The sequence below is a fragment of the Halichoerus grypus genome, chromosome 6 (assembly GCF_964656455.1).
Source record: "Halichoerus grypus chromosome 6, mHalGry1.hap1.1, whole genome shotgun sequence".
In the NCBI taxonomy this organism is placed as follows: Eukaryota; Metazoa; Chordata; class Mammalia; order Carnivora; family Phocidae; genus Halichoerus; species Halichoerus grypus.
The window spans coordinates 119,975,937-120,111,803 of record NC_135717.1 but is presented as its reverse complement, the minus strand read 5'-3'; the positions used below and the strand labels follow the sequence as shown (position 1 = coordinate 120,111,803).

General features: G+C 46.8%; 5 protein-coding genes across 18 annotated transcripts in view; 3 read left to right on the top strand and 2 right to left on the bottom strand.

Annotated features, from left to right (window-relative positions):
- Positions 1-7,974: 7,974 nt before the first annotated feature.
- COPZ1 (coat protein complex I subunit zeta 1) lies at positions 7,975-28,378 on the bottom strand. Its single transcript, XM_036124234.2, has 9 exons — positions 28,259-28,378; positions 16,977-17,045; positions 15,556-15,637; positions 14,844-14,935; positions 13,218-13,273; positions 11,627-11,704; positions 11,412-11,463; positions 10,197-10,235; positions 7,975-9,365 (listed from the first exon to the last, which is right to left on the bottom strand). Exons 1-9 carry the CDS (start codon positions 28,274-28,276, stop codon positions 9,318-9,320), a joined length of 534 nt encoding a protein of 177 aa, XP_035980127.1. The 5' UTR covers positions 28,277-28,378; the 3' UTR covers positions 7,975-9,317.
- An 18,888-nt stretch (positions 28,379-47,266) lies between these two features.
- Positions 47,267-54,503, top strand: NFE2 (nuclear factor, erythroid 2). 2 transcript variants are annotated; one of them, XM_036124225.2, is made up of 4 exons: positions 47,267-47,527; positions 51,120-51,587; positions 51,876-52,044; positions 53,238-54,503. In XM_036124225.2, exons 3-4 carry the CDS (start codon positions 51,931-51,933, stop codon positions 54,237-54,239), a joined length of 1,116 nt encoding a protein of 371 aa, XP_035980118.1. In that variant the 5' UTR covers positions 47,267-47,527; positions 51,120-51,587; positions 51,876-51,930; the 3' UTR covers positions 54,240-54,503. The 2 variants fall into 2 exon arrangements, with proteins under 2 accessions (XP_035980118.1, XP_035980117.1); XM_036124224.2 differs by lacking the exon at positions 51,120-51,587.
- Positions 54,504-56,721: 2,218 nt separating this feature from the next.
- HNRNPA1 (heterogeneous nuclear ribonucleoprotein A1) lies at positions 56,722-63,298 on the bottom strand. 4 transcript variants are annotated; one of them, XR_013449217.1, is made up of 12 exons: positions 63,167-63,298; positions 62,497-62,613; positions 62,074-62,220; positions 61,715-61,925; positions 61,531-61,623; positions 61,359-61,451; positions 61,005-61,079; positions 60,662-60,820; positions 59,908-60,063; positions 59,571-59,636; positions 57,079-59,336; positions 56,722-56,858 (listed from the first exon to the last, which is right to left on the bottom strand). XR_013449217.1 is itself a non-coding variant. In XM_036124227.2 (11 exons), exons 1-10 carry the CDS (start codon positions 63,179-63,181, stop codon positions 59,581-59,583), a joined length of 1,122 nt encoding a protein of 373 aa, XP_035980120.1. In that variant the 5' UTR covers positions 63,182-63,298; the 3' UTR covers positions 56,722-56,858; positions 59,571-59,580. The 4 variants fall into 4 exon arrangements, 1 of the variants encoding a protein (XP_035980120.1); XR_004927179.2 differs by having other exon boundaries at positions 57,079-57,177; XR_013449218.1 differs by lacking the exon at positions 60,662-60,820.
- Positions 63,299-63,832: 534 nt separating this feature from the next.
- CBX5 (chromobox 5) lies at positions 63,833-100,222 on the top strand. 4 transcript variants are annotated; one of them, XM_036124232.2, is made up of 5 exons: positions 63,833-63,992; positions 81,639-81,816; positions 86,441-86,627; positions 90,070-90,167; positions 91,798-100,222. In XM_036124232.2, exons 2-5 carry the CDS (start codon positions 81,680-81,682, stop codon positions 91,946-91,948), a joined length of 573 nt encoding a protein of 190 aa, XP_035980125.1. In that variant the 5' UTR covers positions 63,833-63,992; positions 81,639-81,679; the 3' UTR covers positions 91,949-100,222. The 4 variants fall into 4 exon arrangements, with proteins under 4 accessions (XP_035980125.1, XP_035980122.1, XP_035980123.1 ...); XM_036124229.2 differs by having other exon boundaries at positions 90,067-90,167; XM_036124230.2 differs by lacking the exon at positions 63,833-63,992 and adding an exon at positions 79,738-79,833 and having other exon boundaries at positions 90,067-90,167.
- Positions 100,223-129,289: 29,067 nt separating this feature from the next.
- SMUG1 (single-strand-selective monofunctional uracil-DNA glycosylase 1) overlaps positions 129,290-135,867 on the top strand; it is a 13,107-nt gene continuing 6,529 nt past the window's right edge. For 3 of the 7 annotated variants that reach the window (XM_078076093.1, XM_078076091.1, XM_078076085.1), the window contains exons 1-4: positions 129,290-129,424; positions 130,127-130,253; positions 130,859-131,000; positions 131,530-131,713. Coding sequence is in view for 2 of the 7 variants with exons in the window: in XM_078076084.1 (XP_077932210.1) it covers positions 129,325-129,424 (100 nt within the window). In the remaining 5 variants the exon portion in view is untranslated. The remainder of the gene's footprint in view (positions 129,425-130,126; positions 130,254-130,858; positions 131,001-131,529; positions 131,714-135,867) is intronic. The other 4 variants (XM_078076084.1, XM_036124203.2, XM_078076087.1 and 1 more) reach the window with 3 other exon arrangements.

Here is a 135,867-nt window from a genome sequence, read left to right as displayed (position 1 = left end):
ATTTGAGGGCAGAGTATCACTTCAGCCCACATGTCTAACCACCACAGGACAGCTGCCTTTCTAAAACTAGAATCAAGTTAACAGATAATCTCTAAAAGTCCTTCCTGCTTAGCCCTTCTTAGATTCTGAAAGTTGACAATTCTCTGAGGGGCTGTAAAAGGGTTCACTTTTCATAATCCTTGGAGGCAAGTAGAAAGGAGCAGCAATAGAGATTGAAGTTAGACCTAAGGGGGGACTTCCCAATTATCGATCGCTGGAAAAAATGACTCACGGGACACAGGAGGAAACTCTGGAGTCTGAGACCAGAGAGGCCAGATCTTAGCAAGAAAACAACCCCCTCCCCTCTCACCCTCCACGGCCCACGCACACACACCCGCCTCTAATTTCGGTAAAAACCTAGGAAAAAGCGGAAGAAAAGCAAGGTTCTCTCTCAGGCTTTCTCTCTCCTGTGCGTGTGCATGGCGCGTCTGTGTCCACGCACGAGGTCCCTCACGGTGCGGCGCTCACGCGTGTCTCGGGGAAATGTCTGTATTTGGGGGCCCTCGTGAGTGTGAGTCAGTGTCTATCTCTCTTTGTCTCTTTATCTCTGTCAGTCTCCCGCGCGAGCCCGAGCTCTATCGCTGACTTTCTGACGCTATCTCTCACAGCTTCTCTTTGTCTCTCTCCATCTGTCCGTCTCTCCTGTAAGCTGTCTTCATCTCTTGTACCTCTGTTTTCGCCTTTTTTCCCCCTAAACTCCTCTCTCCCTCCTCCCCACCTCCCCTCCCGCTCTCCCCGCGTCCCCTCCCCAGTCCCCCGCCCCGGCCGTTCTTGCTCGCTCGCACGCTCTCTCTCTCATTCGCTGTCTCTCACAGGCAGATTTATGGTCAGCCCAGGGCTTTTCATTGGTCAAACGCTGACAGCACTTGATTTAACGCCTCCTCTCATTGGCTGAGCTTGACAGACCGATTTACGAGTCACTCTACCATTGGCCAAACAGCCTTGGCCCTGATTTATGGCTCAGTGGCTGCGGGGAAGGGGGGGCGCAGCGGGGGAGTGAGGATGCCCCTCCCCTCGCCACCGCTTCCGTCTCCTTCTCCCCGGCTTTCTCCTCTTTCTCTCCCTCCCCTCAAGGAACCGCACTCACTGTACCTGTTCCTCAGCCCCCTCCTCCCTTCTCTTTCATCGCTCGGGAGGAGAATTGGGGTGTGGTGGGGGGGGGATCCGAAGCAGAGGATGGGAACTGGAGGGGTAAACATGGGTGGGGGAGGTCTGAGGGGGAGGGGTGGGGTGACAGTAGAGTAGGGAGAGAAGACTGAAGAGGGAGAGAGAATGAACTGAAAAGCGAAGGCGAAACTGAGGGGATCAAAGGGGGTGACAGGAAAAAAGGAAGGCTGAGGAGAAAAGAGAGACTGAGGGACAGAAAGAAGGGGATCTGAGGAGAAGAAAGGAGAGACTGAAAAGACAGGGCGCCTTTGAAGGGGCAAATGGGCTGAAGCGGAGGAGATCCGGGAACTGGGAGACTTCTTTTCAAACCTCACTATCCAGACTGAGTAAGAGACTGAAATTTCCCTTCAGACAATGGCTCTGAAGAGGAAGAGGCTTAGAGGAGCAAAGGCGCAATGGAGAGGTCAGAGAGAGGGGCAGGGAAGGAGAACTGGAAAGTAATGGTGAAGAAAAGGGGGAGAAGGATGGAGAACTAATGGAGAAGACAGAACTAAGGTTGAGGGGGGGACGTGTAGTGAGAAAAGACTAATCCCCACAGGAACTACTGAGAGAAATAACGCCTACTCCTCCTACGAAGACCCATAGGCGCCTGCATGGGGTCAAGTCCGGCGCCCCCCCTCTTCCCCCCCCATGTTCTACTTCAAGGCTGCGGTGGACTCCCCTCTCTCTACACCTCACTCCTCCCCCTTGCCCACCTCCTCAGTTAAATTTATGAGTTCAGGGCTGGCCTTCAGGAATTAGGAATATTTATGCTTCTTTGAGAGTGAGGTTTGGAAGGTGATAAATAAGGGGCCATGGTGGGGGGGTGCAGCTGGGGGCTCCTATTTTTAGCTTAACCACTTTCCCAAGGCCCCCACCCACCAGTTCCCTCTCATCCTGAGCCAGAGAAGGGATCGCTGAGGGAGGTGGGGAATGGGTTTCAGATATCAGGAAAGGGGTTTGACTACCCTGGAGAACCCCTCAGAGGACTGCAGATCTTTGCAGCAGAAAGGATTGAAGGCAGATGGGGGAGGAACTTTCCAAGTATCCTGGCATTCTTATAGACCCTAGAGTGCAGTTACAGCATTTCTGCAGAAGATGGAGAGAAATGGGGAGAAGCCAGTTTCCCCTCTGCCCCCCTAAGCTCATTTGCTGAGAAATAGGGGAGAAGAGCCAGGAAATTCAGAGGCAGGTTTCTCTGGCATGTCACCTCCATCATAGGGAGAGGAAGATTTGAAATCCCCCAACCCCCACAGACCACTACCTGGGTCCCTGGGAAAGGAGGCTAGGAATGTGGGGCTCAGGGCATCTCCTAGGAGTCTCGGCCTCCAACCTGTCCACCCCCACTGCTGGCTGAGAATTAAAAACAGCCAGTAGTTCTTGATACTCCCTGCCCTGGGCCTCCAGGAAATGAGGGAGGGAGAGGATCTATCCCGTGATCCACATGCCTTCTCCAGCCCTCAGCTCCCAGAACCATGTGTTTGTGACCCCCACCCCAGTCAGAGGGCTTGCTCTGGGCTTGGGTAGGTAGTGAACAAAAATAGGGGTTAGTGGGATGGCGGGGGGGGGGGTTGTCTAAAGAGAAGAGAGAGAGCTGGAGAAGAGCTGCCCCCTCCCCACACACTGTGCCCTCCATTCACTATGGCTTTAGCAAGGACAGCCACAGTGCATGCATGCAAGCACACACACCAGACTCTGCTGCCTGGAGTGGGAGAAGGGAGGGAGAGAAGGGTCTAGACTGGCCCTTTAAGAGCCACTTAGGGTCAGAAAGCCTGGGCTACAGAGAGGGGAAAGGAGCTGATGTCAGAAGACGGATGGGCAGCAAGATGGGGATTGATGCTAATGGGGGAGTTAAAGCTAAGTACTCAGACACTCAGAGGGCAGAACTGCAGATCTGTCTTCCTTATGCTCACCCCCCCACACACACACACCAAACCAAGGCTGTAAATCTGCCTTCTCAATTGGGGGAAGGGGGAGCGAGGAAAAACGAGATGCTCTCTTCTCCCTTTTCCTGTTTTTTCCTTAACCTGTGCCATCCCCCACCCCAATTCCTTTGTCCTCTCCCAATCTATGACCCTTTTCCCCTAAAATTTCCAATTTTTTACTTTCCATCAGGAATTGAGGTAGTAATTTCAGCTTGTAGAATGTCTCCTTCGCCAAATACCGGGTGGCAAAGGGTTGGTGGGATTGTGGTGAGAAGCCAGTAGGCTGGAAGCTCCTAGTTGCCTCAGTTTCTCTTCCTTCCACCTGCTTTTCACTTGGAGGTAACTCTAGCAGCCTTCTCCCAGGACAGTAAAGGCAGGATGTGGGATGTTGGGCGCCAGGAGTTGGAATGAGTGTGAGAGCTTCAGAGTGGGTTTGTGGAGCCCTCTGACACACTGAGATGCTAGAGGGGCTAGTGGGCCTCCAAGGGCAGGTAGGGAAGCTGCAGGAGCTGTCCACAGAAAGATATACGGTCTGGTTTCTCGGAAACTCCTGGATCATACTGTTCCTTTTCCTTGACCACATACCCTGCCTGCTGAGTAGAGACAATTTCGGGCCAATAGTCTTTTTATTTTAAGGGTAGGGTCCAGCTGCTCTTCATACCTCTCAGGAGGCAGTTGGGGATCTCAGGGAGGAAGGCCCTCTCAGAAGGGTTGGAGCTAGTAACCCTTAGGGAATTCCATGTCTTCCTTTACTTTCCAGTAAGTCTTTCAGTACCCATAATGACATTTCTCTCTCTCTACTGGCACTCAGCGCCTATTCTGGAGAAGTCCTTCTATATTAGAGGAAGTCCCTCTCCATTTCATCTGTCACAGTGCTAAACCTGAACTCCTTTCTAGTCCTGGAAACAACTGCTGCCTGATTGCTCCCTGGTTTCCAAATCCTCCTCAGTATCCATAAGAGAAAGACCCTCTCTTCCCTCTTCCCAGATTTTCCTTCAGAGGCCTAAAATCACTTCGAGGCCATCGTCTCTCTGTTTCCTAAGTCTTCAGGGACTAGGAAGAGAGCAAAGTTGGAGTGAGAAAAGTTGGAGGTTGTGAGCCAGAGCCATTGGAACCCAGGCTTCCAGCCTCCCAGCATCTGGCCAAGCACTCCCTCCCATCCCAGGGAGGTCAGCCATTGCCCTCAGCCCTGGTCTCTGGCTGCTTCTCTGTCCTGATGATAAATCCTGTCTTTGTCTCCCCCTCCAACCCGGGGCCCCAGGCGGCTGGGGGTCAGAGGCTGGGGGAGGGGTCAACATGGAGGGTGGAGTGGGGGGAGACACAAGGAAAGTGGGAGGAGAAGATGGACAGGAGCAGCTGGTGAGCAGGCACTGGGGGTGGGCAGCGAGGGGGTGGGGCCTCTTGATTCTACAGATCCTGAGTGCACATTCCAGCAGGCCAGCATTCCCAGTAAGCAAGCCAGGATTCTTATGATGTGGAAGTACCTTGGGAATGACCCCTGGGAAATTAGAAATACTGGGAGATGGGGGTTGGTGTGGGGTGCCTCAAGGAAGGAAGCTGCTGGAAGAAATGGGTGAATGAGAATATTGTGAGAATCAAACTTATCCCCACCAGACCCCTACACAAATGTGCTGTGCACAAACACTGAGACAGACAGACATACACACATGCATGCACACATCCAGGATTTATGGCCCATCAGCATGAGGGAGCCCAGGAGAGCCAGCCTGCCCCTGGGCTGGCCCCTCCCCAGCTGCCTTCTCTTGCTGTGACTTTCCCATCTCCATCTCTCCATTCTTTTCTCTTCCCAGACTCGCTGCTCTTTACTTGTGTCAGTTTCTCTTACTCTCCCAGTTCATTACGCCGGCTTTCTGCTAACTCTCAGCCTCTGCCTCTTTGTCTTTCAGTTACTTTTTCTCTCTCGCTGTGCTTCTCTTTCTTTTTTTTTTTTTTAAGATTTTATTTATTTATTTGACAGAGAGAAACACAGCGAGAGAGGGAACACAAGCAGGGGGAGTGGGAGAGGGAGAAGCAGGCTTCCTGCGGAGCAGGGAGCCCGATGTGGGACTCGATCCCAGGATCCTGGGATCATGACCTGAGCCAAAGGCAGACGCTTAACAACTGAGCCACCCAGGCGCCCCATGTGCTTCTCTTTCTATCTTACTCCCCTCTCTTCTATTTCCTTGGACCTTCCATCTGTCCTGACTCTGCTGCTCTTCAGCCCAAGAATCTCCCGGTACCTCAACTGCCACCCCAGAGCCTCAGAGTGATGGGAAGGAGAAAAGAGGCTCTGAATGAGGCCCTGCTTTGGTGGGAGGTCTGGGACCATAATGTGTTATGATATGGGATGGAAGGGGGGACAGGGAAGCCAGATGACCAGGAGAGAAGCTCAACTAAGGGAGAAAAGATGAAAGGATGGAAGAGAGAAAAGACACAAAGAGCAAACACTAAGGAGAGGAGGGTAAAAACTAAAGGTTCCCTTTAAGTGTATTTTGGGTCAGTCTGAATGGGAGGAGCTGAGGGGCATCTACTGAGTCATTGTGAGACCCAGATCCAGCAACAGGATCTGGAGACCCAGCCAGAGAAACAAAGATGTGATGTCCACCAGGCAGCCACAGTTCTGGGCTCTCTCGCCTACCTGAGTTCTCACAGACCTTTCTCCTCTGCAGACAGTCTTGGAGTGCTGGTTCCCTCCCCACCCACCTCCTCCTCCCCTAACACCTCCCCTCACCACCAGTGCAAATGACATCAGCTCTGACTGCCACTGTCCTCAGCCCTGCTGATGTACTCTCCCATGGGTAAAAGAGGCCAATCACCTCTGCCCCATCCATTCATTCTCCAGCCCAGGAGCTGGGGCTTATACACGCCAGCACCCCAGGATGGAGTAGGAGGTTGCTGTACCAGGAAGCCATCTGCAGGACACGGTGGAAAAAAAGGGGGAGCCTGGGCACCAGGGGAAGGGAGAGGAGCTGGAGGGGGGCACCTGAGGAAGAGGGGCTGCAGCACTAAATCACCCTGTGGGGGGGCTTGCTCTGCCTGAGCTCAGTGGGGTGGGTAAAGGATAGATATTTGGGGAGGGGGAAAGAATGGGGAATCGCCACATCTGGCAGGCAGGTGTCTGGCACTGTTTAGGCTGCAGTCCCTTTCCCATCCAAAGGGGAGGAAGGGGGGAGGGAAGGAGGGGCTTCCCAGGGTCTCCTGGGGAAGAGGGAAAAGCTTACAGAGACCCAGAGGCCCAGAATCAGACAGAGACCAATGGAGGGAGATAATCAGACCCTGCTCCCCAGTTTCTGCTTTAGTTAGTGCTCATAGTCCTGAAAGAAAATTGCTGGCCAAAGGACTGGATAGGCCAGGGCACCAGAGTTCCATTCCTCGTGGGAAACAGAGAAGGCAGGAAAAGTTCAAAGCAGGCCAGGCTGGGGAAACAAGCTCAGAGAATTTCAAGTTTGAGAACTGGTTAGAACTCCATTCTCTTGGGGCGCCTGGGTGGCTCAGTCGTTAAGCGTCCGCCTTCGGCTCAGGTCATGATCCCGGAGTCCTGGGATCGAGCCCCACATCGGGCTCCCTGCTCAGCAGGAAGCCTGCTTCTCCCTCTCCCACTCCCCCTGCTTGTGTTTCCTCTCTTGCTGTGTCTCTGTCAAATAAATAAAATCTTAAAAAAAAAAAAAACTCCATTCTCCACACTGTCACTGATCAGCAACACCCCGCAACTCTCACATTGACATGCCCTCCCCACCCAGGGTCAATGCTGGGTGATAAGTAGACAGGAAGGCTGGACACTGCTTCCCCCTCTCAGACAGGCAAAAACAAAGATACCTAGCCCTCATGCAGCCCCCTGTACCCCAACTTTCAATGCTGGACTACAGGGATGATAACCCAAGCATTTTCTTTTTTTTTCTACCTGCTGAGGGGGATTCCGGGCAGAGGTGCCCCACAGTTGCTGAGCTTAATTGCCAGGTTCTCATAGAGCAGGAAAGACTGGGCAACTCGGTTGCATGTCTTGATGCTGGAGAGGCTCTTCCCACTCCCATTACCTTCCTTCCCTCATCCTTTCCTGAGGTCCTAATGTGGTCTCTCCTGCTTACTCCTGGAATTGCAGGCCCATGTTATGAGCTGTAGAGGGGACTGAGGAGACCCTTCAAAACTGCAGTGCAGAGGAGGGCTCCCCACACTCCCCCCTCCTTAAAATCCTGCAGAGGAAGGGGGAAAGAAAACCAAAGCATTCTCCTGTCGCCGCGGCAACCATAAAACCCCCAGCTAAATCCATCTTGTGAGCTCACCGCCCCATTAAGATGCAGGGCCAGGCTCTGCGCCAGCCCAGCCACATTCATTTGTGCGAATAAAGGTGGAGGAGGGGGAGGGGAGCAGGCTCTGGAGGGACGGGGAAATGGCGAGAAGAGGTTATTTACACCACCGTCCTGACCTTCTGGAGCAGCGCTGGCTCCGATAAATAACCCGCTCAGCGCCATTTCAGAGCAGGAGTGGGAGGTGCAGGAAGGGAGCAGGGGCTGAGGAGAGCCCCCACGCAGGTGCGCGTCTCCGGGTTACTAATGGCTGAGGCGGGAGCAGGCAGCTGGCTTTGGGGGTAGTGGGGGGGAGCAGTCAGTTCCCTGGGACTCCCACTGAGAAAATACCACCCCCACCCCACCCCTGGCGCCAATTTCCAGGCGAGGGGACGGAGAGATGCCAAGGAGGCAAACAGCCCCGTAAATTAGGGATGGGAGGGGGGGTGGAATGCTGGGGAGTCTCTGAGGTAGGAGGGAAGAAATATTATAAGATGGGGAGTGATGGGGGGATGCGCTGGAGGAATAGAAGCAGCTGCCAAAAAGAGAGGAAGAGGAACAGAAACATCACACAAAGGCAGTTTGGAAAAAGAAATCTGTTTTATTCCTCTTTGCACAGAGCAGTATATGAAGGTGGCTATCTCCTGACTCCATACATCTCTGACACAAAAGTGCCCCCTCAAATATGCCCAGTTATTCACCCCACTTCAGTCTTGGAGAACTGGCAGTTAGTGGGTGGGACAGAAGGCTTAAGTCTCAGGAAGGTTTTTTTGAGACATTTTTGTGGCAAGTTTTGGGTCAAGGGGAAAGATTAGACCTCCATCTTCCAGGGGAAATCCAAAACCCAAAGGTTTTCTGAAGAAAGGCACCTCTCTCAGCGACCTAGGGAGGGAAAGAGCCCAGACCTACTGCCTGGATGTAAGGCTGAGGCAGAGAGAAGACAGGGTTAAGCAGCAGAGATCGCAGACCCAAGGCAGAGGAGTGAAATGCATGTGGGGGAGGGAAGGGGACAGAGCCCAGAGGCCCAAGTCATAAATCCCATCCCCTCCCCAGTTCTGAGCAAAAACTCTTCTTCCCAAGACTAAAATGGAGTTTTAGTTCAGGGACTGGCTTTGCTCCAGGGCACAGCAAGGACAAGCCAGGCAAAGATCCCATGGGTAGGGAAGGTGGAGAGTCAAGGTAGTGGACCAGGAGACAGACACTCCTACAATGAACACTCACAGACCATAGCGGTTTTGAAGCTATAAGCCAGGATCAGGGTAAAGAATGCAGCTGTGACTGAAATACAGAATTTTATAAGCCCTATCCAATAAAATTTAAATCCCTGCTTCTTCCACTCTGTCCCCTGCCCATGAGCTGTTCCCAATCTTTTTTCCAAGGCTGGAGGACAGGGCAGTAAGAAGGGATGGGAAGAAATGCTGAGGCCAATAAGTGGGGCTGTGGCTGAGACTGGATATGCCACCCCCACTCATCCTATAGAAAAGAATTCTCTCTCTCCCTCCCCTCGCTAACATATGTGCTGTTGGGATGAAGGCCCAGCAAAGGCAAAGGGAGGAAAACACTCAGCACATTCTTTTTCCCGCTTTGATCTCAAGTGTAACTGCAGCAAAGGGCAGAGAAGTTGAGAAGAAAATATGGGGGGTAGAACATGAGAGCATAATCTGGTGTAAAAAGGAAGAGGGTGCTTCCCCTACCCTGCGTTTAGAATCTGCTGGGAGCTTTACTCCCAGACTGCAAAAAAAGTAAGAAAGAACAGGAAGCATACATGGGGGTTTGGGGGAGCAACCACAGACAGAATGGAGATTTAAGGATCCCTTGTGATCCCCGAGATGACCCTGAGAGCATCAGTTGGGGGACTGGATGAGAAGTCACAGCAGACGTGTGGATTTTTTGAGGGGGTGAGGAGCCAGGAACAGTGAGGTCTTCACCGAAGGAGTGACCACTTGATCTGTTCTTTTGCTGACTGCAGCACCTGCAGGGACAAGGGCAGCAGTTGAGGGGCTTGCTGGGGGGCAGGGCAAGGACAGAGACTGGGGCTCTCCTTCCCCTCACTTGCCTTCCCTGTCCTTAGAAGAATGGCAAATACAAAATCCCCAAGGGTATAGGGATGGGAAGAAGCTCTCTAAGGCCCTAGAGGATTGTCAGTTTGGGAAATTCCAAAAAAATTCAAATCCACTGGGGGGATGAAGAGAGAAGAAGTATACCTGGGAGGAAAGAAAAAAACTGGGGGTTACTGGACATATGTTAGAAAGGAGGGGTTACCACATCCAGATGGACTTCTTGGGGAGAATTCCAAGTAGGTAGAAAACAGAATCCCTCCCTTGCCTCCCACATCAGGTAGACAATCTATCTGCAAAGTAGCAGGATGGATCTGCAAAACCTGCTTATTCTAGAATATGCATTTCCAGCTTAGCCCTCATTTGAATAATAAGAGGAGAGAGAGAGAGTGTGTGTGTGTGTGCGAGCACGCGTGCGCATGCACGCACGCACACACACACACACACCATCTGCTTAAGGCAAGCCTCTGCTGGGGAATAAATCACTGAATGAGGCATCAGGCAGGGAGGGTTTGAAGGGTACAGAGCAAGGCTGACAGCCACTGCTCACAGGAATGTGGGATAGGAGTTGGGTGGGTAGGGAGTGTTTGGCTATATGAGTCCCCAGTTCTCTGGAATAAGAGGGAGCCAAGAAAAGATGTGCCTTCAGGCTCTAGACTCATTCAGACTTGGGCTGGGGTGGAATGCTATTCTAGCCTCTTTAGTGGCCCAGTCCATCTGGAGAGGAAGAAAGGAGAAAGTCATACCTGAGACACGGTCTGCTCCGTAAGGGGGACATCTTCACCCTATGACACAGAGAGACAAGCATTTAGCATGGGAGAAAGCTGGAGTAAGTAGTCAGTGATGGAGAAGGAAAAGGTAGTTCTTTAAACTGAAGCAAAAGGCAGATGCCTGACTTCTCAGTCCCTTCTAGGTAGTACAGCCACAATTTCTTGGCCAGAGGGACTGTGAGCAGGAAAGGGTCATTTCATCCATCTTCTGTTTTAAGGCAGGAGGACTTCTTAAAAGATTTATTCCATTCCAAGTAATCAGCAGGTTATCTGATCCTCAACTTGGGGGTGGGGGACCTGATTCCCTAGTTAGAGAAGACCTTCCCTGAATATCAATATCACTAGGGAAAGGATGAGGGGGAGCCAGGGGTAATTTAATGGATCCCGCAAGGCCCGATGGGTAACGACAGCATGTTAATTTGAAGAAATAAACTGCTGCAACAGCAGCCTGAGAAGGGGAAGGCGGGAGTGGGGTGGGGGGGACCCTCTCTCTTGCCACATAGAGACATATGTTAGAGGAGAAGATTAAACTATGCAAATGGAGCCCATGGCAGTTAAGGGAGAAGATTCCCATTACCCGACATTGTCAGCCTTCACTCTGCAGAGGTCAGAGCTGGGACATTCTATGAATGGGGAGATTTGCTTTGCTTAAACATCTCTGCACCCCACAATTTCCTGGTAGTCCCTCTCTATACCCACCATTATCTCTCTAGCAGACTTGGAGGCTTCTATGGTTAACTCAGAGGCCCCTTTCTGATATTACTACCACCAAAAGAAGACTGAGGTTCTGGCAAATAAATGCTTCCTAACAGAGAGGTGCTGTCCTCAGACTTTAAGACAAGGAAGACACTCCCCTGACTCACCTGATTGGGATCCATCCCCAAAGGAAGTTTAAGTCAAACTCAAGTTCCTTTAAGTTTCAGAACCATTAATATTAAAGTTTCTTTTATTCATCTTTGATTTAATTAAGTATGTATTAAATGTCTCCTCTATGCAAAGACTATATGGGATCCTGGGTACCAGGTAAGGGGAAAAGTATGCTCCTTCTGCTTCCCCTCTTTGAGATAAGAAATTGAAAGGGAAGGGGAAGGTTGTATGTATTCTATAAGCCCTGACCTTTAGATGCATTTAGCAGGTCTGGCCCTGGAGGGTGAGTAGATGGGGGATGTAGGGGAGCACACTCCTGCTTACCCTTAATGCCACCCGGTGTACCACTTGCTGGGGATCACTCTCTAGGATCACCCTAAGAAGACAAAGAAGAAACCAGCATTCACTCTGTCCTGAAAGACACACTCATTCATTGTGGGGATACTGTGGTCACTCAGGCCACTTGCCTTAGGACAGAGGCAATTATCCGACCCCCTCACCCCAAATCCAAGGAGGTCCAGGCAGGTCAGAAAACTCACCCTCCATCTACGATTTCATCCACAGCCAAGAAGAGCCCCTCCATGTTCTCCAGCAGAGCTCGCTTTTCTACATTTTTCCTGAGTCCCCAAAAGAAGAGAAAAAACCAGCCTGTGTATAAAAGGAATCCTAGGACATTGTCTGAGTTGGAGATCCAAAACTAGACCAATAAAATGTCTCCACCAACCACAGAGACTAAAAAGTAAGCAAGAACTTTTTGGCTTATCCACTCTAAACCTCTTCTTACTCTTAGTTGCTGAGTAAGGATCAGGAATGTCAGGAAGGAGATTCAAAAAATACAGGCAATTTCTGGGCGCCTGGGTGGCTCAGTTGTTAAGCGTCTGCCTTCGGCTCAGGTCATGATCCCGGGGTCCCGGGATCAGGCCCCATGTCAGGCTCCCTGCTCAGCGGGAAGCCTGCTTCTCCCTCTCCCACTCCCCTTGCTTGTGTTCCCTCTCTCGCTGCGTCTCTGTCAAATAAATAAAATCTTAGAAAAAATACAGGCAATTTCTGACTATTCAAGGGTTGATTATCCAGAGCTAGTTTCTTCCCTACCTACCGTGATGCTGCTAGTGACACTGCTCATAAACACTGACATCAGTGGGTGGAAAAAAGGAAATAAACAGCTAAACTCAATCTGGAAGTGGCGGGAGGTAGAGAGGAATTGAGGGCAAACTCTAATTGTACTTAAGCTCTGACAAACCTTCTAAGCCTCTCTCCGCTCCCCCCCTTCTCCCCCTCCCTCACCAGCTCTTCTCAGGCCTTAAAAAGAAGCCCAACTAGGGGGCTGGGAACAGTCAGGGCCCTCATCCACCAGCCTTAGATCCGGTGGTTGTGCATGTGGCCAGTCACATCCGTCAGTTTGACTCTTTCACTAGATCACCAAAATGAAGTCTATTCATTCACCTGGCTAAGAAATAAATCATCCCCTTCCTGAGGAAATCTGAGCCATTCGCCCTGCTGATTTTGTGGGGCTGAGAGCGCCTGCTGTTCTGCTCCGGATGGTGGATGGCTGTCTGTACTGGGTTCACTTGGGAGCTGCTGGGGGAATGAAGTTCAGACTCCTGGATGTTTTCAGGAAAAGTATCTTATATCTCTTCTGTTGCCCATCTACGTGGGGAACAGAGGGCTGCTGGGGAGGTGGAAAGGGAGGAGAGGGTAAATGGTATATTCTTCCTCTTCTAAAGAAGGGAAAACCTAAGGGCTGAAGTTAAAAATTGGGAATGTTGCCTCCATTCCTAAGGCACTAATGTTATATCTGGGACATTTCCCTATGCTTGCCCTTTCCCTACCTTCTAATGAAGTCTAGGAAAGCACATTAACGGTTCTCAGAACTCTGACATAGCCACTGGGTAATAAAAGAGTAGAGAGACATTGCTCCCTCCCAGTCCCCTTTCTTAGGAGAATTATCCCACAGGAGGGACATACTTTCCATCCAGTCCTCCCCATCAGTGGGAATCACTCTGAAATAATAAGCCTAACTTCTCAAGGTAAATCAATTCTCTGGAGCCTCTGCTAATTCCCCCACAAACCCTTGGGCCTGATGAATAGTGACTTTATCTCCCAAACAGATGTCAACAATGGCCTGCTCACCTCAGCATCTGGCTCAATGAGTCAAAGAGGCAATTCAGAACAGCCATGAGCATCAGCTGTTGGGAGACAGAAGAAGCAGAAGGATAAGGTTCAAGGCCCTGAAAACTGCTACATGAACACAAAACCCACGAATTCATTAAGCATCAAAAGACACAGGCTTTCATAAAGGACCAAAAGCATAAGGTGGAAGTGAGAGCAAAACAGGAAGAGGACCTGTGGTTTCTCACAGAAATAAATTCTGCTACACAATCCCACAATTCGAGGTCTCTCTTTGACGAGACTATTCAAACTTTCCCATCACAGTCCTTTACATGTCTTTGCCAATGGTATATGCGTTACCTGATATCTCAGGTAAAGAAATCAGTATCCAAACAATAGCTAAGGTCAGAGGGTTAGTGGAAAGAGCATGGCCTTTGGCGTCAAATAGATTTGGGCTAAATCCCAGTTGAGCCATTTCTAGATATGTGACCCTGGAAAAGTTATTAGGTTGAACGATATGAAACTGCCGCTTCTGTAGTTCAACAGTGGTCACATGCAAGTAATTTCATACCATTCCTCATGGTTTGGTTTCCTCATCTATAAAACAAGGGCACTAATGCCCAAAACTCACAGAAGTGCTGTAAGATTTAGGTAACAATGTACCTTACAAAGCACTTAAAAGTAGTAAGTAGTAAGAACTTCAGAAGAATTGGTTCTCTCAAACTTTTACTTTTGCTTCAAATTATGTGGGGGCTTTTTACTTATCTACTCTCCTAGACGTTGGAGACTTAGCTGAGGTAAGTAGCTTTTCCTGTGCATAGGAAGCAGGTTAGGACTATACCCACAGTCTTCTCAAGTTGATCCATTCAGAATGTATGGCTTCAAATGACCCCAAATGTTGGCTAATTGACCCAAACTCAGTCAGGTGTGGACCCTTCATAGCAGGAGCAAGCATCCCCCCAACCTTGACCAAACCTCAGAAATCCATCTTTAAGGGATGCCTGGGTGGTTCAGTCAGTTAAGTGTTTGATTCTCGATTTTGGCTCAGGTCATGATCTCAGGGTCATGAGATCAAGCCCTGTATCAAGCTCCACACTCAGCACAGGGTCTACTGGAGATTCTCTCTCCCTCTCCCTCTGCCCCTACCTCCCCATCACCACCCCCACACCGTATGTGCATATGCATATATTCTCTCTCTCTCAATAAAATCTTAAAAAAAGAAATCCATCTTTAAAAACACTATACAGGGAAGGCCACTGATATATGTTAGTATGTATTAAAATATATATGGTGTCTCCTACATGGAGATAAAAAAGCAAGAGCAATTGGCACCTGGCTGGCTCAGTCGGAGGACCATGCAACTCTTAACCTCGGGGTTTGTGAGTTCGAGCCCCACACTGGGTGTAGAGATCACTTAAATAAATAAAACTTAAAAAAAGAAAAAAGAAAAAGAGCAATTGGGGAAAACTTCCACTCTAGGTTGATTTGTTTGCTAGGCCATGTTTATGAGGTCAGCAGGGATCTCTGACAACTTTATTAGCCCAGTCAGAAGCCAGAGGGACGTGGCACTCTAGGGTCCAGAACCAGTAACTATGTCCTGCCTATGGTTTAGGAAGTGGGATCAGAGATAGCAAAGAGGATTCTCACCTCATTTTCATAGGAGCTGCCAATCACATAGAAATAGAGATCGATACTGCTTTTGTATACCACTGTCAGGCCTTCCAAGAGAGCGATTTCACCTGGGGGGGGGAGGGGAAGGTGGAAACAGTGGGTGGCCTGAGATAAGAAAGCAGGATAGAAGGAATTACCGTGAACTCCTGGCATTCAGCTGTTTGGGCTGAAGTATGGTAGGTCATAATAACCCCCAAAGACCAAAGTTGACCTGCTTTTTCTTTCCGGGTAGTAGCAGAAGAAGGGAAGTACAAACTTGGGGAAATCGAAATGTATCTTCTCCTCTAACCACCTCCCCACCAACTACCCTTATTTCCCTCCTTGTATATGAGACAGGATACTAGTCGATCCTTCGGAGGTGAAAATGCAGAGCGGTCACCTTTACAGACTTCCATTTACCTGCCCTAATGGATGCGGTACAATAAGCAGAGCTGCAGTTAAATTTGTCAAGTGAGGCTCATAAATCCAGGGACTAGACAGGTAGCTAACAGCCAACCTTCCAGCACGGTATTCCCGCGTGAGGTACACTCACCTCCCCATTACATTCTGGAGAGTTTATTATATGACGGGAGGAGGTAAAAAGAGAAAAAGGAAGCAGTCATTTTATCCTTTCTCTGCAGTCCTGCTGCCACCCCCTGCCCACCATGGTTCCCCCAACACAGGGAGCAGTGAAAGGAAAATGACCTACTGTCAGTCCGATGGGTCTTGTTGAAAATGTTCTTCTCAAAGGCCTTTTGCTCCTTGACACTGGGGTAGGTGTCGTCATAGTACTGGTCAGTGAGAAAGGAGATGGGTTGGGTCATTAGAGCTGGGAGCCCAGAATGATTAGTGTCTGTGTTTGCCCTGGATCTTGGATTTCTCTCCTTCAAGGCATGGGGTGAGGGAAAAATACTGACATGAAGGAGGAAGAACTATGGAGGGAGGGAATGGTCAGTGAGTAAGCAAATACAAAAAAAAGAAAAAACTTTTAAAGACCCTGCTGTAAGCATGCCCACCTCACATTTCTGAGACTGTGGGGGCAGAGGTCTACAAGCCCTATGATGAAGCTCTGCCCCTGTCTGCATTCTAGGGGAGCAATCCCGAAACTACTCTCATCAAGTGCTCTCTAGGAGCTACCGCACGCCGGGGAGCAGTGCTGGGGAACACAAAAAGCACTACAAGCACAGAACACTTCTTTCAGACCCTCACACACAGTATGAAGCTGAGGAATGGGGAAAGGCTGCATAAACCTCTCTAAAAAAAGGCAAACCCTACCCCAATCTCTCTTATATCTTAGCTCTCTTTTCTGCAAACTGCAAGAAGCGAGAGACCATCTAGCACATTGCTGAGCCCACTCCCAAGCTCTCCCTGGCACAGGGTGGGGATACAGGCTACCAAATCGCTCTGCTCTTTAGGGGCTAATCCGTCGCAGTCAGCTGAAGACCTATGACAGGTCTGGCATTTAGTAACTGGATAACTGTTTCAAAAGGTGTCCTGCATAGTTACATCCAATTACAGGGAGGAACAGCTGGTGAATTCTAAACTAATCTCTACCTGCTGATTGATTTATGCTGTGCTCGCCCGGAGTTAATACACCAGGGACAGAAAAAATTTCCACAGGAGGGGGAGAATATGGAGAGGAGAGGGGTGTCCTTTCTCCTCTCTTTCAACAGATCTGAAGTTAGAAACATCACACGGGGGACGTCAGGAGGTAACAATCTTGGTGGTGACTGCAGACCTAGGGCTGGAACCCTGTGGAACTGCAAGAGAATTCCCTGGAAAAACCCAGGCAGGGTGACAAGGCAGAAGGAAAGGGGAGAGGAGTGATGGGCACGGGGAGCCTGCTTCTCACACCCAGACACTGTACTGTTCAGAAACCAAGGTTCCCAAGCTTTTCCCTGATCTGATGCTGACAACAAAGGAGGTCAAAATCTGTGAGAGGCAAGTATGGAAGCAGGGTAACTAAGATACAGAAGCAGTTTGGGTTTTATCTGGAGTAGGCACAGGAAAATGTAAGAATTCTCAGAATTACAGTATCAAGGAATATGAGATAACAGGGGCAGTTCCAAGATCCAAATTTCAGAATAAGTCTTTGTCTTGCTCCTAAGTGAATTTCAAAGGGAATCTCACCTTGGCAAAAAGTCGATCTCCATCATTGTCCAGAATCAGGATGGCTTTGACAGTATACAGGGAGGGTTCCTGAAGAGATATGAACATACCTTCAGTCCTGAAGGCTCCTGCCACCACTGGCAGACCAAATATGTTCCCCTAGTCCCACTGGGGCTGCAAGGGGATACAGAGGTGCCTCTGTATGTCCCCTATCCCAGCCTGCTTAGATTTAGGCAATTCCCACTGAGAATGATCAAGTGGTGAATGAACTGAATTGAGGGAGGGGGCATTTCAACAAAGGACTCCAAAGCAGCATCAGAGAAACAGTTTCTCTGAGCCAGACTCACAAAGGGTTTAATCAAGGTAGGTCATGCTGTTATTTCCAAATATTATGCTACAGTTATTTTCCAAATTACTCTCCCTCCCTGGTCTCCCATGCACAGGTAGGTATGGAATGTGACCAGATTAATTAATAGGCACTGCACGAGGCTATCTGAAAACAGGGTTGAATGCCCTAGTGTACTTGGAAGTTTCTGCAGTCCCAATGCAGTAGCAATGCAGAGGCATAAAGCAAGCCTTCCCTGAACCACCCACACACTGTGCAGAGGGAAATGAGCATACATGCATGTGCACACATTCATGCACACAGACACACCAGTTCTGAATGCAACCCAGTGAGACATCCATCTTCCAAGACTTCCCCTATGATCCCAATTCTTCTACCACATCCCCAACCACTACCACTTAACTTCCCAAGACATAAACCAATCTGAATTTGGGGGGAATTAAGAAGTAGTAAGAAGAGGGGCGCCTGGGTGGCTCAGTTGGTTAAGCAGCTGCCTTCGGCTCAGGTCATGGTCCCAGGGTCCTGGGATCGAGCCCCGCATCGAGCCCCGCATCGAGCCCCGCATCGGGCTCCCTGCTCAGCGGGGAGCCTGCTTCTCCCTTTCCCTCTGCCTGCCACTCTGCCTACTTGTGCTCTCTATCTCTCTGTCAAATAAATAAATAAAAAATATCTTAAAAAAAAAAAAAAGAAGTAGTAAGAAGAGAATCTAAGAAGCCTGGAGCCTAGATACAATGAGCAGGAGGGGAGTGTTCTTTTACTACCCAAAATCAAATTTTGAGGATAATGGCTCTCATAAAGGAACCACAGCCTCAGCCTTAATGGTTACACTCAACTGCAAAACATAACACTTTGCAAAAGCTCCTCTACTCCTGCAACGTCTAGGGAACCAGCTAACCAGGAGACGAAGAGGAAGGAAAGGGAGGCAGTGTTATGTGTATGGAAGGTGTCTGCAGGTTCACATTTCTTTTTTTAATATATATATTTTTTAATATATTTTTTAAGTAGGCTCCATGCCCAGTGTACTCACAACCCCAAGATCAAGAGTCGCATATTCTACCAAGTGAGCCGGTTGGTGCCCCTCACATTCCTTGAATTTCTAATCAACATTACTTACCATTGATATCCCTCCCCTGTACTATGAGAAAGGGCTGTTGCTTTGCTGCCTCCCTTTCCTGGCCTTACTTAGGAAACCCGCAGTCCTCACAGGGGCTAAATATAATCTCCAAGCATGTGTTTAATAAAGACCCAAGAGTGAGGATGAAAGAATTATTGCCAAGGATCTAGAAACTACAACCTCTACAAAGGTAAACTGTCCCATGAGGCTCCAGGAGGTTTATGGTTCCATGCAAAGAACCAACCCTACCTCAGGGAGTTAAGAATGAGAGTAAAGGGAACCCAGTCTTTTGACAACAGGGTGATGAAGAATGTAAGCTTTCCCCACTTGAATTCTTGAGAACAGCAATTTTTGTGTTTTGTTCACTGATTTATTCCAAGTGTCCTGAACAATGTGTGACACACACTAAACTCTCAGTATTTGTTGAACGATTATGAGAATTAATGAAGTGTGAGAATAAAGTAAAAATTTCTTGAAGCAGTAAGCATCTAAGGGACCCTCTTATAATTAGACTTCCAAATATAGGTAGACATTCTGGTGTGGCCATTTTGGGTGATATTACTACCAACTTATCTCTCCTCTGATAAACACTTAAGAGATGTCCACCCTATACACATTACTCCCTGGAATAAATACTCTGTCTCAAAATAAGGAACTCTGTGTCTAGCAGAGGTAAGTCCCCTAGAATATCATCTAAAAGGTCACAAATAGAAAACCTTTCCTAACTCCTATGCCCCACAGAAAGATCTTCCCATAAAGCAGGCTCAATGCTATAACAACTGGATCCTCAATTCACCAAAGGGAGATACCAATGGGAACGAATTTCCTTAACAGAGGAAAAGAAGCCCACAGGGAAGGAAATTTAGAAAAGATCATTTTTCCTACAGCCTTTTCCCTGGAAATCTTTGGCTCTGTTCCTCTCTCTACATTCACAGGAACCTTGGAGAACTTCCTAATGGTTTAAACTGGGCATTGATCTGGCATAGGTAACTGGTTCTCGCAGCCAGAGAGTCTGGCATCCCTAGAAAGAATGGGATGGATCCCAAAGAAAAGAAAAGCCCTGGGGTGCCTGGGTGGCTCAGTCGTTAAGCGTCTGCCTTCAGCTCAGGTCATGATCCCAGGGTCCTGGGACTGAGCCCCAATTCGGGCTCCCTGCTCCGCAGGAAGCCTGCTTCTCCCTCTCCCACTCCCCCTGCTTGTGTTCCCTCTCTCGCTGTGTCTCTCTCTGTCAAATAAATAAATAAAATCTTTATAAAAAAAGAAAAAAAGAAAAAAGAAAAGAAAAACCCTTATAGCCACCAGCCAACTAGGAAACAATGTCCTTTGCCCTTTGAGGCCAATGGGGTATGAGTGCCTAAAACTGCTGGCAAAGAGAGAAAGAGATCCCTGGGTTCCGCTCCTAGCTTTCCTCACTGGCTTCCTAGAAGATGTTATCAAGGAAACTTCCAAAATAGGAACTAGATCTTACTGGAAAGGATAAAAGGCAAAGGAAGGCAGGGAGAAGACCAGATCTGACTTACTACAGCTCTGAAAGAGGTAAGAAGGCACTAGAGCAAAGGCTGGTCATTTCAAACTTCCAAGGGATAACCACACTAAATAAAGCCAAGAACGTAGGCATGAGTCTAAATGCTGCTTTAACTCTCCACTCTGCTACAGCTGGAGCCAGCAGCTTCTCCTTTACTTCTCCTGCCACCTCCTGACTGCTGCCGGTTCCACTTCCGCCGGGGGCCTTTACCTCTCAGGAGCGGGGAGGCCAAGAGTTCCTCTCATACCATAAAACCAGCCAGTTTAAAGGCCCCAGAAGCCATTACTGATAATGTAATTTCATCTTAAGTTTTTGCAAAGGGCAAGTTTATAAATAACTCCCAGGTATTGAGAAATGGGCCTCCTGGACAATGGACTAGGCTTGACCTTGTAACACATTAAATGCTGATTACTGAAAAAGACCCTACAAGCTTAGGGCCATGTTCAAAGGATTTCAAAGGTCTATTCTTCCCTCCCACTCCCAAATGTGTAGCTGCTAGAAAGCTTTCGAGACAAAGTTCTGTGATGCACTGACTTTCAGAGAGCCACAGCCTGAGTGTATAACAGAACTTCACCTCAAATGCTAATAGTGCCTGGAAATGATGTGTAGGCAGATTGGTTTGTGGGAGGTGGGTGGCTCAGACAGATTTTCCTGTATGTTTTTATTATCAAGAAAACCAGACTGGGCTCCTCAGGAGAGCTGAAACAACACGGAAGAAGCAACTAGCCCGCTGCAAAGGAGTCTTTGATCTCAATCAGAGGCTTTCTGAAGCCTGGTGAAAAACATCTCCCAGTACCCACGCCCCCAGCACAGAGGGGACTAGAGGAGGAAGTCATTCCTAGTGCTGCCCCCTGTGGGCCTTCGAATGACCTGCAGCGCTTCCTCAGAATTATAGTCAGCAAAAATATTAAAAAGGCAGCTCTGGATAAAAGCTCTCTATTTGTGTGTCTTTTAAGCCAAACTAGGAGAGGTGCGCTCTGAAAAAGCACGGGAATGAAGTCAGCTGACAATGTATACAGTAAGAGGGCACTCTGGGATAAAATCATGGAATGCCACCAGAAGAGGACTGGGGCGGGCGGGGCGGGGGGATGGATAATAAGTCTTTGCAGCAGGCAGACAGGACATTTGAGGGCTAAGACTGGTTACTCTATTTAATTCACGGGGGAGGGAGGGACATGACCAAGAAGCCTTTGTGGAGTTAGAGGATGCTATCCACAGAGCTGAAAGGGCACAAGTAAGAATCCAGTTGAGATTCCTAGAAAGTTCTTCATTTTCCACTTATAAAGAAATCTTTATGGCCATGCCAAAAGTAGTACCCTGGCTTGGCAATAGGTTTTGAACAACAAGAAACAAGATGCTCTTCCCTCAACCCTATTTATAAAGTAAAACCAAAACAGTATAAACTAGAAGGAAAAATTCCTAGATACCACTCCCAGCCACATAGCTAAGCAAGTATTTTGCTCCCTGATTCTGTGCCAACTTCTTTAAAATGAAAAGCTCCTCTGGGGTTGAGGGCTCCAATTTGCCAGCCACAAGCCTAGGGACTTAAATGAAAAGAATTAACTCAAGGATTTGACAAGGAAGCATAGTTTTTATACACTACCCAAAAGTTTGCTTAGATTCAAGCACAATTCAGGAAAGACCAGGAGCCACAGGTGCCACGGAACATAACCCAGATGCCATGAGACTAAATACTGGCTACACAGAGGAAACTGAACACAAGTCTTAGGAAGGAAGAAGTGATGTCAGGAAGAGACACCTAGGAAGAATCTTCCTATCTGACACAGATACAAAATGTGAAAGCACAGTCACTACTAAGAACTCATACGCTCCAGGAGAAAATGTCTCTAAATTCCTAAAACCCTTTATTATAATCTGGATCGGCCATTAATTCAAGTTCTACCTTTCTGTGGGACTCTGCTTCTTCATCAGAGAAATGAGAGGCCTGCCCTAGATCAGTTAAAGTTAATACCTTAAGTTACCGAAGACCTCTTTGGTAAGCTGATGAAATCTATGGACCCTGTTCCCAGAAAAATATACATTCACAAATTTTTATGATTTCAAGCTCAGAATTAAATATGATACTTTGTGAGGATAATAAGATGGTGTAGAGAGGGTAGAAAAAAAGGGGGGAATGAGTGATACTTTTATAAATCACCCCCTCTCCTCTGCCTGGCACCAAATAATGATTTCAATAAATAATGTGTGTGGCCTTCATAAATTAATGAATATGATTGAGAAAACTAACGCAGCCAGCAGGGGGAGCAAAGGTCAGCACCTTTCAATGACTAAATTTGGTGGCTGTGAGACAGGAAGGACAAAGGTAACCAAGCCCAAGCTCTTCAGGAATGCAAAATCTCAGGTCCTCTCTTAACATTCAGAAAGCTGGGCCCCTGGCTGGCTCAGTCAGTTGAGCATGCAACTCCTGGTTTCAGGGTTGTGAGTTTGAGCCCCACATTGGGCCCAGAACTTATTTAAAAAAAAAAAAAAAAATTCAGAAAGGCTATTTGTAGAATTTTTCCCCCGGGGCGACAAAGTAAATTCTCCAACTGTTATGAAAGTGAAAGAATTACAGAAATGCAGGACACAGCAAGCAGCACTGGAAAGAGAGAGGAGTTGAACAAGCAGAAATCAGAGTACTCCACACCCGAAGGCCTGAGAGCAACATTAGAACTTCCTGCCTTCCCAGTTCAGTAATCCAAGAGTTCTCATTTAAATACCACTCAGTAAAGGGAAATATTAAATGGAACTAGATCTATTTCTGCTGAGTCCTTAGTTATGTTTCATGCTTTCTGCGCCCCCCACCCCCCCAGCCACTGCCCCACATCTGCTAGTCTAAGAGAATGAGTTAACAGCCTCTGTGTTCATCTTTCAGTCTATCAACCCAAAATTCAAAATCGCACCCCGAGGAGTAACTGCTATCCTCTGCCCCAGTTTGTCTCCCTCTAATAAGTCCACAAAAAATAGAAAAGGGGTGGTGTTGTTTTTTTTTTTTAAGATTTTATTTATTTATTTGACAGAAAGAGCGCAAGCAGGTGGTGTAGCAGGCAGAGGGAGAGGGAGAGGGAGAAGCAGGCTCCCCGTAGAGCAAGGAGCCTGATGTGGGGCTCCATCCCAGGACCCTGGGATCATGACCCAAGCCAAAGGCAGTTGCTTAACCAACTGAGCCACCCAGGCACCCCAGAAAAGGAGGTGAAGAAAGTTAGTAGAGCTATCCAAACCTGTGGCTGTAGGTGGTGATATCTGCCTTGACAGTGCAAAAACTAAACAGCCAGATAGGGATACATGTGCTTCACCTGCAGCCTGAGACTTCGGTGACACAGCAAGAAAGGCTTCTGAAGAGATGGATGTGGTCAAACACCAGAAAACGAAAGCTAGGAAATCTAAGGGTAAGAGAACTCCTGTACTAATCAGATCTGAGAGAAAGGCAAGACAGAATGTGAGTGGGCCTTTGCCAGTACCAGCATCTTATAATGTGCATGGACTCAACCTCCCAATCCATCTTCGTCAGCTGCTTGAGGGCACTCTGCCCTCTGTCTTTCTAATTACTTTACTATAAGTGGATAGGTAGACACTGATTCTTTACTCTGGTTCAATCCTTTATTTGCTTCTTGAGTTTCCCTTTCCAAAACTAGTTGTCTTGTCAATATCCTAACTCTAACCAAGTCGTGTAAATGAAGTAAAAAACAGCAGCAAATATCTAGATGAAAAAGACCCTAAATCTGCCACTAGGCTCCCTCAAATATCTGGATAATTGCATTCATCCTCTGCCACGAAGGGAAGACCTGGCTTTTCAAAGATCTGGCTTTCTTCACATGGAGAACCCCCCTCCTCTTTTGACCGTGTGACAGCTCCCCTAGACCTTTGTTATAATTTATACCTTGCCAGGGACCAACTCTTTCCCACCACTGTGAAGGAGAGGGAAAAAATATATATGAATACGTCGGAAATCTATAACGAGGTCTTTTTGGAGGGCAAGACATGGAGAGAGTTAGAAGCAGCGTCAATTGCTCTTTGGGGGTTTTAGTTCAAGCTGAGGTCTGCTTCCAGCAATCAACCATTAAAACAAGCCGGCCAGAGTAACAGCACAGTTTATTCTGATCATTTAATTTGAAGTGTCAATAAATTAAACTTCAATCAATTAAACTAGGTGTGCAATAACCCAGATGGACACCCCGACACCAACATAATCACAATAAAAATTTTTATGGCTGCCAGGGACCTCACCGGGGGCAGCGCTGGCACTGCTCGCGCCGTAGCTGAGAAATATATCTCCACAGTGCAGGAACGAGGAGATTGCTTCTCCTAACGAAATGGAGGGGCCAGGCACCGGCAAGGACGCAGCTGGGAGAGGGGCACAGGGGACTGCCAGGAACGAGATGGGAGTGCTTTGGGGGCTTAATGTAATTGATACCTTTGCCCAGAGCAGGGGGAGGGGGCATTTAGGCCAAGTACCTCTACTGTTAGTGCCAAAGGAATTTAACAAAAGCCCCATTAAGATGATTCAGGAAGCGAAGGCCACAGAGCAATATCAACCTTTAAGTCATTGATGTATTCTGTATAGTTTCCTCCTCCATATATACGCACACCCTTGTGCACTCTGGATGCCCTGAGTTTTGAACGAGGCTTAGAATTCGGGATTTGGTCATTGTTTTAGAATAAAAAATGTTACTAAGGGGAGAGAAAGGATAGAATTAAGTCTAGTCGGACAAACACTGGAAAAACACTCAGAAAGTGAATCTAGAGAGGATTAGGAAAAACGAAACCTATGATGAAAGATTTAAGGTTCTAGACTGCTAGAGTAATTCAGTTTTGAGAAAAAAAGGTAAAGAGGGAAGGGAGGAAGGGGTAAGTCATTATCTTTAAGATTTCATTGGTTATTAATGGAGAATGGTGACCTGCAGAGATCCATCTCCACTCACAGCTAAGAAAGGGAGAACCAGCAGAAAACAGCGGGAGAGAGGAAGCTGAGTCCAAAGATGCAGGCTGGGAGCACTATAAAGCACTGGGAAGGAAGGTGATGAAAGGGTCTCTTTCCTTAGAGACTACAAGAGGACCTGAGAAAGATTAAATAAATCTGCTCAAAACCTAGAGCCAGATTACTTAATTCAAGGAAGAAATGTGACCCACCGTAAAGTACCTAAATGAAGGGAAACTACTGGTATTTAGAAATTCCCGGGGCGCCTGGGTGGCTCAGTCGTTAAGCGTCTGCCTTTGCTTAAAAAAAAAGAAAGAGAAAAGAAATTCCCATAACCAGACCAAATTTCGGCAGATGTTTCTTCTTGACCCCCTCTAGATTACCCTTCCCTTCTTCTCAATATCCTATGGCTGTGTGCCTTGTAGAGGTGAGGATAGAAAAATATACTTTGATCAGATTTCTCCAGAGGTCCAGCCAAACCAGGAAACAGAAATGTGAGAGGAAGCCGACAAGAACTTTAGAAGGTGTCTGCCCTCTTTAAGTTAGAGTGTGGTCTGTTCAATATTATCACAGTATAGTAAGCTTTAGTTCAGTAGAGAGCTAAGGTAAGATCCAGGGATTCCTCATACTTTTCACAACAAAGATGGCAATAAGTAATCAAATGCTGTTGAGTAAACAGAGAAGGGGATGAGGTTAAAAAGGACCAATGCAGGAAGGTGACTCTGAATCTGTTGGGGCTAAATTTCGTGGGCCGGTTTGTGAGGGTAGAGAAATAAAAATTTAGGGAGGATCACCTGATTCTCAACTAGGATTCCTCATCTGAAGCACTGAATACTGAAAACTATTTAAATAACTGCTTTTTTTTTTTTTTACTTCTCCCAAGGATGGTACAAACTAGTACCACTGTGGATACAGAGAAGTTGATTCATTACATTAATGAATGCCTTAGGGTTTAACTCTCCTAGAACTCTGGTCGAGAAAAGGCTGGAATGGTGAGAAAGATATACAAATTCTTTTTTTTTTAAGATTTTATTTATTTATTTGACAGAGAGAGACACAGTGAGAGCAGGAACACAAGCAGGGGGGTGGGAGAGGGAGAAGCAGGCTTCCCGCGGAGCAGGGAGCCTGATGCGGGGCTCGATCCCAGGACCCTGGGATCATGACCTGAGCCGAAGGCAGACGCTTAACGACTGAGCCACCCAGGCGCCCCGAGAAAGATATACAAATTCTTAATTGGGGGCCCAAAATATAATGAAATTGTAAAGAGAAAAAAAAAAAAAAGTTGGAAAGAGCTGACAGAAGAAGGAAAATACTAGTTTAATATAAGAACTCTGGAGACCAGCACACGTATTGATACCTGTTAGTACTTTGTCCCCAACAAAAGCTTTATATAACTGATATTTAAAAGTACAATTCTGCATACTGAAGAGGTAGAAAGTCCATGATGAGAAAACCTATAGTAACATGAGAGAGACTTAGTCTGGGAGGATGAGGAATCAAAACTCAATTGTTTTGACGTGTGCTTCCTTGAGCCATCCCTTTTCCCTGCAATTTGGTTTCCCCTAACCCCATTACATAGATTTCTCATGACAAAGAATCAGTACGGTTTTAAAAGCAAAGTTCAGGGGTACCTGACCAGTTTAGTAGGAATCTGTGAAAGTGGCATCTTAGGTATAGATCAAAATGGATATAAGGAAGAAGCAGATTGAAACAGACTTCACTGAGGAAGCAGAAACTGAAAAATGAGGTAAGAGAAAACGTGAGAGACTTTCACATATACCTCCTTCAACTCACCCCTACACACAGATCTCTTATTAAGAGGGCTCCCCAAGCATCATGTCCCTCAGTCCTATACCTCTAAGCAGGCTCCCTTGTAAACAGATGTAGGGAGCATTTTAAAATTTTCTAAAAACTTCCAAAGAAACCAACTCCCTGGAATTTATCCTAGTCTGTCAACTGGTTAAGAATATTGGCTAACTGCCTGGTACAGAAAATATCTTATTAAAAACTACTCAGGGGGTGGGACACCTGGGTGGCTCAGTCGGTTAAGCATCTGCTTTCGTCTCAGGTCATGATCCCAGGGTCCTGGGATCGAGCCCTGCATTGGGCTCCATGCTCAGCAGGGAACCTGCTTCTCCCTCTACCTGCCACTCTCCCTGCTTTTGCTTTCTCTCTCTCTGACAAATAAATAAAATCTCAAAACCAAACAAAAAACTACTCAGGGAGTGCCTGGCTGGCTCAGTTGGTGGAGCCTACGACTCTTGATCTCTGAGTCACAAGTTTGAACTCCACACTGGGTGTACAGATTACTTAAAAAAGTTAACAATTTTTAAAAAACCTCAGATTTTAAGCTTGCTGCCTGACTTGACCAATCCATACGATAAGAAAGAATTATCCCTATCTTTGCCATTTTGAAAGAAAAGAAATAAAACCTGTTATTCTCTTTTACCTGATGAAAATCTGGATATGCACATATATTAGAGCTGAAGGAAAAGATACAAGAAAACGTCTTTGGAAAGAACCTGGAATTCAACTCAATCAAGGAAGGAGACTGGGAGCTAAATTCCTATACAGACATATATACTAACATCCCAAATTGCAAAACAGAGCACTTTAGAGAGAAATCCTCTAGTCCAGTTCTAAAGAAGGGGTAATAGCATTTTATTTGTTTTAAATATGGGCAAGGAATCTAAAACACCCTTTAGCCACCAAAATGCTCATATAACCAGAGGAAGAGTTAGCATCCCAGATCCTGCACTAAGAACTCCTAAAGTCTTAGTGGGGAGAAAAAAAGAACAGAATAAGGAGTCTGGAAAAATATTCTATAATCCTGCTAACTCTATCAGGTATTCCAGAACTTTGATGGAATACATTTACCATGACAAACCTACATAATGGGGATTAACAGGAGACGGAAGTAAAAGGAAAACCGTTTTTGGAAGAAATGTAACGTTATTATCAAAGGAGAGTCAAACTGTGACAACCATGAGGAGGACCCTGTGATGACAAACACCTGCAGTCTATTCTTACAATTTGGGGCTAGTTTGAAGGTTTGGAGAAAGTCAAACCAGGCTATCATCCATAATGCTCAGAATGAGGGGGAACCTAAAGGACCCCGATCCAGTATGCTTATGATACTGTGCATTCTAAGGACTCCATGTGCTCCCTTCAACTTTCCACGGATTCTGCCCTCTCCCCGGAAGAGCTTCCTACTCTAAACCGAGGCTTTAGCTCCTACAGTTCCTATAGTAGGCCACACACTTATTCCAGGGACTGGCAGAAGCTTCGGTCCCCGAGGATTACCCGGAATTCCCCTTTCTACCCCCACCCAGTCAGGCTGAACCCCAACTCCCAGCCCCTCTGGACACCGCAGCAGCTCGGCCGCCCCTCCAGCTCCTACCAAAATCAACGCCTCCATCTTGCCCCGCAGCTGGTGCCGACGTGGAGCCGCAAAAGCTACACCGTCGCTGATTGGCCCCGCGTCCTCATTAGACCCCGCCCAGGAGGAGGATTATTGGACTATATCGTACCAGCTATTGCTCTATTGGCCAATCAGTGTACTAACTTGCTTAGCGGAAGCAAGGTGTCCAGCCAGAAAGCGCAGGCATTTGATTGTCAGTTTAAAGACTCAATAAAACGCCAAAACCTCACGGTTGAATGGGGCGGGAGGGTCAGTGGGGCGGGGTTGTTTCCATGGGGAACAGAGGAAGCGATTATTAATTTTCAATTGGCAGAGGGGAGAACACGTGATATCGTCGGCCTGATTTAGCAACTTTAATCCGCACTCCCTTTAGAGGGCGCTGTGTCTCCTTAGCCCTCAACACTGGCCGCTCTTGACGGAATCCTACCCTAATCCTCATTCCAAAAGCCCACTTTAGGGCCTGGGTATCCAAGGTTGCTTTAGCAAACACTGCTCGCTCTTCCCTGCGACTCGGTGAGATCCCTTCAGTATCCTCACAGTCTGCACAACCATAGAGTAAAGCCAAGAGATGCCCAGCGTATTCACTAGATAAAACAAGGCCGCCAGAAGTTAATTGCTACCGTAATAATCTCAAGATGGAGTCCCCAGGCTTTGTTGGGCCCAGGGAAGGAAGGACAAGAAGCCAGTGAATTTCTAACGGAGATTTTCTTTGGCCAGACATGAAACGGGATATTAGAGCTTTGGAGACTAGAGAGGAGATAGTAGGAGGGACAAAGGGGCAGAGGGTCCAGGATAAGGAAGGGTATAGGGAACAGGGTCTGCGGTTTTCCAGTAGGGACAAGCTGTTGCAAAATGAGAAAAGAGAAGTTTACAGAATGCAGGGATTTCACAATATGGAAGGTTTTTGATGAAGTTTAGCTTTCCTCTACCCCTAGGTTCGTTGGTGCCGACTCCTCTTAGGTCAGGGATACCTATTGCCTTATATTAGCTCTAAAGAGAGGTTTTTTGGTTTGTTTTTTGGGTTTTGGTTTTTTTTCCATTTCTGACAATTGTGTCTTCAGGAGCTCTCCAAGAAGAACATCCAAACCTACCCAAGAGTTTTTCTAATAATTTCAGAGTAGAGCCAGAGGACCTAAGAGAAAAGTATAGAACAATACAAAACTAGAGTTAACATATGGTATGAAGGAAGGTATATATTTTTCTGGTAAAGTCCCAGGTGACAAGCCTCATATCTGGAGGCAGTAAGGGCTTAGCCTTTATCTGTTCTGAATGGGGAGTTATTCAAACATTTAGCATTGTGCCTGGCATCACAAGGTTGTCCTTGGCTTGGCAGCTTAATGATAAAACTAACATTTAATGACCATCTACTATGTGCCAGGCACATGCTAAATCTTTGAATAGATTATTTAACTTTTTTTTTTTTTTAAAGATTTTATTTACTTATTTGACAGAGAGAGACATAGTGAGAGCAGAAACACAAGCAGGGGGAGTAGGAGAGGGAGAAGCAGGCTTCCCGCGGAGCAGGGAGCCCGATGTGGGACTCGATCCCAGGACCCTGGGATCATGACCTGAGCCGAAGGCAGACGCTTAACGACTGAGCCACCCAGGCGCCCTTAACTTTTTTTTAATAAGAAAAAAGTTAACAGTTTATTATAATTTATTTTATTTAACAATCTAGGAAGTTCCCAGCCATCAGCAGTTCCAGTGCAATTTCAGGTGCAACTGGGAATTCAGGAATCTCTGTGGAGCTGTTAGTGTAGCAAACATTGTAGGTAAAATACATGCATACTTTTGATAGCACATATGATCGGATCTCTTAAACTGACTTCATTTGTTTTTTTTTTCTTTCTTCCTTCCTCTTTCTTTCTCTCTCTCTCCCTTCCTTCCTTCCTTTCTTTCTTCTTTCTTTTTCTTTTTCTTTTTTTCTTCTTCTTTCTTTTTAAAATAAGCTCAGGGCGCCTGGGTGGCTCAGTCATTGGACATCTGCCTTCGGCTCAGGTCATGATCCCAGGGTCCTGGGATCGAGCCCCGCGTTGCACTCCCTGCTTTGCAGAAAGCCTGCTTCTCCCTCTCCCACTCCCCCTGCTTGTGTTCCCTCTCTCGCTGTGTCTCTCTCTGTCTAATAAATAAATAAAATCTTAAAAAAAAAAAAAAGGCTCTAGGCCCAGAGTGGAGCCCAATGCAGGGCTTGAACTCACGACCCTGGGATCAAGAGTCATTGGCTTAACCGACTGAGCCAACCAGGTACCCCTCGTTAGTTTTGTTCTCTGCAAACTGACTTGGGCCACTCAACATGGCTTTTATTGTTCCTGATGTTAGTGAATGTTCCCTTTATACAATAAATTCATGACCATCAAAAGATATCAATTTGGGGGTGCCTGGGTAGCTCAGTCAGTTGGGCATCTGCCTTCCACTCGGGTAATGATCCCAGAGGCCTGAGATTGAGCCCCACATTGGGCTGCTTGCTCGGTAAGGGAGCCTGCATCTCCCTCTCCCTCTCCCCCCGCTCGCATGTGCTCTCTCTCTCTCTCGCTCACTCTATCTCTCAAATAAATAAATAAATAATCTTAGAAAAAAAAGATATCAATTTGATATATGTGGCGTCAGGGCCTTCACAGCCACCATAGGTTTTCTCTTCTCCATCCATTATGTTCTTACTAAATTCTACTTTACTTCCACAGGAATTTTAGTAGTTTCTCAACAACCCTGCAGCCACCGTGCCATAGCAACGCCACAGCCCTTACTCCAGGGCCACCCCCTCACTCCCAGCTGCCTGCTGCCCCGAGGCCCATTATTTAACATTTTTAGAAAATCTTTATGAAGTAGATGATTATTACACCCATTATATAGATGAGGAAAGTAGAGTTCAGAGCAACTAAATGATTTACTTAAAGCCATACAACAATTAATTGGCAGCCATACATTCAAGCATAGGAGGTCTGGTTCTAAACCATATTCTTACCCACGATCCACTCTTCTAACTTGTGGTACAGCCTCTTGTGTATTCCAGTCCTACCTGAAGTACGCTACACCAATGCCTGATGTTCTGTAAGGACCATGAGGAGAAAAGGTGTGTGATGGGGAGAGAGGTCCTCTTTCTTTGATAGAGTAAGTGACAAATTTTAACAGTCAGACATTGTTCCAGAAGATGGCTCATTCTTAGGTCTCCAGCCTATTAGGTAACTGTGTATAGGGGGAGGACAACTGGCTGGACGGGAGACATTAATTCTTGTTGTGACTTGGACTTGATAAGCAGGAGCCTTCTGGAGCACCTGGCTGGCTCAGTCATAGAGCCTATGGCTGTTGAGTTCAGGGTTGTGAGTTTGAGCCCATGTTTGGGATAGAGATTACTTAAAAATTAAAAAAAACACAAAAAACGGACTAGAGCTATCTAGAGCCTTTTCTAGAGTTAAAGTTTTATCTTCCATCAGCCTTCACTTGAAAAACCTTTAAAAATCAATCAAATGGCGACGCCTAGGTGGTTCACTCAGTTGAGGGTCTGGCTCTTGATTTCGGCTCAGGTCATGATCTCAGAGTCCTGAGATTGAGCCCCGTGGGGAGTTGGCTTGAATTCTTTCCCTCTGCCCCTCTTCCTGCGCACATGCATGCGCCCGCATGCTTTCTCTGTCTCTCTCAAATAAATAAATAAAATCTTAAAAAAAAAAAGAATCAATCAAATGGGAAACGAGTATGTGCCTGCCCCATATATATGTATATATGTGTGTGTATATATATATATATATATATACATATATATATGTGTGTGTGTATGTATATATATATAATATAAAACCATGTATATATGGTTACAAACAATTTATAAAAAATGTATGGGAGGGGTGCCTGGCTGGCTCAGTCGGTGGTGTGTGTAACTCTTGATCTTAGGGTTGTAAATTTGAGCCCCGTATTGAGTGTAGAGATTACTTAAAATTAAATCTTAAAAAAATATATGTGGGGAAAAAATGGAGAAAAAGCCTGGAAAGAAATATACCAAAATGTAACCAGTGTTTGTTTGTTTTTTTTTTTAAGTGCTAGGACTTTTTTCAATGTTTCTATATTTTCCAGGTGTTCTAAAATGTGTGAGGGGCACCTGGGTGGCTCAGTCGTTAAGCGTCTGCCTTCGGCTCAGGTCATGATCCCAGGGTCCTGGGACTGAGTCCCGCATCGTGCTCTCTGCTCTGTGGGAAGCCTGCTTCTCCCTCTCCCACTCCCCCTGCTTGTGTTCCCTCTCTCGCTGTGTCTCTCTCTGTCAAATAAATAAATAAAATCTTTAAAAAATAAAAATAAAAAATAAATAAAATGTGTGAGTGCTATTTAAAAGGAGAAAAATAAGCTATTTTTTAAAGGACAAAATCAACTTCTTTCCATGAAGCCTTCTCTGATGTCCCCAGGTGGAGTTGAACGTTTCCCCTTCGTTGCCATCATTGACTCTACTTACAGCCATGTCGTAACACATAGATCTAACTCACTAGACTTGCCATCTATGTCCCATTCATTTTATTTCCTCAGCACCTCGCCCTCAAATGGTAACATTCAGTGTTTACTGAATGGAATGAACATTTGTGAAAATGCAAGATACAAAGAGGAATGAACAGTGTCAAAGGGAAGTTCAGGATTAAAAGACTAATAAGGAGCACAGATATTGAAAGGGAGTGATCCTTTAGGATTGGGGCAGGGGGTTGTCAAGGTCTGGGAGAAGAGGAGGTGTTGAGTTAGGCCTTGATTCATTCATTCGTTGCTGAAACGCCAGATAGAGTTTAGAGTTTGGTATGAATAAAGGTATAGGATGTGCAAGAAAGCTTCTTTTTTTTTTTTTACTTTTTAATTGTAAAATAGTGTAAAATATTTTAATTTATTTTATACATGACATACATCTTACCATTTAACCATTTTTAGGTGTACAGTCTGTGACATTAAGTACATTCACGTTGTTGTGCAACCATCACCACTATCCATCTCTAGAACTTTTTCATCGTCCAAAACTGAAATTCTGTGCCCATTAAACAATAACTCCGCGTTCTCTCCTCCCCCGCCCCGCAGCAGGCTTTGGTAACCATTATTCTACTTTCTGTCTGTGTGAATTTGACTATTCCAGTACCTTCTATAAGTGGAATCATATAATATTTGTCCTTTTGTGTTTGTGTGGCTTATTCACTCTGCATAATGTCTTCATGGTTGTGTAAAAAATGTTTGAGGGATTGGCTTGATGGTAGGATTCAAATAAAGAAACAGAAGAAGATGAAGATAAAACTGGAAAGGTACTTATGGCCGATTGGGAAATGCCTTGAATGCAAACCTACGTGGCTGCTGTTGTGGGACCAGATGATTGTGGAAGTTGGAACTGTTACAGTCTCTTGGAAAGTATTATGGCAATATCCTGTAAAATTAAATGTAAGTACATCCTCACCTAGAGAAATAAAAACATAACCCAGTACATAATGATAATACAAGAATGCTTATTGCAACATCGTTTACAATGACAAAAAATAATATTATTGTGTATAAATAAGGTAATAGTCGAATAAATTATTGTACATCCAGACTGTGGAATAATATGCAACTAATGAAAAATCATATTCTAGCTGTATGCATTAACCCGGAGAAGTAGTAGAGTGGCATGTTAAATGAAAAATGTTGCAGGAGTGCCTGGGTGGCTCAGTCGGTTAAGTGTCTGCCTTCAGCTCAGGTCATGATCCTGGGGTCTTGGGACTGAGCCCCACATTGGTCTCCCAGCTCAGCTGGGAGCCTGTTTCTCCCTCTGTCCCTCACCTGCCACTCCCCTTGCTTGTGCTCGCGTGCGCACGCTCTCTCTCTCTCTGTCAAATAAATAAATAAAATCTTTTAAAAAAAAAAAGAAAAATGTAAGTTGCAGAGGAATTTATGAGGTACGACTGCATTTTATTTATTTATTTCTTTATTTAAGAGGGAGAGAGGGGGTGAGGGTTGGAGGGAGAGGGACAGAGAGAATCCCAAGCAGGCTCCACACCCAGCACAGAGCCAGACTCGGGGCTCGATCTCACAATGCTGAGATCATGACCTGAGCTGAAATAAAGAGTTGGGCGCTTAACCAACTGAGCCACCCAGGTGCCCCTGCATTTTTAAAATTTGAAACAATATGAGACTCTAATTATGAATAACTATATTTATAAATGTTCTATTCTATTCTATTCTATTCTATTTATTCAACAAATATTTATTGAATTCCAGCTGTGGACCAGCCACTCACTCTAAGTACTGGGTATATAGCAGTGAACACAACAGACAAGTATCCCTACCCTCATGGAAATTGCATGCTAGTTGGGGAGCAGGAGCAGACAGTAACTGAAGAAACAAGTAAACTGTATAGGAGTTTAGGTGGTGATAAGTGTTAGGGAGAAAATTAAAACTGAAGAGGAGGCTAGGGGGCAATTCTAGTATGTTGCACAATTTGGAGTGGTACCATTCACCTTGGGGAAAAGTGACGGACAGGATGGAAATTTAGGAGGGTGATCAAGGAAGACCTTACAAACAAGGAGATATCTGATAAAAGATCTGAAAGGAGTAAGGGAATGAATGATGTGGATATATGGGAGAAGAGCATTCCAGGCGAAGAGAACATAGAGGAGGGGTTGCCTAGCTAGCTTGGTTGTGGAGCGTGTGACTCTTGATCTTGGGGCTGTGAGTTTGAGCCCCATGTTGGGTATAGAGATTACTTAAAAATAAAATCTTTTTTAAAAGAGAGCGAGAGAGAAAGAGAGCACATAAAGGGAAATGTGGAAGAAACGTATTAATAAATGTTACCCTAGGAGCACCTGGCTGGCTCAGTCAGTAGAGCATGTGACTCTTGATCTCAGGCTCATGAGTTCAAGCCCCATCTTGGGTGTAGAGATTACATACATACATAAATAAATAAAGCCGTATTTAAAAAAGAAAAAAGCTACGGGTGCCTGGGTGGCTCAGATTGTTAAGTGTCTGCCTTCGGCTCAGGTCATGGTCCCAGGGTCCTGGGATCGAGTCCCACATCGGGCTCCCTGCTCAGCGGGGAGCCTGCTTCTCCCTCTGCCTCTCTCTCTCTCTCTGTCTCTTATGAATAAATAAATAAAATCTTAAAAAAAAATAAAAAGAAAAAAGCTAAATATATATATGTTACCCTAGAGGGTGAGATGGAAAGAGCGGATTATTAAATAATTTTCCTTTATATATGTCAGTATTATTTGACTTTGTTACAACAAGCATGTGTTTATTATTAAAAACTAATAAAGAAAAAAATGAATATCAAAATGGGGATAAAGTTGTAAGGATTAAATGAGATAATAAAAATATACATAAACTGTTAAATGCTCTACCATTGTTATTCATTACCTTATAAATAGTTGGAACCCATTGAACACTTCCGAGCAGAAGCATGAGATTATGGAAGCAATTTTTTAAAAAAAATTTTTTAAAGATTTTATTTATTTATTCATGAGAGATGCACAGAGAGAGAGGCAGAGGTAGAGGGAGAAGCAGGCTCCCCAAGGATCAGGGAGCCCGATGCGGGACCCGATCCCAGGACCCCGGGATCATGACCTGAGCCGAAGGCAGACGCCCAACCATCTGAGCCACCCAGGCACCCTTAAATTTTTTTTTTAAGATTTTATTTATTTATTTGTCAGAGAGAGAGCATAAGCAGGGAGAGCAGCAGGCAGAGGGAGAAGCAGGCTCCCTGCTGAGCAAGGAGCCCGATGTGGGACTTGATTCTAGGACCCTGGGATCATGACCGGTGCCAAAGGCAGATGCTTAACCAAATGAGCCATCCAGGCAACCCTGGAAGCAATTTTTTAAACTGCAGCAAAATCATAAAACAAAAAATTAGCCATTTTATTTTTTTTTTTTTACGATTTTAGTTATTTATTTGAGAGAGAGAATGCACGAGCAGGGGGAGAGGCAGAGGAAGAAGAGAAACAGACTCCCCACTGAGCAGGGAGCCCCACGTGGGGCTCCATCCCAGGACTCCGAGATTATGACCTGAGCTGAAGGCAGATGCTTAACCAACTGAGCCACTCAGGCGCCCCCCAAAATAAGCCACTTTAAAGCATAAAATTCAGTGGTATTAAGTACATTCACAATGTTGTGTAACCACTGCCTCTATCTAGGTCCAAAACATTTTCATTACCCCCCAAAAATACCTGACACCCATAGAGCAGTTGCTCCCAATTTTCCCCTCCCTCTGGCCCCTGGCAACCACTAACTTGCTTTCTATCTCTATGGATATTTCAGATAAATGGAATCATACCATATGTGACCTTTTGTATCTGGTTTCTTTCACTTAGCACAACATTTTCAAGATGCATACATTTCTCAGCAAGTATTAGTATTTCATTTCTTTTCATGGCCATGTAATGTTCCATTGCTTAATGTACCCTGTTTCGTTTATGCATTCAGTGGATGGACATTTGGACTGTTTCCACCTTCTGGCTATTGTAAATAGAATAGTTCTGCTATGCACATTCATGTTACAAATATTTGAGTACCTGTTTTCAGTTCTTTTGTTTAAATGCCTGGGAGTGGAATTGCTAGGTCATATGTTAATTCTATGTGTGACTTTTTGAGGAACCACCAAGCTATTTTCCACAGCAGCTGTACCATTTTACTTTCCAGGGCACGAGGGTTCTAATTTCTCCGCGTTATAACTGACATTTGTTGTTTTCCTTTTTTTTTTTTTAATGACCTTCCTAGTTGATGTGGTGTTTCATTATGGTTTTGATTTGCATGTCCTTAATGACTAATGATCTGAGCATCTTTTTATGTACTCGTTGGACATTTGTAAATCTTTTTTGGGAGGAATGTCTATTCGAGTCATTTACCGATTTTTTTAAATTGGGTTGTTTGTCTCTTTGTTGTTGAGCTCTAAGAGTTCCTTATATACTCTGGATACTAGACTGTTATCAGACATATGAGTTGCAAGTATTTTCTCCTATTTTGTAGGTTGGATGAAAGAAATTTTAAGACAATTAATTTGACAACTGTGTGTGTAGGAAGGATTCCAGGAGCAATGAAGGGCAGAAAGACCAACTAGGAAGCCATTACAGTTCTTCAGGTTGCAGTGAACACAGAATAGTAACAATGGGAAAATATCCCCAAAAGATTGTGTACCACAAGTGAAATTAGGAAAAGTCAAAGTGTAATGGATAAGAATCGCCATCTGTAGAAGAAGCAAATGACCTGGTGTCGTCTCAGGAAAGCATAATTCTATCAATATATCTAAAGCTCTAGCAGCCTAATCACTTAAAGTAGAATGGCTGGAGCCCTAACACAATCAAACTCTAACCTAATCAATTACAATAAAATGGCTGAAGTGAACATAAACAGAATCAATTATATTAACTTGGCTGGAGCTGAGACCCAATCAATTCAATTGTACCTTGTCTTCACAAAAGGGGGAGATAATCTGCATAGAATTCCCCCTTCCCCAACCAAAAAAAAAAAAATGTCAGTATTTCCCCAGTGACATTTAGGGAAGAAGATTCCCTGTTTGGCCTACACAAGTATCTTATATATTTATAAAGAAGATGGATGTAGTTCTATTAGTCATTAAAATTATCCAACTAATTCGCTTGTTCACTAAACAGCCTTCTAATTATAATATTTGACTTCCAAAATTGTCAAGTATTTTGATTGGTCAATAGGATTGTCTAGGCCACTGTAAGTTATATGTGGAACATTAAATCAACCATATGGCTTATATTTCATGCTCTTTTGAGTTTGGTCAGCATAAATGAATTCTCCTAAGATGAATTAATTGGACAAAATCAACTTCAGGGCATTCAAGCTGAGGCTCAGAACCTCTTAAAAAAGAAAACCCAACAATGTTTGTATCTCTTGTACCTCCAACATCAACCCAGGCTTGGCAGGAGCCTTATTTCATGTACTCAGAGAGGTAGTGAGAGGAGTTTTTGTTGTTTTGTTTTTCCATTTTAGAGTGGAATGAAGACTTAGAAAGTGCTTAGGTCGCCTAGGGCCGCACATAGTTCACCTAGATTAGGTGCTAAATGCTCCAACTCCCAGCCCAGGGCTTGCTCTGCCTCTTGCTAAAGAAATCATTGATTGTTTCTACAGAATGGGAAACAGCATAAACAGGGGGAATTACAGATAGAAGAGCCTCAGCAGCCATAGCTGATGGCCTGGAAATAGGAGCACATCCCCTCCACAAAATGACTAGTAAGGACACAGAGATTCTTGGGTGCTCAGTAGGGGCACTTTCTGACAGTGAAGCAGGTCTTGGGGAGACAAGAGAAGAAGGTAAAATCTTTCTGACCTAACAGCAGTCTGGCTTTGTCTCTGAAGTATAGGAAGTGTCTCCCCAACATACGACTATGATGACACTTAAGACCACAAAGAGGAAGCTTCCTGGGGTTATATAGCTGCTGCTTTGATCCGAGAGAGCGGGGTGGGAATTCCACCTGGATGAACTCTTAGGACTGCCACCTTGCAGTTCAGCCCTACCTCTGAATTATTTTATTACTCTTCCTCAGGCCCGGAACCACAGAGTCAGCTGTGCAGAGGGCAATCTTGCCGCTTGTGGTGCAGAACTGAATGTTAGCTATGCACTCAGACAAATCTCATTTTCTCATCTTTTCACAGAGCTGAGAGGGGATGGCCTTAGTAACAGGGATACTTCTTTCATCTTAATAAGGTAGAAGGCTGAGCATGTGGAAATACACGCAAGTAAGATGGTGGATTTGGTATTGGAAAAATAAGACAATCCATCTAACTGCATCTATTTTATCAATGAAATGTGAGACAAGATCATCTGCTGAGAGAGAAGTGGAGGGGGGGTTGGAGATTTTAGAAGAGAGAAGGTGTGAAACAATTATTGAGCAGAGTAGAAATGAGAATTTACCAGGGAAATGTAGTATTAGGCAATGTTGAGCTTTTGGGTCATAAATTTAAAGTGATACTAGTCAGCAAGAATCTGGGATTTCCTCTATCACTATTTAGCTGCCCAGGTATAGATGTGGAGAAGCTAAATTGTTGGATTTAACCAGAATTGATTTTTTAAAAATTTCCTTAAGTAATCTCTACACCCAACATGGGGCTTGAACTAACAACCCCAAGATCAAGAGTCACATGCTCTACAGACTGAGCCAGCCAAGCATCCCAGAATTGATTGTTTTCTCCTCAGGAAAGTTCAATGGAGGGGGAAAGGGGCAAGGAAGTTAACAGTGTCTGCAGGTTTATAGTTCTGGATATGAAGGGGAGTGGATGGGTTATTTAAAGAATAAAATAAAGGAGCGCCTGGGTGGCTCAGGCAGTTAAGCATCTGCTTTCGGCTCAGGTCATGATCCCAGGGTCCTGGGATCGAGCCTCTGCATCAGGCTCCCTGCTCAGCGGGAAGCCCGCTTCTCCCTCTCCCTCTGCCACTCCCCCTGCTTGTGCTGTCTCGCTCTCTATCTCTGTCAAATAAATAAATAAAATCTTTAAAAAAAAAAAAGAATAAAATAAAAAGATAGTATCAATGGTTTAGAGATCTTTGAGGGAAAAGAGGTAATTGGGTGGGAGGAGAGGTGTTAGGGTGTGAGAAGAAAAGATAGAAACGGTGAACCAGAAGTTAAGGTACTTGGACACTTCAGAGGATTTTATCTGGACTAAATTGTTCCAACTTTTTTTTCTTTTCCAACCATTGGTCTTTCCTTATTTCTTCTTTCTACCTTTCCTTCCACCAGAGAGTAAGAAACAATGAAGTCTGCTTTTCGTTTCTTGTCTGGGTAACTGAGCTGCTGGCTCTCCACCAGTCCTCAATATGGAGCCCTTTCTCTTTTTCTGTCTCTTCATTCTGGAGAAGGAAAGCTGATAGTTGGGGGAAGATGAGGTCAGGAGCTCTGCACCTTTCTCCTTGTGGGTGTCTCATTCTCTGCCAAGTGATCTCTTTGGGGAAAATATGGCGAGAGGAGCAGCAAGCAGGTTATGAGCATGGTTTAAACTGCAACCAGAGCAAACACAGACAAGAATTGCCAACAGGGAAAGTGTGAGGCCCTGGTGTGGAGATAGGCTTTTTGGAAGAAACTTTAGTTTGCAAGAGACTTTGGGAAGGGGCCCAGAGGCACTTGGAAAATTAGACAACCTTTATCCAGTGTCTCCATGTGCTACATAGAGGTGAGCCCAGGCTCACCACAGTGAGGAGAACCCCCTTGTCAGTTTTGACCAAGTTGGTCACTCCTAGAGACTGAGATAACCTCATTAAAGCCCTGTAAGTTGGGGCACCTGGGTGGCTCAGTCGTTAAGCGTCTGCTTTCAGCTCAGGTCATGATCCCAGGGTCCTGGGATCGAGCCCCACATCGGGCTCCCTGCTCAGCGGGACGTCTGCTTCTCCCTCTCCCACTCCCCCTGCTTGGTTCCTGCTCTCGCTATCTCTCTCTCTGTCAAATAAATAAATAAAGTCTTTAAATAAATAAATAAATAAATAAATAAATAAAGCCCTGTAAGTTTTCCCAGGGTAGGTCATCCCAACTTGCCCCAGGGTACTTGGAGGGAGGAGTCTATCTGAGAACTTTGATAGGCAACTAGACTCCAGGCAGGGAGTGGGCTCTGAGCCTCCTCACTAAGACCTACTCTGCTGTCCCAGGAAACTTAGGAGACTTCCTCTCCACCCAAACCTCTTTTTACAACATTGGGGTTCCCATATACTATAACTGGTCAAATCTTAGAGGTTCCCCCCCACAACTGTGCATTTACATATATCGTTTCTTCTGCTCAGAATGTTGTCTCCCATTTTTCTCCTAGGAAATTCAGATTTTTCCATCTTTCAAGACTAGTTGAGGGGCACTTGGGTGGCCCAGTCGGCTGGGTGTCTGCCTTCGGCTCAGGTCATGATCCCAGGGTCCTGGGATCAAGCCCCACGTCGGGCTTCATGCTCTGTGGGGAGCCTGCTTCTCCCTCTCCCTCTGCCTGCCTCTCTGCCTACCTGTGATCTCTCTCTGTATCAAATAAATAAATAAAATCTTAAAAAAAAAAAAAAAAAGACTAGTTGAAAGGTTACCTCCTCTCTGAGGCCTCCTCTGAGATAGTTGCTTCTTTTTCTTTGTTCCCCCCAAAACTAATTTTTTAAATCTTTTTTCTTTATTTTTAAAGATTTTTTGGGGCGCCTGGGTGGCTCAGATGGTTAAGCGTCTGCCTTCGGCTTGGGTCATGATCCCAGGGTCCTGGGATCGAGTCCCGCATCGGGCTCCCTGCTCCTTGGGAGCCTGCTTCTCCCTCTGCCTCTCTCTCTCGCTCTCTGTCTCTCATGAATAAATAAATAAAAATCTTTAAAAAAAAAGAGTTTTTAAAATTATTATTTATTTACTTGTCAGAGAGGGAGAGAGAGAGAGCACAACAGGGGAAGCGGCAGGCAGCAGGAGAGGGAGAAGCAGACTCCTCGCTGAGCAGGGAGCCTGAGGTGGGAATAGATCCAGGACCCTGGGATCATGACCTGAGCCAAAGGGAGACACTTAACTGACTGAGCCACCCAGGCATCCCCCGCACAAAAAAACCCTAATTTATCTATTCTCACATCCCTGGCCATATCCACTTACCTGTTTATACATGTGTCTGCACCATTAGACTGTGAGTGCCCAAAGGCAAAAGATCACAACTTAGTTATCTTGGTATCCTCCAAATTTAGCAATTTGGCAAATACTCTATATTTGTTGATTGAGTGACAGTATTTATACTCAGAACTAGACACCCTGAGGTATATATAAAAAAGACAAAACATAAAATGCACTCCTTCTCAATAAGTTTATTAGTTCACAACAATTTAATGCAATAATTTAATATATTTATTAATAATATTAGATGCGCCACATATGTACCATTTAATAGTGCTTACTATATCCCAGGCACTGAATCACTGAATTAAACACACATACCTGGTTTTTAACTCATTTACTTCTCAAAATAACATGTAAGTATTGTTATTATCCCCCAAATTACTGGGTGGGTAAAATTAGGCTTGGAGAGATTAAAGAATTTGCTTGAGATCTCAAAGTGATTGTCAGAGTACAGGCATTTCCAACTCCAAAATTCATGCTCTTAAAAAAATTTTTAAGAATTTATTTTTTTTAAGTTTTTATTTATTTACATAATCTCTGCACCCAATGTGGGGCTTGAACTCACAGCCCCGAAATCAAGAGTCTCATGCTCTTCCAACTGAGCTAGCCAGGCACCCCCTAAATTTATGCTCTTAGCCTTTGTGCTATAGGGCCTGAGTCAAGTTTTGTACAATACAGTTTATACCGTCACTATTACAAGGCAATATAATAAAACACAAAATCATATGGTTCGATTTGCAAATAAAACATTTAAATCAGGTTATTAATTATTTGGTACATACAAGAAACCGACACTCATGGACTTTCTGTGTAAGCACTTTACGTACATGGTCTCATCTGATCCCTCACAATCACCTGTGTCGGGAGCTCTATTCTCCCCATTTAGGAGAAATTGAGGCTCAAGGAGGTTAAATAATTTGCCAAAATGCACAGTGCTGTGTTGAGCTGACAAACTGAGATCTCTCTTCTACTCCATACTGCCTCAGATTGGTAGGAAGGGCCAAGCAGAGCATTTTGGTGGAGGCGAGTGGCTTGAGCAAAGATAGAAGACTGGAATGAGCAGGATAGCTGTGAGAAGGAGCAAATAGGCATCTGGCTGGCTTAGTTGGAGGAGCCTACGGCTCTTGGTCTTGGGGTGGTGAGTTTGAGCCCCACGTTGGGCACAGAGCTTACTTAATTAAAAAAAAAAAATTAAAGGGACGCCTGGGTGGCTCAGTAGGTTAAGCATCTGCCTTCAGCTCAGGTCATGATCCCCAGGTCCTGGAATCAAGTCCCGCTTTGGGCTCCTTGCTCAGCGGGGAGCCTGCTTCTCCCTCTGCCTGCCGCTCCCCCTGCTTGTGCTCTCTCTCTCTGACAAACAAATAAATAAAATATTTTTTAAAAAATTAAAAAAATAGGCATCAAGTCTCATCCTCTAAGGAGCAGAGGGTGGGGCTTCCTAGGCAGCTCCGCCCCTGCAGAGGATTACAACATGGTGAGGTGGGGGTAGGGGTTTGGGGTTCCTGGAAGGTGACTGAAGCCCATAAGGCTGGCCCTGTGCCCATTGTGTGGCTAAAACTGGCCCCGCCCAATAGTGCTGGTGGGAGAGCCATGGCCTGAGGGCTAGTTCCTGGAAGTCTAGCTGCCACCCGCCCCCACAAAATGCTGCATCCTAGGTCTGAATGTCTCCCAGAGTCAGACTGTCCACTGGCTGGCTGCAGTTCTGTGCCAAGTCTCTCACACAGGAGTGCGGCCTCCAGATAGGTTAGTCTTGTTCCCCAAGCCCCTGAGACGCTCTGGTCTCCAGGCTTTGAAGCTTCCATCTCCTAATAATAACAGATTCACTTTCCTATTGAGTTCTTTTCATCTTCTCAGCACCACTAAATAGGTATTATTATCATCATCTCCATTTTTCAGGTGAGGAGAGAAAACTCAGAAAGTTTGGGCTGCCCAAGCCCACATAACCAGGAAATGCTGAGACTCAAGCCCAGGTCAGGATCTGGTCCTCCCTCATTCTGCTATACACCATGCTCATGTCTCTTTTGAGATTTAGAATGAAGCCCCAGGGGTTATTTCTTCTGGGCTACTCTGGACTCATCTATTAGTCTTCATCCATTTTGGGTTCAGGGCTAGGCTCTGCTAGCAGGGCATAACTCTTAGATGTCAGAGTCTGGGAACTTCAGTCTTACACAACTCCCTCGACCCGTAAGCCCTGAGCTTTTTTGGTCTGAGAATGGGGCTCAGTCTCCCCTCAACTCCTGCGTCAATCCTCTAAGAATTCTTATCACTGGAAAGGACCTCCTCAACTTTTTTTTATCCTATCCTTACCCAAACTAGAACACAAGGAAAAACCCCAGTGGATGGCTTAGGAGATCTGGCTCCAATACCTGGGCCTCGGTTTACTTTAGTAAGAGGGGCCTTAACTATTCCCAGGTCCCAGACCCCCTCCACTACCTCCCCCTGCCATCCGGGGTAACCGCCAGGCTCTGGTGCCTAGGATAACGCCCAGCCCTCCCCTTGCCTCCTGTGGCTGCCTCCCCTTTCCGTCTGTTGAGAGAGGAAGCCAGGGGGTGGCGGGTGCAACCCTGCAGGGCACTGATAAAGGGCCAGGCCTGCCCCCGCCCCCTGGGGCCACTGCGGTCAGGCCAGCAGGCAAGCAGGCAAGGCAGCCATCTCCCTCTGGGACCCATGGCCCTCCCCTGGTTCCACCTCTACCACCCCGCCCTACTCGGGAAGCTGGTTGCATAACCCAGTGGGGTGTTTGGCAACACTGCTTGTGGCTTGACCTAATGCTGGTGGTGGTGTGCACATGCGTTGGGGTGAGGGGGGATGGATTGATCAGGGGTGACAAGTCAGCCTTTTGGGGGTAGGTGAGCAACATGGATGGAGAATGGTGTAACAGTAAAGATATGTTGCCATGTTGTTCTCCATATTCTGTCTGCTACCTTTGCTGAAGTGGGGGAATCTTGGGATAGGAAAATATTAGGTATTCTGCCTTGCCCAGCCACAAGCACTACCCATCCAGGCTCCTAATCCCCTGCTAATCATAGATCAGACAAAGGAGACTGAAGAGAGAAGGCTGTTGACTCTGGACATCAGAAATCTGCGAGGAGGAGGCTGAAGGAACCATTCCCACCCCTGAGGGCTGTCAAGGGTGTTCTGGAGGCAGGACACAGCGTGGGAACGGCAGTCATGGCCTCTTCCTATAGGAGGGGAGTAGGAGAGAGGTGGGAAAGACACTTCTGCCTGGCCTCAGTGAAGGCTGTCTGTTCACTTAGTCCACCCTACATGATCATGTCTGTCCCCCTGAAATAAGCAGGAAACTGCTTCAGATACTTCTATGAATGCCTATTGCTTACAAGATAAAATTGTCCCTAGCTTGACTTTCAAGCCACTTTACAATCTAGCCTCAAATTTCCCAGGCTTATCTTCTACTACTTCCTACCCCCACACCCCACCCTAGTAGACCCAAAGTACTACCCTATGTTTTATGGCTCTGTGCCTTCATATCTTTGCTTGGAATACCCTTCTCCCTCTCTCTGCCAGGTGAACCCCTAGTCATTCTCCACAGCCCCACTCAATTGTCACCTCCTCTGTGAAGCCTTTCCTGAATTTCATCAAGCAGAAATTCAACTCCATAGCACTTTATATAGACCTTTACTAGTGTAATTCCCCAACGAGACTGAGTGAGGACACAGACTATGTCTTATTGATCTTTGTGTTCCTGGAGTATAAAACATAGTAGACACTCAATAAATATTCGCTGAATGGATTAATGAATGACGAGGCCTGTGTTATCCAGTTGTATCTGCAATGCCACAACGGTGTCCTGAGCTGGTAGTTTTCATTCAGTAAATGTTTGTGCACTAGCTGTAACCTGATACCGTTATTTAATCAGCCACAAGTGTGACTATCACCACCCATCATCCTCTCTGAGGGGCCCGAATAAGTCTGCCACTGAGAGAGCTATGTCTGAATACCCAGATGCCAGGTACGTGACCCAGATTCATGCCCAGGTCATCAAGAGATTCTGGACCCACAGGTAACGTGTCATGGAGCCATGGGTCCCCTCTTGTCCTACATAGATCATGCATATAGAATCATGATCTCCTGGGATAGAGCTGAAATCCAAAGTGTTTAACCATGGGTTTGATGTGGGGGTTGATCAATCCCCCCCCCCCCCCCCGCCTCCCAGGCAGAAGCTGCAAGGAAGCTGTATCAAACTGCCTCTTGAGTTGCTTGGTTGTGGTGCTAGTTGTGGAAGGTCCCAAGGGAGAACTGGGGTGCTGATGTAGAGGTGTCAGGGCAGGGAACACTTGGAGGAGGACTCCCAGCAGCTATTCTTTATCAACTGGGACAGAATATTTTCAATATCTGAACAGTGAACATGATCCTATCAGAGGATGTTGGCTGTGTACCAGCTTCGCCTTGGGGTGCCACCCATCTGCCTCCCCATCTTTAATTGTTTCCAATAGAACTTGAACTATTGTAAGAAAAAACAGAGAAAAAGTCTAAGCTGCAGCTGTAAGGACTGAAGCTAGACATGGGAAGGACTTTCCTTACAGTTGAGAGTCACTAAAAGGAAGCTAGGAGGAAGCAAGACTCCTCTGGTCTCTGGAGAGAGATCTGTTTGGCCTGGGTCTTGGGTTGTGTGTTGGAGATCAAGGGATGATGGAGTGACTTCTGGGGGTACTTGCTGGCCTGAGAAAGAGCTGTCTGGGGGTGCTGGGGGATAAACCTGATATCCTACACACATGTGCTGGCCTGTCCAGAGAAACACAGCTGCCATGTGTTTGGGGTGCCCTGCCTGAAAGAAAGGAGGACAAAGGGCACCCAGGGCCCCCTTTAACAGAGGTGAATACTGTCCCTGCTGGGCACCCCCATGCACACCTAACTCCCCTCACACACTGACAACAAACCTGGCCAAGAAAGAGGCCATTGTCCTAGGACATCTGAGGCTGCTGGGGGAGGGGAGAAGGCTACAGGTGAAAGGACACATCAAAGCAGCAACTGCCCCTCCTCCCCAAAATAGCTCCCCTACCTCTCTCCCAGAACCCAGGCTTTCCTGAAGTAAAAGCAATGCCCTAAATGCCCACCTGCCTAAACAACTGGGACACTAGACATTTGATCCTTATCTTCAGCTGCCATCCACCTTGCTATGACTCAGTTTCCCTGTCCCTAAGAGAGTCAAGGGGACAGAAGGAAGGAGGTTAGACTTGTATAAAGTTTAGAGGTCACCTTGGAGTGGGCTACCAGGTTGGAATTTATCATATGCATAGGAGAAACGCAGGCCTGGCCGGACTCCTGGGCTCAAAAGGAGGGCTGGGAGGCGCTGGAAGCCATGTGTGCCCCCGCTGGCTGGGAGCAAGGTGGGGGCGGGGTGTGGGCAGAAACCACACCGGGCTCAAGTTTCCTCTCTTGGCCAGAAGGGGCAGGAGGAGAGGAGGGCCACGGGGAAAGGGGAGGGTTGGAGGAAGGACGGAGAACTCAGGCCGAGGTCTTCGGAGAGGAGGCTGGTGCGCCACCCGGCGCTCCCCGTGCTCAGGCCGAGCCTCCACACTCAGCGCTCAGTAATGGCCCGGGGGCGGGGCGCAGCCCTCCCCCGTTTTCAGAGGTAGCAGGGATCCTCACCCAGGAGGTGTCAGCGCAGGCCCAGCCTCCCCAGAGACAGCACCGGGAGCCACATCTCTCTCCTCACCCAGCTCGGACCCTGCCACAGGTGCTTGAGGGGCGGGGTGGGTGGGCGATTCCAGTGGGATCCAAGCGGCAAGCTGGGGAGGTGGAGGTGGCAGACGAGAAAATCACCAACTTTCTGCACATCCCTAGGAGATCTCAGGCCCTCCCAGGCTGCCCCTGGTTTAGGAATCTGACATCTTTGGGAATTCATCTGGGAGAAGACCTAGATGACTTATTGAGCACTCTGAGATTCTTGGGGTGAGAGGCTGTAGATGGGGACCAGACAGTGGTCCTCTGAGGCATCTTTGAGGGGCCGAGGGTGAACCTGAGTAGCCCTTCAGCAGGGGACTGCCCCCGGGGAGCCGATAGACTCTTAGGTGTATGGTACCAGCCTTTCCCCTACTCTATTCCATCTTGCTGCCCTGTCTGGCCAGCTGGGAGGATTTGGGGGAAGGTGAGGAACTGGAGACACTGGATGCCTGGATGGGTGGGGAGCACGGCAGAAGGATGGGGTGGTGGGCGCAGGGCTGTTGAGCTCTTGCCTCCTTTGCCCCTTGTCATCTCCGGGCCTGGGCAGTCGAGCTCAGCTAGAACTGGCTGGGAGAGGAGGGCGTCCTACCCCAGTGCAGTTCCTTCAGACCAGAAATCTTAGCAGCTTGGGAAGTAGGAGGCTGGGTAGCAGTGGAAGAGAAGAGGAAGGTAACAGATCTGCTGGGGCTGGGATTCTCTAGTCATTGGCCCCCAGATGACTGGAGTTTGGTTTCTAGGGACCGAATGAGGATAACACAAACGTGTCCCTTTCTCCCTTGTTCCCATACACCTGTTTGAGTCACGTATACCCTCAGGAGACTAAATCTCACTCTGATTAACTCTCTCTCTCTCTTCCCTTTTCCTCCGTTCTCTTTCTCTATTTCACCTCTATGTGTCTCTCCCTCTTTTGGGGTTGGTCCTAATATTTCTGAATAGCCTGCTCACCTGCCACTCCACACCCCAGGCTTCGTGGATCCCTCCTCATCCCTTCCCTGCTTCTACTGATAGCTGGACAGGTGGGGTGGTCTAATCAACCTCAGAACAGGATCCCAGAGGCAAGCACCCTCTCTCTTTCTCCCCGTCAAGGCATCCCTCCACAAAGGGTCCTCATTTTGAATCTTTAAATATAAAGCTCTATATCATTCTGTGAGTACTCAGAGACTGTGATAAGAGCTTTCTGGGTAGGGCCATCAGGATCAGAGTCAGGAGGACGGATTATAGTCCCTGGAGATGGCTCCAGTCCTACCTGGTACATGTTGGTAGGGAGGAAGATGGCTGTGTGACCCCAAAGTGCAGGTTAAACTGGAAAGTGGGAACTGTATGTTGTAAAGCAAAAGGGACACAGGGAGGCCCACTCTACTTTCCCAGGATCTGTTGTTTCTGCATCTTCTGTGATGCTCTGTTTGACTCCATTCTGACTACACCCTCCTATACCGCTAGTGGCCAGCCCCAGGCCCCCAGGCCCATCCTGGAAAGGTAGGCTCCTAAGACCCAGAGGGGCCTATGCCTGGTAGATAGACCACCAACAACCACTGAGTATCTGGGGAAAAACATACTACTCCTCTTTGGCCTGGTGCAAACTTGCCACTGCACCAGAGAGGTGGTTGGAGCTGATCCAGAGATTCTCATCAACTCCCTCTTCTCCGGCCTCCTGCCTCCCGCAGGGACCCTTCTGGATTCTCATTTCCCTGTCCCAAAGGTGCATGAGAAGGGGCTGATATCTAGTCTCAGAGGCCAGGGCAGCTTAGAACCCAGCTTTGCCTCGGTCTGAAGCTAGGAGAAGTCTGGAGGTCATTTGCCAGGCTCTTTTCTGGCTTTGTGTTCTTTCCTGTAAATACATATGGTTGGACTAGTTTAGCGTTTTTCAAGGTGGGGTGGGCCTCTGGCATCAGAAACACTAGGGCGCTTGTTAAAATGCTGCTTGCTGGGTACCTGCACCTATGAATTCAATTCAGTAGGTCTGGGACGACTCGCAGGAGCCCATGTTTTTACAAGTACAACAGGTGACTGCGGTGCACAATCAAGTTGGTGACTGCCTCCCGCAGTCCTGTCTCCATTTAGTGGAAGAGACTGAATGGGGAAGTGATTTGCCCAAAGTCTCGCATTTGGAAGGCCAGAGAACCTGATCTCCTGCCTGCCTCCTAGGGCGGGATCTTTGTACTGCACCTAAGAGTCAGATCCAGGAAGATGCAAGGAGGGACAAAGTTGCGGGGCGGGGGGGGGGGGGGGGGGGGTGCGGTGTGGTGTGAAGGACTATGAGGCAAGAGTCATTGTCCCTGCCCCCTAACCCCCTTCTCCATTCACTTTGCCTTTGGGCAATTTCCTCCAGAACCTGGGTGGGGGAGGGTGGGGTTCCGGTGTTGAAATGGCATCCTGGACAGACATAAACACCCCACCCACTTTGCCCACTGGCCAAGCGCCTGTGCCTACAGCAGCTCCCAGCCCTGGGGATGGCAGTATAACAAAAGGGTGGGGGGGCAAGGGCTAAGGGAGATCCTCCTTCCAATGGATAATTTGGAGTTCTTACTAATTTTGGGTTAAGTCAAAGAGTAGATTTCATATTGGATAGCTGTGACAGGCCATCCTTGTGGTGATCTCAGGTCATGCAATTTGAGGTCATCCCATCCTATCCTCTGTCCTTTTATAAGTTTCTCCCACCCCCAGCCTGCCTGCCTTTACTTATATGGTAGGGGTGGGGTGCTGTGTCTGGCCCTAAGATATTGGGAAGCCCCTGTGAAATCTGCTGGGCATCTCTTGTTAAAGGCTGGGCGAACAGGTGCAGGGAGATGGGTGTCAGGGGATAGGGAGGCAGGATGAGGAGAGGGGCAGATAGAGAGAAGATGAAGGCGGCGGGGTGGGGGAGGATTTGCTGAGAACAGTAAGCTGCCCGAGCAGAAAGGGACCTCTGAGTTCAACTTATCCAACTCCTTGGTTTTATAAATGAGGAAACAGAAGCTCAGAGCAGCGGCGATGGCTTGCCCAACCTCACACTGCTGCTCTGCGGCTGACTGGCAGCTAGAGCTCAGATCAAAAAAAGGTGGTGGGGGGGGCGCCTGGGTGGCTCAGTTGGTTGGGCGACTGCCTTCGGCTCAGGTCATGGTCCTGGAGTCCCTGGATCGAGTCCCGCATCGGGCTCCCTGCTCGGCGAGGAGCCTGCTTCTCCCTCTGACCCTCCCCCCTCTCATGTACTCTCTCTCATTCTCTCTCTCTCAAATGGATAAATAAAATCTTTAAAAAAAAAAAAAAAGTGGTGGGGGGGGGGCTGAAGGGGACTGTGTTTTTAAGGCTCTAAAGAGATATTCCCTCAGAAGAAAAGAGACAGATACCACAGAAAGAACTGACTGAGGTAAACCACCACTAGAGGCTTAGAGTATGGAGACCCAAGAGTGGGCTGGCAAGGTGTCCGAGAGGTCAGTACAGGCTCGCAGAGTCAGCTAGTACAGCTTCCAGACCTGCGCCTGCTGTCTATCAGGTTGGGTCTCAATTTCTGAATGGACCTTATAGGATCTTTGTGAAAATCAATCTCAAACTAATGCTTGTAAAACATCAGCACAGTTCTTGACAGTGCTTAATAAGTCTTTGCTATGATTGTTATATTACCTTAGGAACCCTGGAAGCCTGGCTGTGTGGGTTGGGGTATGGCCGAGATGACCCTACAGGGACGTAGGACAGAGGTCCAGTGTCTCCAGAGACCATTCCTCCTCTGCTGCCTCCAGCTGATAAGCCTCTTATCAGGCCCAAGCAGGGGAGCCCAGAGTCAGGATAGGAGGAGAAGGCAGAGCTGCTATCAGCCACCAGGCCTGGGCCATATCTCAGAGAAGGGGAGGGGCTGTCTGCTTTGCTCTTCCCACAACATGCTCCTTGGGGATCCCCAAGCACTCATTCTCAACCTTGGAAGATGAGACAGAGGAGGAAAACTGAGGACAGAGGAGGAAAGCAGGAGTGATCCCTGATGTTGCCCCAGAAAATGGGGAAAAAAACCCCCAGAAGATGTGACTTCTGCCCTGGCCAGTGATACAGTTTTGGGGAGTAAGAAGAAGGGGAAAGGGAAGGCATCTCGTCTGAAAAAGAAGGTAAGGACCCACTGTGCTCCCAAAGGACCTGACCACAGCCATAGCAGGTGAGGTGGAGATCACACTGCAGAGAAAGCCTTTGTAGCTTAAGGAGTCGGTTGATGAGGACAACATAATTCGGGGGATGAGGCCTCTCCTTCTCTCAGGTGAGGCTGCAGGGAGCTCTCCATGGAGGCAGGACAAAGTTGCTGGCACCTAGCAGGAGAAGCCTTAACCTATATCTCCTGGTTTTATTATTATTATTATTATTACTATTATTATTTTTAACCTGTTCCTCCTTTGACACAGGTTTCTGGGGCCTTTTGTGCTTTGGGGATCCTGGACCAGGCCCTGGCCCAGTAGGATGCCCCCGTGTCCTCCCCAGCAGAGCAGGGACAGGGTGACACAGTTGCCCGCTCCAGAGCTGGGCGAGATGGAGCTGACTTGGCAAGAAATTATGTCCATCACTGAGCTGCAGGTGAGCAGATTTGGGGGGACCTGGGGGAAAGAGCAGAAAAGCAGGGAGTCTGGCTGGGACTGGGGCAGGGGGCTGGAGAAAGCAGGGAATGTTCCAGGCACTGGAAAAGGAAGGGCTGGAGTAGGAGGGAGATCTGGATGGAAGACCAGAATATTAAAGGGAAAAGGGTGTGGAAGAGCAGGGGAAAGTAGTGGTGGGGAAGGAAGGATCTGATTGGGGGTGTAAGCTCTCTCAGCAGCCACTCTGCTCACATCTCTCTATCCCACCTCCTGCCCCGCCTTCCTTTTCTCACCTTCTTTCCTTCGGAACTCCCCCTCTTCCAATCCTGCCCATCTTCTTCCCTCATTTCCTCCCCTGTCCTCAGATGCTGGGCCCCTTTCCCTCAGGTAGCAGAGCAGTAGTTCAGGGGCCTGGAGAAGGTGGGGGGGGGGGGTCAGACTATGACGGGGTCCTCGCCTCCTACTAGTTGGACAAAGGGGTGTCTGTTGGCCTAACAATGATGCCTTTGTCCCCATCTGGGCTGGAGCACGGTGGCTCCTCCATGTGAGTTGGGGGCCCTGTTTCCAGCATGTTCTCTCCTCCTCTCCGCACCTGGGCAGGGACAGAGGGACTGAAGAGGAGAGGGTAGAGTTTATGCTGGCTCCCCAAGGTGCCTCAGCCCCCAGACCTGGCTCTGCGCCGCCCCCCCCCTTCTCTTCCCTGCCACAATGCCCGGGGCCATCATGATCTGCCCTAAGCCCTCCTCCTGCTCAGCAGCTCCCTCTGCTGCGCACCCAGGGCATGGCCAGGGTCTGAACTTGACCCTTTTGACCCTAGATAACCACAGCAGGAAAGGGTTGGGGGGGAGGGCGGTCATCATAGATAACAACTTCTTGTCTTCCTGAAGGAAATAAAGGAAGAAGTGCCATTTCAACCCAGTAAGAACTTCTCCTGAAGAGGAGGAGATTCCGTATTGTTGCAGCGTTAGATAGTCCTTTCCAAAGTCTGACCTCAGTGACTTCCATTCCTGTTTAAGCTGCTTTCTGCTTGAAATAGCTGCACTGCAACCTTACAGGAAGCTTCGAATGATTTTTAGCACTTTTCTGTTCCCCTGTTATCTTACTGTGTCTTTCAGAAGGACCCAGCTTGGTCCTGAGAGAGAGCTGGTTTCTCTTCAGCCTGTCTCCAAAACCTCTTTGTGTCTTTCCTTGCAGGGCCTAAATGCTCCAAGTGAGCCATCGTTTGAGCCCCCAGCCCCAGCCCCATACCCTGGGCCCCCGCCACCCCCAACTTACTGCCCCTGCTCAATCCACCCAGATGCTGGCTTCCCCCTTCCTCCACCACCTTATGAGCTTCCAGCACCCACATCTCATGTCCCAGACCCTTCATACTCCTATGGCAACATGGCCATACCAGTCTCCAAGGCACTGACCCTCTCGGGGCTGCTCAGTGAGCCCCTCCCAGATCCCTTGGCTCTCCTGGACATTGGGCTGCCAGCGGGGCCCCCCAAGCCCCAAGAAGACCCAGAATCTGACTCAGGATTATCCCTCAACTATAGTGACGCTGAATCTCTTGAGCTGGAGGGGACAGAGGTTGGTCGGCGGCGCAGCGAGTATGTAGAGATGTACCCAGTGGAGTACCCCTATTCACTTATGCCCAACTCCTTGGCCCACCCCAACTATGCCTTGCCACCTGCAGAGACCCCCTTAGAACCCTCCTCAGGCCCTGTGCGGGCCAAGTCCACTGCACGGGGGGAGGCGGGAAGTCGGGATGAGCGTCGGGCCCTGGCCATGAAGATTCCCTTCCCGACGGACAAGATTGTCAACTTGCCGGTGGATGACTTTAATGAGCTGTTGGCACGGTACCCACTGACGGAGAGCCAGCTGGCATTAGTCCGGGACATCCGACGGCGGGGCAAGAACAAGGTGGCCGCCCAGAACTGTCGCAAGAGAAAGTTGGAGACCATTGTGCAGTTGGAGCGGGAACTGGAGCGCCTGGGCAGTGAGCGGGAACGGCTTCTCCGGGCCAGAGGGGAGGCTGACCGGACCCTGGAGGTCATGCGCCAACAGCTGACAGAGCTGTACTGTGACATTTTCCAGCATCTGCGGGATGAAGCAGGCAACAGCTATTCCCCTGAAGAGTATGCTCTGCAACAGGCTGCTGATGGGGCCATCTTCCTGGTGCCCCGGGGGACCAAGATGGAGGCCACAGACTAAGCTGGCCCAGAGGGGTGGGACTGGTGATGGAGATTTCCTTTATTCCCTTCTGATAAAGGTACTCCCCAGAAGAAGCTGGGTTCTCTAGACCAGAAGGGGACAATGGGAAACCTGGCGTTTGGAGGGTCCAAGGTGTATTCAGTAAGGCTCGCCTTGAGACAAGTGTATGAGGGGAGGGCTGGAATCTCTTTTCTGTGATTCAGCTTCCTAGGTCTCCAAGCTCCACCTCGTTTGAGCTTTGGTATATAAAGCGCTCTACACAAATAGCCTTCCACTGTGTCTTCCTTCTCAAGAGAGGGTGATGAAGCCGAGTACTGAGTTCAGTGCTTGTTAGCGGTGGGGAGGGAACCCTGCCAAGCTCATTTCTTTCTCCTGCAGCTCTGTATGACAGAGGTATGCAAGAAATTTGGGCCTGAGCAGTGTGATCTATCACCTTCATCTCCTTTTTCAGAGCCAGAGGTCATGGATGATCTGAGGAATCCCACCCTCCCTGGGGGCCCACTATTTATAGAGTGGCCATTGCTGCCAACGCTGGCTACACCCTCTGTGCAAGGTCCCTGAGGTTCAGACCTCTCCTGTCTGTGGAGCACAGAAAAGTCTAGAATGCCCATAGGCCTTTTTTCTGTTCTCTCCATCCTGGCTACTTCTATTGGATTTCCTCATCCTGATGTGCCAGAGCTCTCAGAAGTCTGAGATGCTCTTGATTTGAGAGAATTTGATTGGACATCATAGTTTCAAGGGACTTCATACCCGAGTCTGGGTAAAACCTGCTCCCCGAGGAGTAGGTTATGCCTTTCGGGAACTTTTGTCTCCTTGGTTACGTTAGACACACTATCCAATCATTTTGGGGCCTCCCTTTTCTAGATCCTCAAAGATCTAGGGTCTTTTATTTTTTTCCTTAAGTAGAACACGATTAAGTTCTAGAATCCTTTATCACATCAAACTCCAAACTTCTCTCACACTACACCATCTCCTTGAATGGAGTTGGGTGGTTCCTATCTCTCCAGTCACTGGATTACACAAATTACCTCTTTGGGGTATTTTACTTCTATTTATACTTCTACTCAACTTTAGTAGCTCCATTCCAACAAGGAAAACGTACTTTTACTTTCAAGATCTGATAGACATTCAGTTGTGAGACATGAAAAGCAGACAATGATCAAAGGTGTAGAGTCTTCACGCTCACAGATTCTCAGAAACGTGGTCTCTAAGCTAGGTTAGGGAATGAAAGCAATTTAAGGCTTCTGATTCCTAATAGATCTGAAAACAGTTCCAACTTGTGAACTTTCTCAAAAAATTGAAAATGCAGGATCAAGTTGTAAAGGGCAGTGCCTGGGATTAGCTGTTCAGCAACTTGATTAGTTCACCTAAAGGACATCAGGCAGTTTTTTTTTTTTCACTTCTAAGCAAGCTCCCAAAAGTTGTAATTCAGAGGCAAATTTAGACATTTATCCAACACTTGAGCACCTAGGTTCTAGTATTGTTCTAGGCACTGGAGATAAAAATGGGGAGAAATGCCCCCCTCTCCTGAAGATCTTTTGTAGTACATTACTTGGTGTGTACCTAACTAAAGCGAAAGGTGGAACAGCTTTGGAGCATGATTTGGATTCTGTTCCAGATTCAAAAACTTTGAACAGGTAATCTTCATCTAAAAAGTTAGCTTAACTAGCAACCTTGTATTTGTAAAGCATGTTGTGAAGTACATAGAATGTGATAGAAGCATAACGTCATTTTCTTCAATAGCTATATTTAGTACCCGGTGGCCTGTGTTGTCTTGTCCTTCTAAACCAGGATTGAGAGAAACCTGTTCTAGTAACTCCAAGCCACAAATGAGATTCCTAAAATCATAGCAATAAAGACTGCCCATACATTTACACCTCTCTACCCCTCTACCCCTTTTACTAGTTTGAAAATCAAGGCCGGATCTTTTCGCGAAGATGGGAAAGTTTAAGCATTTGCTAGGGGGTTAATTATTGCTCCCAAATTTTTGGGTCACTTTTGAAAAACTTGATCTTCCCCCCTCCAGATTCATCTTAACCTGGTTCCAGATTTTTTGGAAGCCAGAAATAGCTGGCAATAAATACTTGCAGAACAATTGTAAACAGCTTATTTCTAAGTGATGGGCCAAGATTTAATCCTACCGCAAGAGCCAGTTTGATTTCACTAGACCATGCTGCTAATGGGATAACTTTTACATATTAATACATGGTATTACCACTTGTATTCCAAAAAGCTAAATATCATTCATTTTTTAGTTTGGGGAAGGGTGGGATGGAAAGAACCACTCCCAACAACCTAATCTTAACCTGATCTTAAGATGTTAAATGTTGTTCCACCTTTCTTAACATACCTAAGGTCTAACTTGTTCCTTTAGAAGGATCCAAGGAAGCATGATTAAGGAATGAAAAGGGACAGGCTTTCAACTCTGCTAAAAAATTCTGACTTGCCGTTATCATGAAGGGGAAAAAAAACCACACCAGAACCAAGTTAAAAGCATTTTATTAAAAAAAGTCCATTCATAAAACTGAATAATTTAAGCTGCAGAGCAGCTAACAACTGCATGGCAGTGAAAATGAGGTGCAGTGGCTCGGATAAAGGTTGTCCTCATTAAGGATGTTGCTGCAAGAAAGAAAAAAAAAAGTTATTAAGTGTTTTACATATGCACTTCAAAGATTCTACAATTATACTCATTCTGTTTACTGGGAACCCAGTTGCTTTAAGACATTTTGCTGCCTAAGGTAGACTATCTTTTTTTTTTGGTTCTCAGGCACAGCTTGCCATTCTTTACTTGGGCAATACCAAGCACTCTTGCTGATCATGAAGTTCATAAAAAGCTTACCTTTTAGCCATAAATTTGGACAGATGAATTTCTGATTTTTTTGTTTTTGTTTTTTTTTTTTTAAAGAGAGTTGATTAGCCTGGAGTAGCAGACTCCTCCCTAGAAAAGTAAACAACCTTTAGAACTAGCTTTTCTGAGACCAAGTCCCAGCTCAGGGTAAATCCCCCACCCCCCAAAATTAATGATCCACCCTTCCCTCCCGCCATGTTTTGGGGAAGATTCTAATGCATTACTTTGAGCCATTGTTTTAAGGAAATGGGTTAAAGGAAGGTAGCAAATAAATTAAAATTAAAGGGCAAAAATATATTGTCACAGTAGAATTAGTGTTCACTTCATTTGGGAGCCAAGTCTAGGGTGTCAATTTAAAACAATTGATCTCCAGAAAAACCAAGTTCAGCTTAACTGGACTAGTTTTGGCTCAATATATTAAGGATAATGTAACAGAAAACTGGATTTTAGGTAACACTATATGGATGTAAGTAAAATCTGTTCTTACCTACCAGCATAGCAATAAAACCTTTCCTCCTGGTTCTGACTGCTAGTCCTAAGAGTCAGGTGTGCCTTACTCTTGTCTGCCTCCTTTCTTGCGATGGTCACTGAAACTTCACTCCCTCCTAGCTTTCATGGAGCGTGCCGTGGCCTGCCCCTGGCTTATCTGTACTCCACATACCACAAGTGTCTACTCTCAGCTGTAGAGTGTCTGAGCTCGGAGCCATTCGCGCTATACTTGCTAGCAGTTCCTAGTAGCTGAACATCTCTCCTGGATCTTTAAAGGCATTGTCACGAATCCTGAGGTATCTGCAAACTCCCTCAATAGTTAAGGTTCCACCTGCCATTGCAAACTCAGCCAATATCAAACTCATGGAACTATCAACCATGCTTTCCCACCCACCTCCCCCCCACTCCCTGCCCACCCTCCTCCCCAAACTTCCAAGTAACACACCCATGGGATGGAATACACAGTCCTAGTGATAAACAATTTTCTATGCTAATCAGGTACAATGGCACTGAAATTGAGGGTACCAAAGGGAGGGCTCAAGAACCTATGTAACAAATAACAATGATTGGATATTAAGTAACTGTAAAAGGCTTTAAAGAAATCATTTTCTATACAATTAACATTTTAGGATGGTTGTGTGATGTACCATATTTAAAGGAAAACTGCAGTTAACATGAATATAATAAGGTTCCTCACCATCTCCATAATTGTAATGTCCAAATAGATTCAATTGTATGATTAATCTATAAACCTCTATTAGGGACCCACCCACCAGAACAAAGTAAAACTGCTGTTTTCCTTTAATGTAAGCCTGTTTTTGTATTAAAAATAAGATATTCTTACTGGTGCTGGTCAGTTTAAAAAGGTCTCCCAAACACTTCTAATCTGTGCACTTATGGGGTGGCATTAGCCAGCAGCTGGTTTCTATTCTCTGGCAGAGTTTTGAACTTGAATCGTGATAGAAGCATTCAACATTATGAGGGGTAGTGGGTAGGGAAGTCCAAAGCTCTGCCAGTCCCAAATCCATACAGTTGTCATTCCATTCAAGAGAATATTAAATCGTTTATTGATTACACATAATAATGGATGATACACAAGCTTTAATCCCATCTATAATTTTATCTGATACCATAATTCAATTTAGATATATTGCATAGGATGTGCCAACAATCATATTAATAACCAAATAAACTCCAGGACTTTGCTTGGGTGACCCTTTTAATGGTGAACTCCAGGTCACAACACATTAACTGTCAGTTCAACTACACCAAGGTTTGTGGAGACAATGGCTTCTGTGCCCAAGCAGGTTGCAAATCAATTTCGAATGGAACCTGGCATCACCCTGAAGGAATTCTAACTTCACACTGTTGGGGTAGTATACCAAGATGGCTTCAGAGTAGACTAACTTTACACAGCACATTTAAAAAAAGACACATTTATTCAGCGTCATGATCAGACTATTACATTTAGCAATCAACAGCATGGGTGCAAAAAAAAAAAAAAAAAATCTACATTAAAACCCTTTGTTGGAATGCTTTACACTTTCCACAGAACAGAAACTAAAATAACCTGTTATACAATTAGTCACAAATACAGTCCTCGAGTTTTTTGCCCATACACATGAGTATTGTCTAAAACATGTCTTCTTTGTAGCAGCTAGGCCCTGCCACCACTGTGCTTGGCTGAGTTCACAAATCTGTTGTAACCTGTAGCTTCCCTGTCACTTCTCTGGCTCTCCTCTCCTGCTAAGCTTTGTTTCCTGTTGAACAATATGGAATAAAGTTGTTAATCTAAACATATTAAGACTCAAAGCTACAATCCAATAGCAAGTTTTGTTTCCCACAAATTTTGCTGATCTGAATATTAACTTAATATCCAAAATTTTACTGCAATTATAATGTTAACTATGTTGCACTGCTCAGCTACATTAGGGTTACTGGGTTCATTATCATTTACAAAAATTAACTTAAAACATAAAAAGGTGTTTACTTACCTGGCAGTAATTAAAACCTTCTGCCACTGCCATAGCTACTGCTGCTGCTGGAACCACCATAGCCACCTAAAAATACAATTTGTTCCTTTGAAGCTTTGGAAATGCCAACAGTAAGACTTTCTATACGGGGGGGGCAATCAAAAGTTCAAATTTTCTACAGTTTGAGCTCACATGACTTTCCCAATTTGATTGCAAATTACCCGGTCACTTAAATTTCCTAAAAGCTTTAAATCGTCAGCGTTTCACTATCTATACAGACATTACCTAAAAATTAACGTATTTTTTACTGGAACTAGCTATAGACACCTAGCATTCCAACAGTGCACATATACAATACCTTGGTTTCGTGGTTTGGCAAAGTATTGGCCTCCACCACCATAGGGGCCAGAGCTTCTGCCTCCAAAATTTCCTCCTTTCATGGGTCCAAAATTTGAGGATTGATTGTTGTAATTGCCAAAATCATTATAGCTTCCGCCACCTCCAAAGTTGCTTCCTAAGAATGGAAAGAGGACCTTTATCTGTTACTTGAAGATGGTAGTTCTGAATTTTATTTAGTGCTCAGAGCAAAAAAAAAAAAAAAAAAAAAAAAAAGAAAAAAAAAAAGCTGCATGTTCTGTTTGCCTTCCTCCCAAACTCTGGTAGCTCCGAAGTTTGATTAACTATTTCATCCTTTTCTGGGCAAGGCACTGAGATGAATAATCCAGTACTTTAAAAGATTTATCCAATGTACCGTGGCATAACAGCATATTGTCTAGCCTTGAAAGCCTCTACCCATCCAAGGCACTGCAAACACATGCTGGATATATCCACTAAGTGCCTAAGATCCAAAGGAGTTAAGATACTAAATTCTGCTGGAAACTAATCTAATTCTGATTAAAGACACTGCTATCCACTTATCCATCTATCTAATTTGGGAGTGAGGCGGCCCCAGCTTAAAGCTAGGAGGAGGTAGCATTAGCAAGCCCATTAAAAAAGAATACCATGCATTGTACCACATAATGCTTTTAAGAGCATCAAATCCCCTTACGGGCATGAACTCTAAAGGGCTAATCTAGCTGTTGCACCGAGTACTTGGATCACTGGATACCTACCACTACCACCGCCATAGCCGCCTCCGCCTCCTCCGTTGTTATAGCTGTCATAGCTGCCACTCCCGCCATAGCCACTGCCCTGGTTTCCATAACCCTGTCCACCACTTCCATAGCCTCTGCTTCCTCCAGAGTAACCAGGGCCGCCTCCTCCATAACCACCTACAAGAATACAATTCTTCTCAATAAGACAAAAGTATTCAACAATCAAAACCTGTGCAAGTGTAATGCCTAAAAGCCTGCACACAGCATGCTGTTATCAGAGCTGAGCTTGTCATGCACTAGTTTACTAACCTAGTCTAAAGGTTGCCAAAAGAAATTTCACCTATGAACTCCTTCAACTTACCATCGTTACCAAATCCGTTATAGCCATCCCCACTGCCACCATATCCACCACCACCTCGACTGCCACCAAAGCCACCTGGAAAAGAGAATTTTATACCACTTTTTGAGGTATATAGATTGTACATTGTTTTTACCCTTCTAAATCTTTAAAAAAATTCCTGCATTACAAAAATTGTTTTTATACTCAAGATTTAACCTGGTTAGTGAGCAAGTCAAAACTACATTTGGATAAAATTTAACTCTGGAAATGCTGGCCAGTAGCTGCATCTACTACAGGTTGCAAAGAGAATAAGTCATCTGGGGATAATCAAACTACAAGGCTACTATTCTAGTGGTAGGCTATAACCACACATACCTCGACCACTGAAGTTCCCTCCACGACCAAAGTTGTCATTCCCACCAAAACCACCTCCACGACCACCACCAAAGTTTCCAGAACCACTTCGACCTTAAAAGATAAGTTTTAAATGTTAAATCACAGATTGGAATTACTTAGCTATCTATACTGATTAATCAAATAAACCCACCTCTTTGGCTGGATGAAGCACTAGCCATCTCTTGCTTAGATAGGGCTTTCCTTACTTCACAGTTATGGCCATTCACAGTATGGTATTTTTGAACTAAAAAATTATCAAGAGAACACCATCTCAGAGTTTAGAATATAACACAGACTTCAGAGCCCTTAGCAAAGAGCATGCCCCTGATACTTACTGACAATCTTGTCTACAGAGTCATGGTCATCAAATGTTACAAAAGCAAAACCTCTCTTTTTGCCACTGCCCCGGTCAGTCATGATCTCGATCACTTCAATTTTCCCATACTGTTCAAAATAATCTCTTAGATGATGTTCTTCAGTGTCTTCTTTAATGCCACCAACAAAAATCTTTTTCACAGTTAAGTGGGCACCAGGTCTTTGAGAATCCTAATATTTGAAAAAACCCAATTAAGTTACTTACATCAGCAAAGATATCCCTGATAAAGATCATTAAAGTGTGTTAAGACCACAAAATTGAAGTCCACCTAGTGGCACAGTTCTAAATCGTCAGAGAAAGGAAAAAATTACTACTCACTTCTCTTGAGACAGCCCTCTTTGGTTCCACAACTCTTCCATCCACCTTGTGTGGCCTTGCATTCATGGCTGCATCCACCTCCTCCACAGTGGCATACGTGACAAACCCAAAGCCTCTGGAGCGCTTGGTGTTTGGATCTCTCATTACCTGGAATGTTAACTCATTTAATACATAGTAAAACCCCAGAACTTATCATTTCTACCTTGAGTAAGGTTAATAAAAGTCTTCGTATCTGCCTTTCAGTTTCCCACTACCCGTCTAATGTAAATTTAACTAGGACCTTGTAATTAGGTAAAGCCACTTTCCCTCGTCAAATTATTTTCAACTATAATCCTGTTAATCTTCATAAGCACAGTAATTACAACAAAACAATCCAAGTAAATGAACTAGTTCTACTGGCCTTTTGTCTCTTCCAAGTCTTACCACACAGTCCGTAAGCGTTCCCCATTGCTCAAAATGGCTCCTCAGACTCTCATCGGTTGTTTCAAAGCTCAAACCCCCGATGAAGAGCTTCCGCAGCTGTTCAGGCTCTTTGGGAGACTAGGAGCAGGAGAAAAAACTCGTTACGTGGGGGCTATAACGCCAAACACCTTTCAGTTAGGAAAAGCAAAACCAGACAACTATGTTACATAGCCCTTATTGTTCCTTCGGGTCACAGCAAGCCACGTGCTTCTCCCCATTAGGGGAGATGGTATGTTGGGGGCTGGGAAGCCACGAGCGCATGCCTCCCTACTCTCCCTCCGACGCACGCGCAACAAAAGGACTGGGCTGGAAGGATACATAAACAGCAGGGAACTGGAACTGTTCTTTAAGAACTCGCCCCCTGAGACAAAATAAAACTAAACCAATCAAATGTGCCTAACTGTTTTGCCAGGAGGGGAAAGCCCGGCGTGGTAACCAAGTGTTGCAGGACGGCGGCCTCATGGCGACGACGAGGACAAAATGGCGACCTGAACTTTGGGAGGGGTAGGCCCTGGCAGCAACCGAAGAACTGCCGAATGAGCTGGCGCAAGGAACCGAACCAGGCCGCATCCTACCGAACTCAAGAAGGAACGAGGAAAAAAAATTAGATTGGAGACGGCTTGTTACTCACCTCTGACTTAGACATGACGGCGGTGGGAGGGGAGACTTTAACGATGCTTACTCGGCGGCGTCCACGGGCAGAAAGGAGTAATCTAACGAACGTATCTGCCAGCCTACCTTCGGCCTCGCTTTTTTATCCCGCCTCCTCGCTTTAGGCATTGGTAGACTCCGCCCCTGAGTATCTCTGATTGGATATTTGCAATAGCTTCTCCCTGCTATTGGTCTGTAGTCCCGCATTGCTGTATAACGTCATCCGTTTGGGCGTTCTACGTAGTCTCCACCCCTTAGGGGCCATTGGTTCCCGGGTAATATTACCCTTAACTAGTGTGATTGGCTCGCCAACCAATCATTCATATTTGAATGTACCTAAGGTATTTAAATAAATTTTTAATCCTTCACGCCTCGAAATTACGTTCAATCCACTTGGCAAAGTACGGTTAATACTATGTCTTAGGAAAGAAGTTATCGGGTGACTTTTTTTTTTTTTTTTTTTTTTGCAACGACCGCCTGCTGAGCGCATGTGTAGTAAAATGGCGAGTTTACGCAGGCGCATTAAGAAGCTCCGCTTGGCGCTTGGAGCACGTGAAATGGCGGGCGGGAGACGGCGGCGAATCTACAGCGCCTGCGTAATGGCGGGAGTTGTGCCCCGTTTTGCGCAGGCGTAATGGGCGGAGAAAGGGTCCAGTCCCAGGATTGGTCGCGCAGGCGCAGGGAAGGATCCGTTTTGGCGGGCGGTTGGCGTTGCGCAGAAGGCGGCGGCGGTGGTGTCTTGTGGTCCGGCCTCACCACAGAGGAACAGGGAAGACATTAGCGTGAGTGATCGGTCTCGATTCCGGGTAAGTGGCGGATAGAATTGCCTACCCATATGAGGTCTTGAACTGACTCCAATTGGGCCCGTTATTGTGTGAAATGAATGGACCGCGGGGTGGGGGCTAGTGAAGGGGGAGCGGTGCGTTCGGCCAACCAATGGAAGAACATGGGCGGGATGTTTTATTCCTGTAAATTCTATGGAGCTTTGCTGCCGGAGAGTTTGACTGGCTTGTGTATGGGCCAATCGGGTCTGCCGTTAGCTGCCGACTGATCGGTCCTTGGGCCATCGGAATGTGGGAGGCGGGTTTTCTGCTCCTGAGCAGCGTCTCCCTGAGCCAATGAGCACGGAGCGCGCGGTAGGTTGGGCTCCTCCAAGAGGCAGCGGGTTGACTTCCAATGGGGAATGCAGGAGTCGGGCGGTTAAATGGATGGACCACATTTGGAGCCAGTAGGCGCATTGCCCACGGAAAGCGCTCGGGCAGGTCGTCCAGTCAGCGGTCCAGAAGAGGAAGGTCTAAAATATCGGGTAGTGAAGAGGATTCAATGCGTGTGATGGCGCGGCGGGTGCATATTTTATCCACAGTGACTTCTCTAACGAAGCCTTTAGGCCTCCATCCCACATACCATTCTGGTAGGGAAACTATAAGTTTGCTCCTGTATTGCTTCGAATTTGGCATTTTCACCCCCACATCGTTAGTTCTCACCACTCAGCACTTTTTAGGTTTTGAGAGGAGCAGGGTAGGTCTTTGGGAACTCACTTCTTTAGGACGATTGACTTGCAATGTTAGAACCAATATATTGGATAAATCTCTACTGTCGTGGAAGGACGCCCGAGAAAAATCTACATAATGATGCATGTTTCTACGGACAAATGGATACTTGTAAATCCATTTACAAAGTTTTGAAGGCTACATACTATAAAGTGTGTTATCTCTAGGGATAGATTGAGATCTAGGCAGGTTGGATCTCTAATGTTTAAGTCTTTTCAGGGATCATAATTTGTGGTTAAATAAAGGTGAAAAAGTCAGTTTTTGTGTTTCCAGTCATAATCACTCGCTTCTCACCTCCTCTTTTATCCTTACACCTCGAGAGAGTGCTGTGTTTTCCTTAAGAACTAAGGTGATCCTCAGGATAAGAATACAAATTATAAGGGGCGCCTGGGTGGCTCAGTCGTTAAGCGTCTGCCTTCGGCTCAGGTCATGATCCCGGGGTCCTGGCATCGAGCCCCGCATCGGGCTCCCTGCTCACCCGGGAGGCCTGCTTCTCCCTCTCCCACTCCCCCTGCTTGTGTTCCCTCTCTCGCTGTGTCTCTCTGTCAAATAAATAAAAAATAAAATCTTTAAAAAAAAAAGTTTTTAAAATTTGTATTTTTTTTTTAGAGATTTTATTTGACACAGAGAGAGAGACAGCAGAGAGGGAACACAAGCAGGGGGAGTGGGAGAGGGAGAAGCAGGCCTCCCGGGTGAGCAGGGAGCCCGATGCGGGGCTCGATCCCAGGACCCCGGGATCATGACCTGAGCCGAAGGCAGACGCTTAACGACTGAGCCACCCAGGCGCCCCCAAAAGATAACTTTTTTTTTTAAATTATTTATTTATTTATTTGACAGAGAGAGAGACAGCGAGAGAGGAAACACAAGCAGGGGGAGTGGGAGAGGGAGAAGCAGGCTTCCCGCGGAGCAGGGAGCCCGATGCGGGGCTCGATCCCAGGACTCTGGGATCATGACCTGAGCCGAAGGCAGACGCTTAAAGACTGAGCCACCCAGGCGCCCCAAAAGATAACTTTTTTGTGTGTACTTAGTACCTGCTAGGTAGACATCGTGCTAAGGAATTCACAAGCATTATCTATGTCTCAATGCTTTTATCTTAGTCTCTTCTTTGAGGAACTTTCCCCCTGTGTATGTTCTTTCTTTACACCATTAAAGAGTTTCTAAGTCCTCTTTCTGCTCTTCCTTTGAGGATATCTGAATTTTGATAAGTTGCTTAACAAGGGTGATACTTAGGGTGTTAGGGACAGGAGGAGTCAGCCATCACCTGGACTATTCCATTGCCTTGATTATATTTCCTTCAAAGTGTTTATTTTACAGGCATTGTAATCACCTGTTGGTAACACCCATTCAGCTGATTTGAAGATGTTTTGTAAAAGAAATTTTCATTACATAATGGCATATCAGAATCTAAATTGCTCTCTTGTTCACTGACTTAAGGTTAATAGAAAAATGTTTAAATACTGTAGTAAGTTCAACTACATATGAAGTACACTTCTGATTGGAGACCTTTGTGACATTGTACAAAAGTTAATTTTAGTTGCCCTTGTAATGAACAGAGGAGAGATTTGTGTTCTCTGACACTTGCAAGAGGACAAATTTGTTGCAAATTGTTATAAACTGTTTGTTGGTATGCTAATAATGCAGCTGCTTCTGCTGAGTTTATAAGAACTAAAGGGATCTAGATTAAGGTTATCTGCCCCTAATTTATTTAGGTTCAAAAGGAATACAATCTTGATCTACAGGGTTTCTTGCAGCACTGTTGACATTTTGAGCTAATAAATGCATCTCATCTCCTCCCTCACCCCCATTTGTGACTATCAGAATGTCTCCAGACACTGCCAGATGTCCTGGGGGTGTCAGTGGTGGTGATGGTGGTGTAAAATCTTCCTCAGTTGAAAACTTGATTTAGGGGCACCTGGCTGGCTTGGTCGGAGGAGCACGTGACTCTTGATCTCTGGGTGGTGACTTCAAGCCCCACGTTGGGTGTAGAGATTACTTAAAAAAAAAAAAAAGAAAAGAAAACCATTGATTTAAAGTGACAGATGCTGGGGGTGCCTGGCTGGGCTCAGTGGAGGAGCATGCATGCGACTCTTGATCTCGGGGTCATGGGTTTGAGCCCCACATTGGGTGTAGAGATTATTTAAATAAACTTGTAAGATTAAATAAGTAACATGACAGATGCTGGAGTTGATTATCTTGTCAAAATCTTTTATTTTAATAATTGGGAATTAGAGGGAGAAGATGGGTGAAGTGTTTAGGAAATGGCCTTTGGTAAATGGATCACTAAATCCTAACAGTTATCTCTTCAGATGTAGAGAGATCATCATTCCATTGGGTAAAAGGAAAATTTCATTAAGTTTTTACCATTTCTTGCACTCTAAACATGATTGATTGCATCCTTGCATCCTGTATTTGTTTGGCTGCCTAAATAATGGCAGATATGTTTTGGACAAAGGTGGACTTTGGGTTAGATGCTTACTAGATTTTCACTTGCTACTGGGATTCTTTTGGATCAATGTGTCTCAAATTTTTGATCTTGACCCTTACTAAGAAATACATTTACACTGATACTGTACACATATCAAAACAAGCTTCACTATATGAATATATGTGCAAAGCACTCTGGTACTTTCTCATCTACAGTACACTTTCATTTTCTTAAAAACGCAGGTCAGTTTTTGCTGGTTTCGTGGCTGTGTATAGACCCACAGATTGGGGAAAAAAGAAAACTGATCTGAAGAATAGGTAAATCTTGTCGTCTTAGAGTACTCCGAATGGGTTCCACCCATCTCCAGCCCTAGCTGCTTGGATTTATAAACAAATTAACCATGACCCTTTATTTGATGGTTTTAATTTGAAAGATTTCAGGATTTGAACATAGGCTTCTTGGTTTACTGTGATGTGCAAGTACACATTGCTTTTTTGTGAATTCTCTTACAGTGTTAGAGTTAATAGATCTGATGAATATTTCTCTCCAGTAGGGAAATTTTAGTGGATAATTTTTCATTGATATTCTGAGACTATCACATTTAAAACTTTTTTTTTTCCTTAAGATTTATTTTATTTATTTGAGAGAGAGAGGAAGCATGTGCACGCTTGTGTGCAGGAGCCAGGGGCTGGTGGGGGCAGGGAGAGGGAGAGAATCCTCAAGCGGATTCCCCTCAGAGCCAGGTGCGGAGCCAGAAGCAGGGCTCAATCCCAGGACCCTGAGATCATGACCTGAGCCGAAATCAAGAGTTGGATGCTCAACTGACTGAGCTACCCAGGTACCCCCACATTGAAAATCATTTTTTTTTTTTTTAAAGATTTTATTTATTTATTCATGAGAGACAGAGAGAGAGAGAGAAGCAGAGGGAGAAACAGGCTCCCAAGGAGCAGGGAGCCCGATGCGGGACTCGATCCCAGGACCCTGGGATCATGACCTGAGCTGAAGGCAGACGCTTAACCATCTGAGCCACCCAGGCGCCCCCCCACATTGAAAATCTTAAGTTTACACTTATTTCTTGCCTTTGGAGAACCTGGTTTGGTTGTTCATTTGTACTGGTCTGTTAACAAGATGTTTAGCCTGTGTTACAAGATTAAATTTCAAGTACTTGTGTTTACAACTTAAGGATATATTATTGCTGCCAAACCTAAAAGGATAGTGTTCACTAAAAGGGAACATAATGCATCTTCACTGGTCTGTCTGAAAACCCAATAAGTAGAAAGCTATCTGGATAGTAGGCGAGCAGGGTAATGGTTGAGGCAAAATAGAAAAAAGAACATTACTCTGCAGTGGCTGGATTTTTATATTTCTAGGAAAGTTTTGGTAGTTTTCAGAGCCCTTGTTAGTAGCTCTAGAAAAGAGAAAGATATCCAGGGTACAGAGGTTTCTGAGGAAGATTAGTAATTTTTATTTAGGTATTTTATTTAACCACATAGCATGATTTATGTATCTTATTGGAATAGCACGTTTAACAAATCCAAGCATTTCTTTCCTTTTCTTGTTCTTTTGCTTGGTCTATTTTTATTTCCACTTACCTTACATGAAATTGGACTTAAAGCTGTGTGCTGTGGATATTGATTTTAAAAGTAGTAAATTACAATGTGAGATATCACTTGTAACTGACTCAGCATGGCTGCTATTTACACATTGTTATTCATGAACTTGAACTCTGGGCAGTTATCTTTTTTCCCTGACATAAACTTTGATTTTCCTTTCCTCCTTATAGAGGATGCCTTTTAGCTGATCATTGTACTAATGGGAAAGAGTCCAGGTCATCCTGAGAAGAGTTGGCTTGTGCAGAGTCCAAGATACAGCTTTGTTGGATTTCTGTAAGCTACTCGAAGCCACATATTCATTTCTGATGACAACTTTACACTTGTGTTGGCAGAACACCCACAGTGACAACTGGTGCCTATGTTTAGTCTGTCCAGGAGCTCTACCAGCTAACATGTTTGGGGAAAAACCTACACTGTTCTTGTTAGCAGCTATGTAAATATTAGACCTTGCTGAGTTTGTCTTCCTGGATCTGCCAGTATTTTGGGGGTTAAGTTACATTCTCTGATTGCCTTAATTTACCCTTTGAAATGAGGTATTTAATATTTAAAGGTTTTAGGCATTCTTTGGGTTACTTGAAGTACAGTTCTTTTTGGATCAATAACTGGTTTTATATATATCCAGTTTATGATTTTTAAAATTTTATTTCCCCTGTGTATTAGTCTCCTGTGGCTGCTGGCACAAATTACCACAAGCTTAGTGGCTTCAAACAACAGGAATTTATTCTTACAATTCTGGAGACCAGAAGTCTACAATCAAGGTGTTGAGCCCCCTCTGGTCCCTTCCTTGCCTCTTCCAGCTTCTGGTGACTGTCAGCCTCATCTCCCTGCTTTTTCTTCACGTTGTCTTCTTTTCTGTGTCTCTGTCTCAGAACTGCCTGTCATAAGGATAGATGTCATTGCTTTTAAGAGCCAACCAGATACTCCAGGATAAATTTTTCCTTTCACATCTTTTGCCATATAAAGTAATGTTTATAAATTCAAGGGATTAGGACTTGGGTATCTTTGGGGGGGCCATATTCAGACCACTATAACCTAGTTCTCTAACCCTTACCCAAATAAATTTTACCTAATTCAAAAAAGAAAAAGTTATGGGGCACCTGGCTGGCTCAGTCGGTTAGATGGCTGACTCTTGGTTTCGGCTCAGGTCATGATCTCGGGTTGTGAGATGGAGTCTCAAGTGGGAATCTGTTTCAGATTCTCTCCCTCTAGCTCATGTCCACTTGCGCACATGCGCTCCCTCTCTCAAATAAATAAAATCTTTTTTTTTAATGGAAAAAGTTAATTAAATTATCTTTTTGGTTTCAAGAAACATTTACTTTTATTTAATAAGATTTTATTTTATTTATTTGACAGAGAGTGGGCATACAAGCAGGGGGTAGTGGCAGAGGGAGATGGAGAAGCAGGCTCTCCACGGAGCAGGGAGCCAGATGCGGGGCTTGATCCCAAGACCCCTGGATCATGACCTGAGCCAAAGGCAGACACTTAACCAACTGAGCCACCCAGGCACCCCGAGAAAAAATTATTTATTTATTTATTTTTGAGAGAGGGAGGGGCAGAGGGAGAGAGAATCTTAAGCAGGTTCCACGCCCATTGTGGAGCCTGACACCGGGCTCTAGCTTGCTACCCTGAGGTCATGACCTGAGCTGAAATCAAGAGTTGGACACTTACCCAACTGAGCCACCCAGGTGCCCCGAGAAAGTTATTTTTAAAATGAGAGGCAAATGGGAAAAAAAGCTCAGAAAACTTAGATTCTCTTCCCTCTTCTGTCATTAACTACTGATACAACCTTGGGTCAGCCATTTGCCCTCTTTGGTCCCTAGTTTCTTCATCTTATATGGAAAGAATTGGATAGGTGATTGCTGATAGCCTTCTAGACCAAAGACTTTCATGAAATGATGCCTGAATTGTCTGGGAGTTTGTTTTTTGAAGTCAGTGATTTTAAATGTGAGTGAAGAACTCATTCTAATATTTTGGGCCAGTGGAGGCCTTTGCCTAGGATTTGAGGGATAGATGACTGACTTGTTGGCTGGTTGTCAGATCCTTGGGGTATTAACATAGGGTAACAAATTTGTTAATTGTGTGTGGTTTTCTTAAAAAAAAAAAAAAGGTATAATGGACAGGTTGGGCCATTTTTCACTCTCATCTTAATGAGGCTGTGGACTGTGTAGTCTGGATTTCCTTTCCAGTAAGAATAGTTTGTCAAAATTAAACAGTGACGGATTTTCCTACCTGCAACTAGGTTGTGGAGCTAGTTTTTCACATGCAGTCTTACTCTTCAGACTTAACTGAGTGCCTGTTCCATCATACTTCATTGTTAGAAACGACACTACAAAACATGGGGTTGAGATGGTATTGCTGAAAGGACTATTCAAAGGTCAAATTTTTAGTACACTCTCATTATTTATTTCTTACATGGAGAGGAGGAGGAGGAACCAAATTGAATTCAAGTATTTCTCTGATTATAATCTCCATTTCTTAGAATAAAGCAAGTTCATATCTGAGTCAGCAGGCATAATTATGTCGGAATAAAATGCCCTGCTAAAGAGGTCAACCAACAGGCTGGGAAATCTATCTTAAGTTTGGTTTCTGAGGCAGATCCTTGAACTCCATGTACCTTCTTTCTCATCCCTAAATCAGTAAGACTCACTTACCTCACAGGGAGTTGTGGAGGGTAATATACTGCTAACTTGTTCAGTATTTCACAACAATAAATTACATGTAAGGATCTGATAAAACATCGGCAGACCCCATTTATATGAGTAGTTGGAAACAAGCATAGATATAACTTACAGATAGTTCAGAAAATTTATTAAAGTTATTTTAACTTCCTGTATCATCAGACATCTTACCTTCTGTTTGCTGCATACTTTCCAAAGAGTTTTTTTGTTCTTTTTCCATAACAGACATGAGGTAGGTAGGGCAGATAGCTAACACCAGATTAGATGATAAAGGGATCAATTCATCAAGAAGACACAAGAACCCTAGATTTTACACAACTAATAATAAAACTTCAAAATACATGAAAGAAAAAACGATGGAACTGAAATATATACATTTATAATTATATTAACACGTTTATAAGTAACCCATGGATCAAAGACATCACAAAATTAGAAAATATTTTGAACTGAATAAAAACGATAACATGACCTTAAAATTTGTGGGATGTAACTAAGACAGTGCTTAAAGGGAATTTTATAGTATTAAATGCTTCAGTTTTTAAAAAAGCAGAAAGGTCTAGAGTCCGTGACCTACATTTCTATCTTAAGAACCTAGGAAAAGAAGAGCAAGTTAAATTCAAATTAAGCAGAAAGAAAATGCTAAAGATAAAAGCAGAAGGTAGTTGGTGAAGTATAAAACAAAAATAGAGAAAATCAATGAAAGTGAAAGTTGGTTTTTGAAAAGATCAATAAAATTAATAAACCAAGCAAGTCTGATCGGGGGGGAAAAGACACAAATGACTAATATCAGGAATAAGAGAAGGGATATCAGTACTGATCCTAGAGACATTGAAAAAGTAGTAAGAGACTATTACGAACAACTGTGCCAGTGCATTCAGTGTCTTAGATGAATTGAATCACCTCCTTGAAAGACAAACTGCCAAAGTTCACTTCAGAAGAAATACAGAACCTCACTAGCTCCATATTTATTAAAGAAATGAAATTTGTAGTTGAAAATGTTCCCCCAATGAAAACTCCAGGCCTGAATGACTTCACTGGTAAGTTTCACCAAACCTTCCCCCCACCCCTTACCAATCCTTTAAGGAAGAGAGATACCAATTCTACAAACTCTTCCAGAAAATAGGTGAGGAAGGAACAATTAAAGCATTCATTATTTTTAACATCATCTATTATCAGGCAAACTTCTATTCCTTTGTGTGTGTGTGTGTGTGTGTTTTTTAAGATTTTTTTTTTTCCTGAAGATTTATTCTAGAGAGAGGGTGAGCCCATGGGGTGGGGGTAGGGGGGCACAGAGGGAGAGGGAGAGAAAGAATCTCAAGCAGACCCCCTTCTGAGTGTGGAGCCTGACACGGGGCTCTATCCCTCGACCCTGAGATGATGACCTGAGCCAAAAATCAAGTCGGACCCTCGACTGACTGAGCCACTGAGGCACCCCAAGATTTTATTGTTTTTTTTTTTTTCTTTTTAAGATTTATTTATTTATTTATTTGACAGAGAGAGAGACAGCGAGAGAGGGAATACAAGCAGGGGGAATGGGAGAGGGAGAAGCAGGCTTCCCGCGGAGCAGGGAGCCCGATGCGGGGCTCGATCCCAGGACCCTGGGATCATGACCTGAGCCTAAGGCAGACGCTTAGTGACTGAGCCACCCAGGCGCCCCCCCAAGATTTTATTAAGTAATCTCTACAGCCAAGGTGGGGCTCAAACTCTGAGATCAACCCTGAGATCAAGAGTCACATGCTCCACCAACTGAGCCAGCCAGGCACCCCCCCTTTATATTTTTAAAAGTGTTTTCCAGGTTTTTTTCTTCCCTTCACAGTAGACTTACGAGATAAGTAGGGCAAATAACACCGTTAAGATTAACTGAACTGGCTAGTTTGATCTTTCAGTTACCTAATTGGGAGAGGACCACATCTCCTTATTCCTAGTCCTGATTTTGCCACTGTTAACAAGCTGCCTCTTTAGAAGCTTTTTTATAACAGCCTTTGGGGACAGGACTAACCAGTGCTGACTTCACCAAGGAGAAATTGTTAAAATCCTCAGCCCTTAAGTTGAAGGCTGGGTTAGACTTAGTGCCCATGCAATGCTTGACACTTACTTACCAAGCCCTCAATAAATATCCCAGAACGAGGATCAGAATAGCAATGTTAATCATCCCTTTAGCATAAGATTTAAATTAGGATTGCAGTTGGAACCCGGATAAAAAGATAGAAACATCTTATTTGGTTTAAGGAACACATCAGAACGCTCAGTGGAAGAGCTGGGTGGTCTGAGATTGGCTGTCCCTTTTAGCCGTTAATCTGGTGGTGGCCTTTCTTTGCATTTAACTATCAATATATCTGAAGTGTAAAACACACTTTTATGATATTGTGGCATAGTAACTCACACTTAAATGTCAATAGAGACACTTGCAAAGACCTACAAGGTTCAATAATTTCTGGTGTGGGTTTGTTTCTCCTGTCATCACCCATTATGTATTTTTTTACAGCTTTTAAATTGCCACAGAGAGAAATTGGTCAGGATCATAATAGATGGCCAAGGAGCTGCCAAGGATACCGTTGCATGGATGGGAAAAAGTTCAGCACTGCCTTGATTTTATTTATCTAAATTGTAGGCTATGACTTCAATATAATTCATGTTGCTAATATACCAAGGTAATGGCAAAGCACAGAATTATGCCATATGTTGAAGGAATGCTCTCTTTTACTCCATGGAGTTTTACAGTCTGAGATATCTAACTCCAATTATATAAAAACTTCTTTTTTTGTCAGCATGTATTAATCAAATTTTAGCATATTGCCTTAAATTATAGCATCTCAACAGTTAAATTAGAGATATTTTAGAGATTTTAGTTTATGGTTATGCAAATTAATTTTTATGTCTCTTGAATGTCTTCTCTAAGGCTATGAGAGAGCATAAATTGTCTGGTATAGCAGAGGCTTTTCCTAAAGGATTTGTTAGAGTAACCTGGAGGGGTCTTTGTAACCCTTAAGCTGCTGATGTCCAAAATCTGTACAAGCTGGATGCTGGCAGATAAGCACCATGTCTTAATTTTATGGCTGTTTGAAAAATATGACTGTTCTTTTAGTTGGGGGTGGATACTTCATCTTTCTTAACCCTTCCATATTTTGTGAACATGCTCTGCCAAAGTGGTATCTAAAAACCCAAGATTCATAGTAACTACTCCAACATTGCTATAACCCATATTTCTTAAGATTTATGTATGGTAAAATTGCCAGGTTCTTCATGAAAGGTGACTGGATCTACTCGTTCATGCATCATCACATTTAATTAAGAGAGGAGCGGGTATGAGAGTAACACCCACCTGAGACTGTGGTGCCTTAAGAGGAGTTCAGTACATTGCAAGGACAAAGTTGTTGGAAAGCACCATCTGGAAGACATTTGCCCACAGTGGTGCCAAATTCTACTTTCTCATAAATCTTGGAACAATTGGATATCTAACCTTGCCCAGTGATGGGTTTAGGTGTGGCCTAACTAAATGTAAAGAAGACTGACACTTGAGAGAAGAAATTCAGTGGATTTTAATAAAGGAAAAAATCCCATATGAAATTATTTTCTGGGATTGTGATCTTGTAATGAGACATCAAGAATTTGTGCGTGTTACTGCTAAATATGCCAGTGAACCAGACTGATAACTTTTAAGCAGTTCTGAGAATTGCTATAGTACACATTCGTTTATATTTTTTAGTGGTGGTCAGAGCTTGGAGGAGAGTACAGCTGAATAAAATTTATAAGGCAGCCTTTATCTCTGTTTATAATGTATATGTTTTAATCTAAAAGAACAAAAGGCCCTTTACTCCCTTGCTCACTGGAGCAGGAGGCTTAGATAATCAACAAACAGGATACTTTGCCCCAGAATAATTCTGTGACTGGATGAGGCAGTGCCTTGGCCTGATTTTTAAAGAATCAAAAACTGGAGTTGCACTAGCCAAACGGAGAGCATTTCCTCTCTCCACACTCCTTTCTATTAATAAAGTTTGTGTTGTCTATATGTGGCTTGTTAATGATAGGGGTGTTAACGACCATAGTTAATCTTCCTCCTCAACTCTTCCCTAATCCGGTCTCTTAAATAGACATTTAAAAAGCTTTTAACTCCTCTTGAATTGGGTGCTCATGAGCTTTTGGTGGAGGTGGAGTGATAGTTATCAACCCATTTAACAAAACCTGAGACAGCCAGGACAGCTGTAATGTGTATCTCTATGCTGTGTTTTTGTTAAAATGCCACATGGCTAATACTTTGGAAATCATAAATCTAATAGAGAAAACATTTTTATAGAGGGTATTTTAGTTTTATGCTGTATGTGTTACAAACTTAAAATCATTGGTGCTTCTAGATCTGTAAAGAACAAAGAATATAGACCAGATTAAAACGGTTCTGTAAATTTGGTTTCTTTTCATCTGTTTTATTTATTACAATAGGCTATATAGAGGACGCCTTGAAGACAATGCTGCATCTGACTGACTAATCTTCATTTAAGCCACTAACTTTCCCAAAGCCCATTGGGGAGAAATGGGAATTTCTCAAGCCTGGGCCAACTGAAGTCACCCAACCGCAGCATATTTAATTAATACATGTGATAGGGAGCTTTGCATATGCCCTCATCCCTTTCCCCTCTTTCTGGAGGCTTTCTTTCTGGAGGATTTTGCCTTCTTACTGGGCTTATAGATTTTATATTGAAACTCTAAAATAGGGGTGCCTGGCTGGCTCAGAAGAGCATGTGACTCTTTATCTTGGGGTTGTAAGTTTGAGCCCCACATTGGGTGTAGAGATTACTTAAATATAAAATCTTTGTGGGGGGAGAAAAAAGAAACTCTAAAATGAACAGAGAGCTCACTGATTATGTGTTTTGACATTTGGTCTGACTACCACCTCCAAATAGTTCAGTGGGTGGTTCACTGAGGCAATTTACCAGTTGGTTTTCATTACTTTTTTAAAAATACAAAGCAAGCTCAGAAAAAGATTTAGAATTATGTTGTATATATACTTTTGCTCGTAAGTAGTGATGAAAATAAAATGTGCTACACCAAGATCTAAGAAAAGCCACCAAGACAGCTGGCATTGCCAAGTAGTGACTGGAGGGACTAGAGCAAAGCCTGAACTGGACAAACAGATCCCAGAAACCCTATGTGGGCGATTCTGTGAATCCAGGATTGATAAATGCAAATAGCTAACCATTACCTCTGTTGTTCTGGATTGCCCCAGTTTTCTCTAATGGCTTCTTTAACTTCTGGGGACTGACAGTTTCTTACGCATTTTTTTTTTAAACCCTTATAATGAGTGGGATTTTTTGGTCCTTCTTCTCTTTCTGCTTCACTTCCTCACCTCTTCCTTTTTTTTTTTCCCTGGAAGATTTATCTGTTAAAGAAGTCTTCTGTCATCGACTTGGAATGTGGGTTCTGCCTGGGCCTGACCACAAAGCTCTTTGATGTTTTTCCAAGGCTGACTTCTCACCAGATCCCTGGTTTAGGGGTTTTTTTGCCCAGCACTCAGAGGCCTATAAGGTGAATTTGCCTTGTGTCATTGATATGAACGGTTGGTGGGGCCTTCTCTTTTCTCATGTCCGGATGGGCAATTAAATTGCTGGAATCTGTGTGTAGTTGATGCCTTTACCAGAGAGTTACTGTGTATAGTCAAGAAAGGGCTGAGAGCTGTTAATGCCTGAAAGACTCTAGAAACTTGAGAAGCTGCTCACCCCTTCCTATGGAGATTTCTACAAGGATAGGGTTGCGCTCAGAGGCTCATCCTCTCTTCCTTATTCATGGTATCGGGATTCTACCTTAATCACTCCATCATCCTGCCAGCCATGTCTCATTTCTCATACTTGAACGCTCCCTCCTCTCAAGCTCAGCGTGAACCACCAGTCTTGATGCTTTATCTGGTACAGGCTCTAGCCCTTAAATTGTCCGTCTGGCTTTGTGTTTCATTTGACCCTAATACACTGGGTCGCACTGTCTAAAAGAGAATTATGTTCTCTCCGATGTCTGAGTGCATTTCTCATTTCTTACTGCTGCTCCTGAGCAGATCTGTAACTTCAAGGTTAAGATAAGACACATTCCATCAGAACTATGTCGTCATCCTTGCCAGCTTCTGATCTGTGACTGTCCAGGAGATTTATAAGACAGTTGCGTGCCATTCTTTACAGAATATTATGGTTGGACTCTGACTCCTGGCATCAGGCCCAATTTGATTTGTCAGCTGTTACAAAACCCATTTCCCAAAGAGAAAGAGACCTTAGCTGTGTGCCCTTTTAGGCAGTTCTTAAAGAGTGGGAAGGAGGAAATTGATCTGACATTATTTCCGGATGTTTTAGGGAGGGGGGGTAGACACCAGAATATTTTTGTCCTTCTTGTTGATTTCACATTTTTTTTTTCTGAAAGGTTTTACTAAAATACTAATGTTGCTGTCATTCTTTATCTCTTCACAGAATTACTGTTAGTCTTTTCATACTGCCATCTCCAATGCTTTTCTGAGTTTTAAGGAGTAAGAATAAGTATTTTACCCTTAAGAGAGAATGTACCTGCTTATTCTCTGAAGCTTTTATTAGTTTACCTGTACCTAGTTAACAAAGATACTTTTCCTTCTTTGTTGCTGTCTAGTAATATTTTGAGCTGCAGGAGTTAACTTCGTGTGATAGGGTTTAACAGCTTAGGAATTTGGAAGGTCACATATTTCCTGCTGCTGTTGTATTTGGCCCTATATTTTTACAAAAGCTTCTCTTTGGGGGGACTTACCAGCTTTTTGGTCTCTATTTAAACTCACTGTTTCCCTAGGAGGTAGGCAGTGGGGATTTGGCCCATTTTAGTGATTCTGGGGTTAGATCTCAAATTATTTACTCAAGGTCACACATAGCAAGTTAATCACACAGTGAGAACCCTGATCTAATTCCTTTAGCATTGTTTTTATATCCCTTAACTACACAAAGTATTAAAAAGTTAGGAAGAGTCCAAAAAGGCAGTTTTACCCAGAGATTTTCTGACAGGTACATTCAAATTTGAGGAAATCTTCTGTAGTTAAAAACTGTCTACTCTCATACCCTATGATTACTTCTGTTTGATAACCGAAATAATCACTATTCTCCACCTTTTCCCCAGTTGGGATCTTTGCTTTTGATTGTCCCTTTTTCTTACTCTCCTATGGCAGCAACCTCTGGCTCTAAAGACCTGAATTGTAAAGCAGAGGAGGGCCTTAGAGCTCTCCAAAATGTTCTTTAGGGCCAGGAGAAAAGAAACTTTATGGGACTGTAAGTCTCTAAGTAGCTCTTCTCTTTATCTCAGTCCTCCTTTTTTCAAGTATTAGGGATTATTGATATATGGAGTTTTAAATTATTATATATTAATGCTTCGGGTAGGTAGTAATTACTTAAAAATTTGTTTCATAACATTACAATAACAACTAATGAAAAGTGTTTTGATTTTTTTTTTTTAATTTTATTTATTTGAGAGAGCAGAGAGCGTAAGTGGGGAGGAGTGGGGAGAGGGGCAGAGGGAGAGGGAGAAGCAGACTTCCCGCTGAGCAGGGAGCCTGATCCCAGGACCCTGACCTGAGCAGAAGGTAGACCCTTAACTGACTGAGCGAGCCACCCAGGCACCCCGAAAAGTGGTTTTAATTCAACAATAATGGTTGTGACTGGACTGCTCTCCCCTCTCTTTTTAAAAACTACTTAAGGATTACACTTTTTTCTACCTGTAATTTCAGTGGACAGGTTCTTTGTTGGTGCTTCAAGTGTCTGGATTCTGTTTCAGTATCTAGTAATCCCCCAAAGAAGGAAAGTTGTATAGTATCTTGAAATACTTCCCTTCCCCCCCTTTCCTCCTATCCCCCCCATCCCCCAAGCAATTTTAATTAACTGTTCAGTGACAGATGGTAGAAAAGGCCTTATTTAAAGTGCTTCTGGTGGGCTGGGTTAGGGGTGAGTGGTTTGTACGGATCCTGTTGTAGAGGGACCTGGCTTTTCCCTTCCCCCTTCCAGTTAAGCTATAATCCTGTTACATGATCTTAAAATGCTATTGATTAATTCCCAGTGCTCTTAGAGGAATACAGTGTTGGGTTTAAAACCCAAGAACCAATTCCCTTGAGCTCTGAATGCCTTCAGCTTTGAGGCCAAGGGAGTACCTTCCAACTTCTCCACCCAGTCTTCACTGAAAAGGAAAGTTAAGCCTTTTAACTTTTCCGTTTGCCTCTCCGCCCCCCCCAGTCTAGTACGGCTGCCAGTTGCCATGGCAACGGGCTGGGACAGCTGCGCAGTGGCTCCCAGGCAGCTGGGTGGGGGCGGGGGAGCTGCCAGCCCGCCAAGCCCCAGACCTGGGAGGGGAGGCCCCTCCTGTTAGCCCAGAGGGAAAGAAAGGACTGGGGCGATCCGGTAGGTAAAGGAGGGAACCCCCATTCATCTTCTACCTTTGGGGCTCCTCTTCTGCATGAAGGTATAAAGGGAGATTTTTCTCTTTCCTCCCTCAAACTGAAGAACACATATGTAAATCCTTGTTTTTCCTCGTGAGGCAGGGGAGGCCATAGCCACAATGCTTAACTGCATGCATCTAACCCGGGGCTGGTTTTAACCCCAGCGCTCTGACCTAAACTGCTCAGCTCCCGGAAATTCCAAGGTGAGTGGGGGTGGGGGTGGGGTACTCTCCCTGGAATATGACATTTCCTGTCTCTGGTGAGGTCGGAGGCTGTTTTTATTTTAAATAAATAAGATTTTTTTTCTTGAAGCTTAGGACTCTCTTCTAAATTCATGGAAAAATTATTTTCAAACTCTTGTCTGCATTCCCCCCCCCCACCTCCTCTTCCAAATAAAGTACTTTAATAAAAACTTAAGTTTTTTTTCCAGGGCAGTAATGGGTACAGACAGTTGTTTGGGTGGGCAGACCTATTGCTAATAGGTTCTGGAGATGTGGCTTCCAACTAGATGTTCTTGGAATAATTCCTTAAATTTTGCTAACTTGAACTAAATTGATAAATGCAACTTTTTATGCTACTTGACTTGAACACAATTCTGAGATTAGTAGTGGCCTTCCCTGTTCCTGGGAGTTGTCTTCTAGTCAGGATGGAAATATTTTTAGAGAGTGCTGAAAAAAATCTTTTAAGATTACAGAAAAATAAAAATGGAGTTCAGCTAAGAAAACAGTTCCCTGCTACTCTATAATCCAGACTGTAGGCACCATTTAACATGGATAAAGAAGAATTCTTAAAAGTGATTATGGAAACAACAATGTGGGAATTTTAAAAACTAGATTCTGAGTTGAGTACCCCCTGGTTGTGCATATTTCTGAGCTTAACTCAATTTCCATTTGTGTTGCCTTGCTTCAGCTTTCCTTGGGCCTATGAATGGTTCCTCTGTGTTTTGAGGCTTCGTGTTGATGTGAGTTTGGGGCCAGACTTCTTTTTCCTTCTCTTCTTCCTTTGGCCCAAAGTCAACTCCAGTTAAGAGAGGTACCTCCTTAACCATTTGGATTAGTTGAGCCATGAGAATTACTGAACAATCCAGTAACTAATTTTTATTTTTTGGACTAAAAAAATTTTTTTCTCCCTGCCTCTCTCCCATCCCAAAATGAAAAAGGAGGCCTAGTGTATCTGAGATCCTAGCCTTGCTTTTGTGAACTGATGGATGCTCTGTAGGGACAAGCTCAGTTTGTTTAAGAGAAAGATAAACCAAGTCACTGAAGACAGTGGTGAAAGATGCCTGAACAGGCCTTTTTGTGCTAAGAGACTAGTCAAGATCCTCAGAGCAGAGGAAGGTTACATTTTGGGGCTTTTTTCATTTTTATGAAGAACTTTATTCACCTTATAGGTAAGATTTTAATTCTGTCACTGTTCTTTTAACTGGTAGTTTTCTGCATTTCTTTGAGATCCTGGCTTTTTAACATTCACAGAAGTACCCGGGAGTAACATACCACACCACTTGTCTTTTGGAATCTGAAATTAGAGGAGTTAGTTGTGTATATAATAATGATTTTGGTCTTGTGAGCTGAAGTAAAAGGTGTATTTGGGAAAGTGGGGATTGACCATTTTTTTCTTACATGCTTAGGAACCATCTGTAAGAATGCTTCAAGACTCAAGAGAAGGGTACATGGCAACTTTGTGTTATACCCCCTGCATTCCATCAAGAAGAGACAAAGTTTTAAGTCCTTGCATGGATTCTGATCATTTTGATCTTCCTCTTTGCAGGAACCGGTGGCCTTAGTCCTTCAGGTGGAACAGCGTGCGACATGGGAAAGAAAACCAAGCGGACAGCTGACAGTTCTTCTTCAGAGGATGAGGAGGAGTATGTCGTCGAGAAGGTGCTAGACAGGCGTGTAGTTAAGGGGCAAGTGGAATATCTACTGAAGTGGAAAGGCTTTTCTGAGTAAGTGCCTTCTTTAGGCCTTAGGACTCTACAGAGGTGGACTCTTGGTTTCCTTCCTCATGAGCCACTGCCATCTTTGTCTTTTTCTCTCCTCACCTGCGCTCCTTCTGAGTCAGAAGATGCAGCAATAAGCTAAACAGAGTCTCCCTTGGAGCTGGTCTTCTAATGATAATGCTTTTGGGAGACAGTATAATGAATTGGTTAGGTGCATAGATGTGGAGCCAGATTGCTTAGGTCCAGATTCTTGTTCTTATGAGCTAGGTGACCTTGGTTTAGTTCCTTAATCTTTTTCCTCCTCAGTAAAATAGGAATAGGAAATAGTCTTTGTCATAGAGATGTTGGGTATATGTAGAGTCTGACAGGTAAGCTCAGTGTAAATATAAACTGTTATTGGGGCACCTGGCTGGCCCAGTTGGTACAGCATGTGACTCTTGATCTCGGGTTGTAAGTTCGAGCCCCATGTTGGGTGTAGAGATTACTTAAAAATAAAAAGTATAAACTGTTACTGTTAATATTCTTTTGGATATAACTAAGCTAAAATATATACATTTAAGCAGAAGTCATCCATTCCATAGCCCATAGCTTTCCAAAATGATCCTTGGATCTCAAAAGTGACCTAGGGTGAAGGACTCATCTTAATGAGAAACTTAAATCTGAGGCCACATTTTTTTCCCTCCTGGTATTTATCTTTTTAATTTCAAATCTACAGCCGAGGCAAAAGAAATTGAGTGAACACTCAGATACACACCACCTACTTTCTGCAGTTACTTTAATCTGTCTGGCTTTTTGTTTTTGTTTTTTTTGAAGACCTTTAAAACCCTTTTTTTAAAAGTCAATGAGCTTTAAGAATGATACTGAAGTATTGACTAGAATGTCTGTTAAGAAGTCATTGGCTTTAGGCTGAAGTGCTAAAGGTGATTATTCTTTTTCCTTGGAATAGATAGAACTAGACACATTGAAGCACAGAGGGAGGTAGCTTGAAAGGTGAAATATGTGTGATCGGTGGACATTTTGCCTCAGTTTTTTTTTTTTTTTTTAAAGATTTTATTATTTGACAGAGAGAGTTAGCGAGAGCAGGAACACAAGCAGGGGGAGAGGGAAAGGGAGAAGCAGGCCTCCTGCAGAGCAGGGAGCCCAATGCAGAGCTCGATCCCAGGACCCTGGGACCATGACCCGAGCCGAAGGCAGACACTTAACGACTGAGCCACCCAGGCGCCGCTTGCCTCAGTTTTTGATTAATTCTCTTCTCAGGATGCCTGATAACAAAGAATGGATTTTCCAGAACCCCAATGCACTGGTAGGAACTGGTGTAGGCTTCTTGGAGTGGCTGTGGAATAGAAATATAATGCAAGGCACATGGGTAATTTTACATTTCTGGTGGCATGTTAAAGAAAAGTGAATTTTAATAATTTATCTAATACAGTATATCAAAGTGCTATTTCAACATTAATCAGTATGAAAATTAAGATATTTTACGTTATTTTTTTCATGCTAAGTCTTAAAAATCTCATGTGTATTTTACATTTTATAGCACATCTCAGTTCACACTAGTCACATTTTCAAGTGTTCAGTTAGCCACATGTGGCTAGTAGTTAGCACATTGAACATCCCAGTTTTAAAGTGTAGGACTTAAATGTACTAAAAGGTTCAAATTTTGGCAGTACCTTTGGACAGTCTGAATCAGGAGCCTTTGGAACATACTTAAGGTTATTTCATTACAGAAATTATCGTTTCTCATTTGGAGCACTTTTGGCATTTTAGGTGGGACAGTGCACGCACTACAGGATGCTTAGCATCTCTAGCACAGAGAGCACTAAATGTGGGTAGCACAGCAATCAGAATATGCCCTCCGTATTTCCGAAGAGGAATGGTATCACCGCATCCTTTAGAGATGAGAAATTATGAGTTTGAGAGACCTAGAAATAGGAATTAAAATAACATTGAGAGATTTTAAGGGTGTTTATTGGGCCCTTTTGAATCACCATTGGAAATTGTTGGTCGTTTTGAAGGTACTTGAGACTATATCTGTATTTGAGTTACTGGTAACTTACATAGATTAAAGAGGGAAAGAAAGTTTGAGGTAGGTAAATTAAAGCACTGTCCTTACTTTCTCGGAAATGCCCAGGATTTCATTAAAGACAGGGACAAATTTTGCCCTATTAGGATTGTCTGGAACTAAGTACCTACTGCTTCTTAGGCAGTGGTCAGATTCTTCTACCCCATGTGTTTTCTTTCATTCTCATAACAGTCTTTAGAGGTATTTTCAGTTTACAGATGAGGAAGTTAGCGAAGCCATTTGCCGAAGATAGCGTAACTGGTAAGTGCTGGCACAAGGACCTAGTATCAGATTTCTTTTTTTTTTTTTTAAAGATTTTATCTATTTATTTGACAGAGAGAGACACAGTGAGAGAGGGAACACAAGCAGGGGGAGTGGGAGAGGGAGAAGCAGGCTCCCTGCTGAGCAGGGAGCCCGATGCGGGGCTTGATCCCAGGACCCTGGGATCATGACCCAAGCCGAAGGCAGACGCTTAATGACTGAGCCATTGAGGCGCCCCTAGCATCAGATTTCTTTGGCCCGAATGCCCAGACTCTTTAAATTAGACCATGCTGTCTTTTGGGTGAAAATTGGTTGTTGTAGAAGCAGCAATACCAGTATGGTAGGAAAAGAGATAATCCCATTATAGGACTGGCTTTCCTTGCTACCAGTAGAGACTCGCTCCTCTCCCTCCATGTCTGCTTGCTTGTGTTACAGTATTGGCGCACCTCTCGCTTTTTGTGTCTTCATTTCTTCTGGGATAGAAAACTATATGGTTTGTGGATTTGGGGGAAAGTTAATGTATGAGGTTTTTTGTTTTTTTGTCTTTTGCCGAAAGAAGAGCTGTGAAGGAGAGGCTTTTCTAGTTTTAGCTCAAATGATTTCGAAATAAATCTTGTTTCATTCTCAAGCTCTTTTTGCAGAAAGTTTTAAATCTAGAGTAAATATCAGTTTTTTCCATTATTCTGCTTCTTATTTGAGTCTAGTTATTATGGCGTGTATTCAAACCATGCCCATCTTAAAGATACCTTATTTAAAAACCAAAATAAAATATTTAAAATGGATATTACATACATTAAATAATTTTTTCTCAACTCAATGAAAGGATTGTAGAAACTGTTTCTATGATATATTTTCAGATGTACTTTAATATAAACTAGTCCTTACTATTTAACCAAAAGAACCTTTGCCACTGGCTAGGAGTGAAGAGGATGCCTGGCCTGGTTTTTCCCATGGAGGTATATTTCATGCTTTGATTCCATAAGCTTGTGATTGTAGTTGGTAGTTTGGTTTTCCAAAACCCATTCCAGGAATAGAGAACAACTTTGTGAATAATAACTGTTTGTTTTCCTCATAATAGGACTCCCTTGATTCAAGTTTAATTAGGCTCAATTATTCAGTTTGGGTTTTTTTATTAATATAAAAATGTATTTTGACTACCTGGTAACAGTAGACTTGAATCTACAGCATTGAATTAATGTACTCCAAATCCCACTTCTTTTTTTTTTTTAGTGAAATTTTTTTTTTTTAAGATTTTATTTATTTGACAGAGAGACACAGCGAGAGAGGGAACACAAGCAGGGGGAGTGAGAGAGGGAGAAGCAGGCCTCCCGCGGAGCAGGGAGCCCGATGCGGGGCTCGATCCCAGGATCCTGGGATCATGACCTGAGCCGAAGGCAGACGCTTAACGACTGAGCCACCCAGGCACCCCCCAAATCCCACTTTTGAGTCTTCTCCTTACTGTTTGCCAGTATTCTAATGATTTAAGCCCTTATACCTTTTTTCTTAACAGTTACTTCCAATCTTCCAATAATATATTGACATTTCTTCAGAATATAAGTAACATGTTTAAGATAACTGGGGGTGCATGCTTTGTTACATTATTCTCTCAGGATTTGATTAGATGATTATATATATGGAATCACATTATTTTATAAAGCAGAATTCATATTTTGAGTTTTAAAAAACTGTATTGAGGTATAATTTACATACCATAAAATTCATTCATTGAAAGTATACAATTCAATGAATTTTAGTAAATTCAGAGAGTTGTCAACCATTACATTACTCCAGTTTTAGAATATATCCATAATTTCCCCAGATTCCCTGGAGCTCGTTTGTAGTTAATCCCAATCCTACATTTTGTCTCTAAGTGTGTCTTTCCTACGTTTCATATAAATGGAATCAGACAATATATAGTCTTCTGCATCTGGTTTCTTAGCATATTATATTTGAGATTCTTTCATGTTGTGGCATGTATTAATTAGTATTGTGTTCCTTTTGTTGCTGAATAGTATTCTGTATAGATATACCATATTTATTCATCCATTCACAAGTTGATGGACATTTGAATTGTTTTCTGTCTTTGGCTGTTAAAATGCTGCTGTAAGTAATTGTATGCAAGTTTCTTTGTGGATATATTTTTTTCATTTCTCTTGGCTAAATTCCTAGGATCAAATTTGTTATCTCTTTTAAGTGTAGGTTTTTTTTTCTTTTGCCTACTTGTCTTCTTTAAAAGAAAGCGCTGGATTTTTTCCCCCTCATTCTTTTCCTTTTTTTGTTTTTTTTTTTTCCATTCTTTGTGCCCAGGGAGCACAATACTTGGGAACCCGAGAAAAATTTGGATTGCCCTGAACTAATTTCTGAGTTTATGAAAAAGTATAAGAAGATGAAGGAGGGTGAAAATAACAAACCCAGGGAGAAGTCAGAAAGTAACAAGAGGAAATCCAATTTCTCGAACAATGCTGATGATATCAAATCCAAAAAAAAGAGAGAGGTAAGCTTCTTTCCCCCCTTTTCCCACAAACAGTTGTTTTGCCTCTTGCTGCACCCCTCCTACCCCGCAAGCGGTATTTTGGTGGTTTCAGTTCTAAGGGTGGCCTGCAAGGTAAATTGTTGTGAACAAAAGAGCTTCCAGGGAGGTATGTTGATTAACTACAGCGCCCCCTCCTGGCTGCGTGAGAAATGTACTGTATATTTCACTGAATTGTGTTAAAGTAGCAAAATTAAGTCACTGTAAAACAGGCAGCTCCCTGTCTTCTCCATAAATAGGCAGCTAAGTTATCTTAGCAAGGGAGGGACTTGGTGATGTTTTTAAGGGTAGAAAAGGGCTTTAAAATGTTTACTACTTTTTTCCTTTTGTTTCAAAGAGCACTTTCAAACTTTTATATTCTCTTGCCTTTTTAAATTGATGTGAAATTCACATAACATAAAATTAACCGTTTTCGTTTTTTGTTTTTATTTTTTTAAAGATTTATTTATTTGAGAGAGAGAGCGCGTGCCTGCATGTAGTTGGGGAGGGGCAGAAGGAGAGGGAAGAGAGAGTCACAGCTCTGTGTTCCCCCCGAAAACAGAGCCCAACGTGGGGCTTGATCTCAGGACCCTGAGATCACGACCCAAGTGGAAACCAAGAGTGGGACGCTCAACTGACTGTGCCACCGAGGTGCCCCACAATTAACCATTTTAAAGTGTACGGTCCAGTGGCATGTGTATTCTCTTTTGATTTTATTATTTCTACATATTCCAAATAAATTTTCATCTTGTTTTTGAATCTTATTGTTCAGTTTGAAAAGTATGCTTATGAAATTTTGGTTTGATGTAGTTGCTTTAATTCTACTGATCTTTAGTTCTCAAGTAACTAGCATAAACACTGCTCTTGCCTCTTTTTTCATCTGTATCTTTTCCATCTGTGTACACACATAGACACACACGCTACCCCCCCCCCAGCTTCCATTCCTTTCATTTATTTCAAGGTTATGAAGCCTTTTGTGGTGAAGGATGTATCATACCCTTAACGTTTAATAAAATAAAAGCATAAGTCCACTTCTGAATCTTCTAGCATCACAGCCATAAGCGTCTCTATTTATCTTCATTCTACTTGATATCCACCTTTCTGGAACATTAGTTCTCAGCCCTGGCTGCACATTAGAGTCATCAGGGTGGGGTGGGGGGCTTTAAAAAAAAAGACCTTTTACCCAAGATACACCCCAGACTAGTTAAATTCAGATTTCTGTGGGTTGGGCCCTAGGCATCAGTATTTTAAAGATTTTTTTTTTAATGTATTTATTTGAGAGAGAGAGAAAGAGAGAGAGCACATGAGAGGGGGGAGGGTCAGAGGGAGAAGCAGACTCCCAGCTGAGCAGGGAGCCCGATGCGGGACTCGATCCCGGGACTCCAGGATCATGACCTGAGCCGAAGGCAGTCGCTTAACCAACTGAGCCACCCAGGCGCCCCTAGGCATCAGTATTTTAAAAGACTTACACAAGTGATAGAGAAAATGGGAGATCAGCATTCCAAAAAGAATTGAAATAAGAGTGAAAGATTGGAGGCTACAAGTGAAAGTGGACTCTAGGTTTGTGTCTTTCTCCTTATTTGTTTCCCTGATTAATTTTATTTTTTACCACCTTATTTTTAAAACCACTCTATTCTGGTGTGTTTATCGTTATGATACAGTGTACTGATAAGGAATTTGAGAATGCCTTCCCTTCTCTTAAGGAGCTAAGACTTGGTTCTTTCTTTCTTTTTTCTTAGTCCTTTGTATTCTGGCTTTTGTCATTTGATTCATTTTCTAACTAAAGAGACCAAAAAACAGCACAGCAGAAGACTTGTGACTAACCATTGGTGACATACAGTGTGTATTTCCTCAACCTAAGGTTTCTGTCCTTTCGAAAAGGAGCAGTGTGGCTTTAGACCTACTGGCCAGCATAGAGAGTTTCGTTCCTAGGACAGGTTCTGATGCTGCTGACCTTGAAAACAACCCCCACACATCCCTTGTAATGTTCATCTGGGGCCCCTGGCAGCATTCTCAGCAGTGCTGGCGGCTGTCAGGTGGATAGCCGGGAAGATAGGTGATTGTATGTTTTAAAGGTACAGGAGGGGATTGCGTTTCTTTCTTTAGACCACTGCAGAAGAAATTTGTTAGTCGGCATTATATGCCTGATTTAAGATTACTGCCTGTGTGATGATTTTAGCATTTTCCTCGCCCCGGCTCCTTTTCAGCAGCTTGAACATTTTTCTTCCCTTCCCTCTCTATGTGGCAAACTGTTTTCAGCCGCCAGCTATGATTTACGACTCAGTTCTTGCGCCAGCATTCCAGCTGTGAGCAGCTGTGTGCACATCTGGGAACCTCCTCCCCTTAAGCGCCCCCAAAAGAGGCTGTGTTTTTGAGTCAGTATCTCCCCTGATCCATGCATGGAATTTCCTTCCCAGTGTGGGTTCTGGTATCTCTGGGGACCACCTGGATCCTGAATACTTTGTTTCTCTCAGAAAAAAGCAGGGTGAATGTCAGATCAAAGAGATTATTATGAAAATCAGACATCAGAGATTTAGTTCATTTGGGCAGTCTTACTAAATCTTTTTTATGTTGCTACTAGATAAGTTTGCATTATTTTCCATAATAAGGTCTTTAAAATTACCTGGTTTGTCTAAAATGTCACTGTTTTGCTCTCACCAGTGCCATCACACCTGAATCGGACTTTGTGCTCCTGTCTCAATGGCATGATTGCATTTGACCAAGTTTGAATAATCTCCAAGAAAATTACCAGTTTGTTTTAAGTCACTGTCCAGTTCTGTTCTCTAATGCTAACAACTCATCCACATCAGGAGGGGATAGGCACAGACCAGGGCCTCTTCTCCCAAGTGTGTGGGTATTGCAGTACATGAGCTCTGAAAGAAATTTGCTGTTTTATGGTACTGCCTTGAATCATTCTTACCTCTGTTCTTTCATCAATGTAGACGACTGTGTGAAAGAAGTATTAAAAATATTGGTAAAGGTTAAAGTAAATTAAATGTCTAAAAAAAATTAAGATTGGTATATTTGAAGTTTATAAAATGAAAAAGGGTTTAGTTCGGGTAAGCATGGACTTGTTTATCATCTTGGAAGCAACAATTTAGGGGTAGTCAATTCATACTATCAAGGAGATTAGATTAGAGGGCTAGATGAGTCCTTAGATGATGCCTCCAGAATATCTTAAGGACTATGAGTTTTAGGGGCCGCTGCTCATCCTTGAAGGAGTACTGGAAGAACAACTGCGTCTTCTTAAAAAATATTTCTTGGCGTCACTGTCACTGGCTGGCCCAGTACTGTATTTCTTAAGTTCTAAGAATTTTTTGAATTGGTGACAAAAATGAACTTAGATGGTGCTTTGTTGAACTGAGAAACTGGGTATTTTTTACTCTTCTCTAAGCTGTAACCTTTCTTTATCTTCTATTTATAGCAGAGCAATGATATCGCTCGGGGCTTTGAGAGAGGACTGGAACCAGAAAAGATCATTGGGGCGACAGATTCCTGTGGCGATTTAATGTTCCTAATGAAATGGTGAGAGAGATTGGGCCTCACTGTACAGTTGTGTTTCTTTGCCAGTGGCTTGAATTTGTATGGAAGATAGGGAAGATGGAGTATTCCCCAACTAAGAATTTCGATTGTCAAGGATCTTTGGCTGATATCACCTGTTAGTATTAATGGAAATTAGGGTTGGGAGTGGATTTAAGACATTCTCAAGCTTTGGTATTAAGCCAAATTATTTTAGCACCAATACCTAAGGTAGCTTTGAGGTAGGATACATATAGACATGACCTAACCATTTATTTACACAGTTCTGAATCATTTACCGTCAGACCACGAGCCTGTGGCCATGAGATAGGAGTTGAGTGAGGCTTTTTGCCATCACTGAGGATCAAAACAACTGAATAATCTCAACAAAAAGCATTAAGACTAATACTAGCAAAGTGTAAGTTACTTCATTCGGTGGAGGGGATGTCTCTTAGAGGAAAGGGTAGTTACTTCCCTCAGTTTGGTTTCTTAAAGACAGGGTGATTTATGGTGTGACCCTCACTACCTCTCTGTTTCCAAGTGTTCTGGGCTTGTGACTTAAGTTTGGTCTCTAAATAGAGGCTTCGTGCTGCATTGCCACTGAGGAAGCTAATTTACCTTAAAGTTGTAGAATCAAAAGGTTTAATATTTTATCTGATCGAAATTTTGCTGGTAAATTACCCAGAAGCCTAGATTTGAAGAATCATTATACTCTGTCAGAAGTAAGGAGCTGTATTGACTGCTTTTCCCACTCAGCCATATGTGTTATTTACGATTTACATTCACGTATTAACTAGCTTTTTTTCCCACCACAGTCCAAATTTGAGTGTCTGATCTGAGCTGTGTGTTTTCCCCACCTCTCCTCACCCATAATACCTCTATGAATTAAACATCTCCGTTTTCTAGAAAAGGAGATAGTTGTCTTTGCTCACATCTCAGTGGAATTTTAATTTAAAATACTTTTTTTTTCTCGGTTTGGAATACTGGTTAAGGGACTGGCTAGATTTTTTGTTATATGTGGTAGTAGAGCGTTTGTAACTTGGATAATTGAAATTTGCAGCTAATTCCTACATTTCATTTTAGTGGCTATATTTTACATTCTTATTCTTCCTTAGGTGAGTACTGTTGTGGATTTAAGTTTCTGTTTACTTATTATTCCAAACCATTGTTTTCACCAAAAGGATAATCAGTGTTTAAAAGGCCACAAGATGAGGAAGGTTAAGACCCTTTCACTCAGATGATCCAGAAGCTGGATTGATCATTCTGTGCATAATCAATAGGACTGATTATAGGTTTGATTGTGTTCACTCAATACATAGAAATCAAAATTATAGGAGCAAAATTTATATAACTTCATTTTCAGCCTTTTGATTAAGCCTGCTGTGTTTTCATCTAAGTTCTAGCTGAAGATTTCTGCTTCTGTCTGATGTAGTAGTTAAATGATACTCACTGATAATTTATTTACTTGAATTTCTCCTTGAAAATACTGAGCTGTTAGGGTCCTTCTCACCTTCAAATCAAGATGGAGAAGAAATCAAGTCAGTTAAATCCATATAACAATATAAACCTTGGTTTAGATAGATTCTTTCTCACTCTCACTTCCTCTCCTTCTAAGTCTCATATTCTCTCTCTCCAGGAAAGACACAGATGAAGCAGACCTGGTTCTTGCAAAAGAAGCTAATGTAAAATGTCCACAGATTGTGATAGCATTTTATGAAGAGAGACTGACGTGGCACGCATATCCTGAAGATGCGGAAAACAAAGAGAAAGAAACAGCAAAGAGCTAAAGGAGGGGGTGGTCTCTGTCATTTCTCTTTGTATATAATACATTCACCTCCCTGCCTCCTCTCCCTTCTGCCCACCCCCTTCTATCCTAAACACATCCATAAAAAATGTGCTTATCACTGTGCTCCACAGGAGAAATGTTGGTATTGGTTCTCTTGTAACATAACTGATGGTCTGATTCATGATAAGTGTCTCTCTGTGAAGACCAGGCATTTACATACTGTGTAATTCCCACAGTTTTTTCCTTTGCCCTGATCTCTTCCTTCTGCTCCCCTGTGACCTCAAGATGAGTTTTAACTTTTTAATCACCTTAGAGTCTTGATCTTATCAGGGTTGGTTGCTTTTTAGATTGGGGGATTTTGTTATAATGATGATGAATTTTGGTTTCTTGCTTTGGTTCTTAGAACATGTTGATGACCAGCTAGCTTTTGTTTTGAGATGTTGGGATAGAAAAGATGTTCCCGTCTTTTTAAAAAGCCAATAGCAACTGCCTACCTGTTGGGGCTTTCCCAACCTCATTCAGCTCTACCCAGTAGAATACAGGGTTCCTGGTGTGGTCTTCTGGGCCACCCTCTATTGTTCATCCCCACTTATCCTCCCAGAATAGCTCCATTCCTTGGAGGACTTGAAATGTTACACTCAGATTTGTCAAGGCACTCTTAGCCCCAGGACTTTTGGCCTTGTTTCTTAGCAATCCCTGATTCTGCTTCTGCAAGGTGGTGTAAGTCTGTCGTAAAATGACAAGATTATGAACTGTGGAGATTTTTAGCTATTCATACAGGAGGATGATGGGGTAGGATACAGTTGTCTTTATGATCACCTATGGTATATATGTATTTTTTCCTTCCATCCCTCACATTTGGACTGTATATTTATGTAGGTGTGAGTGACTGCCTGGTGCTTGCTTGTGCCAAGGTGCTAGGCACCCTCCAGCCCTGCCAGCTTTTGTGGCCTCCCAAAGCATTCCTGGTACCAAAGAGGCTTCAGACCTGACCCTCACTTCTCAGTGGACCCAAGTTTCCCTTCCATGCCATTATTTTCAGTGGGGAATTCTTGGAGGGGAGCCATTGGCCACAGTATCAATTTTAAATATTCATAGCGTTTATAGTCATAAATTTCCTGCTTTGTTGACTCCTGGATTTGCCACCAAGAGTCCCCAAGGTATTACTACTCTTCCCCTTTTCCACCCTCAAACTCTTCATTGTATTTTATTTTTAAAAATAGGTTTCTGTGGAAGACTATCACCTCAGAGTGACAGGCCCTAGCATTAGCATGTTGACACAACCTTCTGTCCCTATTCAGAATATTTCCTTTTTTGCTTCCTCGTGCTTTGCCATTATATTGAGAGATGATTATCTGATCTTATCCTTCCATCCTTGTCCCCCCAAGAAATGCCCTACTTCTCTTTAGCCATTTTCTTTTAGTTGGGTGGGGTGGGGGGGGTGACTAGAGAATCAAGACTAAAAGTAAGGAAATAGCAGGGTTATGAGCATCCGTGTCCCAGTCCAAAGCTGAGGAATTAAGAATAAATGCTTGAAATAGCCTTAACTCTAGAGTTCACCAGCCATTGAGGTTGTTTTTGTTGTTGCTTTTGATTTTTAAGACATACAGCTTTCTGGCCAGGAGCAGTCAGCCATTTCTAGATTTTTCAGAGTAATCAGGGGAATGGATAGATTGCTGCAGTCCACAGATGAGCTGAATAATATGCAAATCATATACCCATTCATAGCATTTGTTACCATTGCTTTCCTGCTCAGCTGCTGATTGAATTCTGTGTGCTTGTATAAATTATGTCAAAAATTATACTGCACAGTTGAGAAGACAGCTGTTGCTGCAGTGACATGACAGACTGGAACAATGAAGCTCTTGGTTTAAGTCATCCAGGAAAATCCTTCTGAATGGTAATGTGATTGGGTGAGAACTCCTAACCCGTACCTCAAGTGGGTAGGAGTTTTTAATCTCCATCTTTCTTTACTCTGAAAGAATTCAAGGCCTAGATCAAGTGGTAGATAATTGACGGTTAGTACTTAATTTGATGGGCATCTGAAAGAAAGAACGGATGGTCAGGAAGCAGATTTGTCATCAAAGTAGCCAAGGATATAATTAGGGTAGACAAGAATAAGACAAAAGTAGGCCAGAGCCCCTGAGGTGGTGAGCTGGGCCTGTTGATTTGCAGGTGGAGAAAATGACAGCTTATCCATGGAGCCCGTGTGTGTCTCCCAGGAGCAGTGGGCATGTAAACTATAGTGACTGTTTTTCAGACCAAAATCAACATGGACAAAGAACACAACAGAGTTAGTTGCTGCTGAGATTGGTCCTGAGAAAGCTGGGGCACGTGTTTGCTGTGGTTATAGGTGATGTTTAAGACATTCATCAAAATCTGATTTTCTTTTAGCAAAGGAAGTACCATCTACTACTCATCAGCTCTTTCATACCTTATTCTTCACTCCATCTTTTCTGTTCACAGTTTATTGAATCATGGTCTTGTACTGACTGCTGCCAGAACAGTTGTTTTCTCCCTGCCTACCCACAGCTGCTTCGGTTGGAATGTAGGCAGTCAGAGGCCGGTTCTGGCTTCAGCCCTCAGCAGAAGGGAAACCAGATGCCTGCCTTGTGTCTCTGGCTTTGTTAGTTCTGAACAGCTATCCTGGCCCTTGCAGAATTGTGACCTCAAATGGAGACCTGTCTTCATGGGGCTTTCTCCTCAGAAGAGTTAGTAGCCACGGGCTAAGCACTCCTAAACATCTAGGTCTCTGGTGCTCGAAGCATATTTTTCCTGTATTTACTTAGTCTTCTTTCAAAACCTCTTTCTAATGCTGAATTTCTTCTAGTAATCAGCATTCAAGGATCTCCCTTTCCATAGAAGGTAGCAGAGCCTTGCCCAGCAGAGTTTACTAGTAGGTCAGTGTAGCTGCTTTTCTGGGCCCTGCACTGGGACAGTGCCCTCATGTTAGGATTAGCTGTTAAGAACATCAGCCCTGATGGAAGCACCCATTTTTAACCTGGAGAGAACCATATCATTTTTCCTCCCGCAGTCCAGTTTTTGTCTGCCCAAGGGAGCATTTGAGCCTGTGGTGTTCCTTAATCAAGTCTAGGTGGTCCTTGACTGTCCCCCAGCCATATCTGTGTACTGCTCTTTGTTGGTGATGAAAGGTTAGTCCTGTTCCATAGCTTGGGCAGTTAGGTTATTCTTAACTCTCTTCATTCCTGTTCTGTAGCTACCCTGCAGTCCATTTTCCTTCTCTTCAGGTCAGATCCTAGGGCTTTTTGGAAGGTACTTGGGATTTTCCTGCAATTTTGTTGGATCTGTGTTTAGTCCAACTCACCTCAGGTGCAGTGAGGGGTCAGAGGGACCTATCTTGTGTCTGGGCTAGAGAGCAATTGTCTTTGCCCTTAGGGTTTGAATTCAAGGGCCTAAAATATTGCTTTCCAATGACATGAGAACACCAGGCAGGGTTAGGTCATTAGATTTGAAATGTGGAGGTTGTTCCTCACAAATGAGATCAAAGGGAAAGCTCATTTTGCATCCATGATTCCATCCTTTTGGTTTAGGTTTTTAGATTAAAAATTGTAGTGTGGAGGTCTGTACCTTTGTAATCAGACTGCCAAGCAGGCATACCTGTGGCAAGGTGGAGAGAGGAATGGTTTGAATCCAGTATATTCTAGTTTCAGGCTGGCTTTATGGCTAATCATAAAAGTTACATTCTCAAAAACAGAGATGTTACCAGCCTTGCACCCAGGAGTATGTGATGTGCTCAGAATTCAGTGCCCCACCCAGTTAATAGTGTGTGGATTTGTATTGAGCTGTCCATATTCTGGCCACCTAGTGTGCATCAACATTCATTTTATTCCACAAGCATTTTTTTGGCCTTGGGGGTACAGAGTTCAAGAAGATACAGCCCCTGACCACAAAGAACTTTCATACTGATGTGGGATGAACTGACTGTTAATAGTTCAGTGAAATAAATGCTACAAATGGGTACACATTTTTTATTTGGGGACAGTAGGAGGGTGACAGTTCATAGGGGGATAGACCTGGACCTTGGATGAACTGAGCTAACTGGCCATAGATGGACTATAACAAGGGCTTGTTTTATTCCAGAAAATAAGGATAACTAAAGGTTGGTTAGCAGTGCTGTTGCTGAGAGAGAAAATAACAGGTGAGTGGGCATTGAGAGTCCCGCATTTTGATCCCTGTTATGGGCTCTTTGCCAAAGTATTTAATGGTCTGGTTAATTCTTGCCTGTGGAAAGTATTATCTATGTTGCAGATCCAGTTCTGTGGTGTTACATTATTGTGGGTTCTGTAACATTTATTCCTCATGGACATTTTATCAGAGTTGCTCACACGTTTTTGTTTCTCATCCCTTTTGGAAGAATTAACTTGAGGTTGGCTTTAAGCCTAAAACAAGGACATACTTTTCAATGACAAGGGATTTGCTAAAGGCTTAGGGGCACATCTCTTAACACATGAGCATCTACTGTGTGCAGTGTAGTTTTATTCAACACTGCAAGGTGGTGATTTCTAAGCAGACGTGTGTCAATTATGTGGAAACCTCTCCGGGAAGTGCACATACCCTGGCATTTCAGATTTAATCAATCTAGGGAAGTCTAGAGTGAGGCCTAGCCCTGCTGAGAAGCAGTCTGACTTGAAGAAGTTTCTTAATTCTGAACTGTGTAATCATAAGAAAAAGATGCTTTTCTCTGTCTGGATCATTGAGAGTTGACTAACTTTGGAAGTGAGAATTCCCAGGAATGAAGAGTAACTGTTCTGGATAATTAAAATGTGAAGGTTCTTTGGATAGCTTCATAAAAACAATTCTAATTTCTTTGTGCTTGCGCTGGATTTCTTGAATTTTAAACTACCTCATCTTTTTAGAGTTACTTCAGCTTGTCCTTTCCACTCTAACATCATGCTTGACTTTGGTTGTTTTCTGACATGGAATTTTTTCTATGCCTTGACAGCATGTTCTCTTGCCTTTTCATCCTGATCCTCATTTCATCATCTCATATTGTTCTTCTGTCAGAGAAATATTTTAAAATAGTTTAAAATCTTGGCTTTTGGGAAGAAAGTGATCCTTCAAGGCTGTTTGTCTCTGGGATCAGTAAGAAAGAGTTAAAACAAGGTGGTGGGGGGAGGGGACAGAACCTGCACTGGAGGCAGCTGAGGAGGGAAGAGCCATTAATTAAGACAATTTCAAAGTCAACTGATTGTGATCATTAATGTCACAATAGATCAAAACCTAATTATCACAGCCTAGGTAAGAGCCATCAGTATTAATCGGAAAATCTAATAGGAAACTATTATCAAGAAATTAGGCTAAATTGAATGCAATGAACTTTTTATCTTGCCATTCTGTTTGTGTGTGTGTGTGAGAGAGAGAGAGAGGTCCCCTGGCATTGGCAGGTGTGACCCTCACAGTTGATCTAGGTGCCAGTGGCCAGTTCATCACACTTTTCAAACAGACTGAACCTGAACTGTCATTGTCATTTTAATGTCTTGAACATTATCATCACCTGGACTTTTCCAGTGTGACCAGCAATCAATGAAAAAAGGTTAATATTTAGGTCTTGGGATGGTTGGTCCTGCCTGGAATGAGAGTATCCCTGGTGGACATTATACTGTGTGTGTTGGCAAATCATTCTTTGAGCTTCAGATGTATGTAGAGTCCTGCTGCTCTGGCTATTTCAAGGGGGTACAGAGGAAAAGAGGGGCTTCCTGCCTGGAGATTCTTCAAGGAGACCCGAGAAGATAAGAATTTAATTGTGTCACAGAGCTTTTAAAGCTCAAGTCAGTGTTTTGCAGTTTCCAGTAGCTTTAGGATTTAATTCTAAGCTAGGGCTAACTGTGGATTTAGTATTTTTTCCCCTAGTTTTAGGATAAGGATCATAATGATTACTGCCAGAATCCAGTTGTAAGTTCGGGGGGTGGGGGGGGGGAGAAGGTGTTTTTTCTTTTACTCTTTCGTCCAAGAGTTATGCCCCTGTTGGGATATTAAAGAATATTACAAGAGTCTTACAACTAGTTCTAGGGAACGCTTCATCCCCTCTCTCTGAATGGAAGACTAGGGGTCACCATTTATATCCTTAATCTCGAGAGCCATTTATGAAGATCCTGCCAACTCCTGGAGTTGGGCTGGCGCAGAAAGGTTGGAAAGATGCTGCCTTGTGGGCATTGAGGAGAGGGACAGGCGGCAGCAGGAGGGCATCTGGTGGCCAGATCCCGCTGCCTGGCTTAGCCTGGAGAGAGTGCTGCGGCCACTGCTGTTGCTAGCCTTGCGCCCCTCCCCTGACCTTGCAGCTCAGAGCACTACCAAGACCACCGCTGGGGACAAGGTTCTTGCCTGAATAAGGTCTTGTTCTTGGATTTTAGGATTTAGGAATAGGGGTTACTCAGTATAGAACTTCGGAAAATCAGTGTAACTTACTCCCTCACCTCTTAATGGTGAAGTGAGTATTTCTTTACAAAAGAATTCATGCCCTGAATGCTTAAAATGTAATTTTATTTGCAAAACATCAATTAACACATGATTTTCAGAAGCAGTCTGTGTCTCCAAGGTTCCTCACATTATGCCAGATAAATAATAGGCCCTCTGTTAATACTTGTGGGTTGGTTGAGTTCATCTAGTTTGCAGAGTGAAGTGTACCTGCTGACTTCCTTTTGCTCGCACATGCACTCTAAGAAGTAAGATGCCCTAGGGGGTGAAACAAGAATTGAGTGGATGCTGACTATGTGTGCCAACCTCCTCAACTGATTCATAATGGCTGACCTTGGGCAAGTCACTCCTTTCAATGCCTCAGTTCCCCATCTGTCAAATGGGGTTAATGATACTGACCTACCTCACAGGGGTGTTGTGAGGCATTGTAAATCAAAGTTGGTAGAATACTTTAGGGTCCTCGATGGAGGATGCCTTGAGCCGAAGTCTAAAGTCTAGACCTGACCTAGGCTTTAGTCCTCACTGAGCTGTCCCAAGGTTTGGAACTACTAGTGACCTCGGCAAGTTCTCTGCCCCCCACCCCTCATCAAAGCTGCTAGTTCAGGTGTTGACAGTGTTTTTGTGAATGTTGGAGTCTTAATAGTCCAGACATAGGATGTTCTGGGGGAAGGCACTTAGTATTTTCTATATCTTGCATCCACAAAGAGAGGCTGTTTCAGACCCAAGAGCATTGGATTAGGGAACTGTGAGGCAGGGATGCTACTGCTTGTTTTCTCTCTGCGGGTTGGGAATTAAGGCCCCATTCCCCATGGGATTGGAACAGACTTCAGCTGTCTCAGGAGCGAAGTGAACACAGTGGGCTTAATTGATATCGTTGGTTTTATCGAGTTTCCCCCCCACCCCGAACTGAGTCACTGCACCCTTTGTTTCCCCCTTATAAGAATCAGTTGGTTCAATAAACATAACCACTTTCTCCATCCCCTACCAGAAAAGAGCCACTTTGGGAAATTTTTTTCTAGAGATATGTTTAACACTCTTAAAGCTTCATCCAACTTAACTGTACTCATTTGTCATCTTTTTCTCAGTGTCCACAGTCTGAACTTGACTTTGACCTGTTTTTCCTCCGGTTTGGGAAAAGTTTGGACACTATTTCTATTTGCCCAGATGTGGGCTCAGCCAGCTCCTCTTCCCAACAGGGCTCTTTCTCCTTTCCCTCTCCTTGGCCCTAGACGTGTAACCCATGGAAAAGCACAAGGTCCTGGCCCCTTGCTGCGGTCACATTCCCGGTTCTCCGTGCTTTGTGGACTTGCTCTGTTCCCCCAGCTCTGGTGGCACCTGGTAGTTCTGTGGAGTTCTGGAGGATGGAGAGAGCACAGTCTGACCTCCTGCCAAGTAGCCAGGAGTTGATACACCCATGGCCCAGCAGCCTTGCCACCCTTTCCCACAGGATGGGATGTGAGAGACTCTGAGAGGCTGGGCTTCTTTCCACACTCTGTCCCATCCTGAGTAGCAAAACACATCATGCTTGGTAGCCAGATTTCTAAGTGGAAAAATGGGAAATTGAATTCTCTATGGACCTTTTTGGTTTGTGGGGGAGTTTTGGTTGTGTTCCTCGGTTTTAGTTCAGCCAAACATGTCGGCTTTTCATTTTTTTTATTTTTTTAGGATAAGTGATATATATATATGTTCGCCTTTTAAATGTAAATGTTTAAAAGTAGGCAATTTATGTGTTTCCACAACTGACATTGATGCAGACCTCATTCTCTCCCCCTCTTCCACCCTCCTCTTTTCCCTCTTTTCATACTCTTGTATTGGTTCTAATAAATGGTTGCTTTTCAAATACGGATCCTGAGTGGTGGTTTGAAGATCTGGGTCTGACACCCTTCCTTAATTTGGTCCCTGGAATGTCAGCCAGTTGTCACACATGCCTTTCTAAAAGAGCAGCGAGACTTCCAGAACAAGGGCTTTCTTCTTTTTTTTTTTTGTAAAGATTTTATTTATTTGACAGAGAGACAAAGTGAGAGAGGGAACACAAGCAGGGGGAGTGGGCGAGGAAGAAGCAGGCCTCCCGCTGAGCAGGGAGCCCGATGCGGGGCTCGATCCCAGGACCCCCGGATCATCACCTGAGCTGAAGGCAGATACTTAACGACAGCCACCCTGGCGCCCCAACAAGGGCTTTCTTCTAACAGTTGCTGGTCTCTGACTTGCCACAGGGTGGCGCAAGCCTGAGGGAATAAGAGACCGTGTATCCCATTCCTACTCTATTCCCTTAACCTGTTCAGACTGTGCCTTCCTGGTCTCTGCACTCATCTCTGCTGCCAGTGGCTCAGAGAATAAATATTAGCCTTCAGCAACCCAGGGACTTCAGAAGAGTCAGCTCCTGGTTATTAGAATTTGTGGAAAACCGCATTGACAATCTAAGTCAGGCTTGAAAATCCCAGTATATGTGAGCTTGCAAATACAGCTATTTTATTATCTCTTCTGATTTGCTTCACAAATACCAAAGAAACTATTTCTCTGACGACCTGTTGATTGTGGGTCAGGAACATGGTGTGTCTGTGTGGGGTGGGCGGGGGGAGCAATTGGAAGTTGGCTTAAGAGGAAAATATGTAAATAATTTATTAATTAATAAAAGCCTGGTGCAGTTTTGAATCTAATGGACACAGAAACAGAAGAGCAATGAGGAAGGCAGAGGGGTCCCAGAACCCAGACCTCCTCCCACTGAGATAGAACACCACTGAAGGCTGAGCCCTCTTTTCCACATCTCTTATCTGCAATTCTCCCCTCTTGTTTTCTCTTCTTGCTGCTGAGTTATAGGGTCTCCCCAGTCTAATCTCGTAAAGTCTTATGAAGACATCTGTAGGTTGGCTGGTTTAATGGTCCGTGACCCCATAAACATGGGACAGGAGAGCCATTTGGTCCACTTCAGAGCCAGCCCCTTCTGGACATTATTTATTTCCCACCTCTGAAGCCTGGGACTGCTTGTCCCCTTCCCTTCCCTTTCCTAGTTCTCTCACCCTCACGCCACTTTGTCTCTGCCTAGGGCCTGCACAAGGCGCAGCTCTGGGGTTTTGACACCCGCACTCCCACTCCTACTAAACAACTGTGTCTTGGTTTTTGTTTCCCTCCAGTGTGTCAGGGGGTACGCCTGCATGGCACTCATTCAGATGAGCTCATCATTGCTCATAACTCTTCTCCCAGGAATGTTGCCTCTCAGTGTGCTGGACAAGTCAGGAGCCGGGCTGTTTTGTCTCCCCTTTTGTCTCCACTAAAGGGCTGCAGAGCTAGTGAGATCGATGCAGCGCTGACAGCCTGGGGAAAATGGAGGACCGAGTGCGGGGGTCTGTGCTTAGGTGGGCTGCTGGGTACACGCGCTCTGTTAGAGGAAGCGGCCCCCCAGGCAGCCTCCACCCTTGGAAGGAAGCGGGAGCCCTGGTGTTGAGGGCTACAGCCCATGAGTGCGTGCAGAGGGAAGCCCGTTACAGCCTGTGGACACGCCAAGCTGCTCCCCGAGCCTTGAGGGCGACCTGCGGAGGGGCGTGGAGGCAAGCAAGGCGAAAGCTGGGAGCGTGCCACACGGGCCCTGGGGGGCTCTTAACTCCAGCAGGGATGGGGGAGGTAACGACTGAGAAATCTCACGAACCCTTTCACTCAAAACCCTCCTGCTTGAAGTCAGGGACAGGCTGAAAGCACGTGAGGGGAAGGGTCTGGTCCTGGGCTCTGTGGCTCCTCGCCTTTGTTTCCTCCCCTGCCTCTGCTCTCCTGCTTCCCCCGCCCCCTCTGCAGCTGTAACATCTTGCTTTCCAGGTGCCGGCTCCCTCCTCTCTCAGCTTCTGTCTTTATTTGTATTTTTTATGGTTTCTCCCCTTTGTCTACTGTATTGTGTGTGTTTTTCTCTTTCTTTGTCTTTTTTCTTCTCATTCCTGGTCTCTCCACCCCATGTTCTCTCCACCCCCTTTAAATTTCATAAGCAGCCTCAATTTGGACATTTAATTTCAACCCCATCAAATTATTATCTTTCTTGCAACAATCTGGGACTCTTTACGAGCTCTTTCTACCCCATGCCACCTCTGGAAACAGGTGCATCTCTTTCTGTGTATAATGTGATGCTTCCTCCCAGATGGGGAGAGGTGATGCCTCATGCCTTTTCTCAGCAAAGCCTTGTGTGATCATTTGGTTATGAGCCAGGGAGCGAGGAAGAGAGGCTGAGAATTGCGCTGGCTGATAAATCTGGGGGCTGCTGAGATGAAAAGGTTTGGGGTTATCATTGCACCCCTTCCTTTCTTCCCCCTTCCTGCTACTGCTGTCTTCTGGGAAGGAAGCTGGCAGTGAGCTGAGGGATGGGCCCCAGCTGCTGCAGGCTGCAGCGAGGAAATCCTGCTTCTATGTCTGCAGCAAGGGTGGGAGTGGGAGCAGGTGAGATCTGCAGTGCGGGGGAGGAGGGCAGGTGAACTGAAGCCCTTGCCTGCGCTGCGTTATGCACAAGATGGACCATACCTTCCTGCTATTTCCAACACCATGCAGCACCTCCCTGCTGCCTGTTCCCCAATTCCCCTGCCCCCACTGGAACCCTCTGCTGCCTTATGTTTTAACTCCCAGAGACCGGGGCCTGACTCTGCCCCTTTGTCCTGTCACGTACCCCCCTCATCTAGTACCCCCCTCCTCTAGTTCCTGCCTCCCCGTTCCAGGCTTATTTGCACAAGGAGCTGGGAGGTAGAGGGCTCAGAGCCACCAGGATGCTCCCAGCCCGGGACAAGGCTGGCCTACCTGTTTCTCAAAAGAGCTGCCGAGGATGGGGAAAATCCTGCTTTGAGACCAGGACACAGAGGATGCTCCCTCTTTCCATCATTTCTCTGCCCTTCCTGCCTCTCCCTTTTTCTCCTGTTCATTCTCAGTTCCCTTTTCCCTTTTTTTCCTCTCCCTGTTTTATTTCCATGTTTCTAGGAATAGACCGCTAATAAGAGGGCTCACGGGAAGGAATTGAGAGGGAAAGAAAAGTACAGTGTTTTTCCTCCTCCCCTTTCTCCTCTTGGGGAGTTGGAGCATCTCTCCATCCTCAGCCCTCCTGATTCTCTCAGCGATGATGTCTACAACAGGGACTCTTAACCTTGAAAAAGAGCTTCTATTGGGGCGCCTGGGTGGCTCAGTTGGTTAAGCGACTGCCTTCGGCTCAGGTCGTGATCCTGGAGTCCCAGGATCGAGTCCCGCATCGGGCTCCCTGCTCAGCGGGGGGTCTGCTTCTCCCTCTGACCCTCTTCCCTCTCGTGCTCTCTGTCTCTCATTCTCTCTCAAATAAATAAATAAAAAAAAAAAATCTTTAAAAAAAAAAAAAAAAAAGAAAAAGAGCTTCTATTTTTAATTGAGTACTTCATGATTTTGTATATGAGAGAGACCCTTGTCATCCCCACAAACGCAGAGTCAGTTCTCTGGTAAAAATTTCAAGATTATCACTTTTGATAATTTTATAACCCTCCTTGAGGTGATTGGAGTCTGGGGTGTTGCTGTTCAGCTAAACCAATTGCATCCTTATTTCTGTCTGAATTTGTTGCTCCCTTTCAGCATAGGAATTAAAACTTCCTTCTCTGGGCGGAGGGGTGTCTTCTTGCTCCATTCATCAACCTAAGGGATCATGGGGCAGGTAGAAACCATTTCCCTGATTCCCTCCTCCACCCCTAAAAGGCAGGCCCAGCCTGCTGATAGAGGGAGGTGAGGAACAGTGGTTGGGTGTATTATCCCCACCTTGCTTTTTTCATTTGAAGCGGAGAAGAGGGTTTCCACTTTGGATTAAGGAGCTGGGTCTGGTGTGGTTAGGGACGACACTGCTTGGATAGAGGACATGGAAGAGAGAGAGGGAGGTACAAGGTTGTCCCTGTGAGGAACTGGGAGAATGGAATGAAATGAGGAAGGTTGGGAGATGAGAGGCTTGGAAAAATCAGATGCTGTGCAGGGGATGTGTGTGTGCCCAAGCCCAGATGAGCACTGTGGAAGCTCACAGAAGGGCCTGTGAGGCCCTCCAAGGTGCCTCGGCTGCCCGGACAATGTCTTCACCCAGACACAGACAGCCGGCGCTTCACTTCTGAAGAGCTCTGGGCAGTGAATCAACTTAGCATTTACCCTCATGTGTTCTGAGTTAGAATAGTCTTTGCTCTCAACTGGATGAGTGCCCTGAAAATCTAAAATATATTTTTGATTACTTAAGGAGGCCCTCCACAGCATCCTGAATGGCTTCAATTTCTACCCTGGCATAGTGGGGGAGGGCCTGGAATCCTCATGTTTTCCTCCCTCAATCCCCAATCCTGCTTCAGGTGTTCTCAGGAAGTGTAGGGGGAGGGGAGATTGGGGGCTGGCAGGACAGGTGTCTCAGTGGCTGCAGAGGGGATGCCCTCATGTGCATTAGAGATTCCTCACAACTGACTGGCTGTTGCTGTCGCCAACAGGAGAGGGGGCAAACAGCTCCCCCTTCCTCCCAAATAAATGGCAGGTTTGTGTGTATATGAGAATTCGGAAATAACTCTCAATATAGGTTTGTGCTCATATGAATCAATTAAACCCACTGAGTCCAAGTTGAGTCTAATAGGGGAAGCAACGATCTAGGTAATTCAAAGTAGCAGATAATCCTCATATCTTTATTTATGAATATGATTGAAAGGTGCTTTGGATTGCACACAGGCTTTGGAAGGTGCTCATGTGGGCTTCTCTGGGCCAAGAGGAAGAAGTCGTTAATAGAGGCAAACAAAAGCTGTTCTTAGCTCTGCACCAGGACAGCCATACAGATCAGAAGCAGAAAATTGTAGGCAATGTGTCTGTTCAGGTGGAAAGGCAGGGAGGCCAGAGAGGGCCTCAGGGGCAGCATGCTATTGGAAGGCCAGTCAGCATGTTGGAAGGCCAAAGGCACAAAGAATGGCAGGATTGAGAGAGGTTAGGAAGCAATAGAAGCTCACAAATGACCTCACTCTAGATATAGCAAAAGCACCAGCCCAGAACAGCCCTGGTACTGGGGAAAAAAAATCATTAGGTGAAAGTTCAAGTCAGGCTTTGTCATTCACAGCCTGTCAGTCAGGCTGTGTGATATTGGGTAAATTAATTCCCCCCTCTGGGTATCAGTTTCCTGGTGGGGGGTGGGGGATTCACATCAAATACTGAGTAATAATTTCATTTTTCACAAAATGTTTTGTCTTTTATTGTAATAAAACATAAGGAAAAATTGGAAAAAGTGTAATTCTATCATGTTAATATAATTAATGTATTTTTATGTTTTTGTGCTTGACCGGATTTTGTCCATATGAGGCAAATTCTTGTTTTTATGTAGTGTGTATACCATTTTGTATTTTTTTTCACTTAACATCATAAAATAGTTCCATAGCACTATATATTCGTAACAATCACTATTTTTATTTTTTTAAAAGATTTTATTTATTTGAGAGAGAGCGTGCAAGGGTGTTCAGGCACGAGCAGGGGGGAAAGGCAGAGGGAGAGGGAGAAGCAGGCCGACTCTCCTCCCCACCCCAGCAGGGAGCCCAGGACCCTGGGATCATGACCTGAGCCTAGCAGAAGGCAGATGATTAACTGACTGAGCCACCCAGGTGCCCCTTAACAGTCACTGTTTAAAATGATCATGAAGGTATGAAGTATGGATTCTGGCAGGATCCCTGGTCTGCAAGGCCCCCTCCTATCTCTCTGGCTGCTTTATCTCAGCCTTCTACCTCTGAAATAGTGGTGGTTCCAAGGTTACCCTTCTCAGCTCTTGTTCTCATTGCACTGTTCCCTCCTCCTGAGATAGCTTATCCATTCTCATAATTTCAGCTACTGCTTCTTGATAAGGCTCATGACCCCCAGATCTATATCTGTGCACCCCAACTGTGTCTTTGTCTCCCCTGTATCCACTTGCCTTCTGTTGCTTCCTCGTGAGGATCCTGGAGAGTTCTGAAAGCCAAGAGCTTTACTCATGGGAGTTCCATGTCACCCCTGCCTTCTGGAGCTCGTGGTCTAAGACAGAGTTGGGGTTTGGGGGGTGGTCATTGCAGACTTTCTATAGGATGAACAGTGAATAAGGATGGGAACGTAATTTAAAGTAATTTAAAGAATGACATGATGGGGAGCCTGGGTTGCTCAGTCGGTTGAGCGTCTGCCTTTGGCTCAGGTCATGATCCCAGGGTCCTGGGATTGAGCCCCGCATCGGGCTCTCTGCTCCATGGGAGCCTGCTTCTCCCTCTCCCACTCCCCCTGCTTGTGTTCCCTCTCTCGCTGTGTCTCTCTCTGTCAAATAAATAAAATCTTAAAAAAAAAAAAGAATGACATGATATGACATCAAGGGATGTCTTCGTCATCACCAACAGGGGTGAAACTCACCCGAGAACACCAACAATAGTTGGCAAGACCTCACTGCCCAGACTGTCCGGCCACCTCTGGCCTCAGCCCCACAGGCCTTCCTCCTGCCCTTCTGCTTTCTGCAGGTCTCAATACCCTTATATGCTCTCAATACCCTGGTCTCAATACCCTTATCCCTGAGGCTCTCCCCGCAGTCGTGTTTGCACATTATGTCCCTTGAAATACTAGAAGGCTGTTTCTGAGTTTGGGATCTCCAAAAAAGTGGCTCATAAATCATTCGGGTCTTGGTGGGGGAAGCACAGAGGGCAGAATGGGGGAATTGGAGGAAGGTGATGGAGAGCTCCCCGAGGAAAGCAGGGGAAAGCAATTGAGATGGAGAAAGGACAGGATTTCTGGAGGGTGAGAAGGAAGAAACTAAGCTTGGAAGAAAGGAGAGGGGAAATGGGAGAGGAAAGGGTGGGTGCATAAGGGGAGAGGAAAAGGAAAGAGGAAACAGAAAGGTAAGAAAGGTGAGCTATGGATAGGGAGTGGGGGGAAAGGCACTACATGAGGGAGGGGTATCTTGGTTGTGTCCAGGGACCTGGACACCGCCACCAAAAAAAGGTGATGAGTGTCTTAGCAGGGACAGTTTCAGCAAGTCCTTCTGTCCGGGAGAGTGGGAGGAGAAGTTAGGGCATTCCAGTGGTGCCCAGCCTCGAGGAATGTCACAATCCCTGACACACATGCACACCTATGGCCTCCTGTGCTAACGGAGTTGCTGGTTGTCTCACCCAGAAAATGCCCAGTCGAAGCTCTATAGGTGGGAGTGAGCCGGAACCCTAGATGAATTCCCTCCATGTTGGGCACACTCCTCTCTGGTGTGAAGCTGGATCCAGACTGCATCTCTTGGGGGGATAAAGTCAACGTTAAGAATGAAGGGTCTTACTGGAGGGTATTATGCTGAGCGAAATAAGTCAAACAGAGAAAGACATGTATCATATGACCTCACTGATATGAGGAATTCTTAATCTCAGGAAACAAACTGAGGGTTGCTGGAGTGGGGGGTGGGGTGGGAGGGATGGGGTGACTGGGTGATGGACACTGGGGAGGGTATGTGCTCTGGTAAGCGCTGTGAATTGTGCAAGACTGTTGAATCTCAGATCTGTACCTCTGAAACAAATAATGCAATATATGTTAAGAAAGAAAAAAAGAAGAAGAAGAATGTAGCAGGAGGGGAAGAATGAAGGGGGGGAAATCGGAGGGGGAGAAGAACCATGAGAGACGATGGACTCTGAAAAACAAACTGAGGGTTCTAGAGGGGAGGAGGTTGGGAGGATGGGTTAGCCTGGTGATGGGTATTGAGGAGGGCACGTTCTGCATGGAGCATTGGGTGTTATGCACAAACAATGAATCATGGAACACTATATCTAAAACTAATGATGTAATGTATGGGGATTAACATAACAATAAAAAAATTAAAAAAAAAAAAAAGAATGAAGGGTCTTGGGGAGTGCCTGGGTAGCTCAGTTGGTTAAGCATTCGATTCTTGGTTTCGGCTCAGGTCATGATCTCGGGCTCATGGGATCAAGCCCTGTGTTGGGCTCTGTGCTCAGAGTGGAGTCTGCTTGTTCCTCTCCCTCTGCTTCTCCCCCTGCTCACTCTCTCTCTAAAATAAATAAATAAAATATTAAAAAAAAAAGGAATGAAGGGTCTTGTCATCGGAGTCAGAGGGACCAATGTTTAGTAAGACAAGCATCCAGCAAACTGGAGCTTTCCTGCATTGAATGCATTTACACTTCAAAACTCAAGAGTTCGGCCCTTTGTGATCTGCCCAGGTGTCAGTTGATTAATGGAAGAGCCAGGCCTGGAATCCAGGTCTGCCTTCCCCAGAATTCCCCGCTGTATTCTGTTCCCAGAGATTTTGCCTGTGCCCCTCCCCCAACGCTGGGGTGCCTGCTTAAGGCAAGACTGTTCACAATCAAGGGCAGGCTGGGCAATTAAGGGCCTGGGAGAGCCTGCTGTAAATTGGCCAAGGGAACACAAAGCCACAGGAAGAAGCAGGAGGCACTGGGGATGGGGGGAGGGAGAGGACACCAAGATGTGCCAGGGAGGGGACGGTAAGAACAGGGGAGGGAGCTGGGGATCAGGACTCAGTCAGTTTTCAGGAGATGGCCCAGAAGGGTTGCCTGCCTCTAGCTGTTAGGCAGCCTGCGGGGATTTGGGGGTTTGTGCTGCCCCCTGGTAGCCATTGAGGGAAGAGCAGTGAGGACCATCAAGTCCATAAGCAGGTCTGACCCCCACCCCATGGGATAAATGTCTTGCTGTCCCACAGGTTCTTGAAGAATGCATACTGGTGAAATTCGAATCCTGGAAACCTCAATCCTTTACTCTTAGCGTGGATCATTTAGTGGAGGTGCTGTCCTCCCCAGGGAAAGGAGCAAGAGGGAACCTCATGTCATCTGCCTGCAATGACATGTAGTAAGCATTTCATGAACTATTTCGTTCAATCATTATGAAGTCCCTATTAAGTGGTCAATAATATTTTCATTATTCCCAGTTGAGGAAAGAGCCTCTGAGAGAGAACGTTGCTTTTCCAAGGTCATGCAGCACTAGAGTTTAACCCTAAACCTCTTGACTTGTGAGTCCAGTGCTCTCTCACTGCATCAGCTCTCCACTCATCCTCCTGGTTTCTCACCTCTCACAATCTTAGGGGTGCTTGGACCAAAAAGGAACTGGAGAGGGAGGAGGGACTCACCTGTGGGCTCACAGATATCATGTAAGGGATGGCACTCCGCAGAGCCCTGAGTGTCTCTGTATGTACTCCACACATACAGAGTGCCTGGGAGAATCGCAAGCTTCCTTCCTTCCTTCCACTCCTTCAGTATTTCTGAGCATCTCCTAGGCACCAGGCTCTGTGCTTAGGAAATGGGAAACAGCAAGGAGCAGACACAGTTCCTGTCTTTCTAAAAAGATTTTATTTATTTATTTGACAGAGAGGCAGCGAGAGAGGGAACACAAGCAGGGGGAATGGGAGAGGGAGAAGCAGGCTTCCCGCTGAGCAGGGAGCCCGACGCGGGGCTCGATCCCAGGACCCCGGGATCACGACCCGAGCGGAAGGCAGACACCCAACGACTGAGCCACCCAGGCGCCCCGACACAGTTTCTGTCTTAACTGAAGGGGCCCCGCAATCTGGTGGGTGCAGTTACCCAAACGTGTATATGGTAGATGCCATTAAAAGTTTCCAGAGGTGAGAGAGCTTAAGATCTCCCCAGAGGAGGGAACGTTTTATACCGACTGCAGGATGTTTGTCAACCTCAGCAGGGAGCGGCAGTCCAGGTGGAAACAATGCAGAGGTAAACGCCAGGTGGATGGAGAGAGCTCACGGGGAGCTTAATGGATCTGCGGTTTGGTGTAACCGAAGTCTGGCTGTGTGCCCGGGTCTGGCTACAATGCAGGTGATGAGGCTAAAGCTAAAGAGATGCCGGCAGAATGTGAGGGGTTTTCCTTGGCATGAGCGAACAATATAAGCTTTCTTCTGCAAGCCTAGGGAGTCCACAGTTTCCAGCTGTTGACCATGATGAGCCCTGTTTTTTAGCAAGGGACCCCCGGAGGCAGGACTACCACCTAGGAGGCTACACACCAGTCCCGGCAAGAAAATCTGACCGGAAGCCCCTGGTCCGAGGCATCAGAGAAAGGGGACTACATTCAGGAGACAATGACCGGCTCGAGTCCCAGAGAGCCGGAGGAACCGGGAACTGGCGTTTCAGGCCTGGCCGGCGGCCGTGCGAGACACACAGACGCCCAGAAGGCGGCGCGAGCCGGGGGAGGTGGGGAGGGCAGGGCTGCTCCGGCCGCTGCTCCGGGAGCCGTGAGAACCCGCCAGCACCCGGGCGTGACAGGCGCGGCGCAGGGGCGCGGAGAGAGCGCCCGCCCCGCGTGGGGCCTGCTTGCCCGCAGCCGCCCGCCACGAATTTATGGCCCCAAACCGGATGCAGCTGTGCACAGCTGGGTATGCAAATATATGCAAATTTACACTGCCCGAGCCTTGTAGCTAGGAGCGTTAACGGCTGGGGGAAGGGGCGCAGCACCGTTAGTGCTCTTCGGCTCCCTAAAGGAGTTCAGACAGGGTGTGGGGGGCATCTTCCCCGCCCAGGTCCCATCTCAGGACCCTGACGGTCGCTTGTGACGAACATGGATGGGGTCCCCTCCCTGTCCCCATGGTGACCTTGTGCACCCCCCACCCAGCCTAAGGTGCAGGGAGAGCGGTCCCTGGCAGCGCCGACACCACCTGAGCCGCCCTGCTGGTGGGGCTTCGGCCACTGTGAACGGGAAGCAGCCTCTGGGCGGGGGCTGATAATCCCACACCCTCCCGGGCCTCAGAGATGTCCCTCTCCCCAACGCCAGGGAAAGGGAGGGTGGGAAAGCCTGTCTTCTTTCATCCCTTCTTTGCGATCTGTCCTCCTGCTTCCCATCCGCTTCTGGAGAATTCCTTCCAGAAGTCTAACCACAGTCACACTTGCTACTGTTACCTGTTTTTCTTCTCGTGATTTGGAGAGAAGACTCTATTTCCGAAATCCCAGTTGGGTTTTGAGGGTGTGGGAATGGGGTGAAGGATTGCTGGGCACAGCTAGCCACCAAGCCCTCCCAGGGAACAAGTCTCTACCGCAGGCTAGACCTAGAAGGGACTCCGGGCTGGGGACTGTCACCTCTCCGCTCTAGCCCCCTTTTCTTGCTGGCTTTTCCCACAACAGCCACAAGGGGTCTTCCTTGCGCCAAGAATGGGAAATCCTGCGCCAGGCTCGAGCACTGGCGGGGGCGCCTGGCTCAGTGTCCTCTCTGCGGTCCCCGAGCACCAGACCCGCAGGCGTCCGACCACCCCGCCCTACCCCAGTAGCTCGACCCAATCGCGGACGACCTTCAGCTCTCTTACCCCGCGCCACGGACTGGAGATCGGCACTCCTGGGTCTCCTGCTTCTTCCTTTCAGCCAAGGGAGCGGCCAGAGGGCTGGGAGTCGAGGCGAGGAACTGGGGCCAGACACATAGTAGGCGCTCAATAAATGTTTTTGAGATGAATGAATGTGGCCGTGTCCTGTTTAGTAGCTGGGACGAGATGACCTAGATGCGGTTGAGCAGGACCCTCACAAAACAGGAAGGCTCCACAGAGGCGGGGCAACTCCCTACCAGGGAAACTGAGGTCATCTATGGGCCCTGGCGCGTGGGACTTGGATATGGGTACAGCTGGGGAGGTACTATACTGAGATGGGGAAATTGGAAGGGACGGGGCCGCCAATCAGAAACAACCTTGGATTACCTTGACAATGAAAGGAAGGAGAAAAGAATTCGATCCCTAAAGGAAGGCCTTGTTAGGATTGGGAAGTGAGATGTCAGCGTGGGTAAGGGACAGGAGGTTTGCATTGTTTAGCTAAGGCAAGGAAAGTTAAAGCACTCACTTTCTTCCGTGAGGACAGAATTTGTTAGGTTTAGCTGCACCTGCAGCAGGAGGAATAGTGGTCAGACACCAAGAAGGACTTCCCGGTTGGAGTCCTACGGGGAATTGTGGTAGTGTATGGGAATGATGACGTCGTTCTCGGGGCCTGGAGGCAAATGACCTGAAAACCCTATCAGGGGTAGTGGGGACAGGAGAGAGAATATAGAAAGCTAAAGGTTAGACGCAGGGAGCAGAAGACGAGGTGAGGCGACTGCCCTGCCCCCATGGAAGCGCCTGCGGGGCTCGAGCTTCCAACCAGGTACTTTCACTCTGTCCCGCCCACCGGGACGGACTCCTGGGTGGCCTCGCGACCCCGGGGCTTGCTGGGGGGGCCCATCCCCAGCCGGATGGGGAGAACTGTGTCTGGATGAGCCAGAGTCTCCGACCGCTCGCTGGCGGCACCGACCTCCTCCAAGATTTACACGGGGGCTCCCGCTGCACCTCCCCCGCCCGCTCACCCCTTTGGCGCGCTCAGGGCACTTCCTGAAATGTCCACTCTGTACCCCTAGGAAAGGGCTCTTTCTGGAGGCTCGCACTACCGCCGCCAGCCGCACCGGGAGTCCCCTCCCTCCTCCCCATTTCTTTCCCTGGGTGACCCTTCGTCTGTGAACGGGGACCACACCTTGAGTAGCACATAGTAGGGACACCAAATATAGCCGGGGAGTGGGCGTGGGTGAAGGCCTGGTTTTAAGTCTTGCACTTACTAACCGTGTGACCTCGCTTTGAAGCCTCCATTTCCTCGTCTGTGAAATGGGGATGTACTGTCTTGTTCACTTCCCAGGCGGCTGAAAGGAGAACTTTGTTAGGTAATGGAAGTGATAGCATTTCGTTTTGTGCAAATTTTGTGCCAATTGTGGGAGTTTAAGCCACGCAGACACGGCGTGCATAGGCATAGGTACACGCATGTTCACACACACATGCGAGGCTCTTGGAGGTGCTAGGTCCCGGTGGCGATCAAAGCAAAAAGCTGGAGAGCCAACTGTTAGCGATGCTAGCTCGACAGGGACCCCAAGAATGAAACGGGTGGCCCCTAGAGCTGACTGTTCCAGACCTGGGATCCGATTCTCCAGGGCTGGACCCTAGTTTCCTGCGGGATTCTGGGCGCGGCCCCAGAAGCCTGGGATGGGAGACCCCACTGCAGGAGTCCGGAGTTCGGAGTCCCGGCTTCCAGACCCGGCTCCCAGCAGAGGGCGCCCAGGCCCGCACGGCCACTGGCTGCCGCCTTCGCTCGGTCCGGCCCGCTTCCCGCGCGCCCTCTGCTGGCCACCGGGGGCACCGCCGCGCGGCCCCCTCCCTGTGGCTACCCCTTGGGCAGGTTTTAGCATATCTCTGTCCTCCTGGTCACGACCCCCTGCTGAAGCCGGACGGACGCCAGACGTCCGACCCTAGAGCCAGGGCCTACCTCTAACTCCCTCTATTCCTCAGCTCTCTGGAGGAGGGTCCAGTTCCAACCCACCCCCTGGAAGTGTGGGTTCATTAAAGTCCCAGTTTTCCTGCCCATCTCCGCACACTCTGGACAGGAGGCAATGGGTAGTAAGGAAAATCTCAGCCTCATGCTTACAGCCTTTACGTGACTTACGGAGGCTTAATATCCAACCTGCCCATTCCCAGCTCCCCGGCCACCGCCTGGTCCCAACCTGTCAGCCCTTCCGGATCTCCCAGCCTAGACATGCTTCAGCCTTCTAACTGGACCCTCTGCCTTCCTTCTGTCCTCTGTACCTTCCACAGTCTTTTTCTAAAACATCAATCAGAGCAGGTCACTCTCCTACTTAAACCTCTAGTAGCTTCCTTGCCTGCAAGAAAGGGTCCAGACTCCTGCTCTGGGCCCTTCCATCCTTTGCAATTTGGCTTCCTGTCTCATCAGGTTACCCCCTTGCCTCCCTGCTCACAGTTCTCCAAACACTTCCTGCCCTTCTGTACCTCCGCACGTACTTTCCATTTTCTCTTGGCAAATCGCTACTCATTCCTCAAAGCCCGGTTCAAATGTCCCCTCCTCTCTGGGACTTTTTTCTCTGACACCCCCAGGCAGAATGTTTCTGTGCTCCCATGGATTTTACACACACCTCTTTTTTATGGCACTTATCCTGGGGCATTTACAAGTCTGTCCCCCTCCCCACCAACACACACACACACAAGTACTTGAGCTCCTCTAGGGAAAGGGCTGGTTTTTATTTATTTTTTTTAAAGATTTTATTTATTTATTTGACAGAGAGAGACACAGCGAGAGAGGGAACACAAGCAGGGGGAGTGGAAGAGGGAGAAGCAGGCCTCCCGCCAAGCAGGGAGCCCTATGCGGGGCTCGATCCCAGGACCCTGGGATGATGACCTGAGCCGAAGGCAGACGCTTAATGACTGAGCCACCCAGGTGCCCCAAGGGCTGGTTTTTATTTGTCCTTGTACATGCTTGGTGAATGACCCACTGGTGCTCCGGCTCCTCTGGACGTGGAGAATCCGTGTCTTGTTTCTGCCCTGGGCCTGGAACATGGCAGGGATAGCTCTGCCTGTTTATAGACTGACTGGACATGCCAGTCATCTTCCTTCCTCACCACTGGGGTGGACTTCTGCTTCCTTTCCCAACCCCAGGAGAGCAGCTGTCCCTTCATTCTCCCTGTTATTTGTTCCCAGGGGAGGGGGGGTGCTCCAGACCCTCTAGGTTCTGGAGACCCAAATCTAAGTTCTGTGCAGAACTCTATTTCTCAAGGGCCCAGAAACAGCTGGAAGGGGGAGGCTTCTCCCCCCTGCACAGACCCCGAGACACCCCACTGATTCTTGGACCCCACCCCAAGTCAGTCCACCCCCACTGCAGAACTCACCGGGTCCTTGCTTGTCTAGCCTGGGGCTTGGGGGCAAAATCATAAATTTGGGAGACAAGAGGCGAGATAAAGATCATTTGTTGAAAATGGTGTCATCAATCATTTGCTGGAGAGAACACATCCATGAATTCCTCAAACCTGGGTGCTCAGCTACCCACCCCCCAATCTCCCTGTTGTGTCCCCCCCCAAAAAAAAGTATAACCCACCCCGGCCCCCCAGATCTTCCTGGTCAGCCCCTTCCAGGGCTTGAGCTTGCCAGGTCAGTGTGTTGCAAGCCCTTCCATCCACATTCTCAGAAAGCCCTCAGGCCCTCTCAGCTCCTACCTTGGGTGGGTCTCAGGATGGAGAAGACCCATCCCCCTGCCCTTCCCTGCCCATATTAATGATCACATTTCTGAAAGAGCCTGGAGGGGAGAATCCCAAACTCCTAGTTGCAGAGTTTCAGGCTGAGGATGAACAGATAAATAATGGCTTGCCAAATTAATTAATTATTTTATTAGCCTGAGTAATTATTAATCAGGTCATTAATCAGCCAGCTGTGCACCAGGAATAGTAATTGCATGGCGGTGGGGGGGGGCAGCAGTGGAGCAGGTTGTGGATCTAGGGTCTGGCAGCAGCTGGACCTTCTCCTGGTCCTGGGAAGGTTTGTGAAGTTATATAGGCCCCATCTTTCGCCCTACCCTCACACCCGTGCTTAGAGATCAGGAACAGAACAGGGTCCACCTGGATCCCTTCGCAAGGGGAGGCACCAACTTCGTCTTTCTCCTCCTGACTTCCAGGGTTCAGACAGCTGCAGGACATGGATGCGGGGACATGCACACAGGGGTGAAAGGGAAGTGAGAACTTGCACTTGCAAGTGTGTGTGTGTGTGTGTGTGTGTGTGTGTGTGGACAGGGCGAGAATAGGGCGGACATGGTGGGGAGACAGAGAGACGGGGCAAGTCCTAACTGTGCCAGATGTCCAACGATCTCCGTCTGACTGGTCAGGTCATATAGTAGAGCAGTGCTGGGATTGACTCCAAGTTTCACCTTTGAACCTGATGCTTTGGGATGGTGTAGATGCCACCAGAGAGGATGAGAAGCAGAGGAGGGAGAGACCAGAGGAGGGAGGAAGGACAAGGTAAGACAGAGTCAGAAGATAAGAGGGACGAGGGAAGGATGGACATGGCTCTTTACCTCTGGATTTGGAACCCTGCCAGCTCCAGTATTCCTTCCTTTTTTCTTGCTGGGGCATCTGATGACCCTTGTGTACCCTCTTTCCCACACAACCTACCCTACTCAGGACCTTCTCTCTCCTGATGTTTGGAGTGGGCCCCAGCTTCTGAATCTTTCCCCTTGGCTCTTTTCTGGGACTCAGTCTACTGCCCCAGGGGGTTGGAGGGAGGGGAGATGGGAGGATAAAAGGAAGGTGAAGTGGTGGCAGATTACACTTGCCCTTGACACCAGCCAGTCATTCTGTAAGTATCCTCTCCATCTGCTTGCTGTTTAGAGATCCTATCAACTCATAACCTAGTGTGGGGCCCCTTCAGATAGCTGTAAGCTCTTGTTCCTCATGTTGTCCCTCTCCCAAGGCCTCTTTCTCCCTGGGTCAGGTGCTTCCAGGTCCCCTTCCCTTCACCACTCACTTGGGAAGGGGTCAGTGATCCCGTTTTTAGGCATCCCTCTATTATAGCCCATTTCACTTTCTGTTTATGGTGAATTTCACTCTTTATTTACTGAAGGTCCTGCTTTGTTTATGACCTTCCTGGGGTCAGTTTCATTTTTGTATCTCCAGTCTCTTTCCCATGTGCTGTGTGTTTATTCCTCCACTTGGGGCCCCTCATTGCAGGCCCTTCCCTAAGACCCCACTCTGAGAAGGCACAGGGAAAGGGAGGGCCTGGACCCTGCTGCCTGAGGGGACACTGGGGCTGAGAGGGGGCTCTGGAGGGGGTGGTGGTGGATGTGACTCCTGGCCTGGGAGGCTGAATATAGGGATACCTACCGAGGAAGAGAAACAAGCTAGAGGGGTGACCTGGCTCCTGAGAAGGCCTTTCGGGAGAAGAGGCCTACGTGCCAGCCCACTTGGTTGTGGTGCAGACTGCTGTGAGAATAGGGACCCCCATCCTCCTCCAGCCCTGGCCCTGGAGGGCCTGTCCGCGGCACATCCCTGTTCAGTGTATGCTCTCTGCAGAGCTCTGGGGGCAGGGCAGGGGGTCAGGCGCAGGGGCAGCTTCTGACAAGACAGAGCCTGTCCTGAGATAAACACAAACACAGGGCCTGGAACCAGCCTCTTGTTTGGAATTCTCCGTGGCTGGGGGTGGTGGTGTTGGGGAGGGGCCCATGGGTGGGAAAGGAATTGGAGGGGGGAGGGCAGACCCACCGGAGGGTCTGGGGGCACAGAAAGAGGGCACCACAGCCCTGCAGCCCTTGACATTGCTCGAGGACTTGTTGCTGGTGACTTTGAGGAAAGGACTGATGAACCTTCGCATGAAGCCACTCAGTGGTGGGCATGGATGGGTGTGAGCAGGGGAGGAGAGATCTGGGGCTTCTCAGCACCTCGGGGTCAGGAAGGGGAGTGCAGCCCAGACTCAGACATAGTTACCAGTCCTTCCTCTTGTCTGACTTCCACCCCTCCGGCTGTCTGTTGGGGACTGGGGGAGCGGGGAGGGCAGGAATGAGAGTGGAGGAAGCAGGTTCCTTGCTCTTCCCTGCTGATTATCCCCAGGAGTTGTCCATCTCAGCCAGGTTCTGAGCGTTATCTGGAAGACACTCCAGGGAACCAGCTCCAGCTCTGTCAGAGTCTTTATCTTGCCTGCAGACAGACTCAATTAAACTCTTCCCTTCCCCGGTGTGTACGTGTGTGTGGTGGGGGCAGCTTCCTCTTACCCCTAGCAAGCCCCCCTTTTGTCTTTGGGGGCATCACAGACATTCTTCCTTCTCCATGTTCTCTCTTGTCCCCAGTCTTGGTCAGGCTGGGACACTGCTGCAAAGGAGGTGTCTTGTCCCAGATACTTGGAAAGCTGGAGAGAACCTCCCGCCTCCCTGAGCTTCCTCTCCTTCCAAAGCCTCAGGTTTCTCAGTAGCAGAGGGGAGAGGAGTGTGCAGTTCTCCCCATTGCCAGCAGAGGGCAACACACACAAGCCCAGGCAGAAGGGTGTGGAGGCTGAGGGGTCTGAGGTGGCACCCAGGGAGCTGAGAGGTGGGACAGAGGAAGCTTGCACCCTAGGGACTGGCTTGGGGTAGAATTAGAAGAAAATTTCTAGGACCACTAAATGGGGTGGGAATCTTTAGTTTTTGCCTTATTTACAAACTCTATAGTAGCTAATAATATTGGCTACAATTTGGGGCTGGCACTTTATGTCAAATTCTCCAAAAAAGCATGAGGTACTATTATTTTCATTTTACAGAAGGGTAAACTGAGCCTTGGGAAGGTTAAATCATATTAAGGCATGTGCCCAAGGTCACAAGCAAGGACCTGCTGGGCTGGGATTCAGTGGTCCTTGGGAGGTGGCCCCTGCCTGGGGGTCTGCCTCCTCCCCCAGACATGCAGTAAGGAGCCTGGAAGGGGCCCTGTGACGCCCACCCAACCCCCTCCTTCCGGCACCCAGCAGGGTTCAAAGGAGGGGTTGGGAAGCTGGGCGGGGGACTCCTGCCCCCACAAGCCTCCCTTAGCCTGGCCAGATGCCTTTGGGGCCTGGAGACAAGAGCTGGAGAATGGGGCTGCCATAAACAGTGTCCGGCCGCACCGCGAGGCTGTAAAACCAGCCCAGCAGAGGCCGGAATGTGGAGGGATCCAGGAAGGATTTTCCGGCCTGGGTCTGGCCTGATAGCATCTTTGGGGCCCTGGGGTCAAAGGGGAGCCCGCCTCCCTCTCCTCCCTCTCCTGGCCATTCTGCTGTCTTCTTACCCCTTCCCTGCCCCCTCCTCTCCCATGTTTCTGTAGCTGTGTCCATGTGTCTCTACCTCTACTTGGTCCCTCTTGAACGTTGGTGCACCCCCCACCCTGCCCTGCCCCCCGAGCCCATTGTCTGTGTAACTCTGAGACTTTTTTGCCTCACTCCCTCCATCTGTAAAATGGGGACTAGTGCTAGTACCTGTCTTACAGGATAGATGACATAATATTTGTAAAGCACTTAGGACAGTGCCTGGCTCATATTAAGTGCTTACCTGTCTGGTAATATAATAAAGGTCAGTGTGTTTGTTCCAGTTTTCTTTCCTGCCCAGGGATCCGGCTGCGCCAGTGGGCTTTCTTCTACTTTCTCCTCACAACCTTCACCAGGATCTCGGAAGGGAAGCAGCTGAGGGGAGGAGTGGCTCTGAGGACCGGGTGCATGCTGGATGTCCCACCAGTCCAGACCCTAGGCCTGGCTCCGCAGGCCAGGCGGCCATCCCTTCTCTAGCCAGCAGGGGGCAGCAGATGCCTGGACTCTGTGATGCGCAGGAAGGGGTGTCCCCCAGCTACCTGGCCCTGCCGAGGGAAGGGGCCAAGGAAGGAGGGCCCTGAGGAGAACCCAATGGTTGTGTTCTGTGGCAAGGCCAGGTTGATTCCTGGGGGCTTTCCTCCTGCCCCTGTGCCAGTCTGTGTGTGAGGGTGGAGGTGGGGAGGAGGGTATCTTGTCCGTTGCCCATGCCGTGACATGTATGGGGGCAGGCGTATGGTTTAGAATGAACCAGAACCACCGAATCAGCATGTTATAGCCAGAAGGGACTCAGAGATTGTCTAACGGTCCGATCTCCTTCTTCAGAGGAGGAGGCTGAGGCCCAGAGAGGGCAAGCTGCTTGCCTCGCGAGTCTGCGGCAGAACCTTCGGACTCCGGCTCTGTTGCTCTTCCTCGTGCGTCTGTGCGGGTCGGCGGGATCTAGGTGTGTGTGCGGTTCCATTCAAAAACTCGGGCTTCCGAACAAGTGCCTGCTCAGTTCCCAGGGCCTGTGGCTGCTTCTGGGAAGGGGTCCTGTCCTCTCCTTCCCTGGCTCCCCTTCCAGGAGGCTCTGCCTCAGCTTCTTCTTCATGGCCGGGCTAGACGCAGATTGGCCGTCTTCCCTACAATCCGGGTCTCCGGAGATCGGAGCTCTTATAATAATAACGGTTAAAACATTTGTAGAGTGGTTATTGCCACATGCATCAGATCATTTAATTACTTAATCCTTAATTACTAAACAACCTTACAAGGGAGGCACTCTCGACCCCTCTCGGTTTATACCTGAGGACAGAGGCACAGAGAGGGCAAAGGCCTTGCCCAAGATCACACAGTGAGCAGGTACCGGGGCTGTCCCGAGGAAGCTGCAGGCAGTAAGCACGGGGTATCCTCCAGTGGGGAGAGCCCTCGCCCCCTTCCTCCCACTGCTGCCGGAGGGCTCACCACAGTCCGAGCGCTTCTCACGGGGCACGGGCCTTCATCCTTGGGAGGACCGTGTGAGACGGGTTTGGTCACCTCCATGGTGCAGGGAACAGAAGTTCAGCGGGTAAGCAGGGGAGCCCAGCCTCCGTCTGAGCTCTGTCTGGCTCCATGTGAAACCCACACACTCAGCCATCTGCTGGCACAGTGCTCTCAAACTTTCCATCACCTGGGCACATGCTGGTTCAGTAGGTCTGGGGCAAGCCCCTCGGGGGGTGCCGGGGCTGCTGGTGCATGGGCCGGACTTGGAGCACTAAGGGTCTATGGCTCCTCGCAGTCTTGGCATTCTGGGCTTTCTCTGGGCCTCGGTGTCCCCATCCGTAAAAGAAGATCCGTGAGTCCGGATTCTGAGTTCAGGGTCTCTCCATTCCCCCCCCCCCATTACCTTATGCCATCTCTAAGCATTGGCAGCGTGGTGTCCCAGGTGGAGGGTGTGGAGGGCATCTTAAAGGCCTCCTGGTGTGCCCTGTTTTCTAATAGCTGGGACCACTTAGGCCCTGGGAGGGTGGGTCCTTTCCCCAAATCACAAAGCACATTCGTGGCAGACGTGGAATTGGAACTCACATTCCTGATTCCCAGTCAGGTGCTCTGTGCTCTTCCTGAAAGGGCCCTGGGTGCTCTTGGAATCCACAGGGAGTCCCAACCACTGGGCAGTGGAAGGGCTGGGGGCTCCCATGAAGGTCTGCATGAGTTCTTATTAAGGGCAGTAGCTTCGGGGCGCCTGGGTGGTGTAGTCGGTTAAGCATCCAACTCTTGGTTTCAGCTCAGGCCGTGATCTCAGGGTCATGGTCTCAAGGTGGTGAGATGCGGTGCCGCGTCAGGCTCCACGCTCAGCCCAGAGTCTGCTTAAGATTCTCTCCCTCCCTCTCTCTCCCTCCCCACCATGCACTCTCTCTCAAATAAATAATAATCTTTAAATAAATAAATCTTTAAAAGAGTGCAATAGCCTCAAAAGGGAAACTGAGGCACCTGGAAGCATGTTGCCCTCCTTCCATTGGCGCCATCCCAGCAGCCTTGGTTTCTCTCTCCTTCTCTCCTCCCTCTCTGCTTCTTGCTGTCCTTTCTCTCTATCTACTTGCTCTATCCCACCTGTCCCCAGCCTGCCAGTACCCGGAGTCACACGTGTGAATGGTCATTGACCAGTTTGCATGGACAGCTGCACTCGCCCTTTCTCTGGCTCAGTCTCCTCTTCCCATGCTCTGTGCCCTCCAGCAGACCCTCAGCGGGGACAAGCGTCCTGAGGCTGACAGAGGGGGACCTGCCTGTCTGGGAGGGTCAGAGCGGGATGGTGGGTCCCATCCAGGCTGGGGATGGACCTTCTGGAGAAGCCGGGCTGGATGGGGGCCCCCAGAACTTCACCCCTGCCTTCGGTGGCAATACTCAGGTCGATGTCTCTCCTGGCCTTTGGCAGGAGGTGCAGTGAAGCTCCACAACCCTTGGTCTTTTTTTTTTAAAGATTTTACTTATTTATTTGACAGAGAGAGACACAGCGAGAGAGGGAGCACAAGCAGGGGGAGTGGGAGAGGGAGAAGCAGGCTCCCCGCAAAGCAGGGAGCCCGATACGGGGCCCGATCCCAGGACCCTGGGATCATGACCTGAGCCAAAGGCAGACGCCCAACGACTGAGCCACCCAGGCGCCCCGACCCTTGGTCTTTTCATGCCACTGACACTGCCTGGTCTCTGGAGGGGTTTGCTGACCTCACATGTTTATCTGGAGGGCGAGTGGCCCAGCCGCCCGCCACGGAAGGCCCCTAGCAGAACCGGGTCCTGCTGCTCTAGGTCCCTGAGCAAGGCTGAGGAGGGACTGGGAGCCAGGGCGCTCAGGTCCCACCTCCCAGCAGGACTCAGACTGGAGGGAACAGGAGCAAGTAGGTCGTTTCCTGGCCTTTCCCCAGGGACTCTACAGAAGTTTCTGCCCCCTGGACAGAGGCCAGGGGGGATTGACTGACGGAGTCATTCATTTTACAAATGCCTATCGAACACTTTCCATGTTAGGTGCTGGGATGGCATCACATACTCCGGTCCAACTCAGGTCCTGGTGAAGAAGGAGGAGGAGGCCATCCCTGCGCCCCAGAGTGGAAAGGAGTCCTCAGCCACATCAGGACCGAGAGGCAAGGCCAAGAAGAGATTTCCTGGAGCTGGGGACTGAGGAGGTACAGAGAGGTGAGGGGCCCTTCCTGCCTGCACGTGAGGGCTCCAGTGTGCAGATGGTGACCTGGGCAGGTGCCTCTGCTTCTCTGGGCCTCATTTCTGCCCCCTGACAAACGAGAGTTTAGACTAAGTCAGCTGTTCTCAGGTGCTGACTCAGAATCACTGGGCGGGGGGGGGGGGGGGGGGAGAGGGCGGTGGTGCTGGTTGGAATTCAGATTCGCAGGCCCCTCTGATCCAGGAGCTATGGGGTCAGGACCCAGCCCCGTCCCCCCCTAAGCCTGCCGTGGTTCCGACAGGCAGCCAGCGATGGGTCGTGGAGCTGGAAGCCTGGAGGACATCTTACGGCCTCTCCTGCCTCCTGCTCTGATTCACTCACCTGCCTGCAATTGGGAAGAAGCCACTATGCTTGACTTTTGACAGTGCCAGACCCTTCGATCCCAGACAGGCACTATGACCCCCATCGTGGGGAGGAAACCGAAGCCCAGCATTGTTACGTGAAACAATCCTGAGCTTCTTAGGTCCCCACTTCAGGCCTGTGGCTTTCTTCTCTGTGTTGGTTTTTCTTCTCTTTATGAATAAGACACTTCCCTTTTCCATCTCCCGCCGTCTTCCCTTCCTCTTCTCTCTCTTGCTATCATTTCCAGTTTCTGATCATCTAAAATAGTTTCACAGAATGTTCTCATCGACCATCAACCTTTTCCTGGGAAGTCTTCCGTGTCATTCACCCCAGGTGCCTCCTCCAAGGGGAGTCCAATCCTTCCTCATAGGTGGGGAGGAAAGATCACCTTTCTGATGATCACCTGTCTTACCTGATTCCCCCTTATCTCCTGCTACCTCCCTCTCATCCATCCCCCATTCAGGTTTCAGAATTATTTGTTTGGTTTATAGCAGAGGCAAAAAGCCAGAATAATCCCCAGAGAGAAATCTTCTCCAATCCCAGCAGGAAGGACTGAGGTTAGATGCCTGCAAGAACTTCCAAAAAGCCAAAGGGAGCAGTCCTGGAAGGAGGCTGCGGATTTGGGGGGCAGGAGAGAAGCCTGGTCTCTATCCAGGTTTATGATCCTTTTCCTCTACCCAGTTCTTCCTCTTCACACATCCCAAGTCCCTATAGGGGACCCATTCTCTGACCTCTTCATGCACACTGGGGGAAGGCCCAGGGGCCATGGGTTCCTCAGGGCCCCACTGATACTTAAGGACAGGCCGGGGCGCCCTCCTACCCTGGCCTTGCCCGTTGTCCCTGCTCTGGGCCCTGCGCTCTCCCCGTCCATCCGCGCCAGCCATCCCTCATCACAGAGGGTCGGCAGGGAGCCATGCTCTCCGTGGAGAGATCTGTGTGTGCGCTGTTACATCTGTGGGGTGGCGCCATGGCCGTGAGTGGCTGTGCGTGGCGGTGTGGGCATGCCTGGGCCCCCCTGGGCGGCTTTGCACCAGCCCTTGCCGGGGACCTGCAGAGGCCCTTCTGGTCTCTGTCCCCACCCTGTCCCTGGGGTTAGCTGGTGGGTGTGATGAGCTCAGGGCTACAGATTGGGCCTCTCTCCGAAGGCCGGGGCGCCAGGGGTTGCCTCCACGCCCCCCCCCCCTCCGCTCTGAGGGCTGGGTCCCCAGGAGGCCCAGCTGCCTGTCTTGCCGCACATGGCCACAAGGGGGCTCCAGGAGCAGGTTTTTCTGTTTTCCGGCGGAGCCGCAAAGCTTCCCAGCAGCCCCGGAACGCCGAGCTTGTCTGCAAGTGCTGCGGGAGGGTCTCTGCCGGGCTGGGAGGCCACCAAGGGGATGTGGCCTTTGCCCTTCATAGTCCTAGTCTAGAAGTACCTCTTGTCGCTGCCAGGAAGTCTTCCCAGCTGTCTACCCTCCACGTCTACTGCTGGGGGGGGGGCGCGGGGAGATGGGGCTCAGTGAATCACTCTTCTTCCTCTCTCTCTTTTTTTTTTTTTTTTTTTGCGTTACCACTTCTTCTTACCCCCCAGGCTTAAAGTGAAGTATTTATTCTCTTCCCCATTCTCTGATCATTAGAGCTCAGATTCTGCTCTGCCGTCATAGCTAAGGACTGGAGAGATGGCGGCAGGAAAGATGTAAGCTAGACATTAGGAGGGACTTTCTGACCGAAAGGAGGGGCATGAGCTTCTGAAGGGCACTGTACACAGGGCAGTTGCCTGTTTACTTGGGGTGAAGCTCTGGTTCTGTGGGGTTGGGAGAGTTCTCTGCGATCCATGGTCCTACCCACACTCCCCTGGCCAGGGTTAGAGAGGAGAGAGGGGGGCTGGGTACATTCACATGCCACGGTGCATCTCCGAGCCATGGAGAACCATGGATATTTCTGGGCCTTTGGGTTGTGGGGATGAGGAAGAGATCTGTGTGTGATCTTTCAAAAGAAAATACCTGAGGGGCATCTGGATGGCTTTCGGTTAAGCGTCTGCCTTCGGCTCAGGTCATGGTTCTGGGATCGAGCCCCACATCGGGCTCCCTGCTCAGCGGGAAGCCTGCTTCTCCCTCTCCCACTCCCCCTGCTTGTGTTCCCTCTCTCGCTGTGCCTCTCTCTGTCAAATGAATAAACAAAATCTTAAAAAAAAAAAAAAAAAAGATTTATTTAGGGGCACCTGGGTGGCTCAGTCGGTTAAGCGTCTGCCTTCGGCTCAGGTCATGATCTCCGGGTCTTGGGATTGAGCCCCACGTCGGGCTCCCTGCTCGGCATGGAGTCTGCTTGTCCCTCTGCCCCTCCCCATGCTTGCGCTCTCTCTCTCTCCCTCAAATAAATAAGTAAAATCTTTAAAAACAAAAACAAAAGAAAACCCCTGAGTCATTCCCTCCCCTAGCTGGTGGTCTCTGGCAGAGGGAAGGATGAAATAACAGAGCAATTTTCTGCATCCACTTAAGTGTGTCTTCAGACTCTGGGGGCTCTGAAGTCTTTAGAGTCTTGGGTTGAGCATCATCAACCTACTAGGCAAAGACTGAGTCGCCACAGGGGCGCTCTTCCTGGAGTGGAAAGTGACACCACAACCTCGTACTCCTCCGTGGAGTGTGGAGGCGACTTGGTCCCCCCTCTCCTCTGCACCTCGACTTTCCAAGTGTGATGTGAAATGTCGTCTGCCTCTCTGTCTTGTCTGTCCTCAATGCTGAGAATGCCCTGGCGCTGTGGGAAGAGAAGGGTTTTGGACTCAAACCCCACCTCAAGGAGGCAAATGGAGTACCTCTCTGTCTTGGTGCCTACATCTGTTGGAGGGAGGATAACTCCTACCTCTCAGGTGAGTTTTGTGAGGTAGTGTGTGTTAAAGGGCCTCAGGACACACAGCGTGGCAGGGGCTTCCGTCCTCTGCCCCCTCTCCAGGCTCATTTGTTCTTGGAGAAGGAGAGATGTGCCCATTTCCAGACAGGAAAATCGGGGCAGGAGTGTTACTAAGGCCCAAGGCCAGGGTCTCTGTGGGCACGTCTGAGAATCAGAAGTTTGGGCTCCCCCCTTCTCCACCTTCCCTCTTTCCTCACTGACCTTCTCTGACTCTTCTCCCTTCTGCCCCTCACCCCACCTCTTTTATTCCTTGTTTGTTCTCCCTTCTTCCCCTACTCCCCTTCAGTTCAGTTCCTCTGTTCCTCTACCTTCTTCTCTCCATTCGTTCGTTCATTCATTCATTCATTCATTCAGCATTAAGTTAGGTGGAAGGGATTATTTAGAAAACCAGGAAATGCTCATCCTGCACCCTTGGACAATCCCCTGGGACTTCTCCTCTTGCATATTGCCCCAGCTTCTTTGTCTTTCTGTTTGACCTCCCCAATAGGTTGATGCCTCTGTTCCATGGATCTGCATTGGAGAAAGAAGGCGGTAATGAAATCTGGTCCAATTAGACAATGTACGCTCTGGGGAAAGAGCTGAACAGGACATGCGGGTTCCTGCCCTTGAAGGACTTGGGGTTAGGGAGAGAGGCTGGGCTGTCAGTAGCAGCGGGACAAATACTGCCTTCAGGGCTTAAATATGGTGTATGTGGGGGAGCCTCAGAGGAACAGAAGGGAAGGCTTCACAGAGGAGGCCCCAGTTGAACTGGGTTTTGAGGGATGAGCTGGAATTTTCCAAGTTCATGAGGTGGTGGGAAGAAAGGTAGTCTGTTAGCAGGATCCCCATGGGCAAAACCATGTTGCTAAGAAAGGGCAAGGGGAATTCAGGAAACTGCCAGAGATTTTATGTGGCTGGATCCCAGGGAGCTAGAGGGAGACAAAAATCCAGAAGAAGTTAAGCAACAATATCTCAGGGTTAGCTCGTTGGACAGCAAGAGGGGCGCAGAACAGGGTCTTGCTTAGAACCAAATGAATGACAAGGACAGGGTAGGACAGGGGACATTGAGAAGAGTGGTCTGGGCTCTCATTTTCTCCCTACTTGCTGCTATACGGCCCGGGGCCTCAGTTGCCTCATCTATAAAATGGGGATAGTGATGCATCATTTACCTGAAGATAGGTAAGACAAAAGAGTGTGGATTCTTGAGGATGCCTTCCAGTATTGAGAACTGAAGTTTTATGACCACTCTGAACTGTGTGACCAAGGAAGTCTTCATGGAGGAGGAGGGCTTGGTGCCTGCCCTTAAAGAATGGCTAATGCTGAACTAAACAGAGAAGGGTGGGGAAGGCTGGGGGCAACGTGGGGACAAGGTCAGAGGGAGGACAGTGATGGTCACGTCTGGAGGACAGTGCATGGCTGGTGCATGGGGTTGAGATACTGGCTGCAGGGGAGGAGGAGGGAGAAGGTGGCCCTTGGTGGGGCAGGGAAGTGTCTTGCGCTGGCAGGAGGTGCATGACAAAGACTCACTGACACCAGTGTGGGAACCCCACCTGCACTCCCACCCACCCTCTCTCTGCCCCCAACCCTCCTAGGGGCCAGACTGAGCTAGAGAGAGCCTGGACTTGGAGGGGCAAGGTCTGTGGGATGACTGGGAATCAAGGACATGCAAATGAGATGCAGACAGCATGCAAATCAGCCACTCCCCCGCTACACCCCTGCCTGAGGTCTGTTTTGTCTGGGGCTGAGCTAATGGGAGGGTGTGGGGGGAGCAGAGGGTCCTTTCACCTTCCCTGCCTTCACCTTCCTTTTGGGGCTCCTCCTGCTGCATTGGCTAAGCCTGGCCACATGTGGGGACATAGTCCTATACTGCTCTTTCGGTTCTGCAGGCCCAGGAGCTGTCCCTGGAACTGGAGCCCTTGCCCCTCCTGTTGATCCCCGGAGGATTGGCCCAGTTCCTGTGGGAGCCTCCCCAAAACCCCAGGAAGTGTCTGATCTCCCTGAGAGGGTGTGTGAAGGGCAGGTCAGAAAGATGGCCAGAGACGCAAGGGGCTCCTGGGATGGGACCATCGACGAGGCAACTGAAGGGTAGGGGACAGGGCAAGGAGAGGCCTGAAGAGAACAAAAATTCCCAGGAAATGGATAGTCATGGACCCAGTGAACACAAAGCCCCAGAGATCCTGAGAGGCACATTCCAGCAGAGACCCTGACTGACAGAGACAGACAGACAGAGCCCTTCTCATGTGTCCAGCCTGAGACACCAGCGCCTCTGTCAGCTTCCTCTTGCCTGTCTGCCTGTCCCTGGCTGACGGTCCCTTTGTCTGTCTAGCTCTTTGTTTGTTTGTCTCTTTGTTTGCCTGTCTCTCTCCTGGCTTCTCCTTCCCACCCCCCTCTGCTGTCTGTCTGTTGGTCCAGACCTCTCTGTCTGTCATTGCCTTCTGCCTTGTCCATCTCTCCAGGGAGAGAAAACTGCTCACTGGGATCATGGGACCCCTGGGTCCTGGCCTCCTGGTCTTGGACAGGTTCTTACTTTTCCTCCTGCAGAATTTGGGTCTCAATTCCCTCCTTTCTGGGATGGCCCCATCTTCTGCCTCCTATCATATATATAGAAATCAGGAGTGTGGGTGTGTGGCCATATTTATGATTGCTCAGGCATTGGAACAAAGGGTTTCATTCATTTGAGAGGCAATACTGCTTTTCAACCTTCTAAGGACAAAGCAAGAAGAAAATGATGACTGCAGCATGAGGCACAATGGTTAGATATTCAGAGGGACTTCCCAAAAGGGAGGTGTGGGAAACATTAGAACAGGTCGGCTAAAAGATTTAGCAATCACCTTCATAATCTCCTAGGGAAGAGCCCCATGGAAGGCGGGGGGAGATGGGCAACATGACCTTCCCGGTCCGGTCCGTGTGGTCTAAGAAAACGTCTTTTAATGTTGTAAGGTAGGATGGGCTTGCATGAGGAGTCTCCTACCAATCTCTGCCACCACCTACCCACCACCTACCGGAGGTCCCCACCTGCATCACCTCCCAGGTGGCTGGGGAGAGGGCCCCAAGGGAAAGGGGTGTGGAGGAAAGTACTACCTATTTCCCCGCCTCCACCCTATTTCCCACCATCTTCCCAAGCTCAGGACCACCCCCCCCCTCAATCCATGAGAGATGGCTGCTGGGGACGGAGTGATGTATGTAATGCAGATAAAATGTCAGCAATTCTAAATGGGTCCGGAGATGCAGCTGTGGGGGGGGGGAAGGGAGAGAGGGCGGAGCAGGGGGGAGAGAGGAAGGGAAAATGAGATGTGGGTCCTCACTGGGGATGGCAGCAGGGGCAGACACCCCCTCCCCCCAGCAAAGGCCAGCAGAGGGGTGGGCCTGGGCGGCAGGAGCCCAAATGAGATTTTGAAGAGGGAGCTGGAGGGTGGGGGTGGAGGCGAGGAGGAGGTGGGGGGGGGGGGGGGCAGCCGGGCCGGAGCTGCTGATGTATAGCGGTTTCATAACTTCCTCAGTATTAAAGGCAGGTTCATGGGGAGGGCAGCGCCATTAATCACCAGGCTGAATGGGGCTGGGATTTGCTGAGAGACGCGCTTGCTGTCTGCTGCGCCCGCCCGGCTCAGGGCGGGAGGGGGCAGGCAGGGATGTCCCTCCTGAACTAAGGGGTAAGACCCCAGGAATCTATTCTGGGTATGGGGCAAGTGGGTCCTTGCTGGTCGGGAGGGAGCTGGGAGGGGGCACTGGGGACCTTGGCAGGAAGGAGGAAAGGGACGAGGAGGGTTGTGGCAGGCGCTAGGGGAGGTGGAGTAGGGGCTGGGGGAAATGATGGGGGTCAGAGGCTGAGGGGTACCCTGGGGGAGAAAAACTGGGGAGGGAGGATTATGCGTTTGAACATGAAATTGATCACATGTAAATATAATGCAAATAGCATGCAAATGAGCACAGGATTTCTCTGGGTCCACAGCTCAGGCATTCTACTTCTTGGACTGAGAATTGGGGCCAGTTTGCATCCAGTTGCATGCCCAGTGCCTTGTTTCTTTATTATTAATATTTTCAGAGGGAGAACTCAAGGTCTCACTTGTTAAGGGGGTGAGGCTGGTCCTCTGGGCTCTCGGCGGAAGGGTGGGGCCACCCCCAGGAAAGGTAACATCAGGAAAAATGAAAGGCCTAGTGACTGTGAGGGAGCTGAGTGGTTAGACTCCTGGGCTGTGCCTGAATTGGTGGGGGTCAGAGAGGCAGAGGCTCAGTCATGATGCAGAAAGATGGAGAGAGACAGATCTCCATAGCTTTGGAGACAGGCTCGGAGCAGATAAGAGGAGGATGCGTCGCATGTCCTTCGAGGTAGGCTTTGTCATCGTCTCTTCCAGGTGAGGAATGAAATGATCAGCCCGAGGTTCCGAGGGGTTAATGGTCTTCCTAAGGTCGGACCACTGGTAACTGCCAAACCCCCAACTCCAAATTACCTCGAGAGTTGAGTGCTCCTTTCAACCCACGGTAGGAACATCTCTGAATGAGATAAACAAAAAAAGAGCAGATATTAATGTTTTCAGCAGATATTAATTGAGCCCAGGAGAGAGGAGACTGAATGCTTACCTCTCAAAACAATCTAGCAGGGGCCGTAAGGCATTTTAGCAATAGGTGAACCGCTTACCAGTTGGTGACAACGGTCCCCAGGGAGGTGCAAACAATGGGAGGATCAGAGAATGCTTCCAAGGGGAGGTGGCATTCGACTTGGGCCTCGGGGAGTGAGGAGAGTGTATTCAGTGGCAGCATGTTCCGGCCAAAGGGGACAGGATGGGCCACCATGCAAAGGCAGGAGAGGATGAGTCAGTGGAGCTTTCCAGTGCATCGTAGGATGGAGTGTATGGAGAGGTGACACTCCTCAGGCTGAGGTGAAAATGGGGGATCAGGGTAGGAGAGGGTGGGGAGGCCAGACCAGGCATGTAGATATCACCTGGAGGCCAGCCAGGAGTAGCAAGTAGGGTAAATCACTCATTCCATCATTCATTCAGTCAACAGACATTCCTCGTACACCAGACATGGGGCAGGGCTGCCCTGGTAGCTCAGGAGGCAACGCCCAGATGTGCTACCTCCTTCAGGAAGTTCCGTCAGCGGCTGTGTCCTCATCGGTACATGGGGACATGGAGTCTGGCCCTCACAGTGCTACTCTGAGGAGCAGATGGAAGAGCCCACAGAAAGTACCTCGGGTGGTGTCTGGTGGAGGAGGAGAACTCAGTCAAGGTTCGTTGTTGTCATCACCCTTATCACTACCCTGAAAGGTGTGAAATGGAAGACAGAGGCAGAGAGAGGGCTCAGCCGTCCAGTGCAAACCTGGGGAGAGAGGGAGCTGGGCAGCATGGGTGGAAGGAGGGGACAGGCTCAAAAGGGCTGTGGGGACGAGAGAAGGCAAGTGACAGAGCCAGAGACAAGGGCAGGGAAAGCGTGGTCTGGGAGCACTGCAGCGGGAGAAGCGAGGATGGAAGACTCATCCTTGGTCAGGTCCCTGCTCTGTTGTTGGTGCGCTGGGGGTGCAGGGCAGGGCAGGGCCTGGACGGTGGGTAGGCTGGAAGCTGGTATCTTGGGTCCCCTTCCCACTGGGCTATGTGGCCCTTCTCCCAGATTCCTCTTGACTCCTCTTCTCAGTTGTTTAATTTGGCTCCACGTGTGGGAGAGGCTCCTCCCACTCGGCCACAAGTCCTGCCGCAGGACTTGGGGATCAGTCGAGTCCCCTTGGCTGGCTGTCCGCCTGATGTCTGTGTGGTCTCCTCAGGATAATTGCTCTGGACAACTCGAACACCACGCAGACGGATTGTCCGGCCTCCCGGCCCCGACATCTCCCACCACTGCATCAAGCCAAATTACTCAGCGCCCCCCAGCCCGGGGCTCTGGGGAAATCCGATTAGTGAGGAGAGAGCCGCGCGGCGCTGACAGCTCCGCCGATAATTGCTTCCCAAGTAAGCGATGCAAATCCGCCCATCCAGCCTGTCCTGCCCCTCTCCTGGGGACCCAGGCGTCCAGGCCCCAGGACAGGGAGAACACCTGAGTTGGAGAGACGTGGAAGCGGTCACCCGCCTTCAGTTAAGTGGCCATCAATCCATAAAGCTGGTCTGTGCTGCCTTGGGGCTGAGATGGGGGGGGTGGGAGGTGGTGAGACTGACCAGAGACCCCACTGGCTCTGCCTTTCTGTCTTATCTGAGAGGCTGTCACGCTGCCCCTCAGCTCGCCCCTTGGAGAAGTAGCCTCTGTACCTATTTGCCAGTGAGGTAGAGGAAGGCAGAGATACAGAAGACACAGGGACAGGGACATGGCTGAACCTGTTAAGACACTGATGGATGCACCCACAGCTTCCTTGGTTCTCCAGTTCTGGGAGGGAGGTGGGAGCCGGACGTGTGGGACCTGCAGATAGCTTTCTCCCTCTGTGAGTCACCTCCCCACCGGGCTGGGGAAAAACATTGAGGGTTAAGGCCCTCACAGAGCTGGGATTGGGCTTCGATTCTTTGGAGGACTGGGAAGCCTGATCAAACCTTGAGACTTTTGTGCCTGTACCAAGGAAGACATGTTATGGGATGCGGTGGCCCTTGCTCGCCCCACACATCAGGGACCTCTCTCCACTTCCCTAAATCAGGGTCCTTTTAAGAGCCTGTTAATACCTCTTTCTTGTGCTTTTCCATCCTACATCTTTACCTCAAGTTCTTCCTTTCTCTGACCCTCTCATCCAATTTCCTGCTGATCTTGGAGACCTGAAACTTCCCTTGCAATCCTAAACTTCTGGCCCCTAGACCTGTGCATAAGGGTCACTGTCTTTGTGGAAATCTCCAGGGATGTGTTGCGCAGTCTTGTCCTCTGTGTTTGTGTGTCTGATATGGCTCTGTGGTCTGGATCTTGGGTTCTCAGACTAGCGTCTGCCTGAGAACCTGACACATGCTCATAATAACAATAACTAACCTTTATGGAGCACTATTCTGTGCTAGGCACTGTACTGAGCACCTGTGTAACTAAGTCATTTAATTATCACAAAAGAAGAGATGGTTTACAGTGATTATCCCATTTTACAATTGAGCTAACCGAGGCACAGAGAAGTTAAGTAACGTGCCCAAGGTCACTGCTAGTAAGTGGCAAAGCTGGGATTCAAATCCAGGCGGTCTGAGTCCCAAGACCACACTCTAAAGGCCTCCGCCACGCCACCTCTCCTCTCCCATGCTCTTTTAATGTTTACTGGGCTGAGAGACGGAAAGTGCCCAGTGTGGTGGAGCTGGGGATATGGCTACCCTGAGAGGCAAACACCAGAAGCCCTTTGGGGTTCCCTAGCGCAGAGGTGGCAGGAGCTACCAAGGGTCACGTCTGGTACTTGGGGAGAGGGAAACATGGCCCTCACCTTTTCCAATGCCCAGTATCTACTGCAGCTAGACAACTCCCCTCTCTACCCTGGGAGCATGGAGGCAGGGGAAGGGCTGAAAGATCTGCCTGAGAGCCGGTGAGCTGGGAGTCAGAGCTAGGATCACCAGAGGCCGATAGATGGCGCTCGTGGCCCAACACAGCCTCGGCTGCTCGCAGAAACCAAAGGACAACAAACCCTCAGGTTAACCCCTTCCTGCCTGGGCTCCAGCCCCAGGAGCAGCCTGGTGGGCAGCGGAGGGCCCTGACCTAGGCCTGGAGTGACCCAACTCTCTAAGCTCTGTTCAGGCCACAGGTCTGCTTCTGCTCCTACCCTGTAAGTTCTATCCATAAATGACAGTCAGCCGCCTTTGGAGCCTTCCCAGAGGTCCAGGAGGCTGGGACACTGGCAAGACAGGTTGGGAGGGCCCCAGCCTAGGCCAAGTTTCATATCTCAGGCGCTACCTCTTGAAAATCTATGGGTCTCTGTTTCTAACAACCCCCACTTCAGGATTTCTCACTTCCATCTTCCCTGAGAAGGACCCACCAGGTGGGGAGGAGTAGCATGGCCTAGACAGAGAAGTCTCCCAGACCCCACTGAGGTCAGCTATAGGGACTCACTGTGGGGTTGCCCAAGACTCAGTTTCTCCCTATGTTGGGACCTCCTATCTCTGGGCTCCTGGGACAAATGGGCTTATGGGGACAGAAACAGTTCTTCCTGGAAGTTGACATTGGGAGTTAGGGTCCTATGGATCTCTGCTTGCCTGCCACTCATTTCACTCATTACTTTCTTACCAGAAGCAGACTTGGAAAGTGGAGGGGCTGCCATGATGATAACCTGGAAGTGGTTGGCAAGCAAGTGGCAGAGGGGTAGGATGGGCAGGAGGGTTGCCCAAGGGATGGTGAGGCTCCTAGAATTTTTTTTTTTTTTAAGATTTTATTTATTTGACAGAGAGAGACACAGCAAGAGAGGGAACACAAGCAGAGGGGGTGGAAGAAGGAGAAGCAGGCTTCCCGCTGAGCAGGAGGCTCCTAGAATTTTTAAGTAATAAGATGACAACAGTGTGCCTCCCCCCCCAAATTTTTGTTCGGCAACATACAAATGCATAGATCTATGAAGACAGAGGAGCCTGAGGGGGCAGTCAGTTCTAGAAGCCTGGGATAGTCTTATTTCAGACATTCCAGAGAAAGAAGCAGAGGCACGGGGATAGATGTACACAGAGGGAGACAGATACACAGATAAAGAGAAAAAGCTATACAAGAGAATAGGGATAGGGGGCATCTGGGTGGCTCAGTCAGTTAAGCCTCAGACTCTTGATCTCAGCTCAGCTCTTGATTTCAGGGTCATGAGTTCAAGGCCCGTGTTGGGCTCACACTGGGCATGGAGCCTACTTAAAAAACAAAACAAAACAAAACCCCCCAAAATAAGACAGTAAGGATAGAGATACATTTACATAGGCAGGGAGAGGCAAAGACACAAAGAGGGAAAGAATCTGGCACAAACACAAGCTCAGGAAATAACAGACTTTGTGAGGTGAATGATTAACACTGTTTCCAAAGTCTGGCAAGGTGGGGGTGGTTTCTCACCTTTGGTGTCAGAGAGCTGCTGCTCACATTTCCCTAAGGTTCATGCTGCTTTTGTCTGTTGGTAGGAGAGCAGGGGAAGGTTGGGAAGGGGTTAGCATCCTTGTTCTCTCACTTTTTCCTGTTCTAGGGTTTGCTGGTCTCCTTCTTTACCACCTGTAGGGAGACCTTGCTTCTTCCTGATCTCAGGCATGGCTGTGCCGAGGTGTGCAGGAGGTGGGAAGAATCCAGAAGGCAATTAGCCTTATGGAGTTTCCAGTTTATAAATAAATATAAACTAACCTTATAGTTACGACACAGAAATATACCGAGATGGAGGACAAGAACAAAATGAGGGGGCGCCTGAGTGGCTCAGTTGTTGGGTGTCTGCCTTCGGCTCAGGTCATGATCCCAGGGTCGTGGGATGGAGCCCCGCATCCGGCTCCCTGCTCAGCGGGGAGCCTGCTTCTCCCTCTCCCTCTGCTGCTCCCCCTGCTTGTGCTCTCTCTCTGTCAAATAAATAAATAAAATCTTAAAAAAAAAAAAATAGGAGTGGGACAGCTCTGGACATTGATTTGGGTTAGGGAGTTGGGAGGGAATGGACTATTAGGTGCAGCCATGGGGTTAGGAATGTTCAGGGAAGTATTTGAGGGGAAGGATTGGGAAGGGTGGGAGGTTATAGGGCTGGGTGGACTGCACGGCAGAGGAGGGAGAGAAGTCAAATGTGAAAGCCATGGAGACAAAGGTGTGGGCAGTAATGGGAGATGGAAGAGTCTCAAAGCCATTACTAAAGAGTTGTTAGGAGATTTCAGAAGTGCCTCTGTGGATGTTCTAGATATAGTCCTTGGAGGGCTGCAAAGGAGGGATCTCTTATCCTTGGGGCAGCAGGAGGACTAGAAATGGTCTTTTAGCCATTGTTAATACTCTCAGGTGAGTTTCGAGATTGGGGATGGTTGAAGTTCCTTGATTCGCAATCCTGTTCGGAAAAGCCTTGTCGATGAATTTTTGGAAGGGTGTTGCCCTTTAGAGCTAGAAGCCAGGACCTCCGCGGTCCTTACTAAGCCTGGCGTCTTAAAGCTTTCTTGCTTTTTACCCCGATGTAAGGGTTAAACTACAATCCCCAGAGTCACTTAGGGTTAATTTAACACGCCTTCCGGGGATTTGAGTATTT

Bases quoted from the DNA above. Each gene is read 5' to 3' on its own strand.
- CBX5 (XM_036124229.2), top strand. From the start codon at position 81,680: ATGGGAAAGAAAACCAAGCGGACAGCTGACAGTTCTTCTTCAGAGGAT. The intron at 81,817-86,440 runs GTAAGTGCCTTC...CTTTGTGCCCAG, and splicing joins AAGTGGAAAGGCTTTTCTGA to GGAGCACAATACTTGGGAAC. The intron at 90,168-91,797 runs GTGAGAGAGATT...CTCTCTCTCCAG, and splicing joins TTAATGTTCCTAATGAAATG to GAAAGACACAGATGAAGCAG.
- NFE2 (XM_036124224.2), top strand. From the start codon at position 51,931: ATGCCCCCGTGTCCTCCCCAGCAGAGCAGGGACAGGGTGACACAGTTG. The intron at 52,045-53,237 runs GTGAGCAGATTT...CTTTCCTTGCAG, and splicing joins TGTCCATCACTGAGCTGCAG to GGCCTAAATGCTCCAAGTGA.
- HNRNPA1 (XM_036124227.2), bottom strand. The intron at 61,080-61,358 runs GTATGTGTGGTT...TCTCTTTTCCAG, and splicing joins AGGGAACTTCAGTGGTCGAG to GTGGCTTTGGTGGCAGTCGA. The intron at 59,637-59,907 runs GTATTGTATATG...TTGTATTTTTAG, and splicing joins TGCCAAACCACGAAACCAAG to GTGGCTATGGTGGTTCCAGC.
- COPZ1 (XM_036124234.2), bottom strand. The intron at 15,638-16,976 runs GTGAGATTCCCT...CTCACTGACCAG, and splicing joins GAGATCGACTTTTTGCCAAG to TACTATGACGACACCTACCC. The intron at 11,705-13,217 runs GTGAGCAGGCCA...TTGGGGACTCAG, and splicing joins TCATTGAGCCAGATGCTGAG to GAAAAATGTAGAAAAGCGAG.